This window comes from Aplidium turbinatum, chromosome 14, assembly GCF_918807975.1.
Source record: "Aplidium turbinatum chromosome 14, kaAplTurb1.1, whole genome shotgun sequence".
In the NCBI taxonomy this organism is placed as follows: Eukaryota; Metazoa; Chordata; class Ascidiacea; order Aplousobranchia; family Polyclinidae; genus Aplidium; species Aplidium turbinatum.
The window spans coordinates 981,721-1,103,753 of NC_137485.1; the positions used below are offsets into that span (position 1 = coordinate 981,721).

At 38.6% G+C, this 122,033-nt stretch overlaps 7 protein-coding genes across 7 annotated transcripts; 2 read left to right on the forward strand and 5 right to left on the reverse strand.

The window, feature by feature from the left end:
• Positions 1 to 1,157: 1,157 nt before the first annotated feature.
• Positions 1,158 to 4,879, reverse strand: LOC145783578 (kelch-like protein 24). Its single transcript, XM_082595475.1, has one exon. It carries the CDS (start codon positions 4,877 to 4,879, stop codon positions 3,719 to 3,721), a length of 1,161 nt encoding a protein of 386 aa, XP_082451601.1. The 3' UTR covers positions 1,158 to 3,718.
• A 23,327-nt stretch (positions 4,880 to 28,206) lies between these two features.
• Positions 28,207 to 43,923, reverse strand: LOC145783579 (uncharacterized). The gene is made up of 3 exons (XM_082595476.1): positions 42,262 to 43,923; positions 32,136 to 32,925; positions 28,207 to 30,506 (listed from the first exon to the last, which is right to left on the reverse strand). The coding sequence occupies exons 1-3, from the start codon at positions 43,921 to 43,923 to the stop codon at positions 29,164 to 29,166; spliced, it is 3,795 nt and encodes a 1,264-aa protein (XP_082451602.1). The 3' UTR covers positions 28,207 to 29,163.
• Positions 43,924 to 56,478: 12,555 nt separating this feature from the next.
• On the forward strand, positions 56,479 to 68,945 carry LOC145782715 (double-stranded RNA-specific editase 1-like). The gene is made up of 18 exons (XM_082594469.1): positions 56,479 to 56,594; positions 57,179 to 57,284; positions 57,667 to 57,771; positions 60,036 to 60,206; positions 60,543 to 60,687; positions 61,385 to 61,490; positions 62,327 to 62,468; positions 62,608 to 62,753; positions 64,499 to 64,630; positions 64,941 to 65,061; positions 65,228 to 65,313; positions 65,444 to 65,532; positions 65,710 to 65,840; positions 66,169 to 66,367; positions 66,823 to 67,049; positions 68,187 to 68,273; positions 68,396 to 68,556; positions 68,680 to 68,945. The coding sequence occupies exons 1-18, from the start codon at positions 56,574 to 56,576 to the stop codon at positions 68,770 to 68,772; spliced, it is 2,268 nt and encodes a 755-aa protein (XP_082450595.1). The 5' UTR covers positions 56,479 to 56,573; the 3' UTR covers positions 68,773 to 68,945.
• A 22-nt stretch (positions 68,946 to 68,967) lies between these two features.
• LOC145782716 (uncharacterized) lies at positions 68,968 to 81,751 on the reverse strand. Its single transcript, XM_082594470.1, has 22 exons — positions 81,500 to 81,751; positions 80,702 to 80,869; positions 80,511 to 80,544; positions 80,314 to 80,367; positions 78,760 to 78,878; positions 78,059 to 78,175; positions 77,206 to 77,322; positions 76,751 to 76,861; positions 76,274 to 76,378; positions 75,913 to 76,002; positions 75,582 to 75,683; positions 74,937 to 75,068; positions 74,387 to 74,503; positions 73,886 to 74,189; positions 73,486 to 73,629; positions 73,101 to 73,226; positions 72,471 to 72,604; positions 71,775 to 71,844; positions 70,975 to 71,031; positions 70,731 to 70,795; positions 70,107 to 70,193; positions 68,968 to 69,558 (listed from the first exon to the last, which is right to left on the reverse strand). The coding sequence occupies exons 1-22, from the start codon at positions 81,599 to 81,601 to the stop codon at positions 69,406 to 69,408; spliced, it is 2,508 nt and encodes an 835-aa protein (XP_082450596.1). The 5' UTR covers positions 81,602 to 81,751; the 3' UTR covers positions 68,968 to 69,405.
• Positions 81,752 to 87,245: 5,494 nt separating this feature from the next.
• Positions 87,246 to 96,571, reverse strand: LOC145783371 (tektin-4-like). Its single transcript, XM_082595224.1, has 8 exons — positions 96,247 to 96,571; positions 91,116 to 91,239; positions 90,665 to 90,793; positions 90,124 to 90,194; positions 89,727 to 89,870; positions 89,227 to 89,449; positions 88,513 to 88,667; positions 87,246 to 88,245 (listed from the first exon to the last, which is right to left on the reverse strand). Exons 1-8 carry the CDS (start codon positions 96,525 to 96,527, stop codon positions 88,029 to 88,031), a joined length of 1,344 nt encoding a protein of 447 aa, XP_082451350.1. The 5' UTR covers positions 96,528 to 96,571; the 3' UTR covers positions 87,246 to 88,028.
• A 4,340-nt stretch (positions 96,572 to 100,911) lies between these two features.
• On the forward strand, positions 100,912 to 106,851 carry LOC145783372 (large ribosomal subunit protein uL1m-like). The gene is made up of 6 exons (XM_082595225.1): positions 100,912 to 101,039; positions 103,511 to 103,697; positions 104,798 to 105,038; positions 105,241 to 105,393; positions 105,933 to 106,151; positions 106,589 to 106,851. The coding sequence occupies exons 1-6, from the start codon at positions 100,958 to 100,960 to the stop codon at positions 106,757 to 106,759; spliced, it is 1,053 nt and encodes a 350-aa protein (XP_082451351.1). The 5' UTR covers positions 100,912 to 100,957; the 3' UTR covers positions 106,760 to 106,851.
• Positions 106,852 to 108,097: 1,246 nt separating this feature from the next.
• On the reverse strand, positions 108,098 to 115,369 carry LOC145783518 (poly(3-hydroxybutyrate) depolymerase-like). Its single transcript, XM_082595406.1, has 9 exons — positions 114,978 to 115,369; positions 114,782 to 114,904; positions 113,458 to 113,655; positions 111,981 to 112,072; positions 111,532 to 111,645; positions 111,193 to 111,340; positions 110,617 to 110,788; positions 108,803 to 108,828; positions 108,098 to 108,541 (listed from the first exon to the last, which is right to left on the reverse strand). Exons 1-9 carry the CDS (start codon positions 115,054 to 115,056, stop codon positions 108,477 to 108,479), a joined length of 1,017 nt encoding a protein of 338 aa, XP_082451532.1. The 5' UTR covers positions 115,057 to 115,369; the 3' UTR covers positions 108,098 to 108,476.
• Between the last annotated feature and the right edge of the window lie 6,664 nt (positions 115,370 to 122,033).

Consider the following 122,033-nt stretch of genomic DNA (forward strand, 5'->3'; position numbering starts at 1 on the left):
CGTACGGTGTCCGACAAATTGTTCGTAAGCAATTGTTCGTAAAACAATTCTTCGCAAAATTAATTCTTCGTAAAACAATTCTTCTTAAAGCATTTTTTCGTGCATGCAGTTAAAATTTGATGTATACGAAGAAATGCTTTACGAAGAATTGTTTTACGGATTTCATTTTACGAAAAACAGTTTACGAACAATTGTTTTACGAACAATTGCTTACGAACAATTGCTTTACAAACAATTGCTTACGAACAGTTTGCCTATAACCGCGGCGTACGAATCGCGAACTAAGGGCTAAAAGTCGTAACGCAAATATACAAACATTCAATAAATGATGAAACGTTTCGTGACCTGGATCTCACGCTTCTTTAAGATTATCAATGTTGCCAGTCAAACCAAATACTTGTACATTAAATCAACTTAGTGTCACAAGTTACAATCGTCACCTAATAACTTTTTGAAATCAATCAGTGCTGACCGTCAAACCAATCGATTGTACACCTCTGGTCAGTCGTGCATTATCGTTGTGGACTGCTGGTCAGCAAAGCATTGGCCTAAGTAATACCATATCACTTGAGTGCAACCGTGCGTGAAGCTGCACAACATAAAAAGTCTTACAGCGCCCAGGAGCATACTTTGACTGTGGATGTGGCGCTATATAAATATTGTTATTATTATTATTATTATTAACGAGGGACATAATCGATTTTAAAAGATTTTGCCACGCTTCACAAAAAAAGTAAAAACTCTTAAACAGAATTTGTTTTAACTACCGAGTTCCCAAGTACGCCTAGTTGGCTGCTTTTATTTTGTCACTGATTTGTCTTTTTAATACAATTTTGGTAAAGAGGTGACTTTCTTCAACCACAGACAGATAAAACCAAGCAACCACACGGCATTTAACATAATACATTAAAGTGAACATAAACTATAAACTACGAACGTTTTCGGCCATACTCATGTTAGCCCTTCTCACCTAACGAAAAATAACTGATTTTACATCTACATTGAAAACGAATAAATGCATTTTGTTTTTCAATTCATTGTGTTATTTATTTTAGTTATTTATTATATTTTAGTTATTAGATTAGTTTATTTATTTTCCAGTCGTTTTTCTTGTGACGTCACAAAGCTATATCCTCATTAATATTAAGTAGGAGGATTATTCTTTGTGAAATAAAGCTTCGGTAGAGAGTTTGTCTTGTTGAACCATAGGCATACGAAGCCGAGCAAATTTAACAGATTTAACATATTAAAGATTATTATATTTACAAAAAACACAAAACTACGCAACAATTAAATATCGAACGTTTTCGACATCACACGATGTCCTCTTCAGGAATAACATATATACAATTTTACTACATCTGAATAAAATACAATGGTTATTATAGCTATAAACAGGAAAAAACAAAAACTGCACAGTACTTTTTAAGTTATGGTTCTTTGAAGTGGAGAATTTCTGTGGTCACTCAAGCATAAAATTAAAAAAAAAATCGAAATACGTTGTAAAATTATTACAACAGAGTTTTCAACTGTTATGTATGGGCATTGATCAACCTGTTGCAAATACATCATCATTTTGTTCACAACTTTCAAGTAACTTTGGTCACGCTTGAGTGATTTACTAAATACTTTTCTAAGTCTACATTTATGTAACCACTCATTCCAGTCATCCGTGACGCAACTTTAACCGATTATCAAAAATGGCTATAATGGAAATTTTTCGAGTAAGATATCATATAAAAGCAGGGATTGTATAAAAGGTTTTAAAATACTCTTTTCAATAGTAAAAAAAGTAAAGTTAATTTGAGCTTCTCATACCACAATAAGTAAACACGTAATTGCAACATTTTTAAGGGTTATTTATATGTTTTCAACGAGGAAATAAGATTATAAATTTCAGTTCAGTACAGTTTGTTTTTATTTGTGACCATCACAACGAAAAACAATATATGCCAAACATAGCAGAGGTCTAAAAAAAGGCAGAAGCGACAAAATGAGGACGTTACGTGTATGGTACCAAAACAGGGTAATCAACTAATCAGTTTAAAATATGGTAGGCTACGGTCGCAAAAATAAATTAATTATCTTTAAATTCAATAAAATTATCTTGACAGCACGATTAGTTACAGTTGTAAGGCAAGACAAATAATTTCCTGAATATATTCTTGCTTTCAATGTTGTTTATGGTATTGTTTGCTTGTTCACTATTGGTGAAATGACTTACTTTTGGTTAAGACATAAATATAGCTATTGTGACATATTTTAAAACCGTTATATCAACACATGCATTGCTAAGATATTATAATTTATTTAAATCAGACTGAAAGGTCCTTGCTCGTAACATAGCACCCAAAACAAAATCGAATATCAGGAACTAAATTATAATATCCCCCTAAAGAAACAATGCTCTTGTAGCCTATTAGAAATAAGACAATTCGACGTCATTCCAAAGTGAATTTATCAACCAACATTAATTCTGAAAGCTTGCATGGACAAAAGAAATTGTTAAAGACATTTGAAAAATGCTTCATCTAAAGTCAAAAGAATTTGTTTTTTTTTACTGTACCTGCTGTTATATGACGCGGTAACTTACAGGGCCAATGGAAGTAGGCTGCAAGAATAGTAGCATCAGAGTTATCAAAAGGCATCAAATTTCAAGCAAAAATCAACACAATGCAAATGGAATGTAAATTTTTAAACATATTTCGAGCACTTTGTATGTATGTTTACGTCATCTTTATATATATTTAAAACGATAGTTTCAGACCAACAAGTTGCGAAAATGTAAGCAATATAGATCTTGAATGACTTCAAAACTCCTGATTTCACTAAAAAACTAATAATCTTTTGATGTTAGCCTACTAGCGCTGACAAACGCTCTTCTGATTTTCATATCACAAGTCACAAAACCTAATCAAACATAGTATCGGCAGCACAAAGACAGCTTAAAATTACTTGATCTAAAAAAAATACACGAAAAAAGGACTACCGTATTCAAAGTAACAACTTATAGACTTCTAGCGATTAAGCTCAGCAATTCCGCATGTAGACAAATTTAAAGCTTGCACGTTGAAATAGCTTGTGTAGGATGCTACAAGCTTGCGCCTTCTTCGTGCACAAATACAGACGCTCAAGTGACGGAACTGTTGGGACGAGTACGATAGGATAAAAGCAGCAAATGAGATTGAATAACATACTTTGCTACACTGCAGATTCCACCAGTGGTAAAAAGTGCCTTTCCTCAGGTGTTCTGGAACTATGTCCAAGGAATGCTGAAGAATCTTGAATCTCTTCCATTGGATCGGATCCATAAGATGCTGCAGATGTTCGCAGTGCACGAGCCTTACGTTGTAAAATAATAATATTACGTTGAAAACTTGCAAAAAGCAAGGCTGTCAGTTGCCAAAGAACTAGAGGACTTCAAGACAAAACAAACGCAGAATATTTGCATGACAGGATTACCAGTTGCAACGGAAAGGCAAATGCGTTTGTCTTGTAAACATGTCGGCCTGCACGTCACTAATCAAGAGTTGATGAAACCAATTTAAAAACCTTAATTTCAAAGGTTAAGTAACACAATTCAACAAACTAAATTTCAACAATAATTTCAAATTGGTGAACATCCACCAGATATGAAGCCTGTTCATAAATTTATCCTCTCTGTTGTTTCTTTTTTTCAGTGCACAATTATCAAAGTCCACAAATAAACAATAACAAACTAAACAACAACAAATCGAAAGTTGTTAAATTCACGAACACTAGCTTCGATTTCCCAAACATTCCTCTCTGGATCATAAACCTCCACAACATTTGATCCTCCTCCAGCGACGTATATTTTCCCATTTAAAACACAAGCTCCATGACGCCATCTTGCATTATTCATCTCTGCAACATTGCACCAAGTTTGGTTCCGTGGATCAAACCGTTCGACTGATTTGAGTTTTTCATTATTGTAGTTGAACCCTCCTATTGCGTATATTCGATCATTGAGGACAACACCTGCTAGACCAAACCTTGCAACTTTCATTGAAGGAACAATATTCCAACCACCTTGGCGAGGATCGTAATGTTCAACTGAGTTTAAGTAACTACCATAGCCGCAACCACCAATTGCATATATTCCTCCGCTGGTAGAAACCAATGCAAAGTTATAACGTTCTTCATTCATGTCATCAATACTTTTCCATCTGTTCTCGTCGATGTTATAACATTCTCCAGATTGTAGAATACCCCTTCCATCCAATCCACCACAAGTGTAAATGCAATCATCGAAAACAACAGATGCACCATCTTCTCTCTTTCTCTTTGCAGAAGTTAATTTCTTCCAACTTGACGCCTGTTTGTTAAAGTCTAATCTTTCCATGGCGTTGGTGTACCTTCCACTTATGAGGTAAACATTTCCTTTGTGATGCACCCCTAATCCTCTGCTGTGATCAAACAAAGTGTTTGGCAGTTTACTTGTTTCTTTCTCTGTGACGTCATATTTCCATACTTGATCCCCATCAAATGCAAAGGAATAGTTTTTTGCTTTATGTTGTTCAACAATGGCATGATTGCTTTGTTGAGCTCGAATTCGGGAAAGAATTGATTGAAAACACATTTTGATGCATTCGAGACAATTCATGATCAATTCTTCTTGGCTGACAACATCACGCAAGAAATCTCCAGATAAATTTTCAAGTTTCAATAAACTGAAAAGCTCAATCAAGTGTTGCTGACGTGCATTGACGTCATGTTTGATCCATTCCATCATTCCATGGAAAACAATTTCCTCGGACGTCACCTGTTTATCTTTCACTTCAAATATTTCTTTGATGTCATCAAATTTAAGTTTGTAAAACTCTTTTTCCTTGATTAGACTTTCAAAGTTGTTTGCCATGAAAAAATCCGTTTTTCTACAACTTTGTCAAGATTATACAACTTTGAGTATGAACGAATATGTAGACAGTTTTTGCATCAAATTTCTCAAGTAAAAATTCTTTCAAGTGAGGATTCGCCAAGTCATTTGCTGCTTCTATTAAGTTGTACACATTCTCACTTGTTATTATGATGTCACAAGTGCAAGAGATAAGTTGAGGATGCTTTTTGTTGAAAAGATTGTAAAGTTGATTTGCTTATAACTCCACAAAGCTATGTCCTCATTAACATTTAGTAAGAAAGAAAGCAATAAATCTGCATACAAAAGCAATATATATGAAAAAAACTACATAAAGCAATGTGATAAAAATATTTGCATAATATTAATGTCCAAGTGATGTCTCTCAACCTTAACTCTGGTTCCTCGATGTATTGAGGATGAAAAGTTGTACAAGGATCCTTCATTTAGGATGCAACCAAACAATTAAACATAATAAGTGAATGAAATCAGTGAGGTTCAGAAACTTGTATAATTAGTTGATAAAGCATCCGCCGTTAAAAAGGCTGCGGCCTCACCAATACCCAACAACACTATGTAACAAAGTTTTGCAAAAGTTTTAGAATTCAGTAGCACGAAAATTTTTATGCATTGTGTTAGATTCTTCAGTATTTTTCTTTGGTATTTTTTATTGAAATAGACAATAATATTTAATAAAATTCAATAACAAGCAAATTAATATTTGGATAAGACACTGAAGAAGCCGAATAATTTTAGGCCAAGTGCAAATGAGATCTTTGTGCTCAAATCACGACACTTGTAAGAAAGACACACCACATCCAAAGAAACTTCAACAGTTCCCCCGACTTCAACAGTTCCCCCTAAACCCCTTGTTAACGCAATTGGTAACAAGCAGTGAATCAACAAAAAAGGAGCATCATTCTGGTAAGAAGTAAATGCGTCATGCGTCCTGAGCGGCGTACGAATCGCGACGTTCGGGCTGAAAGTCGTAACGCAAATATACAAACATTCAATAAATGATGAAACATTTCGTGACCTGGATCTCACGCTTCTTTAAGATTATCAATGTTTCCAGTAAAACCAAGTACTTGTACATCAAATCAACTTAATGTCACAAGTTACAATCGTCACCTAATAACTTCTTGAAATCAATCAGTGCTGATCGTCAAGCCAAACGATTGTACACCTCTGGTCAGTCTTGCATTATCGTTGTGGACTGCTGGTCAGCAAAGCATTGGCCTAACTAACACCATACCACCTAAGTGCAACCGTGCATGAAGTTGCACGACATAAAAAGTCTTTGAATTAAAGGATTGTTATTTAACGAGGGACATAATCTATTTTAAAAGATTGTTGCCACTCAGTGCAAGGAATGAGAAATTTTTAGATTTAGCCAACTACAAAAAGAAAAAAAATGCAATTAATGATTAAAGTACAGTACAATCAAAGCAATTTGAACTTCACAAAAAAAGTAAAAACTCTTAAACAGAATTTGTTTTAACTACCGAGTACCCAAGTAGGCCTAGTTGGCTGCTTTTATTATGTCACTGATTTATCTTCTTAATACAATTTTGGTAAAGAGGTGACTTTCTTCAACCACAGACAGATAAAACCAAGCAACCACACGACATTTAACATAATATATTAAAGTGAACTATAAACTACGAACGTTTTCGGCCATACTCAAGTTAGCTCTTTTCAAGTAACGAAAAATAACTGATTTTACATCTACATTGAAAATAAATAAATGCATTTTGTTTTTCAATTCATTGTGTAGATTAGTTATTTATTTTATATAATTCAGGAGGATACTATATATATATATATAGATAAAAGTCAGGAGGAAGGCAAATTGCTCCCCTCTCCGAACTATTTTAAATAAACATTTCAACCTCTGTTACCGCATCTTTTGACAGAGTTTTGCTATTGATTTAGGCTAAAACTACTCTCATGCTCAGAACAGGCCCGGATTTAGGGAGGGCAAAGTGTGCAGGTGCCCCGGGCCCCCCTTTTGAAGGGCCCCCGACGTGAAAAAAGTGTAATTTTGTGTTTTTTTTTTCTTCTTTCAGCCTTTGAAGTTTCTGCAAAATGCTGTGCAGTGCTGGATTAATGGTACTGTAGACGCAGAGGTGGTTTTTCGCGCCGTCGGAGTGAACAACTTTTTTGCACGGGGCCTCCCGATCTAAAAGTGCCCAGGGCGCAACTTTCCAAAAGGTACCATTAAAAAATCCCCTTTGAGCAACAAAAGAAAAAGGCGTATAATAGCGAAATTAACTCATCGGTTTGCCACTGCCTGACTTGGCGCAGAGGGTTAGGGCGGTGGTAGTCATTGCATTAATGTGGGTTTGATTCCCTCCGCTGCTATGCTCTTTTTTCTTCCGTAATTACCAAACAAAGTTCGAAGGAGGTTTTTTAATGGTACCTTTTGAAAACTTGCGCCCCGGGCCCCCCATCAGCTAAATCCGGCCCTGTCTCAGAATGCGAAATTTTAATATAATTCTTACTATTGAAAATTTATTTGAAATTGAAAATATTGAAATTTATTTTTACTATTGAAAAGAGTATTTTACAACCTTTCATACAATCCTTGCTTTTATATGATGTCTCACTCGAAAAATTCCCAATATATCCATTTTTGATAATCGGTTATGGGATGAGTGGTTACATAAACGTAGACTTGGAAAAGTATCTGGTAAATCACTCAAGCGTGACCAAATTTGCTTGAAAGTTATAACTTGTACAAAATTATGATCCATTAGCAAAAAAATCAAAATTTAAAAAATCATATTTTAACATCTTTTTTGGTAGGTATAGATTACTCCTATAGATTAGTGCATCTTGGTGTTTTAAACAAAAAAGATATTTCTGAGCTTTTCTGACAGTGCTTTTGAAATAAAAGATAACTTTGAAACACATGCAAAAGTTGTAGCCTCTTCAAGTTTTACCAATTTGAGATAAATGAGATGGAAACATGCGTTACCACAAAACTATCAAACACTGATCAAAACAACTCAACAAATAGAGCTTCGGTAGAGAGTTTGTCTTGTTGAACCATAGACATACGAAGCCGAGCAACGTGATCAAGTTTATTATTCAAGTTTATTACATTTACATAAACATAAAACTACGCAACAAATTAAGTATCGAACGTTTTCGACATCACAAGATGTCCTCTTCAGGAATAACATATATACAATTTTACTACATCTGAATAAAATACAATGGTTATTATAACTATAAACAGGAAAAAAAACAAAAACTGCACAGTACTTCTGACTAGCTCAAACTCAACGATATAGGCTCCACGAGAATCAAAGGTAACTGCATCAAAAGGTGTTGAACAGATCACATGATGTGGTAGAAAGGCAAAGTGCGAAAAATAAACTAATTTTAAAATACAGAGAGCAAGAAAGATGAGCCGCAAGCATACAATTGTCTGTTCAAAGGGGGATTGTTACGTTTCATGCACAAGGCTTCTAAGATTTTAGTTTGATACTCAGACCTGCCTCTAGACATGATCTCAAATTGTTTGATGGAAACGTTGTTTTTACATTCTGTACACGAGAAAATGTGATCTTTAATAGCACTTTTCTGTATGGAATTATATAATAACCATTGTATTTTATTCAGATGTAGTAAAATTGTATATATGTTATTCCTGAAGAGGACATCTTGTGATGTCGAAAACGTTCGATACTTAATTTGTTGCGTAGTTTTATGTTTATGTAAATGTAATAAACTTGAATAATAAACTTGATCACGTTGCTCGGCTTCGTATGCCAATGGTTCATTTCAACAAAGAAAATAATAAAGAATGAATCATGACAAACTAAAACTAACTAATGAACAACAAAACGAACATATTTGAATTCTGGGATATATGCAACAATTTCCCAAACATTCCTCTCTGGATCATAAACCTCCACAGCATCTGATCCTCCTCCAGCGACGTATATTTTCCCATGTAAAACACAAGCTCCATGATAGGATCTTGCATAATTCATCTCTGCAACATTGCACCAAGTTCGGTTCCATGGATCAAACCGTTCGACTGATTTGAATTTTCGATAGTTGTATCCTCCTATTGCGTATATTTGATCATTGAGAGCAACACCTGCAAGACCGTACTTTGGAACTTTCATTGAAGGAACAATATTCCAACCACCTTGGCGAGGATCGTAATGTTCAACTGAGTTTGAGCAACCACGTCTGCCAGCACCACCAATTGCATATATTCCTCCGCTGGTAGAAACCAAAGCGAAATAGGAACGTTCTTCATTCATGTCATCAATCCTATTCCATTTGTTCGCAGCAATGTAATAACATTCTCCAAATCGTAGATCACTCCATCCCTTTAGTCCACTACAATTGTAAATGCGACCATCGAAAACAACAGAAGCACCAACTCCTCTCCTTACATTTGTAGCAGCTAATTTTTTCCAACCTGACGCCTGGTCGTCCAAGTCCAATCTTTCCACTACGTTGGTATAATCTCCACTTATGACGTAAACTTTTCTTTTATGAGTAACAACTGATCCACTGTTGTGATCAAACAATGTGTTTGGTAATGTACTCTTTGCTTTCCTTATGACGTCATATTTCCACACTTTCACTCCAACAAATGCGATAAAGCATTTTTCTGCTTTCTGTCGTTCAGCAATAGCCACATTATTTTGTTGAGCAATAAATTGGAAAAGTGTTGATTCGTCGTCGTCGTCGTCGTCGTCGTCTGAGCTTCTGGGGCCGAGGGTCTATCCTTTTACCACCCCAGATTCACGATGTTCCCGGACTACACTGGAAGGCTGCTAGAGAGCAGCCAGTCTTTAGTTTCATCATCCATGACGCGCAGACCTTCCACTCCGTTAGGTGGCTTGAAGATGGTACAGTCATTGATGATGTGGTCTGCGGTCTGTTCCTCGGCACCACATTCACAGGAGGAGGAAGAAGCCATTCCCCATTGGTGCATGGTTGAGCGGAAAAGCCCGACGCCCGTACGGAGACGGTTGAGGCGCACCCACGCCTGTCTCTGTAGTGTCAGGCCGATTGGGCGTGTGTCGGCGTCGGGGATGAATGAATGGAGTCTGGTGGTGCTTGACCTCCATTCAGAATTCCATTTATGGTCCGCCCATAGTGTGTGGTCCGCCCATAGTATGGTCCGCCCATAGTGTGTGGTCCGCCCATATTTATGGTCCGCCCATAGTGTGGTCCGCCCATTTATGGTCCGCCCAAAAAGTGTTGATTGAAAACACATTTTGATGCATTCAAGACAATTCATAATCAATTCTTCTTGGCTGACAACATCTTGCAAGAAATCCCAGGATGAATTTTCAAGTTTCAATAAACTAAAAAGTTCATTCAAGTGTTGCTTACGTGCATTGACGTCATGTTTGATCCATTCCATCATTCCATGAAAAACAATTTCCTCAGATGTCACGTATTTATATTTCATTTCAAGTATTTCTTTGACGCCTTCAAATTTGAGTTCGTAAAACGCTTCTTCCCTGATTAGACTTTCAAAGTTGTTTGCAATCATAAAATCTGCTTCTTCAACAACTTTATGAAGAATATACAGCTTTGCATATGCTCGAATTTGTAGACAGTTTGTTACATCAATTTCCTCAAGTAAAAACTCCTGACAGAATTTCATTAAGTGTGGAATCCCCATGTAATTTGCTGCTTCTATTAACTCAAACACGTTCTCACTTGTGATTGTGATGTCACAAGTGTAAATGAAGTTTAAAACAGCTTCAAGTGTTTCTTCATTCACTCCTTGGACATTTCCTTTTCCTTCATACTTTTCCTTCATTTCCACTGAAAACATTTTTGATAAAAGTGTTGAGAACACTCCAAGGATACATCTGTGTCCAGCAAAGTCATGATATCCAGCTGTTAAAGTGACATCACAATAGTTTTTCATCTTGATTCTGTCATTGTTCAGCATAGACATGATTTCTATAGCGTGATTACTTTTATAGTTTTTAGACTTCATTATAATTTCAATCAATTACCGTAGGTCTATATGCTGCAAACATACAAATATCCAATTGGTCATGGACACACACTGCATACAGGGTTTTAAATCAGATTTTAAGTTTACTTTGCATGCTTAGCAATTTTTATTCAAGCAAAATTTATTTTTTAAACATTCATAATTGATGAAACTGGTTAGCCCTTAGAAGGTTGGGCTCCTGGAGTCTTGCTCAGTTTGGGGGGGAGCTGTCGATTCTTCTTATGCTTTAAAAGTGATATCTCTGTTATTTTTTAGGGCACGGTTTTAAAATTTGGGATTTACTTTGTAAAATTATTCATGCTGAGCATATCCGAAAATTAAAACTATGTGAATTATAGAACTGCTCATATACGTAGAAATGTTGAGGTGACTTATGACGTTTGGATTATTTGGTATTTTTTGGTAGAGTAATGAAGAACATGTATTACAATGTTGTGATTAAATTTTTTTTACGTAATCTTAATTTAAATCATTTGTTTAACGAGGCCAAATTGATTACTTCTATCGAGCTGGTGGAAAATTTTTGAACAATAGAGTATGAAATATTTCAGAGGATGTGCTGAGAAATGCCTTATATCTCTCAATTTATAACCTTTATTCGTTCAAAATTTCAGCTCAATAGAGGTGAATGAAAGTTAAGAAAAGTCAAGAAATCTCATAGTCGCAGCCTCAGTGGTTTTAGAGATACAACTTTTGATACAAAAAGTTGAATTGACAGCCCCCCCCCCCAACCTCCAAAGGGTTAAACAACTAGTCAAACCCAACTAGTTAACATTTAACAATAAATACAGCCAGAACGGTCATTTTGACCGTTTCGATTTTTAATCACTTATATCTGCTTAGGTAACTGTTGAAGCATTGAAATTTTCTGACATTTCCTAAGTCTTGGTCAATCTTTGGCTTGTAAATTTTTATTACGCGATTCACCTTAAATTACTGACAACGATCATTTTGACCATAAAGCAACTTCTAATTTTTCCACGATTAAAACGCCTTAGTCCTCACCTTTCTTTACAAATATAAAGCTAATTTTATTGTTGTGTAACAATTGAGTAACCTTCTGTTAAGGTAATGTAAAACAAGCAGTGGCTTACCGTGAACACTTTGGTTAGGTGTTCACTTTTTCAGCGAGATTTAAACATGTAACTTAATAATAGTAACATTTAAATAGCGCCACATCCACACTGCAAACTACGCTCCTGGACGCTGTATATTACAATGGTGATAATTAATACGGTACTTTCAGTCATAATGTTCATTGAAATAGAACGTTTTCAAGCGAACTTTGAATTCATTTAAATTTTCAGCTTCTTTCACATAAATAGGCAAACAGTTCCAGCAACTGGCAGCAACAACTAGGAAGGTACGATTTCCATATTGTGTCTTACATGAAGGGTTGCACAAGAGCAATTGATGTTGAGAACGCAAAGTTCTGGCCGGTTTATAATGAACAAGCAAAGTCGTCGTCGTCGTCTGAGCTTCTGGGGCCGAGGGTCTATCCTTTTACCACCCCAGATTCACGATGTTCCCGGACTACACTGGAAGGCTGCTAGAGAGCAGCCAGTCTTTAGTTTTATCATCCATGACGCGCAGACCTTCCACTCCGTTAGGTGGCTTGAAGATGGTACAGTCATTGATGATGTGGTCTGCGGTCTGTTCCTCGGCACCACATTCACAGGAGGAGGAAGAAGCCATTCCCCATTGGTGCATGGTTGAGCGGAAAAGCCCGACGCCCGTACGGAGACGGTTGAGGCACACCCATACATGTCTCTGTAGTGTCAGGCCGATGGGGCGTGTGTCGGCGTCGGAGATGAATGAATGGAGTCTGGTGGTGCTTGACCTCCATTCAGAATGCCATTTATGGTCCGCCCAAGTAGCCGCAGAGATGTCTTGTTTATCAGCTTCGTTGATCAGAAGCCGAGCGGCTGGCACGAATGGGTGTCTTGATTTCAGTCGGCGGGGGTGCCCGTTTGGGAAGGCAGAGATCTTGTGGTGGAGAAGATGATTAGGCTCCAGTGCCCGTCGACCGAGGGACAGAGTGGCTTCTTCGCGACGAAGCTCAGCAGGTTGGATGCCAGCGAGAATGGGGAGATTGTCCAATGGTGTGGGACGCAGGCATCCGGTCACTGTGCGCAGGGCGCTGTTTATGGCAGTGTCGATGTTGTGGCAGTGAGCACTGCGGCACCAGACAGGTGCACAGTACTCTGCTGAAGAGTAGACAAGGGCTAAGGCTGCTATTCGCAAAGTGTCAGCCCTCGCCCCCCAGCTAGAACAAGCAAAGTATCCAGATAGTTCGGGGCAAAACCATGGAAAACTTTATAAACCAATAGACATGTTTTGAAGCGAATACGATACAATACTGGAAGCCGATGCAGGGATTTTAGCATAGGAGTGATATGCTCATGTTTGCTTGTTAAATAATTAGCCGAGCGGCAGCATTCTGAACTCTTTGAAGACGCAAAATAGTACAATTTGGAATGTTATTTAACAATGAATCGGCAGCAGTGGCCGAGTGGTTAGCGCGTTGGGCTCGCAGTCGAGAGCCTGCATGTTCGACTCCAGCCACCCGCACTTGCTGTTGTTTCTCTGGGCAAGAAACTTTACGATAATTGCCTCTACCCAGTGATCGATTTCGAGTAATGGGTAGTACCAAATTTAAGTCATAAGTAGATTAGACAACCGAAAACAGACATAGCCATCGGCTGCAGCGTGGGTCAGGTGTACGTCGGAAGGCGTACACCGATGCATAGCGCTCAAGTCCGCTTTCCCGCAATGTAGGATAAAGATATGACAAACAAACAAACAAATAATCAAGCCTGGATGTCACAAGTGCATGAGTTAAAGTTTTACAAGCATCGACATTTATAAACTGTCTGATGGAACCAATATTTCTAAGATGAAAAAAGCAAGATTTAACAGTGGAACTGACAAAGTTTTCTAAACACAAATGTTGATTTAATGTTACACCAAGCAATTTAATTGAGTTAGAAGAAGAAAGATTGATATTACTCAGGATAAGGATTAAGGTTCATGTCGTTAAGATTTGAAATACACCGTTTTGGAGAGAATACAATAAACTCACATTTTTGTTGATTCAGTTTCAACATATTATAAGACATCCAAATTGAAATATCAACCATATATTTTTGGAACTTTGATTTAATGCAACATAATGAATCTTCATCAGTAACATGCAAATAGAATTGTACATCCTCAGCATATGAGTGGTATGAAAGACCATGTCGCTGTATGATGTCAAACATAGGTTTTATGTAGAGGCAAAACAAGACAGGGCCGAGAACAGAACCCTGAGCAGTGGCGTAGCTAGAGGGGGGCGGGGAGGGGGGGCGGCACTTTCAGACTACGATTTTTTATTTTGATTATAATCTGATAAAAAATGCAATTCCTTTTCACATGCCTTTTCTTGAAGGGGCGGCAAAATCTGAATCCGCCCCGGGCGCCGCATTCCGGCACATCTCCTAGCTACGCCACTGACCCTGAGCAACTCCAGAAGAAAGAAATGTTGCAGAAGACATTGAGTTTTCAATTGCTACAGATTGAGTTCGGTCATAAAGATAAGAAGAGAACCAGTCAAGTGCCATTCCTGTAATGCCAAAATCTGATTTGGTGAAGATTTGGAAATCAAAAATGGTCTCTTTGATGCGTAATTGTACCGGACTGCCAGAGACAACGACACGGTACAATTACCCTTCAAAGAGGCCATTTTCATAAGTAGACGAAGTCCAAAAAATTAACAACCGTGCCGAAAGGTAAGAACTACGTCACCTAATCTATTAATCAACTGATTCCACAGATATAACGCCTAACAACACAGAAACTCAACAGCCAGCAGCCTCAAGCCAAACAAAAGAGCCGCATAAAACAACGACTCACTGACTTCAACACCATTCGTCAAAGCACATGACTAGGGAACGGTATTTCGAAAGCTAGTGCAATTCGTTATTACCACAGCGAACTAGCAGCATCACGCTAAAACAGATCGTTAGTATTTACATTGTGAAGTCAGCAACGATCATGCTGCTGAAAGCAAAACTCAATCAATTGCATATCAAGTTACTATGTTGTGGTTAACAATGCCAAATACTTTTGATAGATTTAAGAATATGCAGCAAGAATAAAGATATTGGTCTAAATTTTTTAGTATATCATCATAGAGCGTGCACCATTGCTGTGGATGAATTTAAAGCCTTGTGAGATGATGGAGACAAACTTATAGCACAAAATGGTTCAACAATAAACAACCCAACAAACCTGAGTATGAGTTTTACACGCAGTTAAATAATTGCCAATTACCTCTGCTATTATTGAAAACAACAGAACTCTCCTTATATTTGAGGAAGCTTATAATTCCTTCCTAACTGAAGTCTGCTCCTCCAAGTCTAATTATTCTAGTGCACTGGTATTCCTTCCGCGTATGACGTAAACTTCTTTTTCATGACTCACAATTGATTCAATCCGGTGATCAAAAATGTGTTTGGCAGGCTTCTTGTTTCTTGTTTATGACGTCATACTTGCTTTCCTGCTTTCCAGAAAATGCAATGAAGCATTTTTCTAGTTTCTGTTCCTAAACACAGTACCCAGCTTGATTACAGTATATTGTTGAATTCGGCATTTCAAACTGTCTATTGAAAACTCATTTTTGTGCATTTATGATCAATTCTTCTTAGTCAAGAACATCTTCCAAAAAATCAAGGATAATTTTTCCAGTTTCAATGAACTGAAAATTTCAGTCAAGTGTTGCTTACGTGCATCGACGTCATGTTTGATCCATTCAATCATTCCATGGAAAACAATTTCCTCAGACGTCACATGTTTATGTTATATTTCAAATATTTCTTTGATGTCTTCAAAATTCATTTCATTGAATTCCTTTTTCTGATTAGACTTTTAAACTTATTCGTTACCACAAAATCCCAAGCACGACTTGAAGGCACAGGCGCGTGGGCGTACGGCAGGTATAGGTAGCCTACTTTAAGTCTGACAACAACGGTTATGTCCAGTGGCGTACGCAGGATTTTGTCAAGGGGGGGGCCATTGACGGTAGCGTATAGCCATAAATTTGTAAAGGGAGGGGTTTGACAAGGGCGGGCGAAGCCCGACAGCGTTTTTGCCTGAGAGGACACCTAGCGGCGGGGGTCTGGGGGGGCTCCCCCAGAAATTTTTGAAAAATTACTTTGAATTTGGTGCATTCTGAGAGCATTTTCAACAAAAATGTGGGTATGAATATTCCTGTAAAATGGTGCTGTCTGGTGGCATAGCAAAAGGATAAGATCATGTTTTCTTCGGCATTTTTCGGAAATAAAGCTAAGTCTCTATGTTTTCTTGTTGCTAATTCCTGGCTGAGATGTTTGAATGTTTGGTATTGGCAAAACTCGCTCTTTTAATGCAGTTTTGTTTAAAATTAGGCAAGTTTTTTTTAGACTGAAAGCATCATTCCCATTTCCCAAGCATAAAGAGACTGAAGGCATGATTTTCAATATCGTGATGTCACACGCGTGCCAAAGGGGGGGTTGTAACCCCCAAACCCCCCTGGCTACGCCACTGGCCATTGATATCCCAGACGTCTTCATGATATCCCAGTATGGTTTTAGTTTAGACTTTATCCATTTTTTTCTCATTATAATAGGCTTACAGACATGGGCGTCCGCACATAGGGGCAAATGGGGTCAGCTGACCCCCCCTGGAAAATTGTTAGATGAAAAATAAAAAAGCGAGAACATGCAAAAATAGGCATGAATTCAATGAAGCTGTTCGTAACATTGAATCATACAGAAAAGAACAATCAGCCACCAATTTAGTAAATCAGTTCTTGAATAAAAAGTGAAGTCGACGTGGGTCTTTGCCGAATTTTTCAACCACTTTTTGGATGAACGAATTTTTGTCCGAGTTTATTCGGCTTCTGTGGACACTCATCATACACAGCCCGAATAGCCTGTTGTCAGACATGGTTGATCTGAGCCATGTTTTGACCCGCCTCATTGTGCTGAATGATCTTTCTACCGTACAAGTAGTGGCGGGGAGGGTCAGTAATGTTATCATCGCTTGACGTACAGCTGGAAAAAGTTCCATATTTTTCACCAAGTCCACAAATTCCAATTCTTCCTGGTCTTCGGACTGAGGAAATTTTCCTTTTATGGTTATGTCATACCACGACATGGTGTCCTGCTGAAAATTGTCAAAGTTGTAGAATTGGTGTATGGTTTTGACCAGGGCTTTGTAGTCTGAACGGTCAATTTTCTCCATCTGCGCTGGATGCAGTCGGTATAGCATGAATGCCGGCATGTTCGTCTCTGGGAAGCGGCTTTTCAGAGACTGGATTAAAGAGTCGATGTAAGGAACGTAAATGGAGCGGCAATAGTATTCCTCACTGGTGCCACCAGTATTTGCTCTGAATACTTGACGGACACATTGCCGTGGGACAGATATGGTGACACCGATCTCTTCGGCTGACTTCAATGCCGCTGTATAAATGTTTTCTGCAAAAAGTGTTTCTGTATTTTGCCGATGATCACAAAACATTGATACGAGTTTGTCAATGTGGTTCTTGACACCTAACATGTTCAGTTGGACTGCCTGAAGGGCTTGGGTGACAGGCTCCAAAATTGATGAATACTTAGCGATGATATATAGCGTTTTATGTACATGTAAATGTGCATTTAATAATAAACCCAGAAAAAAAAAGGCAACTAAGAAAGTACACGATGCTGTTCAGAGCCCCACCTTACTATGTTTTTAAGCATTGGAAGTTTAACTGCGAGGATTCACTGAACTACTAAGTCGGTCCAATACAAACCAAACATAAATGGGAAAATAAATTCCTACTATACAGTATACGCTTGCTGTTCAATTTCTGTAGTTTTTTGACAAACGCAGTTACAAGTATATGGTGATTTGTGGTTCGTAGATATCAGAATAATTGATTTTGGGGATTAGTGCAGAATGCTCAAATCTTTTTAGGCTCACTGCAAATGTCAAATCACCACATATAGGCTACTGGTAAACTGCATTAACAGCTTGCCACACTTCTACCAGTCCTTGGCAGATTGAAACTAAGCTATTTGAACAATCGCTAATTTTCAAATTTGCTGTTGATATAATCACAACTCATAACTTTTTTCTGTGTATGGTTTTAAAGATTATAGACTCCCAAATACCATCGCGTATTTGAAATGCTTCTTTTTTTCTGTTCTTACCTTCCTTTGCTATCTCTTCTTGGAACTACTAGCTAGAAGCAGTCGGTCGCTGCGGAAACCACACAGTTATGACAAAATAAAGTGCATTATTGCCCCAAAAGTATAGATTATACCTTACGCAAGGTTCACTTGAGCACGATAATAGTATCCATTAAAACGATTATATGACTCTGATAATTTTTGCTCTGGATAATTTTGATAAAAATCCGTAGAAATGTAAACACTGATAAAAATGATAAATTGTCTGCATGGTGTAATGGTCAAATTTTCAAAAATTTTTTGCATCCGGCCGAAAGGGCAAAGTGAACCCACCTTGACCCCCCCTAGCCGAAAACCTGCGGACGCCCATGCTTACAGAATACTATGCTACATTGGCATACCTGGGGTGGGGTTGGTGGATTGGGCCATGTATTTCGTATTAGCTTAGTCTATAGAACAACATTGTTAATTGCTCTGACAGTGCAATCCAAAACATATTAAATGCCTTAATCTACGTCGTTAACTACTAAAACATTTTTAAGGGGGGGGGGGGGGGGCCATGGCCCAATGGCCCCCCTCCCCTGTGTACGCTAGTGGTTATGTCTTTTTAGGTTGGATAGACGCAAAATACCAATTCATGACTGCCTGACAGTTTCTGCTACTCTGAGGATCAAGTTATCCTAAAAAATAAATTTGATTATAAATTATTTGCTTTTTAATCTTCGAAAAAGATTTATTCATCAGTGGAATAAAATCGCAGAGTGTTCCATGGTATTGCAAGCTTCTAAGTATGCTTCTAACACTTAAATTTATTTGAATACAAAAGACGATTTCTTGGTTGAAATGTAGTTTTTAAACCCTGCAACATAGGTGCCCAAAGTGCGGCCCGCAAGGAACAATATCTGCAGCCTCGTCTGAGCTCATAACCCACTTAAGACTAATATTGCTCATGATGAAGAAAACCTGTTTGTTGTGGACAGATTTCACGGACTTTCTTGAATTTTTTTATAATTAAAGCGACAAGAATTCTAAAACTTGTAGCCCAATACAGTATAAAGGTCCTTTTTAGCTTTCAAGACCAAACAGGTCAAAATAACGCAGACAAGCCTACGTGCTAGACTTTAGGTTTGTAGACTACTCATTCTGTAACGTAGAATCAGATGTCATTTGTTAGTCAGTTTGAGTTGCACGTACCAGTGAGCTTCAGGGGTCGGCAAGCCCTGGCACGCGTGCCACTTATGGCACGCGAGATGATTTTTCATGGCACGCCAAATGATTTTGACGCGCACGTTATAGCACCTTAAGAAAGTGCAACCATTGCATCACTAACGTTATTATTACATCACTAACACTAGCGCTAACTGAATGGTTGGACACATTTCCAATTCGATCTGCAGCAGTGGATCTACAGCACTTTTCGCTACTTTAAATACCTCAGGTTTTCTCATTGGATCACCAAGTCAACATAGTTGAAATTGATGTGTACATGAGGGATCTAACGTCTCAATTTTGCAATAGATTTCAAGATTTTCAACATTTTGGTTCAGTATTTTCATTTCTCATCAAGCCCGAGAGCAGCGAAGACTTGAACTTATCTGCATTTGAATGGTTGGACATCGAAGACTTCCAGATGCAGCTGATCGATTTTAAAGCATCCATATTGTGGACATCAAAATACGTCGCATTGTGGAAATCGCTGGAAACGATTGAAAACAAAGAAACAAGCATTTCGTCGTGCTGGGAATCTTTGCCGGAGAAATTTAGCTGTCCCGAGAAGATTTCAATAGCTTTGCTATCTGCATTTGGCTCCACTTATTTGTGTGAACAAATATTTTCGCACATGAATTTTATTCTCAGTCCACATCGCAGCCGACTTACGGAAGATCATTCGGAAGCATGTGTTCTACTTAAAGTGTCCAAATATAATCCTAATACTACAGAGCTAAGCAAGAAAAAGCAAGGACAAGGATCTTATTAAAAAGTGACTCTCATGACTGCATTCGATGTTTTCCAATAAAGTTAATAAAACAAATTTGTTTCTTGTCTGTTAACTCAGTCAACTTTACTGTTTAATTTTAACATCAGATAGTTTCCAGTACAAAACCAAACATACAAAAATGTTTGGCACGCGAGTTGTTGATATTTTGATATTATTCATAAACTGGCATACTGCATACGAAAGGTTGCCGACCCCTGGACTACGTCATTTATATTGTTACAGTTCCAAATTGTGTTTTCCGGAGCATTTTGCTTCAAACAAAACTAGATTATAATCAGCGAAACGCAGGTTGCAGCTTTTAATTCCCGTATTTTTACACGTTTTGAGGAATCATTCTGGAAAGGAAAGGTGTTTTGAAAATAGGAACCGCACGTTGCAAAACAGTGGACCGAAAGTTTTTCTTTGTTGAGCATGCAGTGTATTCGATGCAGAAATTGGCGGTTATGGATATGACTGAAAGCGGTAGGCCTACCACAAAAAACATGGCTCTCATCACTTTTTAGTTGCTACATTATTTTAAATTATAGTTGCTACATTATTACTTGTAGTTGTTACATTATTTTAAATTGTTTAAACGATGTAAAATTGCAAAAAGAAATAAACCAAGGCTTCTATTGTATTGATGGGCTATAATAACCAAATGGTTATCCTGCAATATACTTACATATACACTATACAGTCTTCTAGCTTAGGCCAAATGTCAAGAAAAATGAGTAAAAAATATAACGAGGCCCGATAAGACTCGCGAATGGCGAAATGCGGCCTGTGGCTGCAAAACTTTGGGCAACCTTGTTCTACAAAGTTGAAAAGACACAAACACTGTTTCACTGCGGTACAAAAGTTGATCTCGTAACTAAATCAGCCATTTTATGAAGAGTAGCTTTGCATGCAAATGCTTTCTCAAGATTTGTTTGAAAATGTCTTTACATCAATATAGCCCTTCTTTTGGCTTTTAGCGTTAGTGCCGTGCAGAGGGGATCCTATCCATTTTCATTTTGATCCATCCATTTTCGCTCCTAAACCTGATTTTGCATTTTTCTGTGTTATTTTCCCGTCGCCTTATTAATGCTCTTGCAACGTGTTTTAAGGCCCTTCATATGTTTTGAAATTTTCTGTACTTTTTTCATGTTCTGTCCCATCATTACTCCTGCTCCTGCTATGTTTTTTCATGCCTCGTGTGAAATTTCTCCTATCACTCATCGTCCTTAAGATCAGATGATACTGTATAGTTCTTATCGCTTAGAGCCACCTGCCCTGTTATGTCTGAAGTCTGTAAAAATTTCTGTGCACTTGACTAGCCTATGTATTTCTGCCCCTCCCATTTCCCGATGAAGGTTTTGTCAGAAGTTAGACTCCGCCCGCTTTCTAGTAGGGGTGTCTTAGGCAGGGCCGTAGCAACAAAGAACGTAGCCCCCTCCGAACATAAGTCCGGGGCTCCTTACAAAGCAGAAATTGGAATGTGGTATTTATTTTACACTACATGCGTGGTTCATATTATGTAAACACAGTTCCGCTAATCAGTGAAGCTAACGCTTTGGTTAGCGGATTGGCATTTTCGCTAATACTTAGAAATTTAGCGGACTTGTTAGCGAAAGTAATTTCATTGAAAATTCGCAGATTTCTTTGCTGAAAGCTAACTTTTACGTTAGCTGCGCCCACCACTGTGTATACATAGGTCTACAGTGACAGTGTGTACATGTATTCCATAATTACAAAAAGCGCTTCTTTCGAGCCTTGTTCTGCGCAAATTATTTAATCAATGCGTCATAGTCCAGGGATCTGGCAATCTTGTCAAGAGCAGAAAGCCTGTCATCTGTCATGGTTGAACGCAGGATATTCTTGATCATTCATTCTGCTGAAGGTCCTTTCAACGCTGGTGACAGTAACTGGTGTGGTCAAGAATCCTGATGCAAATGCAAAGATTCGGATATATCTCCTGAAGGCTGTTCTTGCATAATGTAGGCTACGTTAAAAAATTGCTTGCGGTGACAAGTCCTCCCTCTTTCTCGATGACATAAATAAAGCAATTCAATTCCAATATTAGTTCGTTGGCATCAATGTCTCTCATTTTTCTTTTAAATTTTTTGCAGTGATTCTCCAGTTCATTTTCTCTGGGACACTTCTTCAGGAAGCGCGAAGAAATGGAAGATATGGCCTGATCAGTCAAAACAAGAAAAAATTGCGATGTGAATTTTTTTTTTCAGCAACTGCTGCTCACCAACTGGTTTGTACACCGGCTGAAGTAGAAGCGAAGAGCAATGAAAGGTCAATTGTTACGCAATAACTCCAATGATGACAGATTTTGTTTTGTATTGATTCTTTGATGGATAAAGCTTCAATAATTTTCTACTCCCTCTTTCACGGTGTTGTTAGCTCTTATCACAGCAAGTAGAAGGCAGATCACGATTGAAAGAACTTTGTAGCACATACCGCAGAATTGGCTTGTTTTAGCTTGTTGGTGGTCTTCCTGCTTATGCCAACTCAAAATCCCCAAAATTTGGAGACGAGCCAAAGTAGTCGCGATCCCTAAGCCTCATAAGCCACAAGAGGATCCGAAGAGCTATCGACCTATATCTCTTCTCTGTATCCCTTTTAAAATCTTCGAACGTCTTATCTACACTAGAGTCGAACCAATTATAGACCCACTCTTGCCCCGGGAACAAGCTGGTTTTCGACGTGGAAGATCTACTGTAGACCAAGTCACTCTCATGACTCAAGACATCGAAGACTGCTTTGAGGCAAAGAAGAAGGCTGGTGCTGTATTCCTTGACCTCACAGCCGCATACGACACCGTATGGCACCAAGGCCTCACCTGCAAACTCCTCCGCCTGCTCCCGGACAGGCATATGGTCCGCATGATCATGGAGCTTGTTTACAACAGAAGCTTTACCCTCACCACCGGAAGTGGTAAACCAAGCAGGTTACGACGCCTTAAGAATGGCGTACCTCAGGGATCTGTCCTGGCCCCCCTTCTGTTTAACATCTACATTCACGACTTGCCAATCACGGTATCCGCAAAGTACGCCTACGCCGATGATTTGGCCATTTTACACTTGTCGAATCAATGGGATACATTAGAAGAGACTCTAAACCAGGACATGTCGACACTTTCGGCATACCTCCAGAGATGGAGACTGAAGCTCAGCGAAACCAAAACAGTGACGACAGCCTTCCACTTAAACAACCGGGAAGCGAAGCGTGAGCTCAAGATCAACACCGATGGAAAAACCCTGCCCTTTTGCCCAAACCCTAAATATCTAGGGGTAGTCCTGGACAGGTCGCTCACTTACCGTCAACATTTGGAGTCACTACGCAAAAAGATCTCAACACGCACAGCTTTGCTAAGGCGTCTGGCCGGCTCAGGTTGGGGAGCCGGAGTCGATACCCTGCGCATTGCCACCATCGCGCTAGTTCACGCTCCAGCAGAATACTGTGCACCTGTCTGGAGCCGCAGTGCCCACTGCCATCAAATCGACACTGCCATAAATGACGCCTTGCGTATCGTGACAGGATGCCTGCGACCTACACCATCGGAAAATCTCCCTGTCCTTGCAGGCATCCAACCAGCTGAGCTTCGTCGCGAAGAAGCTATCCTGTCTCTTTCTCGTCGCGCTACGAACCCCAACCACTTGCTCTACTCAAGTCTCTATGAGTCTGTGAACGAGAAACCTCAGCGACTGAAATCGAGACACCCATTTGTACGTGCCGCACAACTGCTGATGAAAACCGCTGAAGACCAATCCATCAGTGCGGCTACCTGGGCGGACCACCAATGGAGCTCGGAGTGGAAGAAGAACTCCTCAAGACTCCAAAGTTTCATCTCCGACACCAGCAACCACCCAACCGGAATGCATTTGCCAAGGAAGGCCTGGGTGCGACTCAACCGCCTGCGTACTGGCGTCGGACTATTCCGCTCCAACATGCACAAATGGGGAATGGCTCCATCCGCGATTTGTGAGTGTGGCATGGAGGAACAAACCGTAGACCACACGATTTGTAATTGCGCCATCTACCATGCACCAAATCGTGTGCGTGGTCTGCGTGAACTGGATAACAAATCAATTGAATGGCTGCTCGACACCTGCCCAAACATCTAAGTTAGACCGCGTCGCCGCCACTGCCCAAGGGTGGTAAAAGGCAGAGCCCCTCGACCCTTGGAGTGGCGAAGAAGGTTCAAACGAAGAAGAAGAAGAAGGTGGTCTTTGAAAAGTTCTTTAAATTTGATAAATATTTTCGCACAGTCGCAGCACAGCGGTCAGTGACGGATTTACCTATGGCGCCTCAGCGCCCCCTAAGATTCCAATTTATTTTTTATGTCTGCATGCAAATTTCCTTTCTATACTTTAACTCGTAAATTTCCATTTTACTAACGTAAAACAATGCGTGATGTTTAGTCTCGGCAAGCAGACCTACTAGCCGCTGATAACCGCTGATAACGGTACAAGAGACAATAGACATTATATAAAATACTGACAACTAATAAAGAAACTTTTTTTAACTCAAGTTTAAATAATATAATGCATGGTAGGGATCCAGATTTTATGGCAGTTTAGGCAGAGAGATAGGATGAAATGCCATACATCAACCTTTTGGACAGTAAAGCTGGATCTGGTCTTGAACACATCTCTGCTAAACGTATTTTATTCAAAACATGTAGGCCTTATTGGCTATATTGGCATCATTCAAAACATGTCAAAACAAAACATGTCGTAGGATCACTGGGATTGTGATATTTTAAAGTGCATCTTATCTTTCTAAAATATCTATGGACAAAATATTTAGGGGAGAGTGGGGCTAGTCGGAAAGATTTTTTTTAAAATTGAAAGTTAAAACAATTGGTGCATAACCTGACAACGTGAAGTAGCTTAAATTATCATCTATGGTGTCCTCTATCATACAACCAAAAATAAGTATTGAGTCAATTCAGCTTTTAATGAAAATTTAAAATAAACAAACATACAATTGATTTTTCAACTAACCCCATGCCTGGGGTTAGTTGAAAAACGTCAGTTTAATGCCCACTAATGAACTGGATACTCTTTTTTCAACTAACAAACATTTACATGGGGTTGTAAGCAAATATGTTTACCTGCATTAAAATCAAAATGCAATGAATTCTACACCTAATCATCGTAAAACCATTTTTTTAATAAACGCATTGTTAAAACTTGTGATGCCGTATATATAACACTTTCCAAGTTATTCAAATTAAAATTTTACAATGTATGTCTGCTTAAAACAAATACATTGGAGCTTATATTACTTATTATCATACCACGACGATATACTCGTATCGTACTACATAGTTATACCGTTATCAAACCACTTTCCAACTAACCCCACCCACTATTTTCCAACTAGCCCCATTAGCATATGACAAACTATTTTCCTAAAATATTCAAGCATGGCGCATTGGACTAAAATTTGTTTATGTCTTAGTGTTATTGAACACCTACAGATGACACACACCAAAAAACTTCTGCCTATCTTTAACGATATCGACGCATAAGATGTTTTTTAATACGCCAAAAATTTTACTTCGAAAGTAAGAAAATAGAAAATTGTCAGTCAAACAAGTATACCTTGACTCAACAAATCGAAACTAACATGGATTATGTGTTTTTATAAACTACTTCACATGTTGGCAGTAAATATTTAAAAAAGTTATCGAGAGTTAAAAAAATGATCATTTTTCAACTAACCCCGCCTTCCAACTAACCCCACTCTCCCCTACTGTAATTGCTAATTATTTCAAAATTTAAAAATGCATTGCGGGCCACACCAAAAGTCCTCGCGGGCCGCGTGTTTGAGACCCTTGGCCTAAAGTTTCAGTGGAAAATACCTAAATTATCATTCCACGTTCGTTATTGCTTTTAATTGCCACGAGCGGCATTATGGCATTGCCTCCACTTTACAACTGATTGTCACTTGTGGTGTTGATTTGTGATGCGGGAATGATTGGTAGCCTACCTGACTTAGATAAGCATATTGATAAAAACGCAAAACAATTTCCCAAGCCATTTGCAGCGAGGTTGTTCTATGCTTCTTTGGCGGCCCCTAAAATGTTGCCCTAAATCCGCCACTGACAGCGGTTAGGATCATTCGGCGACGCCCAAACATTTTAGGGGCCCTCAATCCTTGCGGAACCACCTCCGGTCGGAGGGTGCGGAGGGCGCTTGCTACGCCTCTGTCTGTAGGATTCCAACATACACTCCATTCATGTGTTATCAATGTTTCAAATTAGCCTACCATCATTTATTATTCAGCTGGTCGCGTGATCAACTAGTTTAATTGATTTTACGATAGGGCTACCATATGTCCTCTTTTAAGAGGATTTGTCCTTTTGTTTGAAGAAAAATAAATTGTCCTCCGAGGACACCCAAAAATGCTCAAATGTCCTCTTTTTTACATTTTCAGTTTTCTTGCTCATATTTTCATCAGGATTTCATTGTTATGTGACTTTTTCGCAATTTCCAACCATTTCTGTAGGCTACCAATGCAACATTCTGATTTATAGATTTTCAAAAAAACATTTACGTACTATTTGATCTGCTGTTCTAAACAATCTTAGACGTTCATTGAAAAATACTACATTGCTTTGCGATAGTCTTAAAAGCCAAATAATGGTCAGCGATGAGTGCGAGTGGAACTGCAAATCCACTTGTGAGAAAATTTCCTCATTTAAGGAGATCCATGGATCACTGGGAGATCTGATCAACCAATTTATGAAAATGAAAAATTGGACAAAGTAAAAAAAATTGTAAAAATCAAAAAATGTGTAAATCACAAATAAATAAAACATTAAAAAACGCAAAACTTGCAAAAGAGTTTGATATATTTACATTTTATATAAAGTCATATTTATATAAAGCTATATTTACATATAGCCTACTACATAATTTTTCATTCAGGCATGTTTTAAACCTTTCAAGGTTTTGCCACCTTTTTCCCGTTCGTTAACGTGCTGGTAGGTTTATATCGATTTTTGTAGTTAGTATCTTTTTCGTCCCGGACGCGTTAATGACGAAAAATAAAATGATTGATTGATTTTAAGGTTCTCAAACTTTTACAATAAATTATTATTTTACCCAGATCTATTTTGTAGGCTATTGATTCAGCGCTTGTAAATGTTGCTGTTACCAACTAGTTTGGCTAATTTGTCAAGTGAAGCAAATCGAAAAAATAGTCCAAAGTGCACTATGCATGTCATACAGCCTATTTCAAAATGAATCGTGGCATGGATGCTTACAACTTATGTGGGTGCAAATGTAAAATGACTAGCCATAGTTTGACAAATTTTGACTTCATTGAAAATTTTGACTTTATTTTTAATTTTGACTTTATTTTGACCTATAAACTTCTTAGAAACAGTCCTCTAGGTGCTGAAAGCAACTTTATTCTTTGATTCGTGGATAAACGAGGTCCTAAAAAATTTTGACTTTATTGACTTTTGCGGGCCCTACTAATGACTTTAATCTGTGATGCAGCCACAATGGTACAAGGAAAGAAACAGCTGTTTAGTTGAGTCTGTCCTTAGCATCTGATTAACAGCTGTATTCACACTCGCAGGCGTAACCGGCAGCAGGAAACACGCGGCCTCGCCACGTTTGTCCATGACTGGCTGAGCTGGTCCTTGGTTGATCAATCCCAAGCTCAATCGGAGATCGAGTCGCTTTGTGTAGATGTAGAAGGCTACAACATTGTCAATGTCTACCAGTGGCGCGGAAACTACTTTTCTCTAGGGGGGGCTGAAGCAGCCGCAGTGTTGTCAGCTTCTCGGGGGCTTCGCCCCCCAGATCCCCCTTATGTGGGGCGGGGCCAACAAATTAAAAGCGGCAACAACAAAGCTGCTGTTCAGGAAATGAAAACGAACAAATTAGAAAGTGGAAAGGATGGTTTGTGGAAATGAGCTTTCACACGCTTCCGAAGATTGATTTTCGCTCAGATGTTTTCTCTATGAACTGTGTCATGAGTTCTTTGGCATCGACAGTGTTTTGGTGGACATGCATCAACGCAAGATGAGTAAGTATTTTTTGTGTCATTAAGCTTCTCAACCACGTTTTTCGGGCGTCTAGAGCAGAAAAAGCACGTTCTGATGATGCAGCTCAAACCGAGAGGCAAAGGCAGAGCTGCACGAATTTTCGAGTTTCTTTGAAAAGGTCTTGTGTTTGAGGGTGTAGTTGCGATAGTATCTCAGCAACCTTTTGAACGGAGTTCGCGGTTTTTCCACATAACATCGCCGCCCCTGTGTATGTCCCTACTTGTAATTTGGACTTTGTTTTCAAAACTGTTTTTAGTTGATTTCTGGTATAACGTGTTTTTAAGATATTTACATATTTGTTGTTAGGCTTTCACAATTAGCTTTTGTTTAAAACATCGCTGCAGTGCACGACAAGCATTGTAAAAATATGAAATGGCAATTTGCAATTTTTTTAACTAAGACAATCTAAAGTAAACTTTGGATTAATTTATAGGTTTATAGATATCATTAAATACCTAAAATAATAAACTGCACATATGTTCGTTCAAAACATGATGTACCAGAGAGAATTGAGAGAAGATTGAAATGAGCAAGAAATATTTATCTAAGAAAGGATATTTCTGAAAATAAGTGGATCAGTGTTATTTATAAGAATAATATGTTACAATAATAAAATTTTTTATTGATAACAATAACCAGTTGACTAATAATAATAGTAGTTAAAATAATAACAGTAACCTAATATTGTTTACGTTAAAAACTTGCAAAAAGCAAGGCTGCCAGTTGCCAAAAAACTAGAGGATTTCAAGACAAAACAAACGCAAAATATTTGCATGACAGGATTACCAGTTGCAACGGAAAGGCAAATGTGTTTGTCTTGTAAACACGTCGGCCTGCACGTCACTAATCAAGGGTTGATGAAACCAATTTAAAAACCTTAATTTCATGGGTTAAGTAACACAATTCAACAAACTCAATGTCAACTATAACTTCAAATTGGTGAACATCCACCAGATATGAAGCCTGTTCATAAATTTATCGTCTCTGTTGTTTCTTTTTTTCAGTGCACAATTATCAAAGAGTCCACAAATAAACAATAACAAACTAAACATCAACAACAAATCGAACGTTGTTAAATTCACGAACACTAGCTTCGATTTCCCAAACATTCCTCTCTGGATCATAAACCTCCACAGCATCTGATCTTCCTCCAGCGACGTATATTTTCCCATGTAAAACACAAGCTCCATGACGCCATCTTGCATAATGCATCTCTGTAACATTACACCAAGTTCGGTTCCGTGGATCAAACCGTTCGACTGATTTGAGTTTTCCATTATTGTAGTTGAACCCTCCTATTGCGTATATTTGACCATTGAGGACAACACCTGCTAGACCTTGTCTTGCAACTTTCATTGAAGGAACAATATTCCAACCACCTTGGCGAGGATCGTGATGTTCAACTGAGTTTAATGCATGACCTTTGTTCCAACCACCGAATGCATATATTCCTCCGCTGGTAGAAACCAAAGCAAAGTGAGAACGTCCTTCATTCATGTCATCAATCCTGTTCCATTTGTTCTCCTCAATGTTATAACATTCTCCAGATCGTAGACCACCCCACCCACCACAAGTGTAAATGCAATCACCGAAAACAACAGAAGCATCAAATCCTCTCCATACTTTTGTGGAAGCTAATTCCTTCCAACCTGGCACCTGGTCGTCCAAGTCTAATCTTTCCACTACGTTGGTATTATCACCACATATGAGGTAAACGTTTCCTTTGTGACTCACCCCTGATCCACTGCTGTGATCAAGTAAAGTGTTTGGCAGATTACTTGTTTCTTTCTTTATGACGTCATATTTCCATACTTGCTTTCCAGCGAATGCAATAGAATAGTTTTTTGCTTTATGTTGCTCAACAATAGCTTGATTGTTTTGTTGAGCTCGAACTCGGGAAAGAATTGATTGAAAACACATTTTGATGCATTCGAGACAATTCATGATCAATTCTTCTTGGCTGACAACATCACGCAAGAAACTTCCAGATAACTTTTCAAGTTTCAATGAACTGAAAAGCTCAGTCAAGTGTTGCTTACGTGCATCGACGTCATGTTTGATCCATTCAATCATTCCATGGAAACCAATTTCCTCAGATGTCACTTGTTTATCTTTCATTTCAAATATTTCTTTAATGTCTTCAAATCTGAGTTCGAAAAACTCTTTTCCCTTGATTAGATTTTCAAAGTTGTTTGCCATGAAAAGACCCGTTTTATGATCTTTGATTAAACTTTCAAAGTTGTTTGCAATCACAAAATCTGCTTCTTCTACAAGTTTGTCAAGATTATACAACTTTGAGTATGATCGAACATGTAGACAGTTTGTTGCATCAACTTTCTCAAGTAAAAGCTCCTTCAAGTGAGGATTCGCCAAGTCATTTGCTGCTTCTAGTGAGTTGTACACATTCTCACTTGTGATTGTGATGTCACAAGTGCAAGAGATAAGTTGTCGACGCTTTTTGTTGAAAAGATTGTAAAGTTGATTTTCTTATAACTCCACAAAGCTATGTCCTCATTAACATTTAGTAAAAAAGAAAGCAATAAATCTGCATACAAAAGCAATTTATATGAAAAAAAAACACATAAAGCAATGTTTAAGATAAAAACGTTTGCCAAAAAAGATTGCATAAAATGAACGAATAATGAACGCATGATATGAACGAATAATGAACGCATGGTATTTAGGTGATGTCTCATAACCTCTGTTCTGTTTCCTCGATGTTATTGAGGATGAAAAGTTGTACAAGGATCCTTCATGTAAGATATAACCGAACGATTAAAGATAATAAGTGAATGGAATCACCCAGGTCCACAACTTGTTTCATTTATTGGTTTGGTTTTTAAATCTTTATCCTCGTACTGACAAAGCTGACAATGCTATTCTAATGTTATTCAATGTTATTCTGACAATGTTGTTCTAGACAATGATATGTTATTCCTGGTACTTTCGCATACTTGACGCAGGGCCGGTTACCGAGATTGACAGAGTGAAGTTTTCCGATTGTTGAAGTGTTGTTGCCAAGGAATTATTCCATTCACTAGGTGCCGCTGAATGGACAGCAGTCCTGAAATGCGTTGCTCAAGCACACACCCCGAGAGTCGAACCAGCGCCGCGTGATCTTGAGCCGGGCGCTCAAACACTGAGCTAACGGAGCGGACCATTCATTGACAAAGCTTTCGCCGCTATAAAGGCGGCTTTTTCAGTATCTAATAACACCATGTATGCACGAAAATTTTTGTGTGTTTGATTCTTCAGTATTTTTCTTCTTTAGTAGACTATCTTTTATTGAAATAGATAATCTTATTTAATAATAAATAATATTTGCATAAGATACTGAAGAAGCCGCCTTCAGGGTGGCGAAAGCTTTATCAATAAATTATACAACTTTTCGAACCTGACTGATTATATTCACTTGTTGTAGTATAGTTTGTTTAGTAAAAAACATTACATAATAACAGCGTATTATAAGCAAGACCGCTAAAAGAATAATTTAGGCCAAGTAGCCTACAAATGAGATCTTCGGGCTCAAAACAAATCACTTGTAAGAAAGACACATTCAAAGAACGCTTTGGCTTTTAGGTCTCTTGGAAAGTCACGGGATCTAAAATCATCCCGGTTCTCGCTTCAACAGTTCTCCCTAAACCCTTTGTTAACGTTACTGGTTACAAGCAGTGAATCAACATAAAAAGCTGCATCATCCGGGTGAGAAGTGAATACGTCACGCGTCCTGTGGGCTGAGCGGCGTACGAATCGCGAACTAAGGGCTAAAAGTCGTAACGCAAATATACGTACATTCAATGAATGATGAAAACTTTCGTGACCTGGATCTCACGCTTCTTTAAGATTATCAATGTTGCCAGTCAAACCAAGTACTTGTACATCAAATCAACTTAATGTCACAAGTTACAATCGTCACCTAATAACTTCTTGAAATCAATCAGTGCTGATCGTCAAGCCAAACGATTGTACACCTCTGGTCGGTCGTGCATTATCGTTGTGGACTGCTGGTCATGCACCAATTGCATATATTCCTCCGCTGGTAGAAACCAAGGCAGAGCGAAAACGTCCTTTATTCATGTCATCATTCCTGTACCATTTGTTCGCAGCAATGTTATAACATTCTCCAGATCGTAGACCATCCCATTCCTTCCACCCACCCCAATTGTAAATGCGATCATCGAAAACAACAGAAGCACCATCTTCTCTCTTTCTATTTGTAGAAGCTAATTCCTTCCAACCTGACGCCTGGTTGTCCAAGTCTAATCTTTCCATTGCATCAGTATTCCTTCCACTTATGAGGTAAACATTTCCTTTGTGCTTCACCCCTGATCCTCTGCTGTGATCAAACAAAGTGTTTGGCAGTTTACTTGTTTCTTTCTTTGTGACGTCATATTTCCATACTTGCTCTCCATCAAATGCAAAGGAATAGTTTTTTGCTTTATGTTGTTCAACAATGGCATGATTGTTTTGTAGAGCTCGAATTCGGGAAAGAATTAATTGAAAACACATTTTGATGCATTCGAGACAATTCATGATCAATTCTTCTTGGCTGACAACATTTTGCAAGAAACTTCCAGATAACTTTTCGAGTTTCAATAAACTGAAAAGCTCAGTCAAGTGTTGCTGACGTGCATCGACGTCATGTTTGATCCATTCAATCATTCCATGGAAAACAACTTCCTCAGACGTCACCTGTTTATCTTTCACTTCAAATATTTCTTTGATGTCATCAAACTTGAGTTTGTAAAACTCTTTTTCCTTGATTAGGCTTTCAAAATTGTTTGCCATGAAAAAAATTTGCTTTTTCTACAAGTTTGTCAAAATCATACAACTTTGAGTATGATCGAATATGTAGACAGTTTGTTGCATCAACTTTCTCAAGTAAAAACTCTTTCAAGTGAGGATTCGCCAAGTCATTTGCTGCTTCTATTAAGTTGTACACATTCTCGCTTGTTATTGTGATGTCACAAGTGCAAGAGTTAAGTTGTGGATGCTTTTTGTTGAAAAGATTGTAAAGTTGATTTTCTTATAACTCCACAAAGCTATGTCCTCATTAACATTTAGTAAAAAAGAAAGCAATAAATCTGCATACAAAAACAATATATATGAAAAAAAATACATAAAGCAATGTGATAAAAATATTTGCATAATATTAATGTCCAAGTGATGTCTCTCAACCTTAACTCTGGTTCCTCGATGTATTGAGGATGAAAAGTTGTACAAGGATCTTTCGTTTAGGATGCAACCAAACAATTAAACATAATAAGTGAATAAAATCAACCAGGTTCGAAAACTTGTTCAATTCATTAACGAACCTTAACAAAATTTTGCAAAAGTTTTACAATTTAGTAGCACGAAAATTTTTATGCATTGTGTTAGATTCTTCAGTATTTTTCTTTGGTATTTTTTATTGAAATAGATAATAATATTTAATAAAATTCAATAACAAGTAATATTTGATTAAAATACTGAAGGAGCCGCCTTAGCGGTGGCGATAGCTTTATCAATAATTTATACAAGTTTCTGAACCTGATTGATTTTATTCACTTGTTGTAGTATATATATATATATAGTTTGTTTAGTGAAAAACATTACATAACAATAACGAATTATAAGCAAGATCGCTAAAAGAATAATTTAGGTACAAACAGTTCAACCTAAACAAACAACAACAGTTCTCCCTAAACCCTTTGTTAACGTTACTGGTTACAAGCAGTGAATCAACATAAAAAGCTGCATCATCCGGGTGAGAAGTGAATACGTCACGCGTCCTGTGGGCTGAGCGGCGTACGAATCGCGAACTTAGGGCTAAAAGTCGTAACGCAAATATACGAATATTCAATGAATGATGAAAACTTTCGTGACCTGGATCTCACGCTTCTTTAAGATTATCAATGTTGCCAGTCAAACCAAGTACTTGTACATCAAATCAACTTAGTGTCACAAGTTACAATCGTCACCTAATAACTTTTTGAAATCAATCAGTGCTGATCGTCAAGCCAAACGATTGTACACCTCTGGTCAGTCGTGCATTATCGTTGTGGACTGCTGGTCAGCAAAGCATTGGCCTAACTAACACCATTATACTTAAGTGCAACCGTGCATGAAGTTGCACGACATAAAAAGTCTTTGAATTAAAGGATTGTCATTTAACGAGGGACAAAATCTATTTTAAAAGATTGTTGCCACTCAGTGCAAAGAATGAGAAATTTTTAGATTCAGCCAACTACAAAAAGAAAAGAAAAAATACAATTATTAACGTACAATCAAAACAATTTCAACTTCATAAAAAAGTAAAACTCTTATACAGAATTTGTTTTAACTACCGAGTTGCCAAGTAGGCCTAGTTGGCTGCTTTTATTATGTCACTGATTTGTCTTTTTAATACAATTTTAGCCCTTTTTATATGTTAGCCCTTTTCAAGTAACGAAAAATAACTGATTTTACATCTACATTGAAAATAAATAAATGCATTTTGTTTTTCAATTCATTGTGTTATTCATTTTAGTTATTTATTATATTTTAGTTATTAGATCAGTTTATTTATTTTCAATGTAGATGTTATTGTAAAATCAGTTATTTTTCGTTATTTGAGAAGGGCTAACTTGAGTATGGACGAAAACGTTCGTAGTCTATAAGTTTATGTTCACTCTAATTGTATTATGTTAAATGCCGTTTGTTCTATGATTTATCTTTTCTTGAAGAACTGTGGAAAAGCATTGTTGGCATCGAGTCGTTTTTCTTGTGGCGTCACAAAGCTATAGGCTATCCTCATTAACATTAAAGGCATACTAAATGAAAATTTCAAACCGGAATTAAGCATTCAAATAAGTAAACTGAACATTCAAGAATACATTTCAAAAACAATTACCGAAAAAAAATTGTTTTCAATGGCGCTGGCAAGGCCCAAAGTCCAGTGTTTCATTTATTTTCATTATTTTCAAAATGACCAAAACGTGCAAACACTGCTCGAGAATACGTAATAAAAGACAGCAATAACAAAAGCCACGTTACCACATCTGATGTTTTGAGCAAACTGTCTGCTGTTTTGATGTTGAAATGTGCTGTTTTGATGTACATACATACATAGCCTACAGTCAAATCACCCGCAGTAACAATTATTGCGTGATCGGTTGATTGCGAGTCTTTTGTTACGTAAGACTGTACAGTCGCACGCTTTGTTGCTCAGGCCCAATCTCGTTTTGAAAGCTCTGACAAAAGCACGCGCGCAATGGTGGTCAGACCGCAATGGGGCAAAATTTTATTGAAAATCGTTTTATGGTAGCATGTTAAACAGAAAGAACGTGGAAAATCGCCAAGTCAGGTTTTTCCTTTAGTATCCCTTTAAGTAGGAGGATTATTCTTTGTGAAATCATCCAGGATTTTTCCACTTTATCACCCATAGTCACAAATTTTCATAAAGATTTATACAGTTGTAGAGCTCAGTTTTCTGAGCAAAATAGTGCAAATTTGAGAAAAATTGGGTCAGTACTTTTCAAGTTATGGTTCTTTGAAGTGGAGAATTTCTGTGATCACTCAAGCATGAAATTAATAAAATCGAAATACGTTGAAAATTATTACAACAGAGTTTCCAACTTTTAAGTATGGGCATTAATCAACGTGTTGCAAATGCATCATAATTTTGTTTACAACTTTCAAGTAACTTTGGTCACGCTTGAGTGATTTACCAGATACTTTTCCAAGTCTACATTAATGCAACCACTCATCCGTGCCGCAAATTTGATCGATTATAAAAAATGATTATATTTGGAATTTTTCGAGTAAGATATCATATGAAAGGTTTTAAAATATTCTGTTCAATGGTAAAAAAAAGCAATGTTTATTTGAGCTTATCATACCACAATAAGTAAACACGTAATTACAACATATTTAAGGGTTATTTATATGTTTTCAACGTGGAAATAAGATATACCAAAGCAGGGTAATCAATTTACGGTGGCAAAAATAAATTAATTATCTTTAAATTCAATAAAATTATCTTGACAGCACGATCAGTTACGGTTGTAAGACAAGACAAATAATTTCCTGAATATATTCTTGCTTTCAATGTTGTTTATGGTATTGTATGCTTGTTCACTATTGGTGAAATGACTTACTTTTTGGTAAAACATAAATATAGCTATTGTGGCATGTTTTAAAACCGTTATATCAACACATGCATTGCTAAGATATTATAATTTATTTAGATCAGACTGAAAGGTCCTTGCTCGTAACATAACACCCAAAACAAAACAGAATATCAGGAACTACATTATAATATCCCCCTAAAGAAACAATGCTCTTGTAGCCTATTAGAAATAAGACAATCCGACGTCATTTCAAAGTAAATTTGTCAACCAACATTAATTCTGAAAGCTTGCATGGACAAAAGAAATTGTAAAAGACATTTGAAAAGTGCTTCATCTAAAGTCAAAAGAATTTATTTTATTTGACTGTACCTGCTGTTACGTGACGCGGTAACTTACAGGGCCAATGGAAGTAGGCTGCAAGAATGATGGCATCAAAGTTATCAAAAGTCATCAAATTTCAAGCAAAAATCAACACAATGCAAATGGAATGTAAATTTTTTAAACAGATTTCGAGCACTTTGTATGTATGTTTACGTCATCTTTATATATATTTAAAACGATAGTTTCAGACCAACAAGTTGCGAAAATGTAAGCAATATAGATCTTGAATGACTTCAAAACTCCTGGTTTCACTAAAAAACTAATAATCTTTTGATGTTAGCCTACTAGCGCTGACAAGCGCTCTTTGGATTGAAATTACTTGATCTAAAAAAAATACACGAAAATAAGGACTACCGTATTCAAAGTAACAACTTATAGACTTCTAGCGATTAAGCTCAGCAATTCCGCATGTAGACAAATTTAACCCTTTTTCCTGTGACGTATTTTGGCCAGTTGACTTGCGGACGGGGGGGTCGGTTCGACATTATCACTTTGAGCTCGTGTAACTCAAAAACTACGCAAGATAGATCAATCAAATTTTCACATGGTGTAGATAATTTATCTGACAAAATAACATCGAAACTCTTTTGCAATTTGTTTAACAGCGCAACTTGAAAAATCAAATAACTTGATGGTTGGTCATATATTTTTATTTGACTTGAGAAATTGCTTCGTAATTAACTTATAATTGAATGTGACGGGTTAATTCTATTGTGTAGATTTTAATCTCTTACGCGGAGACGTCGTCCACGCTTCAATGAAATCGTAATTGGCGTCCGACTCGCGTTTGCTTGTTGTTTTGCCAGAGGCATTGTAAAAAAATTTGCTTTGTTTCAACATTTGCAGAGAATGAGACAAAATTACCGCAAAAAAACTATTTCAAGTTCTTTTTGAGCCACATGTTTATAGTCTACACTTTTTCAAACGTACTGTCATTACTTGATATTGGAACTAACTCAAGCAAATTTTTTTTACATTCACACTGTCGAATTTGGTTATGCATGATCAAGAAACTGTTTGTATCTCACAGCACATCTCAGGAAGCTATGTATTCGTTTTTAACATTATTTCAACGTCTAAAGAGGTTGAATCGATGTAAAAAGTGTCTGATTTGCTGTCTGGGTAGCGGTTGAATATAGAAAAGTAAGGTAGCCTGTGGTGTCACGTGGTATTTGAACAACAACCTATCCAAAGGTAGTGACTTGCTTCGATAGAAGCTTGTTCCATTTTAGGCCATCATGCACTCCAAAAACAAAGAGCGTCTAAAACTCCTGACCGATAAACTATGTCACGATACATTCCAAAGTGATATGTTTTAATACTTACCAACAATGATCACTGTGAATGAAACAATTTTGCAAACAGTTGTGATAAAATGTAGTGATAATAATCGTTTAGTCAAATCGTGTTGGTAGGCTATAGAAGAGGTCGTTTGCCAAATGGAACTCCCATTCTGCGTGACAAACTCAAAGTCGTGGCATAACGATACGAAAAATAGAAAAAAAATATTTTTCAGGCCGAGTGCTATTGTCGTAAAAAAACAAAAAATCACTAAAGTGTTGACTTTTACCTTGGGCAAAATTGAAGGTTATTGATATTTTAAAAATGCACGTTTGTGTCAAAATGATGGAAGTGTTTTTTTCATGTTGTTAACTAGATTTGCAAAATAACGTTTTCTATATTTTTTTTCTAATTTGTTGGACATGCATTTTGTGTCAAGTTATTTATTACGCATTAGAAGATTTCTTTCTGTTCAAATTTTGATATAGCACTTTAGATGCAGTTTGCGGTTGATGGCGTTACTGCAAAAGCCATCTTTTGTAATTGACACAGATCCAAAAACAAATGACGCATAAACTACTGCTGGCTGATAGACCACGTCACAATACATCATAATGATGTTTTTCCGAACCGAAGACCCAGAAAACCTATTTTGTCGTATATTAGTTTAAACGTCTGCAGACGTTGAACCAATGACAAAAAGTGATTTGCTGATTTGAAACAAAGTGATTGCTGTTTCCAATGTGCAAACATTTTGATAAAAAGTAATCAAGTCTAGGCCACAGCTTTCTGGTCCATTTAGGCTACTATGGTCAATCAACTCATGTTGCAAATAACTTGTTTTGTGTAAAGTCTTGCTTGTGAAAAAATCAAAGTAAAAACACAAAAATGAAGTAAGCTATATTTACAAAGTATTATATTCTTGAATGAACCATAGTTTTAAAAAAAATAGTTTGAACAGGTTTCATCTGATAGAAACTATAATTGATATCATCGCGAAGGATCAAATAGCTGCGAAAATCACTTCAAGCAATTCTTAGGGGTGATTTTCATTATGCAAACCAAGGTGAACCTCAATATACATATTTTTATGCCAAACGATAAAAATCGTTCTTTCTTTTTTTCAAGGACAAGGAAAACGATCCGTATAAAATATAATTCAATTCAACATATTTTCCTTATTTTGTCAGATATGCATTTTGTGTAACAATGCTTTAGAAAAATTGCTGAGTATCGTATAGCGTTTGAGATGCAGTCAGAGAATGCAACTCTATGGTTGCTGGCGTTATTACAAAAGCCAATCTTTTGTCACGGAAATGTATTCGAAAACAAAAAGGCACAAAAGCGCTGACTGATAGATTACGTTACGATACGTTACAAAAACGAGGCATTGATTTCAGATTCTTTCAACCCAACAAACAACTTTGCTCCAAATGACACAAACGTCCAAATTTATGGGGAAAAAGATATAGGCCTACACCGTTTTGTGAAAATAAGCTTTTGAAAACCAACATTTGAATGAAAAGTTTGAAGTTATTGAGTTGGTCCTAATAGTGTTTCTGCTGAGATATATCAAAACTTTTCAACCTCGTATAAAAAAATAATTTTGTAGTCTCTCAAGCAACTGCAAAATTACCATTTAGGTAAAGATTCAGTGATGATACAATATGCACAATGCTTGTCAAAGCACAGTAATTTAGCTGCGCGTGTTTTTCCACAAAAGCCAAGCAGTTTACATAGTCTGTGTCAAGTTCTTTTCAGTATCCATCAATCTCTCGTTTTCATAAAACATTTTCACAACATCCATAAATATTCATGTGAATATAAGTGTACAGGTACATGCAAAAGTTTATTGGCTGGTCAAGAACGCACTGCTTGCTTTCCAACAAGAAATCAAGAAACTTACCACATCAGTCTGTTTGTTTTATGAGATAAAAAGTTTTGTCAAGAATTTTCCTACTGCTTCTTGTTATAAGTTAGAAACAAAATGTATTCGCCATAGAAAAACAATGTAAAATGACATTTTTTTGAGCATAGCTTATCGGATGCTCTCTGATAATTTCAAAGCAACTCAGATGTAATTAAAAGATTAATCAAAGAAACTCAAAACTCGAGTTTGCAAACAAAAGGCGGAATCATTACGGTTGAATGCTTTACAACAAAACCAAATCATGAGATATCTGCGTCGCAGTTCCACGCACGGCGGCGCTCAGTAATCCTATTAATCCGTATAATTTGAAAACAAAAGGGCTAGCTAGTAGCTAGCTAAAATATCAGAGTATGTTATGAAAATCATGCCCTATCTCTAAAACTATAGACAATAGCAACGTCATTTAAAGCGGAATAAATACTTGAATAATTTTTAGGAAAAGTCAAGAAATTTCAAAGCTGTGGATCGCGTAGTTCTTTAATGATATTGCTTTGAAAAGTACCAAGTCCCCACCGACCCCCCTCCCCCCCCACAGGAAATAGGGTTAAAGCTTGCACGTTGAAATAGCTTGTGTAGGATGCTACAAGCTTGCGCCTTCTTCGTGCACAAATTCAGACGCTCAAGTGACGTAACTGTTGGGACGAGTACGATAGGATAAAAGCAGCAAATGAAATTACCTGGGTTTGTAAATCACCTACTTATACAAACATATAAGATATATAGGTCTACTAACAGCGCATTAAAATAGAAAGTGAAGGTTTCACAATGATGCAGAAGCAATTGATGAAAATGTTTTGTCCAAATACTTTCTGTCAATAAATAGTCAAATTAATTGATATGAATTAAGCTGATAATTGTACAGCAATGAAGTAAGTCACAAAACAACATAGCAGAAGATACTTAATCGTTTCCATTGATGACAAATTTCTCTCATGTAAACTCTTCGAGAAAGTGGTGCTGTCTCATCGTTTTTGCATGGGCATTCCATGGCACTTTTTTCCATGTCCAGTAACGTTGACAGGTGGGTCCAAGGGTAGGCCTACTTTTAGATACGGGATTATTTTAGGGAGCATAAGAACGAACACAGCGTATTTTTTGGAGTTCTATTGTTTTCTTCATAAAGTTCTTGTTTGGAGGGGCCCGAGGTCCTCACCCGTACTAGGCCCAATTTGTTCTATACACGGCCCTGAGTATACAACACATGGTCGCTGGGGATCCAACATGTTGAAAAGAAGAAGCCGGACAACTTAGATGCATGAAACCAGGGTCGTATAGTCAGGGGGAGGCAAACTGCTCCCCTTCCCGAACTATTTTAAATAAACATTTCAACCTCTGTTACCGCATCTTTTGACAGAGTTTTGCTATTGATTTAGGCTGAAACTACTCTCATGCTCAGAACAGGCCCGGATTTAGGGGGGGCAAAGGGTGCAGGTGCTCCGGGCCCCCCTTTTGAAGGCCCCCCAACGTGGAAAAAGTGTGATTTTGTGTTGTTTTTTTTCCTTTCAGGCTTTGAAGTTCCTGCGCAGTGCAGTGCAGTGCAAAATGGAGTTCAAATTTTTTTGCACGGGGCCCCCCGATCTAAAAGTGCCCCGGGCCCCCATCAGCTAAATCCGGCCCTGTCTCAGAATGCGAAATTTTAATATAATTTTTACTATTGAAAATTTATTTGAAATTGAAAATATTGAAATTTATTTTTACTATTGAAAAGAGTATTTTAAAACCTTTTACACAATCCTTGCTTTTATATGATATCTTAGTCGAAAAATTCCCAATTTAGCCATTTTTGATAATAATCGGTTAAAGTTGCTTCACGGATGACTGGGATGAGTGGTTACATAAACGTATACTTGGAAAAGTATCTGGTAAATCACTCAAGCGTGACCAAAGTTGCTTGAAAGTTATAACTTATATGCATTAGCAAAAAAATCAAAATTTTAAAAATCATATTTTAACATGTTTTTTACTCCCAGGTGACACAATAGGTTTTCAATAGGTGATCTTCCCCAGGATAGGTTTTAACAAGAATAGAAAAAACGAAGACAATTAGACCCATAAAATTTCAACCACTTGTTAACAGTCTGGAACGTTTTTTAACTTTTTGTCATTTTTAGTGCTTCTTCAACTTCAACCTGCATTTTACTTGCTGATGAAACTTGTGTTGCTGATGAAAGTTGTCTTCTTTTCGGCAACGAAAGTTTGGTAGGTATAGATTACTCCTATAGATTAGTGCATCTTGGTGTTTTAAACAAAAAAGATATTTCTGAGTTTTTCTGACAGTGCTTTTTGGAATAAAAGATAACTTTGAAACACATGCAAAAGTTGTAGCCTCTTCAAGTTTTACCAATTTGTGATAAATGAGATGGAAACATGGGTTACCACAAATCTATCAAATACTAACAAAGAAAATAATAAAGAATGAATCATGACAAACTAAAACTACTAATGAGTGACAAAACGAACAGATTTGAATTCTGGGATATTTGCAACAACTTCCCAAATATTCCTTTCTGGATCGTAAACCTCCACAGCATCAGATCCTCCTCCAGCGACGTATATTTTCCCATTTAAAACACAAGCTCCATGATAGGATCTTGCATAATTCATCTCTGCAACCTTGCACCAAGTTTGGTTCCATGGATCAAACCGTTCGACTGATTTCAATTTCTCATGACTGTATCTTCCGATTGCAACTGATTTCGACTGATTTGAATTTGATTTCGATTTGATTTCGACTGATTTGAATTTTCGATGGTTGTATCCTCCTATTGCGTATATTTGATCATTGAGAACAACACCTGCTAGACCAAACCTTTCAACTTTCATTGAAGGAACAATATTCCAACCACCTTGGCGAGGATCGTGATGTTCAACTGAGTTTAATGGACCATTGTTCCAACCACCAATTGCATATATTCCTCCGCTGGTAGAAACCAAGGCAAAATAGGAACGTTCTTTATTCATGTCATCAATCCTGTTCCATTTGTTCTCATCAATGTTATAACATTCTCCAGATTGTAGACTACTCCTCCCACCACAATTGTAAATGCGACCATCGAAAACAACAGAAGCACCAACTCCTCTCCTTACATTTGTAGAAGCTAATTTTTTCCAACCTGATGCCTGGTCGTCCAAGTCCAATCTTTCCACTACATTGCTATACTCTCCACTTATTGCGTAAACTTTTCTTTTATGACTAACAACCGAACCACTGTAGTGATCAAACAATGTGTTTGGCAGATTACTCTTTGCTTTCTTTATGACGTCATATTTCCACACTTCCTCTCCAGCAAATGCAATAAACCATTTTTCTGCTTTCTGTCCTTCAACAATAATTTGATTATTTTGTTGAGCAAGAAATTGGAAAAGTGTTGATTGAAAACACATTTTGATGCATTCGAGACAATTCATAATCAATTCTTCTTGGCTGACAAAATCTTGCAAGAAACCCCAGGATAAATTTTCAAGTTTCAATGAACTGAAAAGTTCAATCAAGTGTTGCTGACGTGCATCGACGTCATGTTTGATCCATTTAATCATTCCATGGAAAACAATTTCCGCAGACGTCACCTGTTTATCTTTCACTTCAAATATTTCTTTGATGTCATCAAATTTAAGTTCGTAAAACGCTTCTTCCTTGATTAGACTTTCAAAGTTGTTTGCAATCACAAAATTTGCTTCTTCTACAAGTTTGTCAAGATTATACAGCTTTGCATATGCTCGAATATGTAGACAGTTTGATACATCAATTTCCTCAAGTAAAAACTCCACACAAAATTCTTTCAAATGAGGAATCCCCATGTAGTTAGCTGCTTCTAATAACTCAAACACGTTTTCACTTGTGATTGTGATGTCACAAGTGTAAATGAAGTTTAAAACAGCTTCAAGTGTTTCTTCAGTCACTCCTTGGACATTTCCTTTTCTTTCATACTTTTCTCGCATTTCCACAGAAAACATTTTTGATAAAAATGTTGAAAACACTCCAAGGATACATTTGTGTCCAGCGAAGTCATTAGATCCAGCAGTTAAAGTGACATCACAATAGTTTTTCATTTTGATTCTGTCATTGTTCAACATTGACAAAATTTCTAAAGCGTGATTACTTTTATAGTTTTTAGATTTCATTGTAATTTCAATCAATTACCGTATATGCCTGTAAACATACAAATATCCAATTGGTCATGGACACTGCATACAGGGTTTTAAACCAGATTTCAAGTTTACTTTGCATGCTTAGCAATTTTTATTCAAGCAAAATTTATTTTTTAAACATTCACAATTGATGAAACTGGTTAAACAACTAGTCAAACCCAACTAGTTAACATTTAACAATAAACACAGCTAGAACGATCATTTTGACCGTTTCGATTTTTAATCACTTATATCTGCTTAGGTAACTGTTGCAGCATTGAAATTTTCTGACATTTCCAAAGTCTTGGTCAATCTTTGGCTTGTAAATTTTTATTACGCGATTTACCTAAAATTGCTGACAACGATCATTTTGACCATAAAGCAGCTTCTAATTTTTCCACAATTAAGATGCCTTAGTCTTCACCTTTCTTTACAAATATGAAGCTAATTTTATTGTTGTGTAACAATTGATTAACCTTCTGTTAAGGTAATGTAAAACAACCAGTGGCTTACTGCGAACACTTTGGTTAGGTGTTCACTTTTTCAGCGAGATTTAAACATGTAACTTAATAATAGTAACATTTAAATAGCGCCACATCCACAGTGCAAACTATGCTCCTGGACGCTGTACATGACAATGGTGATAATTAATACGGTACCCCAGTAGCGCACCCAGCATGGGGCTAAGGGGGCTCAAGCCCCCCCCAAAACCCGCCACAAAAAATGAAGTTTTTGACTTTTGTATGTTCCCCATTTATACATTTTGCTTACAGGATAGATATGAATAAGACACAACAATACAACAGGGCTGAGCAAGTGAGCATTAAGTTATAACAATATATATTTTACATATTCACAAATAGTTTTAACAGTCGAACGTTTTTGACTTAACTTTAAGCCTTCATCAGGAATCTGAAAATAATTACAAAATGCAATAAATTTCAACTTCTTGAAGGTAAATTTACATTAGGAAAAGGCAACTACATAAATAACTACAAAAAATTTGCACTACAGGGAACGTGATAGGCTACATCAAGTAAATGTTGAGGAGAATGGACGCGCCTCCAGCAAATTGTTTGTTTAAATTTGGGTTGTAGCCTTCACAGTGCTTCCTGGATTTTGGTGTCAAATTGGGATTTGCCTTTGCGTAAAATTTAAATGAGTCAGCAGAGAATTTTTGATCTGTGCAAAAAGGACACTCCATGATAAGGTCTTTGGCAGGGGCGCCGGAACGATTTTTGACTGGGGGCAGCATTATGGAAAAAGGGCACTTTTGTTGCTAAAAGGCCAATTTTTTAAAAGTTTTAAGATAAGATATAGCGATAATGCTCATCTATCAGCTCACTATCGAGTAATGATACAAGTGTCCGGTATACAATGAAGGACGTCATGCTACGTTATAATGATGTAATCTACTGTGTTGCAGAATTTTGTGCCGTGAATATTATTTTGAGGCAAAAGTGAAAGATTATAATTAGGCTAAAAGCGAATAGCAGAAATTGTTATATTGCAAAATGTGCAGTCTTACATGACCTTATATGGGCACCATTGCCCCCCATTCACAGAAAAATTGAGGGCAGAGGGTGCATCCGCCCTCCCTGCCCCCCTCTTCTGGCGTCCCTGGTCTTTAGTGGCATTTTTCTTTAAGTCTCTAAAATTGAGATGCTCCCGTACGTTCGTGGTCAAATGTCTGGTGGACTGGACATACCGATGTACCGTACGTCAATGCCGAATCACACGGACATGTAAACCTGTACCGTATACGACAGTAGTTCTCAAACTGTGCGTCGCGACGCCCTGGTGCGTCGTTTCACTTTTTCAAGGGCGTCGCAAAATAGTTCCGTTTCTTGGCTGAACTCAGTTTAAGATTATAAAAATGAGGTTAACCCTTTGAGGACCACTGGGTTCGTGATCACTGGATTTGTGATCCTTTCATAGTAGGAAATCCGGCAAATTTTTGGATTCAATGAATGACGATTATCCAGGTTTGGTGAAAGAAAGCACTGCGAATTATTATCCCATTTGCTACGTCGTATTTATGTGAAGCAAAATTTTCTGTCTTGGCGGTGATAAAACCAAATATCGATCACGAATAAACAGTGAAAGAGAAATGCGGGTGGCAATTTCAAAAATTCTCTCAAGATTCAATGAACTTTGTGAAAATAAGCCCACACGCCACACTAAATAATATGCATTGCTTTTTGTTGTTGTATCAATAAAAAAAAATTTTAATCATAAGTTTCTTCATTTACTTTTATTTGCTGGTGCGTCGCAAGTCCAGAAAACTTTTCCAAAGGCGTCGCAACAAACAAAAGTTTAAGAACCACTGGTATACGACATTTGAGCAGAGAGACAAAGGCGTCTGGGACTTCAATTGAAAATACGAACTAATTTTGAATGTTTTGGGGAAAAGTGGTGTAACGTGGACCAGTGTGTAATTTGGACCAGTCCCCTAACTCAAAAAATAAAAATCGTTTTGTCAGTATTTTTGAACAGCTTGAAAGAAAAAATAATAATAGCCCGGATGTGAAAAACTCAGCTCATTAGGTTTATAAACGTGGACGGGAGATTGGAATTTGTGGTTTTAGGTATGCTGATGTTATTTTGGGGAGTTGATTGCTAAGCGCTGAGACGTTATTGGCATGACGTTTGAGTCTGATATGATGTTGGTATTATCTTTAACCTATAAGGAGATGTTGTGCTCAATTACAAGACTTGTAACCAAGTGTGGAAGTCATAGTTGGTAATTTTTAACAGTGCATGACAGTGTGTAATTTGGACCAGTCATCTCACCTATGCAGCATCGCGTCAGTTCAAAATTCCCAAAGCTGTAGTGTTAAAACATGTCTATAACAGGCTACCAATAAATATGCTACACAAGTGTCAAAAACCATTGGTCGACAACTTGATCTTCCCGAAAATATTGAAGATCAACTGGTCAAACATGTTTTGGAAATGGAGTCAAGATTTTATGGTTTAGGGGCCATAGATTTAAGAAAGCTTGCGTATGACATTGCGTCTGCCAATAATATCAATACCCGCTTCAACAGTGAAAAGGGTCTGGCTGAAAAAGATTGGCTTAAGGGATTCTTGAACCGTCATCCAGAAATTTCATTTCGAAGACCTCAAGCAACTTCAGTTGAAATTACATACTCCAATGGTCCAAAATACACACCCCAATGATCCAAAATACACACCATATGTGTAATTTGGATCATTTTTGAGCATTTTTTATTGCTTAATTATTCTGTATCTTTTTATTGTATGTGATTTATATTTTCTACACTGGTTTGCAAGTACCTAGACTGTATCTGGGTGAAAAATAATACACATTGACCGGAAGTTGGCTGAGTTGTGCTTATTTTTCTTTAAGGGGTTCAAAATACACACCTTTCCCCTAAGTAGGAAAAATGTCCACATCAAATTTACTGTTTACAAAATTAATGTTTTGTTTCAAACTGTTTTCGTGCTAGTTGTTGTTTTCACCTATTTGTGTTGGCAAACGGAAAGCTTATTCTATTTTGTCATAGCCTACATGACGAAAAAGTCGAGATCTATGGAAGATTGTGAGAGTGGACGTAAGGATGAGAGTGCTGATGGTTCTAATAGCATGGGGTTCACTAGGCCAACTTCTAATCTGATTGAGAGAACGAATCCTGATGTATCGGCAACCGGTGGGTTGTGGGCCGTGAGTGTCTTTAAATATTAATCAAAGGGCTGGGCATTGGCCTACTGTCACTATTGTCGCAAATCACTCGGCCAACATTTTTAAATTAGCCCCCCCCCTAAAAAAATTTCTGGGTGCGCTACTGCGGTACCCTCAGTCATAATGTTCATTGAAATAGAACGTTTTCAAGCGAGTTTTGAATTCACTTAAATTTTCAACTTCTTTCACATAAATAGGCAAACAGTTCCAGCAACTGGCAGCAACAACTGGGAAGGTACGATTTCCATATTGTGTCTTACATGAAGGGTTGCACAAGAGCAATTGATGTTGAGAACGCAAAGTTCTGGCAGGTTTATAATGAACAAGCAAAGTGTCCAGATAGTTCGGAGCAAAATCATGGAAAACTTTATAAATTAATAGACATGTCTTGAAGCGAATACGATACAATATTGGAAGCCGATGCAGGGATTTTAGCATAGGAGTAATATGCTCATGTTTGCGTGTTAAAATAATTAGCCGAGCGGCAGCATTATGAACTCTTTGAAGACGCAAAATAGTACAATTTGGAATGTTATTTAACAATGAATTTGAATAATCAAGCCTGGATGTTACAAGTGCATGAGTTAAAGTTTTACAAGCATCAACATCTATGAACTGTCTGATGGAACCAATATTTCTAAGATGGAAAAAGCATGACTTAACAGTGTCACTGACAAAGTTTTCCGAACACAAATGTTGATTTAATGGTACACCAAGCAATTTAATTGAGTTAGAAGAAGAAAGATTGATATTACTCAGGATAAGGATTAAGGTTCATGTCGTTAAGATTTGAAATACACCGTTTTGGAGAGAATACAATAAACTCACATTTTTGTTGATTCAGTTTCAACATATTAGAGTACATCCGGTTTGAAATATCAACCATATATTTTTGAAACTTTGATTTAATACAACATAATTAATCTTCATCAGTAACATGCAAATACAATTGTACATCCTCAGCATATGCTGAGTGGTATGAAAGACCATGTCGCTTTATGATGTCAAACAGAGGTTTTATGTAGAGGCAAAACAAGACAGGGCCGAGAACAGAACCCTGAGCAGTGGCATAGCTAGCGGGGGGGGGGGGGGGGCAGACCGCCCTGAGCGGCATGTCTGGGGGCGGCACTTTCAGACTACGATTTTTTATTTTGATTATAATCTGATAAAAAACTCATTTCCTTTTCACATGCTTTTGCTTGAAGAGGCGGCAAAATCTGAATCCGCCCCGGGCGGCGCATTCCGGCACATCTCCTAGCTACGCCACTGACCCTGAGCAACTCCAGAAGAAAGAAATGTTGCAGAAGACATTGAGTTTTCAATTGCTACAGATTGAGTTCGGTCATAAAGATAAGAAGAGAACCAGTCAAGTGCCATTCCTGTAATGCCAAAATCTGATTTGGTGAAGATTTGGAAATCAAAAATGGTCTCTTTGATGCGTAATTGTACCGGACTGCCAGAGAAAACGACACGGTACAATTACCCTTCAAAGAGGCCATTTTCATAAGTAGACGAAGTCCAAAAAATTAACAACCGTGCCGAAAGGTAAGAACTACGTCACCTAATCTATTAATCAACTGATTCAACAAAATTTCACAGATATAACGCCTAACAACACAGAAACCCCACCGACAGCAGCCTCAAGCCAAACAAAAGAGCCGCATAAAAGAACGACTCACTGACTTCAACACCATTCGTCAAAGCACCAGCTCAGTGGCCGAGTGGTTTCGCCTTCGGCTTTGGTGCTGGTAGATCTGAGATCGATTCCAGGTCGGGTCAAACCGAAGACTTTAAAAACGGTACCGATTGTGTTCTTTCTTGCATAACGCAGTGAGCGAGCATAAATCGGGTATTAACGTGATAACATCGTAAACCTGATATAAATTAAAAATGAGCCATGTCGCTAAAAGACCTTAGCTGTTGTAGAGCGACAATAAATAAAACCATAACATTATTATTCGTCATAGCACATAATTAGAGAACGGTATTTCGAAAGCTAGTGCAATTCGCTATTACCGTACCACAGCGAACTCGCAGCATCACGCTAAAGCAGGTCGTTAGTATCCACATTGTGAAGTAAGCAACGATCATGCTGCTAAAAGCAAAACTCAATCAATTGCATATCAAGTTACTATGTTGTGGTCAACAATGCCAAATACCTTTGATGGATTTAAGAATATGCAGCAAGAATAAAGATATTGGTCTAAATTTTTTAGTATATCATCATAGAGCGTGCACCATTGCTGTGGATGAATTTAAAGCCTTGTGAGATGATGGAGACAAACTTACAGGCCTAGTACAAAATGGTTCAACACTAAACAACCCAACAAACCTGAGTATGAGTTTTACACGCAGTTAAATAATTGCCAATTACCTCTGCTATCATTGAAAACAACAGAACTCTCCTTATATTTGAGGAAGCTTATAATTCCTTCCTAACTGAAGTCTGCTCCTCCAAGTCTAATTATTCTAGTGCACTGGTATTCCTTCCGCGTATGACGTAAACTTCTTTTTCATGACTCACAATTGATTCAATCCGGTGATCAAAAATGTGTTTGGCAGGCTTCTTGTTTCTTGTTTATGACGTCATACTTGCTTTCCTGCTTTCCAGAAAATGCAATGAAGCATTTTTCTAGTTTCTGTTCCTAAACACAGTATCCAGCTTGATTACAGTATATTGTTGAATTCGGCATTTCAAACTGTCTATTGAAAACTCATTCTTGTGCATTTATGATCAATTCTTCTTAGTCAAGAACATCTTCCAAAAAATCAAGGATAATTTTTCCAGTTTCAATGAACTGAAAATTTCAGTCAAGTGTTGCTTACGTGCATCGACGTCACGTTTGATCCAATCAATCATTCCATGGAAAACAATTTCCTCAGACGTCACATGTTTATGTTAATTGTTATATTTCAAATATTTCTTTGATGTCTTCAAAATTCATTTCATTGAATTCCTTTTCCTGATTAGACTTTTAAACTTATTCGTTACTACAAAATCCCAAGCACGACTTGAAGGCACAGGCGCGTGAGCGTACGGCAGGTATAAGTAGCCTACTTTAAGTCTGACAACAACGGTTAGGCCTATGTCTTTTTAGGTTGGATAGACGCAAAATACCAATTCATGACTGCCTGACAGTTTCTGCTACTCTGAGGATCAAGTTATCCTAAAAAATAAATTTGATTATAAATTATTTGCTTTTTAATCTTCGAAAAAGATTTATTCATCAGTGGAATAAAATCGCAGAGTGTTCCATGGTATTGCAAGCTTCTAAGTATGCTTCTAACATTTAAATTTATTTGAATATAAAAGACGATTTCTTGGTTGAAATGTAGTTTTTAAACTCTGCAACATAGGTGCCCAAAGTGCGGCCCGCAAGGAACAATATCTGCAGCCTCGTCTGAGCTCATAACCCACTTAAGACTAATATTGCTCATGCTGAAGAAAACCTGTTTGTTGTGGACAGATTTCACGGACTTTCTTGAATTTTTTATAATTAAAGCGACAAGAATTCTAAAACTTGTAGCCCAATACAGTATAAAGGTCCTTTTTAGCTTTCAAGACCAAACAGGTCAAAATAACGCAGACAAGCCTACGTGCTAGACTTTAGGTTTGTAGGCTTTTCATTCTGTAACGTAGAATCAGATGTCATTTGTTAGTCAGTTTGAGTTGCACGTACCAGTGAGCTTCAGGGGTCGGCAAGCCCTGGCACGCGTGCCACTTGTGGCACGCGAGATGATTTTTCATGGCACGCCAAATGATTTTGACGCGCACGTTATAGCACCTTAAGAAAGTGCAACCATTGCATCACTAACGTTATTATTACATCACTAACACTAGCGCTAACTGAATGGTTGGACACATTTCCAATTCGATCTGCAGCAGTGGATCTACAGCACTTTTCGCTACTTTAAATACCTGAAGGTTTTCTCATTGCATCACCAAGTCAACATAGTTGAAATTGATGTGTACATGAGGGATCTAACGTCTCAATTTTGCAATAGATTTCAAGATTTTCAACATTTTGGTTCAGTATTTTCATTTCTCATCAAGCCCGAGAGCAGCGAAGACTTGAACTTATCTGCATTTGAATGGTTGGACATCGAAGACTTCCAGATGCAGCTGATCGATTTTAAAGCATCCATATTGTGGACATCAAAATACGTCGAGGGAGCCTCCCCCAGAAAATTTTGAAAAATTACTTTGAATTTGGTGCATTTTGAGAGCATTTTCAACAAAAATCTGGGTACAAATATTCCTGTAAAATGGTGCTGTCCGGTAGCATAGCAAAAGGATAAGATCATGTTTTCTTCGGCATTTTTCGGAAAAAAAGCTAAGTCTCTGTGTTTTCTTGTTGCTAATTTCTGGCTGAGATGTTTGGTATTGGCAAAACTCGCTCTTTTAATGCAATTTTGTTTAAAATTAGGCAAGTTTTTTTAGACTGAAAGCATCATTCTCAATATCGTGACGTCATACGCGTGCCAAAGGGGGGGGGGGGGGGTTGTAACCCCCAACCCCCCCCCCCCCCCCCTTGGCTACGCCACTGATTGTAAGTATATAAAAATTAATGGATTAATTATAAAAAAAATAATAAGTAGGCTAAAGAAAGTTCAATGAGCAAAAGAAGAAAACGTCTATATCATTACATTGGTAGGCTAAGCAACTATTCATATTACACTATATTACACAGTCTAGTCTAGTAGAAATGAATTAATTGAATTTTTCTGCCGTTAAGTTTTTAATACGTTACAAAATTCCTACTAGTCTTTATTAAGCAGAGGCGGAAACATGCTCTTCAAATTTGGGTAGGCTTGTAACAGGTTACAAATTGATTATTTTAATTCTGCAGCAGTTTTTGCATTCAGTAGACTATAGGCCTATTACTCAATTATAATGGTACGTTCGTCTAACTTTACACCGCAAATTGAAAAAAGCACATTGCGTATTGCAGTGCTGATAAAAAAACGCTTTTCATTTTCACATGCTTTTTCTTGAAGGAGCGGCAAAATCTGAATCCACCTGGGCGACACATTCCCCAGCTACGCCACTGGTACCATGTAACTTATGCCCACGTCTTTTCCACCATAAACTATGGGATTCCAAAGCCACATCCGATATCGCCATCCGATTCAAAGCGAAACTGGATTTGATGACAAAGAGAATGTTCGGACACCATCTGGAGCCGATAACAATTTGTACGAGTCAGCGTTTCCAACGTTGATGGCAATTAAAACAAAACAAACACAATCAAAACCAAACAGCCTAAGCATCATTGAAACAGCTTTGAGACTTGCATTAACAAACATTGACCCACGGCTGGACCGCTGGTTCGACTCTCGAGGTGTGCGCTTGAGCAACGCAATTTCAGGAATGCTCTCCATTCAGCGGCAGTGCGGCACCTAGTGAATGGAATAATTTCCAACACTTCAACAATCGGAAAACTTCACTCTGCCAATCTCGATAACCCGCCCTGCGTCAAGAGCCTCTACAAGTATGCGAAACTACCAGGAATAACCTATCAAGGCTTTGTCAGTCCGAGGATAAAGATTCAAAACCAAGCCAAACTGAATAAATGTGTTTGGTTTTTAGTTTTTTTTTTGCAGTAGGCTACGTGTAAATTGTAAAATGTAAAGTAGCCTACTGCTAATTTGCATTCATCAAATGCTGGCATTTGCACAACAATCTAACCTCTTAGTGTAATTTATTAAGAATCGATTTCGCTATAGTAATAGCATCTTCAGCTAGCACATGTAAAAAAGAGAAGAAAATTTGAAAAATACGTAAAACGAACAAATAAAGCAAACTCCGATGTTATCAACACGCATAAAAATTATATTTTAAATAGATGGTTACATAATATTAAAATCAAAACCTGCAAGCCTAAATCTTAATTGGTGTTCTCCCACGATTTCCAACAATATTCTGGTACAAAATTCAAGAAATACATTAACCTGATCATCCGTCTAGTAAATTACAACAGTTTAAGAAGGCGAATACAAAGAAAAAACGCAATTTAGTTTCAATCCATTGCCGTAAGTTTATATCGATAAAGCGTCAATAAAGAATAAGTGTAAATGGGCATCCATCTAGTAAATTACAACAGTTCAACAAGACGAATACAAAGAAAAACGCAATTTAATTTCAGTCCATTGCCATAAGCTTACATAGACAAAGCGTCAAAAAAGAATACGTTTAAATGGGCATAGTTGAAGAATCTACACCACAGGGGTCGGAGGTTGCTGATGACATGGGATTTAAGTGGTTGGTCGAATCAATTTCTGTATGTTTATGGTGGCTTTGATTGTATGTAACCATTTATCTTCAGCGATGTCTAAATAATGTTTGCTGGGTTGTTCGGCGAAAGTAACGACAAAGCAGTCTGCCAGAGCTGGTTTCTTTTTGAGTTCAATATTGTGGAGTTTCGCATAATGTTTCAATAGTGCTGCTTTGTCACCGGATTTATCAAAGTAATTAAAACTGTTCCAAATAGATCTATGTGTGGCCAGAGATGGGCATGATCTTGATCTTGAAGATCACAAGTGATCTTGAAGATCAAGATCGTGATCTTGATCTTCAAGATCACTTTTTTTTTGGTGATCTTGATCTTGATCTAAGATCACTTTTTTTTGTGTGATCTTGATCTTGAAGAACAATAAGATCAAGATCACTTTAAATTGAAGTTTGCTTACTAGATAGAGGCATTTTTAGAACTCGTACTGTACAAAGCAGTTAGTGGCAACTACTAACATTAAGCCAGTGTTAATATGATATGTGTCCAACAAAAGACGATTTAAAGTCTCCATCTAATCTGGTCAGTGTTGCCATTTCAAAATTGAAAAAGTTTTCTGTGTTGGTCATAATAAAGAAGTCAACTTCCGTGTACTTTATGTTGACGTATAATAAAAAAATGATTTAACTTTGTTCACAATTTCCATGTGTGAATTTTAAAGAAATGTTTGCTTTCATTGACTCAATTTTAGATGATTCAAAAGTCCAGAATGGCGGTGTTAAAAAATCTGGACGCTAGCCGACTTTGGTCATGTAAAGTGGTTTATTGTAGCAAATTAACCAGACCAAGACTTGTTTAAGGTCTGAGTATGCAGCGGTTTGTCTGACCGCAAACCTCTGAACTTAGTATCAAGGTTGCCAGGTGGGTAAATGATGCAATAAACATTGACATAATACAGTGAAAGTTAAAACTACTTAGTAGCCTAACACGAATAAAAGCTCCCACATGAACCAGACAAAAATTTGGTAATAAATGATGCAGTTCAAAGTTTATTTTTATTTATTATAAATAAAAAGTATAAAACTAATTGCAAATTTTGTGACTTTTTCAGTACTACTGTACCTCGGCCTTGGGTATGACGTTGCGGTTCTACGCAAACTACGTCAGCAATCGATAGGCCTAATAGCAACAGTCACTAACTTATTACAATTCTTGGCCAGTGATCGAGTAGTTAAAAATAAAAGTTAACAATACCAACTATAAACCTTTACCCAGGTTACTTATAGTAGGCTAATTATTTTTGCAATATCATTGATTAAAAACTTCATTTTTTTTTCAAGTACACAAAAAGTGATCTTGAAAGTGATCTTGATCTTCAAGATCACGATCTTGATCTTGATCTTCAAGATCACATAGTTTGGTGATCTTGATCTTGATCTTCAAGATCACCGATTCTTGGTGATCTTGATCTTGATCTTCAAGATCACCAATACTGGTGATCTTGCCCATCTCTGTGTGTGGCCCAACGTGTGAAAAATTTTGTCATGGTTTGTCCTACATAGTGTTCGTGACATATGGTGCACGTTGCAATGTATATCCCGTAATTTTGGAAAGTTAATTTTTGTTTGTTTTGTTGAGTAAGTTTTGAGTAAGTTTTGTATGTTTTGTTGAGTTTACATTTAATAGAGGTGCATTCTTTTACCATAGGCTTATGCGCTCCATGGTTACCACACAGTGCACATTTGCCGCATGGTTTGGAGTAGCCATTGGTTGGTGTTACTGTATTCAGGGCAATTTTTTTGTATTTTGTGAGTAAATTTCCCAGCGTGCTTGGCTTTTTATATGTCATCATTTGATTGGGCTGTAGTTTTTTCTCTGCGTTGGTGGTCTTGAGTAAATTAGGAAAAGATGTAGGCCAGATTACTCTGTGGGCTTTGGTTGCATTTTTTTCTGTGGGTTTAGGTATCCGTTCTGTCCATTTTTCAGCAAGTTGAATTTTTTCTTTGATAAGTTTTTGGGGAAAATTTGATTTCAAATAGCCTAGTAGGCTTCGAGTATCGTTAGGTTTTTTTTTAGTTTTCATGCGAATTAAAGCTTTCCATAAATATTACAAATGTTAAATGTATATTTTGCACTGCTTATCATTTTGGATGAAGGGTCGCTGAGAATTTTAGGAGATTGAAAGGGGCCGCGAGCAAAAAAGTTAGGGAAGCCCTGGTCTAAATGACCGGGCGCCATCCATGGTGTGCAACGCCTACCATAAATAATATCCTGATATGATTGTCATGTGCACCTATTTGGCAGGCACCTAAAAACGTGCTCCAATTTTTACATGTGAGGCTCATATCAGATCTGTGCTGCAGATGATTAAGACCCGTGGTCTGCAGAAGCTTAGTATATTGAGATGACTGCAAAACAATGAGATCTGCACTGAAAATAAAAACATAATTCCAAGAATGTGGTGCAACAACTTTTTTACGGTATTTTGGTGTACCAGGAGTGGGGAGTTGGTAATTTGTAAAAATTTCAGAGTCGGAGTCAAAAATATGTGACTTTGTTCATTTTTGCTGTGTATCGCAAAAAGAAATCCTTGAGTTCGTTTTGCGCTCAAAAGAAAATCTTGAATAGATATATAGGATACTTGATAGTACTAGCTTAGTGTAAGGACTAGGAATATAAGTTGTTTGTAAAAATTTGTTGATGTCAAGATGGATTTAACTTCAATGAAGGTGAGTAACCACATTGCATGAATTAGCCTATTGTTAGTAAAAATGTTTAGCAATAATGGGTTTAAATTAATGAACATTACGTAATTCTGTCAAATATGACAAGCTGGTAGCTTAATTCTGAAAAGTTTGGTTATTCACCAGGATAATTATTGTTTCTAGCATTAGTTGCAATATTCATCTGATGAAAGTAAATGCAATGACAAACAAGTTGATGTATTGCTTCACTGACGTTTCGTGTTTTGACTTAAACCAGGGGTGGGCAACCTTTTTAACACAATGACCAGTTATGAAAATGTACCGGTAGTGCTTACTGGGGGCGCATTGCAAATTAAATTTGGTGCATATTTTCAGTTTTTACCAAACAGTGGAAAAGTTTGCTTGCAGCTTACTGACCATACAATGCCCATTGTCCACGTCTGACTTAAACTCAATGATTTCACTCGTTGTTGTTGGACAAGATTCTAAAATCACAAATTGAGATGATACAAAATTATTTTATGATGTGTAAACAGTTTGAAATGAGCACTCTTGACAGTAAATGAAGATGACATGATACACTACTATAACCAAGCGATATTTTGTAGGTTGTTGAACTGAAGAGTTTTCTGAAGGCCAGAGGAGCGTTGGCCACTGGGAATAAAGAAGCATTGCTGAAGCGTGCTTTGGAATTATCTGAAAGTGAAGACAAAGGTTGTTGTTGAAAGTGTTGAGTTGTGGTCATTTCTTAGTCAGATTGGGTGCCACAGACCAGTAATGTGAATACCACCTGCCAGTATGGAATTGAATATTTGCAAGGCTCTTATATGTTAGCCATGCGTGCAAATATTCAAGATGAGTTCATTAAATTTATTCAATAATAGCATACAGCAATCAGCATATGCATTATGTTGGTACTTTTATAGTTGATGATTTAAGAAAATTGCCTATAACTCCCCATAAACATTTTATTGGGCAACATACAATGTCCACGTGTGACTTCTAGTTTGACCAATATCAAAAAGTGCTTTTACTGATAAAAAAAACTGAACACAAACATTCACAATTGTCACATTACTGGTCTTTGGCTTCTTAGTGAAAAGAGATGATGACAATAATGCTGATAAACCTCCCTCGCCTCTTGTGGCAACTTCTGAGGAGCCGGTTGGGATGAAGAAGGCCAATGGTAGCCAATCAGCAGGTGACGACATTCAATCATTGATCTCGATCATTATTTTGCTGCTTTGTCAAGTAACTTCAAATTGTAAATCCATCAAATTTACATTTCTTGACACTGGGTTTTTTTTTTGGTCGTTTATCAGTCATTGACCGATTTTTTAGCAAAATGTCCGAAAAAATGTAGTCAATTCGGTCAAAATGTCCGAAAAAATATATAGTCAATTGACTATTACTGACCAAAAATGACTAAAAATGATCGAAATAAATAAAAATGACCGAATTTTTTCAAGTCATTTCGGACAAATGACCGAAAAGTCTCAGCAAAAAAAAATCCCAGTCTTGACATCAAATCAACTTTTCTTTACATTTTATGCATCAAAACTTTTGCATATTTTTATTGTTGAGTACAAACTTTCGTGTGGAAAGTAGGCTATCGACTTTCCAGGTTGGAAACCAGAAAACAAGTGACAATAGTTTTGGACAGTGGCGGCTGGTGCTATTTGTGAGCAGTGGGGCTGCAAACGATTTCGCGGGGGAGGAGGTCTCCCCCTATAAAAATCGCATTAAATTTGGTGCGTTCTGAGCATGTTTTTACCCCAAATTTGAAAAAAATGCATTCAAACTTTGTTGAAAACTTTATGTAGCCTATTTCTAAGCTGTGTTTAAAAAAACTAACAGTAGGCCTATTGCTTGGGAGACAAACTTTACTAGTATTGAGCTTAGTCTTGACTAGCCTAGCCGTTGCATACAAGGATCAAGTGATTTTGAGATGCCCCAGCACTTCCTATAACCTGTTGAATACCCTAACTCTACTACAGCTAACACTTCTACATTCATGGCTCATCGCTACTCTGCGAAATAAAAACTTTAAAAAGTCTGCAAAGTTATTCAGTTAGGTGGGGCTGTCTTCTATGCAGCCCCAACAGATTCAAAAATCGCTGTAAAATACCAAAAGAGGTGGAGCTTCAAGGATAATTTTTAGCCAATCAGAGCGGTTAAAATCCAGAATCTCGGTGTGTGAAGAAGTTTGCCCAAAATTGGTGTTGCAAAACGAAAATTTCAATATGTTAATTTTCGATCCGCAATTCTTAAGTGAAAAAAAAGTAACCGGGTTGGACAAACACAGAGGAAAACATCTTTTCCCTCTTCTCTTTCTTTCAGGTGGGGCTGCAGCTCATGGCACGAGCCGCCACTGGTTTTGGACATAAGCATTGTTATTAGACCTAAAATATATGTCATAATAATTATTAATTATAGACGATGAAACAACTATCTACCAAGCACCCAATCAAATACATTTTATGGCGGCTGAGTTGACTGCTGCTAAAGTGTAGTTCCCTACCTCGCACCCCCCACGTGTCTGCATCGACAAGTTGTGCTTTGTAAAGCTTTCTCAATGATCTATCACTTGGAAATAATGTTCGGTTAAATGTTTTATATGAAATATTGCAACTGATGTTTGGCGTTCAACTAGCCTAATGCAAACATGTTAACAAAGTTGAAACTATAGACTGAGCAGTGAGCATCCGCAAATAGTAAATAGACCAAAATAAAAAGCAAATAGACCCCAATTTGGATGGCAAGACCTTCCACTCTGGTTGATAACACAGTTTAAAATTTCATAAATATAATTATTGCGTCTGCAAAATCGTTTACTGTGATTAACTATTATTGCATTGTCATCATGGCTTGATTGTACCCAATGTTGAGTAGCTGAGCAGTCATGTTCCCGGTATCTGTAAAAGTGTAAAATAAATAATCACTGTAGCCCTTAGAAGCTGTCAACAAATTTACGGCTCAACTGATGTTGGTGTGCTGACTGCCTTATAATCACAGTTCAGAAAATAACAAGCACATAAATAATGCAACATCACAATTTTACAATCAAAAAACAAAATCCTAACCACTCAAACTTTTAGATATGTGTATTGAATTTGAAGCATTGTTGCTGATAATAAAGTTCCAAATGCTACTTTGTTGTTGTCTCTCAAATTAAACTTCGAATTGGTTCGTTGTTTTCTTAACACAGAACTCATAAATCAATTGAGAAAAAGAAATATATATAATATATTCTTTAATCTGCCAAGTTTATACAGTCTTTGTACCACTGTCAACGACAGACCTAACATGATCATTTAGCGTCAAAGTATTTTTGACAAAATCAAATCCGAAATGTGTGTGTCGCCAAGATTTAGAACTATTTTTTAGGGTTGTGCCAACAAGTGTGAGCTGATTTTGCTGTATACCATAATCATAGCATTGTTATTCTTGATGTGACGTGATCAGACGAGTGCATGAAAGTCGATGCTTCTGAGGTCCTCATGAAGGAAGCAATGCAATGTGATTCCCCAATGAAGAGGAAGATGGATGAGGCACAGGCACTTCCACAACCGAAGCGCATCTGTGGACCTCCTGCTCCAAAGAATCCTGTCATGATACTAAACGAGATAAAACCTGGTAGGTAATATTAGTCACCCTCTGCAGGTCTGCTGCTCATTCTTCTTACGCTGAACCCTAAAAGCCAACACCTTTAATTAATTACCATAAGTGGACCTAAGGAAATGACCCCTGTTGTAGGCCAAGAATTGGTAATACAAAAGTTTTGCTGTTTTGTAAGAAGCAGTAGTTTGTAGCTTATTGTTATTGCTAAACTGCTCGAACCACATAAATTGCTAATTTGATCCATGCTCCTTGGTTTCCTGCAACAACATTTTTTCACACGGAGCAAAACTTTTGATGAGTTTTCAAACGTTGCTCAATTCTCATAAATAAAAGCTCCCATTGATTCCACAGGCCTCAAATACATTCTGGTGGAGAGCTCTGGGGAGCCTCACAACTCGAACTTCGTCATGGAGGTCGAGTATAACGGGCAAAAGTATACTGGAAACGCCTCGACCAAGAAGCTTGCAAAGCAGCACGCTGCCGCTAATGCACTTCGGTGAGAACTCCATGTTGAAAATGATGTTAAATGTGTATTTCAACCTGGAGCTTTTTTGTGACGCTCAATTCCAGCTTCTGCGCTAGGATAAACGACCTTGTGCATGTTTGAAACACTGTTTAGTGTATACTTCAAATCTGTATTGAATTTCCTCATTTGTTCAATATATCCTATGTGCTCGCACTGGAGCTGAATTGGTCATCCATGAACAACCCTTCTATGCGACGTACGCCCTTTGCCACCATGTCGCCTCACTTGCATTTTATATGAAAAGAAGTTGACATGCTGATGAGTTGGTCGAGCCCCGGTTACCTGTTTAAATCGAAATATACTCGTAATCGTATATGTAAGATGAAGAATTTCACAACGCCCTTACTTTTTCGGACTGATTCATGCATTGAGCAACACAGAAAGTGATTTGGTTTACCGAAGTGTATGTTGATAGAGGATGATCAAGATTCTCTTCTTTTCGCTTTCTTCAATAAGTGTAAACGCTTGGTTGACTGTCGTAAAAATTTAAGCTGTGACCACGGATAGACAGGTAGCCATAGCCCCCCCCCCCCACTGATGGCGTCGACCAGGAGCCTTCTTGGGGGGTGGTTAGGTCAAAACACAGGTGCAGAAAAAGAGAGTTATGATAATGATGTCACACCCACACCAAAGCTTATTAATCAAACCCCAATTTGTATCTTTGCAGGTCTTCTGTTCAGTTCCAGGAACCCCACAAAGTGGCCCCCTTTGTGACGCCAATCAACCGGCAGTCCATCGACTTCACAGCGGACACCATGGACGATCTGCCCACGGTCAGTGCCTGACCACACTATTCGTACATTTCAACCCCCGTTCGGTTGCGCACTATCTTCCAACTTGACGGACTTCCTTCTTCTTCTTGCATTTGAGGCCGCCGCAGGTCACGTTGTTACATCCAGGCACAGCTGCCAATGGATTGTGTGTTCATCGAGCGTTATTAGGTCAACATATTTTATTGTCTATCCTTGGGTCGGTTTACATGACATTGATAGACCATGTGGTGTGCAGTCTGAAAATCTGAGCTGCATGCACAAGATGGTGAGTTAGCGAGGCCCCCTTGGAACATGTTACTATTGAAACGGCCCACCCCAGTTTGCAAGCGATTGAGCTTCACCCATTCTTTCCAAGTTAGTTCTGCTCCTGGTGGAGCATTAATATTGGGAATGACTGTGGATTGAACTGGTCTCGCGACTTCTTTCCATTCACTATTCCAAACTTTGGGAATATGGAATTGGATTTACAGATAGCTGCAGCATGGCGGGAAACAGGGCGTCGTGATTTCAAGCGCTGGGGCTTTTGGAGGTGCGATTTTAAGACTATCTGGATGAGGAGGTGGTCATCCCTTGACATAGCTTGTAAAACCAGCTTATGTACACTGGGGACTTCCTAGTCCAAACAGAGCAAACATCGTGAAGCTACCCGGCCCTTCCATGCTGTGTCTTCACTCCCGCTGTAGCTTTTGGCGAAAAAGTATTTCAATGTTGTCAACATGCTGAGTACTTTCACCATTTATTATTTGAACCTGTGACATCATAAGTTGTTTACATCAAGTCTGTGCTCTGAAACTGTGTCAAACTTTAACCCACTGACCTCATTGTTTGTATGACAGGCGTCCTTCCCCTTCTACTCTACAGCGCCTCCCACTGACGTTGATTACAGCTCAGACCTTCACGTTGACGCCATGAGTGAGCCTCCACCCGTGGTTCCCGCTGCCCCGTCTCGCCCCGTCAAAGTACCCAATATATCACCAGGTACCCAATAAAATATCTGCTTGTTTATCTAAAAGAAAATTTTCAAAAAGTGTTGATTTTTTTTCGTGTTTAATAGAATGCTTTTTATTGAAACGCACGTTTTGTTATCATCTAACAATGGTTTATTATGACGCGGCAGACAAGAATCCAGTGATGCTGCTTAACGAGCTACATCCGGGACTGCAGTACGAGTGTGTTGATGAAACCGGTTTGTACCAGTCGAAGGTCTTTACCATGCAAGTGGTCGTCAATGGGAACAGTTACCAGGGTTACGGCAAAAACAAGGTTCGATATGATCCACTGCGTCATCGTGATGTTGAAAGTTTGATGTTAAGAGTCGATAGAATTATGTTTGCGATTGAATTACCAGCATTTTTGGGACCCCTTCTTTTCTTACTCTATATAAATGACTTACCAAATTCAACAAACATGAATGTTAAACTATTTGCTGACGACACCAATCTTATGATGAGCGACAAATGTGAAATAAATTTGCAGAACAATGTGAATGCCGAAATGCAAAAAGTTTACAACTGGTTGAAGCTTAATAGATTATCATTAAATTTCTCAAAAACTGAATACATGCTAATAACAAATAAAAAACACATAAAAAATTTTAACATTAACATTGGTAACACAAGCATTCAACAAAAAGATCAAATAAAATACCTTGGCGTTTACATAGATAACAAATTAACATGGAAATATCACATAGATAAAATTTGCGGAAAAGTAGCAAAAGGTTCATGGGCGTTGCTTAAACTCAGAAATTATGTCAACACAGACACTTTAAAAGATGTGTATCACGCTTTGATTTACTGTCATTTGCAATATTGTATTTCAAGCTGGGGAAAGGCCTGTGACAGTGCACTGGATCCATTAATAAAATTACAAAAAAAGGTTATAAGAATAATTACGAAACAAAATTACTATGCTCACACTAATTTTTTATTTTTCAAAATGAACATCTTGAAACTAAAAGACATACATAACATTGAAATAAAAAAACATATGTACAAAGTTCATATGAATGAGTATCCGTCTACGTATTGTGATTTATTTACAAATGCTTCATCTATTCATCAGCATAACACAAGATATCAAACAGGCAACAATTATTTTATAAACAGATCAAACACAGAATTTGGCAAGAAGTCCATGCAGGTATTGGGACCAATGCTCTGGTCAGAGGTTCCAAGTAGGCTAAAAAACTTATCATTTCATTGTTTCAAAAAAGAGATCAAAACGTTAATTTTACAAAGCTACAGTGCATCGTAAGTGATATGTTATGGAAACCAACTTGTCAGTTGCTTCGAAAACTTTATTATTCTCTGCTTGCTTCATGGAATTTGGTGTTTTGGCCTACGTTATCATCAATATGTTGTTTTTTTTTGTGCGTATGCTGTTATTGAAGCGCGGGAACGTTTCAATTATTATTTTTCTCTTGTAAGCTTATTTTAAATGGCAAAATCGTAATTTCCGTAGGGTGGCAATTGACTAGTAGACCGTATGGTCGTCTCGTTGTCTCCCTGTCGGTATGGGAACCTGTGTAACTTTTGTACTGTGTATATTGCATATTTCAAACATGTACCTATGTTCCTGTTACTGACAAATAAAACATTGATTGATTGATTGATTGATTTTAACTGCGATTCTGTGGAAATCCAGTTGTGAAAGATGTCTGGGTTGCGCTTCAGAAGAGAAAACCTCATTTAGTCAAGGAGAAAGGCACTTAATGATCGGCCTCCCCTCTGATGCGTGACGTGGCTTACGATATTCACCGATGAGGAAAACATATGTTAATGGACGCCTGGTACTTGGGACTAGTACAAGAAGCAGAAAGATCAAACGGCGCTGGTTCGACTCCCGTGGTGTGCGCTTGAGTAACGCTTTTTAAGGACTGCTCTTCATTCAGTGGGTGGAATAATTTACATACAACACTTCAACAAGTGGAAAATCCGCTCTGTCAACTTGTGTGCATTTGCTTCAGGCACCATACCTCATGGCATATGTACTTGATGCGTTTACAGAAACTGGGCAAAGTTGGTGCTGCCATCAAGGCGCTACGCAATGAGTTTGGGATCACTATGACGCAGCCCAACCAGGAAGCAGTGCCCAGCAATGCAGGGACCGCCAGTGACCCGGGCCTGCAGATAGCGGGGGTGAGTGGCTGTGTTGATCTTTTCGTAAATTGGCCATTTTAGGAACTTGAAAAAGAGGAATTATTTTTATGATGCTAGAGCTACACTTGTTGCGATGCTACACGAATATTTCTTTTATTTAGATTTTAGATGATGAACTTATGTTTCTCATCACTTTGGTTTGTATTTGTTTATTGCAAACGAATTGATACCAAATTGAAAAGAAGCTTTGTTGCCACGATAATGGTAGAGCGGGTGTCTCCGAGGCAGGGACGCTTCCATTGTCACGTCACCATCCGATCTGGGAGATTTTAAACAACCTTCTTTCCAGAACTTGTGCGACATGGTCCACCATCTCATCCATGATCGTTTTTCCTCCATGACAGAGAGCGGGACATCGGAGCACTCCAAGCACAAGGTCCTGGCTGGGATCGTGATGACCAGGGGTGAAGGTGAGGTGGATCAACTCGATGAGCCGACTCCGTACACCTGGATAGAGTAGTTGTTGCATCCGGACGGGTGCGTGACCGAGCGACGTCGTTTCGACCACCGCTCCAAAACACGTGCTTGTGTCTGGACACCAAGTCTTGGTCAATAAACTTTGCGGCTTCATTGCAGAGACCGATGAAAACGTCAAAGAAGGAGAAGTCATTTCACTCGCTACTGGCACTAAGTGTGTGAGCGGAGAGTTCATTTCTGACCAGGTGATGGCGCCTTTAGTATATTTCCTTGGTGTGACGTAGATTGTAGATGCCCCATTGTTAGAGACGATACGTCACCGAATTCAACGTCACTGAAAGTTTGTTGCATCTAACTGTCATCTTCTTATTCCAGGGCCTGGCGCTCTTCGACTGCCACGCCGAGATCGTGTCCAGGAGGGGGCTCCGTAGATTCCTCTACCAGCAACTGCTTGCCGAGGCCAGGTGGGTCCAGGTTGAAACTTTTGCAACAGCGATGACGCGTCATGTCACGTGACCATCTGGTGATGACGCGTCGTGTCACGTGATCATCTGCTCATATTTTGGTGAAACCTTTGATCCATTCAAAGAGCTTTCTATCCTGAGTTCTTTCATCTTTGAATAATTTGATTGTTCCTCCAGAGGAGAGGCGACTGTACTCGAGCGCGTCATCAATGGAGGATTCCGCGTCAAATCCGATGTCAAGTTCCATCTCTACATCAACACGTCACCGTGTGGGGATTCCAGAATCTTCTCACCTCATGAGACTCCAGGTATGGTCACGTGGTCCACTCATCCCGGTGACGTCATCGACGCGTATCGGCCTGTTCATATCAATTCATCACTTACGTCATTTCCATATTCATTTGATTCGTTGGGAAATGCTGGGGGCAGGTTCTGTCAGTTCATTGCCGTTAGCCCTGGAAAGTTGTTCGACCATGTGAACTGTGATCGGGCGTTTTATTTTGTTTGAAGTTTCCTGCATTCCTCTGTTTACTCACCATAGATATTTCAGCGGAGCCCGTCTTCAAGTCTGCGTCGATCGACCAGCTTGGCCATGCCAGGGTTATAGAAGATGATTCCAACCTTTGCATTCCACAGGGGATCATGACGACAGCCATCCCAACCGCCGATCTCGTGGACTCCTCCGGACCAAGATCGAAAACGGGGAGGGGACGATCCCGGTGGAGGAAGGGACACACATCCACGAGAGAGGAAGGAGCAATGTGCAACAGACATGGGATGCGATCATCAGTGGTGAACGGCTCCTCACAATGTCGTGCAGTGATAAGCTAGCCAAGTAAGTCCTTGATGTGGCGGGTGTCTTGAGTTGCTGTCTTATGGAATGAAACTGTGCCATGTCGTATGCTTGTATGCATGTCGTGTGCCAATCCATATCAACAACCTGCCAAGACAGTGATTTTCCAGACTGTTCAGCTAGCTGCAGACAAGTCCACTTTTGTCCGTTCAGTTGCTGGTTAACTGTCAACTTTCTATTGAAATCAACAGCCGCCATCAGATGTCAAAGTAAAGCGACCTTTCTTACAGTTTAGTTTTGATGTTTTTGGAGGCAATGTTCATTTATCTGGCAACGAAGCTTTCGCAGAGGGTTCACTTTGTCGTACAACATGTGAGCCCATGCAACACAATCGAAGTTAGCATATTCATATCAACACACATGTGACAAAATAGAACGTAAATCGATAACTTGTCATTTTTGATGACGTAACAAGAGTTCTCGTTCCTACTTTCCAGATGGAACGTCGTTGGAATGCAGGGATCCCTCCTCAGCTTGTACGTGGAGCCGGTCTACCTGACCAGCATCATCCTGGGCTCCCTCTACCACGCCACCCACTTGGAGAGGGGCGTCTTCACCAGGGCCAACGACGCTGTTCAAGCGGCCCTGGCTGCCGGGGCTAGGGAAGCAATGCCCCACCTGTACAAGGTCCATCGCCCCCTTCTTGCGGCCGTGCCTAACCCACGTAAGCACCGAGAAATTAGTTTCATTTGCGTTGATATGACATCATAACGATATTTCTTGTCACTGATGACGTAGTCCCGGTGACGTTGATTTGAAAGTATGACCGTAACGTGAGTAACTCGTTGAAAGTTTTACAAACCTCGTTTGAAATGGCCATCCCTGTTATTCGAGTTCACATCCGTACATCCTGCATGGAACAACCCAGCAGGCTCAGATCATGTGATTAAAATGGTAGGCACTTTAACATTACTCACTCGTCGAAAAGCGTACTCACGATTCAGCTGATTTCAGTCATGTGACTCGACACGTGATATTCTAATCGAAAAATTTTTCTGAAAGAAATTTAACTGAATGCTTCGCTACAACCACCGTTGCCTAATGGTTAGGGCAGAGGAGTAGTAATTTCGATTTCGTGGGTTCGATTCCCACCCTCTGCTAATACTATTTTTTCTTCTGCAACTGAACTGAGTGCAAGAAGGATCTTAATGACTGCAATCAATGGAGTTTATAAGGAAAATTGTGACTAAAACACAAAGCAATTTCACATTGAAAAGCAGGCACTCTTCGACGAGTGGGTGATGTTAAAGTGCCTACCGATTAAAATATCAAGTCTCGATATGACCGGTAGGCACTTTAACGTATTACACTGCCCGAAAAGGTAACCGCAACCATGCGTGACCATCGCAAAACGTACACGCAAATCAGCTGACTTCAGTCATGTTACTCAACACGTGATTATCTGATCGTCTTTATCGAAAGGTTTTGATACAAAGAACTTTAACTGAATGCATCCCCACAACCTGCGTGGCCGAATGGGTTAGGGCAGAGGAGTAGTAATTTCGATTTCGTGGGTTCGATTCCCACCCTCTGCTAATACTATTTTTTCTTCTGCAACTGAACTGAGTGCAAGAAGGATCTTAATGACTGCAATCAATGGAGTTTATAAGGAAAATTGTGACTGAAATATCAGTGATGTCATATAGGTCACGCATGATTGCTTTATGGAATTCGGACAGTATACCACGTTAAAAGTGCCTACCGATATGACCACGATAGTGAAGGCCGGTCAGTTATCACGAACATGTGGAGACAAGATAACCGCGGCAGTGTTGCCATGATGGTTACTTTGCTGTTTCAGAGAAGCGCATCGCTAAGAAAGCTCCCACCTTCTGCCTTCATTGGACTACAGGAGATGAAGCCCCTCAAATTATCAACACCACAACAGGTCAGTGCTACCACCTACGAGATAGATCTCCAATCCGAACATCAAACTTGATGGAATACGTCGTGCTACCCTAACGATTATTCGACCAATCAGAACCCGCTAACTACTTTTTGACCAATCAGGGCGCACGAACGACGGCGATTCGTCCAACTTGTGCAAGTTGAATCAGATGAAGCAATTCCTCCAAGTGGCTTCGTGCAAGGGGATCAGTCCGAGGACGCGGGTTCAAGACCCGGACAAGATGACATACGCGCAACTCAAGAGCGCCGCTAAGGATTACCAGGTTTGCTGCCGAGTTCATTGTTGATATGATGAAAGTAACTGCCGCCATTCCGTGTTTGTTAGACTTGTGACGTGTGTAACAGTTACGTCACAATGACATGCTGACGATGTTTCATATTATTAGGATGCCAAGTATCTCCTGATGGCTGGACTCCACAAGGTGGAATGCGGATCCTGGGTTGGAAAGCCGATCGAAGTGGACGCTTTCTCCTGCTGATTATGACGTCACTGACTAGTTTGGCTCTGCCAAGTCAGCATCTTGGTCAACTTTCAACTCAGTAGCGATCGCTGTAGTGTTGTCACTTCTGCTCCCGCTCTATGTCGCAGCGTTGTCTACTTTGACCTCGTGTAAGATTACATTTGACTGCCTTTTGATGAAATATAACGTCTGAGAATCTTAACAGAATTTTTGACAAGAACACCAGATTTTATTGCGCGATATCGAGAATAGTCTAGTACACTCAGGGAGAGAATACCAGAAGACGATAATTGTGGCACCAGTAGGGCAGTTATGTGGCCAGGCAAGTCACTTCATCCATCACCGAATGACGGCAGAGTAGCATGGGTTGCGATACTGTACTAAGAGGATGAGACACAGACCCAGAAACAATTAATTATGGTCATAGCGAGCAAGCATCACTGAAAGTGGGGTGCTGGGTTCACATTGATTTGAAGTTGAAATATTTAAGAGTTGAATAAATTAGCGGGACGTGTTCAATCTTCCTTCAAATGATTGGAAGTTAACATCTCGAAACCAATCGCGCCCACGCAATTCACTAAAATTCCTTTCAAAAAGTCCCAATGGAAAACGATGATGAACATTTGCATAGTCAGTCATTCCCGCTCATCATCAGTCGCTGTCAAATTTAAATGAACTGATGGTGTTGCAATCGATGCTGCCTCCCTTGTAGCTCCCTCGCTTCTTTTTGGTCTTCTCGTGTCGGAAGCTTTTACCTTTGGTGTGCTTCAAACTGTTGTAGGCGGCTTGTCCCCAGGAGTCGTTCTGTAGAGGAAACATTCGGTCAATGTTCACTTGGAAGTTGCTTCATGAGGTCAAAGTTTGACCATACATTACATAACAATCACTTCACGAAACACAGAGGTCGCTAGTTCGACTCCTTTTGAAGATGATCTTGTATTTGATGCCAAGCGTGAAAGGATTCACTGCACCCAAGTAATTACAAACTGGGTAAAGGTGAAATGGTTGAAACGCCTGATTAATCTATGAGAAAACAAAGAGCCCAAAATGTAGATACTCAATTACTCACATTCACCAAACGTTTTAAAATCTTACTATTTTCATATTCAATGATATTAAATGACACTAATAGCGTCTTATATAATTGCACTGACGATGAAAATAGTTTTGAAAACGTTTGCATGAGTTTGGACATTTTGGGCTCTTTGCTTTCTGGCAAGGCGAGCGACGTGTCACCACCAGCTTACGTCGCGAGTGGAACCAGAATCGTGTGATTGGAAAGCTCTGCCATTGCCGCCACTAAATAAACGAACCACATTATTGCGTCATCCGTTACCGAGGCAACCACTCACCTTGGTCTCGAAGGAGTTGCTCGACAAGCTCCGATGGATCTCCACCTCCTCCTCCTTGACGCGCCGGTACGGAGTGTTGGACGTCGACTGGAACAACATACCATGGTCACGTCACAATATAAGCGGCGCTGGTGGGAAATTGCATCAAGCTGGCAGCAAACTAGATAAGCAGTTTTCAAAGCTCGATTGTGAAAACTCTCAAAAACTTAAAATTAAACACCCAACACAGCAGTCCCAAGTACTATGTGATCAATTAATCGTCCCTGATTTAACGAACAATCGATGGTAGGTTCACCGTGTTGGTTTCACTTTATTAAAATATATCAGGCAACTACTGTTCACACAATGTACATACCACACAAGTATCGGTGCAAAGATCATCCAACGACAATATGAAAATGTCTTGTCGTATCCATCAAAGACACGCCATCAAAATTTACAGAGTATCTCTGGTTCTCTACGATTTGACGCCTCACAATAAAAATAATTCAACTTTCCATTTTGAAGGTGCAAAATGAAACAGAAAAAAACGTTTTATCTCGTATCTATACTTGATTTAGCATCCACCCCCCATCAAGTAAGCCATGAAATATCGTGTTCTATTTAAGAAGAACTCAACCTTACCCTGCTTTTGGGTTTCTCTTCCGACTTTGGCGTTTTCTTTGGTGGTTCTGGAGTCGCAAACGAATCTGCAATGTGATTGAAAGATAACGTCACCGATCACTGAGGCAACTGTGCGTCACTACTGACGTCATCTTACTTCAAAGTAAAGCAAAACGATGGAAAATATTAAATCGTATTAACATAAGCCTTCAACTTGGTATGGAATCGAATCCATAACCTGGTCACAGCACCACAATGGACTCACCTTGGTTGGCGGGATTCGATGATTTCACTTTCTTGGCCGGGGTGGCAGTGGCTTTGTCTGAAATGGAAAGGTCGCGGTCAACAACCTTCCTGTGTGTGTTTGTTCGCTAATAACGTACTTCAGTTTAGATCATAATGGCGGCTCAATTAATTCGTATTCTTGTATGGACTGCGGTAACAAACGTCCGACTGAGAGTGAACGTGCCAGCTCAAGCGCGCGTCCAGCGCTTGGTGACAAACAAACAAGGCCGACCCCAGTTACAAGGCGCATCCCTAGTGATCGTTGGTGCAGAAGCGCCCACACCACCCTGCTGGTACGTCAACCCCTGTCACTGGACACCAACTTTAACGGAGTCTCCTTGCAGGAATTGAGCCAGCTACATTGCGGTGCCGCGTGATCCTTTTAGCCGTCAAGCCCAAAATTCGGCAATGCGTTACATACAACCACATGGACAAAGTAGTTAGTGCGCCCGCCTCTGAATCGGTAGACATGGGTTCGATACCCTGTAGGGTCAAACCAAAGACAGTTTAAAAATGGTACTGAATCTAATTCCTGCATGGCACTGAGCATTGAGCAATGGAATGGGTTCGGGTAATAATGTACTCAGTTCCGCCTCTTTACGGCTGCATTGACACTGTCTGCTTTGTAAAAAATAAATTCGCTATATAAAAACAAGCATTATTATTATTGTTAAAGCAACCATACAAGTCAAGAAAGTCATTAGTATGCGCTGCACCACGGCTGGACCTCCTGGAAGTCTCTGGACGATGCTCCAGTAACAGTGACGTCATCCCACTCACCTTTATTCTTCCTCTTCGCGGCACCAATGGCGGCTGCTTCCCTCTTGGGGGTGGATTTTGCTTGGGGAGTCTGCAAGGAAGCATTGTCACTCCAAGGTAGTGGGTGGAATTATGGGGTAAATTGTCACACGAAATAATTAAAAATTTGTAGTTTTCCAGCAATAATTTAAAGTACATCTGAGTCGCATGCCGTCAGCATAAGTTTCTCTCAGTGGCAGTCAATGTACCCGCCCCGGCCGCAAAATGTTTTTTCCCACGAACTTTTTGTTTCATTTGCATATTACCGCGCGGCGCGCGTAACTGTTTTTAGCGATTTTCGCACTCCAGCAGGTCCAAATCTAAACATTGAACTTGAAAATAAACGTAGCACCTAGTCTAGTCAAGTTTTAAAAGGTTGAGAAAAGAAATTGATTCTGGTCACTCTACAAGTAAGATTTTCCGAACTGATTGAGAATTAGCCCTAACCTTACTTTTTTGAAAAGCTTTTGTGCACCGCAAAAATTAATGTGAAAAAAAATTGACTTCGATGGGCGTTGAACCGACGTCCTCATGAATATAAGGCAAAAGACGAAACCACTGAACCAAACATGCCAACGAAAAATGTTTGCCTTCATGCGGTATAGGCTAAATACAAACTCTATGCGAAGTAGCAAAAAGTTCGTGGGAAAAAAACATTTGCGCCCTGGCCCCGTGTACCTTCATAATTGAGAGATTTCCGTTGGTCAAGGATTGTTTCCGTTTCGCTTCAGAGTCATCGCTATCTTCACTGCTACTCGTGCTTTCTTCATCAGACGAGCTTGAATCCTTCGATTTCTTGGTGGACGTGGCGACTGAAGCGTAGTAAAAATAAGCCACAAGTTAAACAGAATGATGCGACGTGGTTGAAAGGTGAGCGATAGAGCAAACGACGCTGGATCACAACCCAACCAGAGCACATTGTGATGGCGCACGGTCGTGTCTGGGTGAGACAGTTAATCACGTGTATAAAAAAGCAAGGAGTACCACACTACATGTGGATTGGCAAATTCAAGCTTCAATAATCTTGTTCAAATAGAATGTATTTCTATTTGAATAAGATTATTTGCTGATGAAGTAGACTTTTTGTGGTACTTTCTTTAGTTATTTTATCACAGTTCGCTCCGTTTTGGATCAAAAGAAGATTTTAATGATTAGTTTAGTGACGATCCCAAATAGCAAAATCCGTCATTTTTACATTAATCACGTCTGCAGACGTTGAATCAATGTAAAAATAACAGATTTTGCTGTTTGTTGAAGTTTTATTTTGGAATTATGAGTTCGTTGGAAAGAGGTAAAAATCAAAGGTACCTGGAGCAACTTTAGCTCGAGGAGCCTCCTCATCTTCAGAGGACGAGTCATCTTCGCTGGAGTCATCCGATGAATCGCTTCCTTGACGCTGCTTCTGCCCCTTCACCACCGCCACTGGCTTCTTTGCTGCAATGCCAACAACGTAACGTGTGCGCCATTGTGACGTAACAATCTAGTCTGCGGTCATCTCAAGCACAGATATACTTGATAACGTCACAAACTACGGCGCAAAGTTGTCAGGTCCTTACTAATCAAACGTTTCATAAAAAAGATGCACTTTGTGACGTAATAAACACTTCGGATAAACTCGACAAGCCACGAGTGGAGCTTGAACACGAACTCGCATAGTATTGTAAACGTATCCGCTATCCCGTGCTTCACTCACCATCGTCATACGAGGCGGGTGGGGGGATGGCCGCTCCCTTCTTGCGACGTTTAGAAGATGACTCATCACTTTCAGATTCTGATGAGTCATCAGAACTACTCTCTTGCTTCTTGCTCCCTCCAGTGGCGACGGGTTTGGAAGTTTCTGTTGAAAAAAACACAAAAAAATGTTGAAGAAATAAGTTTTAAAATTTGTACAAGTGCCGTCCATTGCGCGACATCGTGAGAACAATTGCAACGTCACGTGACGATCTCTTGCTCTCTCCGCCTCAACATCCAGCGGGAACGACAACCTCGACCAACTGTCACATCATACGGAGCGTTCCATCGCAACGTTTTGTGCATTAATCGTGGATAGAAATAAAAAAACATTTAAGTAATTTTTTATAGAAGCTTCAAACCTTCATCATCATCGCTGGAGTCGTCGGACTCCGAAGAGCTGTCTGGCTCTGGAGGAGCTTTCTTTGCAGGAGGAGGTTTTTTAGTGACTTTCTTCTTCTTGCTTAAAACTTTTTGTTTCGTTTTCTTATCATCCGAATCTGACTCCTCGTCATCACTGTCGCTCGATGATTGATTGTCGTTGCTTTGTTTAGCAACGGGCGTCGTCTTGGCAACCGGCTTCTTCGTTGCATCGTCATCACTGGATGACTCATCACTGCTGTCCTCTTCTGACGACGATGACTTAGCAGCTTTCTTGGCAGCAACCTGACAAAGTACGTAAACTTACGTCATTACTTTTGGAAGCAGGATTCTGAGTTTTGCTTTGATCGAAAAAAGAACCAGATATGACGCAATGAATATTTGTGTTTAAATCTGAAATTGAACTGTGGGGAGCCGAAGCTGGTACCGAACACAAAACAATTTATGCAACGAACGTCCATTGACAAAGAAACAGCAGCAACCTTTGGTGTCGGCTTCTTCACATCTTCCTCCTCGCTGGAGTCCTCATCACTACTATCTTCCTCTGATGAAGAGTCCGCCTTCTTCTTGGAAGGTGGGACGACTTTCTTAGCCGGGGCCTGGATTATAACATGTTGTGTCATCAATCGATAATGTTGGAGCAATAAAAATACAATTTATTCAACCATTTCCCCTCCACATGCGCTAGTTGTTATGGTCTATGAGAAATTACTGCTTCATGCTGTCTGGCTTGCCTGAGAAGAGTATTTCATTTTGAATTCGCTAAAATTCTGAAAAAAAATTATATAAAACTGTTCTAACCAAGTTAATAACCAAGTTGGAGGGAATTGTAGTGTCGGTGTTTATTGCTCTACTTAAGCCGCTTCTTTTTATTTTGTTGATTTGTATCATACCTGGGCCCCAAGGCTAGCGACAACTTGCAACGGAAAATGAGAGGAATAGATTTTGATATTAGGAATGGAAACACCTCTCGAATTCTTGTTTTGCAACAAAAACTAAAAAGTTGGGTTACCATTTGAAACATAAACAAACCTTTTTCTTCACAACTTTTGGTTTAGTTTCTACTTCGTCACTTTCTGATGAGTCATCACTGCTGTCTTCCTCTGATGAAGAGTCAGCCTTTTTCTTAGGAGGAGGAGGAGCTGCTTTCTTAGCAGGAGTAACCTACATAACAAAATGCTGCGTCACCAACAACAATGGATGTCATCAATGAAAACATGTGGCCACTTCCGGAGGTCGCCCGAAACATGGCACCCACTGCACTCATCGGATGAAATCAATGATGTGGTCAGGTGTGCATTAAACTGGCCAATCAAAGAAAAGAACAAGTTGGTTCATTGTAGGAGACAAATGGCTGGATGGCATAGAGTACAAGTGATGTTTGTGTTTGATCAACACTCACTTGTTTTATTGGGAAGTTCAAAAACACAGCGGACCTTGGGTAGGGGTGGGCGAGTAACTTGGGCCTCCACCAAAGATTCCCCCCCCCCCAAACGGTGGTAAAGTCGTTTCCGGGTCTTAACTTAACGAGATCCGACAAGCTCAGTCGCAAAAACATAAGCAAAGTGTAAGGGAACGAGATCAAGTCATGAAGTAACGAAACAAATTGTTACAATAAATTTGTATTGCCATAGGGATAAGAAGTCGTGGTTTTAATTTCTTGAAGCAAACACGAACCTTTTTCTTGGCAACAACTTTTGGTTTAGTTTCTACTTCGTCACTTTCTGATGAGTCATCAGTGCTGTCTTCGGACGATGACTCAGCTGGTTTTGCGGCAACCTGTTGATTACAAACACGTAGAAGATTGAAATGTTTTATACAGAAGACGTGCAGTGGTGACATGGTGATTGTCGGACAGACATTAGACCATGCACCGACGATGCGAGTGGATGCAGATTGCAGACGTGGAAGCATGGCTTCAAAATATTAAAGCAGTCATCATAATAAAATGATGGTTCTTGACAGGACAGGAGGATAAAATCCGGGCGTCAGCTTCCGGTGTCCTTACCGGTTTTTTAACTTCTTCATCCGAATCATCAGTGTCTTCCTCTGAGGAGGATTCTTCAGGTTTATTGGCGGATTTCGAAGGAAGAGGTTTCTGCAACGATCATGCGAGTTCAATATTTCGTTCAAAACTCAAAGCTGCTTGAAGACAATGCAGCCTCTAGGTTGAAATGGCGGGAGCTAATTGGGAAGCCAAATAAGTTTATCTTTGTTTGTCAAGTGAGATTACTTTTTGTCGATTTTGTGACTTTATCAAATTACCAAAGTAATATTGAAAATAGCATGAATGCCAATGTTTCATCATAACTACCAATAATATAATATTAAGCTTGAATTTTTTATTGAAAAAAATGTGAAGACGATACCTTGATTGTGGCAGCAGGTTTTTCCTCTTCACTCTCATCAGAATCATCGCTGTCTTCTGATGAGGAGGAATCTTGTGGCTTCACAGGAGCTTTCGAGAGTGGCTTCTACAAACAACAAAGTATGTGATGACGCATAAGCTGCTGTGACAAAGCTTTGGAAGACCATGATGGTCCATGACGTTTGTACAGCCCATATCACTCTTCATCAATGTGTAACAATAAACATCTTATTTTGCTTCCATGGGCCATGAAATGAATACAGACGATTTGGAGCAACGAACCAGAACCTGATGCTTGATTTTATTCATCGCATCACATTTTTGAGACAAGATAAAATTAATATTCTATCAAAAATTATACAGTTACGTTGCAATTATCACCTATATATACAATATCATATGCAATACATACAATGGCGTGGCAAAACGTTGCAATGAGGCAACACCCAAAGTCTACAAGGAAAGGTAGAACTCTTACTTTAACGGTTTGTGGAGTTGTGTCATCATCACTATCAGAATCGTCAGTACTTTCATCTGATGACGACTCTGCTTTCTTCTTTGGAGGAGGTTTCGTAGTGGGAGGTTTAGCCTGCGTACGTCACAAGTAAGCATCAAGCTATGAAGCTCACTGACATCGAAAGCTCAGATTATTTATCACAACAAACCATGCAACAAACTAAGCATTATTTGTTGGGGGACCAGTTCTCTATCAACGCAAACCACCTTCAAACGAACAAAATCATGTTTCCACTGGAAAAGATTCACAAGAACAGTGATTTAGAATCACGTTTGCTTTCAGATCGTTGTTTATGACTGATGATACAGAGAATTGTAAGCACATGGAGTAGCGGCTTGTGAAGGAGTAACAAAATCGAAGTCTTCAACATTTTATGAAAATTTTTTAATGCGACAATGATGTCATCAATCGACCACCTTTGGTTTCTGCACCGCAGGACTACCATCGGTACTGTCCGAGTCATCATCGCTGCTGTCCTCCTCTGATGATGATTCCTTTTTCTTCAATGTCTTTACAACTTTTTTAATTGGAACCTAGTTAAGAAAAAGCACAAAGAAACGATAGTCATGAACCTCAGAGCAAGTTATTCCAGGGCTCCTTGTACTCTGCCCCAATTGGGGTTCGTTGGGATTGTGAGCCATATTGTGGGGAGACAATGACATGGCTTAGCAAATGTATGTCACCATAAGATCGATATTTGAAAGAACATACAGAAAGCTTAACAAATAATTCATCATCATTTCCAGCCTGTGGTAGCCACTGCTGATCAAAGGGTTTCTCCCTACCTTGCCAATCCAGCCGATCAATCGTGTGGTTTTGAACATCAGTTGGTTGTTTCACATTTTGCCAATTAATTATATTTAGAGTTCGTCTTGTACCATAAACACACGAAGGAAGCCAAGAAACGTAATCAGATTTGACGTATTCACATTTTTAACAATCACATAAAACAAAAACTACAAAACTACTGTGGCCTTTGTTTTCTGTAAAGGTTGAAAATAGGTATTGTACGTGAATAGTGAATTGTTAAATTTGATTACGTTTCTTGGCTTCTTATGCTTAATTACATTTGCTTATTAAATTTATATAACATATCAAACAGAATTTTAATAATGATGACACATGAACATGCTGAAAGTGAGATATCACAAGCCTTGCTGAACAATTATGGTAAACGTTGGTGGTGTTGAAAACTGGATTCCATTGCACACTTATGTGAGGCACCCTGGGGAGTGTCAATTTGATGGTTCATCAACAACCAGTAGTTACCTTGGCAACCTGCACTTTTGGTGTTTCATCATCATCATCATCGCTGCTATCATCATCTGATGATGATGATACTTCTTTTGACTTTGCAACCGGAACAGTCTTTTTATGAACTGGTTTCTAAACATTACAGCACAATTTTGAACCAATGGAAAACGACAAATTAGATCATCTGTTGGGTTTTAGAAATGTAATTTAGACAAACAAAACAAAGTAACCTCAGCGGTTTTAACATGTTTTATTACACAGAGATATAACATATATATAATAATTAAGAAAAATCAACTCAAACGTTTTCGAGTTTCGGCAGTTACGTGTGTTCAGGAATTACTTAAATCTGTAATATAGCGTACATGGGGAGTTAAGTGCAATTAAAGAGCACATCGTCTCCTGTGTAACGTGCACTGACAATGTCTCGATGGACCAATTTAAAATCATCTCTCGAGGCAGATCTGATTTTCAGACTAAGATCATGGAAGCCTTAAGAAGCAAACGTAACGATCCATCTCTCAAGCGACAGGTATTCGCCTGCGGCTCATCGTTCCTTTTATGTGTGTTCAAATTGTTTGTCACATGCTTGTACTTTACACCTCATGTGATCTGTTTCCCGTGTAATTTACTCATAACAATTCTTGTATCACTTGTTCACTTTGTGCTTTTCAGTCTGGAGATCACTAGATAATTCATGACTAACACAAACTCACCTTAACGGGAACTTTAACTTCTTCCTCTTCACTTGAGGAGTCTTCTTCAGATGATGAATCTTCTGGTTTGGAAATTTTTGGGGTAACTTTTTTCACAACAGCTTTGGCAATTTCCACTTCTAAAATTAATGACAAAATGTTTTGACTATATCATGAGCAAAAATATGTCACCGGTAATGATGCAATCGTTGCTGTGAGCTTTGTTGATTGTTATTGAAGCTCAGCAAAAGATCAAGTTCTTAAGATCAAGTTCTTAAGTTCTTAATCAGAATTAGTGAACACTTACGAGACATCAAGAACAATAAAAACACAGCTGTTGCTTCACATTTCAACAAACAAAATCATACCACTGTTGATTTTCACGCCATTGCCATTGATAAACTTAACAAAACGTGTGAATATAGAAAAACTAAAGAACAATTTTGGATTAAAACACTTCACTCACAAGAACCTACTGGGATAAACATTAGAGAATAAACAATCTTATCACTCTTTTACTGACGATCTTTTTACTAACTACTTTTTAGACCTTCTTGTTTTGTCTATTTTCCTAATTCTCTCGTTTTAGATTTAGATGTTCTTTTCTTTCACTAATTGATTTAAACATTTCAATACGTTTTTTTCTTTACTACTCCCTTGTTCATTTTTAATTCATTTCTAATATAAAATTTTCATTATGACATCATTATTGAAATGCATTTTTACTTTTAACCTATCGTTGCTATGCCAATGTCATTGCATCTCAACATTCTTAGAATTTAGTTCTGTTTAAATTAGCGGTTCAGTTTGTTTGCATCTCAACATTCTTTGAATTAGCAGTTCAGTTTGTTTTTATTCCTTGCTATCACGATAATAGTGTAGGCTATGTCATCGTTAGAAGTCAGACAAGTCAGACAAATGATAGGAGCTACAATACGTAGAAACCAGTTTTATAGTTAAAAGTTCTCTCCAATTACAATTTTAATAGATTTGAATTTTTACATGTTGATTATCATCTTATTATCTAGTGTATTGACCTAAAGTCTTATAGTTATGTATAATATTTGATCTTTTCTATTTTTTTACTATATTATCTACTTTTTTAACACTTTCATTAAATTTTATAACCGTCTTAATAGTATATCATTCTTTATTATTGTTGCAGTTTATACTGATGAAGCCACACTTGTGTGGCGAAAGCTCTGTATTTAAATAAACCGATTCTTCTGATTTGGTGTGATATTGTTTACTTTATTTAAAATGTTTTGTCACACCGTGCATCCCAGTGGATCATCAGTTGAATTATAGGAAAATTTGATGAAAAGTTTAGGAACGAAGTTTTGTTTTGGAATCTTAAGATCAAGTTGGAAATTTTAACTATCACAAACGATCCATCCGAAATGAAACTCAAGAACATAAAGTTCAAGCAATTTGGACAATAAAAGGTCCCGTCTTGAAAGAGCAGGATTAGTGCAGAATGAAACTACAGAAGATAAACTGCATGTACTTCAGATTTCCTTGTGATTAACACAAATATTGTTTAAATTATCTCATCAAATGATACAAAGCTTTCACCTTCTTCAGACGAACTCTCATCTTCACTGGAGTCAGAACTTTGTTCCTTTTGTACTAAAAAAAAAAAATACTTTGTTTGTTGAAAACCTAAGTACTAGAAAGAACAGCAAATAAAGTCTTTGCAATTTGTTGCATGTTACAGCAGAAAGATTGAAAACAGAAGCTGTTGCTTGGTTTGTCTGCTACAAGTATCATACCTGTCTTCAATTTCTTTGCTGGTTGCTTCACTGTCTGAAAAATAAATTTGAAACAAAATAGAAAATTATTGAGTGGATGGAAGCAAAAACTTGAAGATACCTTAATGGTGAAAAAGTGTAAATGATCAAATACAAGTTGCTGAACCAAGTAAAAAATAGCATGTAACATTTAATCTAGAAATTGTTAATACTTTTTCTTCATCTGAGGACTCTTCGCTTGATGATGTATCAGCTTTCCGTTTTTTTCCTTGCGTTGCAGCAGCAGCAGGTTTTGTTGACTTGGCAGAAGGCTTTGGCTTGTGCTTAGTCCATGACTCGTACAATTCAACAAGAGTAGGATGATTAGCGTCAACAGTTTTCTGAAAATTTACGATTCAGAAAATATTAGAAGTTACAACAGACTTTTCAAAACAGCCACATTGCAAGAGAATTTAAACATATAGTGAATTTAATAATTTATATGTGCAATTGTGCACTAAGTGAAATTAACAAAATCTCAAAACATTGTAAGTTAAAACATGTTTTCTGCAACTCATAGGCCTACTTATTCACATTTTTGTTCAAATACATTTTTTATAAGGTAAAAAAAATTAATTATTTTGCAATAACACAGCTTCTGTACAGGGTAATAAAACCAGGGCTGTGGAGTTGAAAGGATTTTGGTGCGTCCGGATTCGGAGTTATTAAAAAAAGACGACTCTGGCTTGATACAACATGATAAAATTTTTGCAATTATTTTTTAAACTACTGTTCTTTATTCTCCGTATTGAGCTCGACAACTCTATCAGAAAATAGAAATGTTTGTTTTTGTTAGTCTTTTTGAAAAACGCTGTTTCAATTTTTATCACAACTTAAACCAAAATTAAATTTATAAAAACCTGGCAATCCACCAAAATCTGACAACACTAAAGCTGGAGTCGGCTAGTTATAAACCAAGGAGTGGGAGCCATACATTTTGGCCCAACTCTACAGCCCCAAATAAAACTTACAGTTTTAGATAGAACTTTAAAATCTTTTGCCAACTTCTTAAATTTGCAGTCAAGAAGAAATCGATACACAAACGGATATAAAGCACTGGGCTGTACAGGCATTGTTGCTTAAGGTTAAAGCGATGAGGCAACAGCAGAAGTACAAAAGCAAACCAAATTTCACAGCAAGTTGGATGAATCTATGCCAGACCTTGATCTATTTTATATATAAATAATTAATACAATAAAGATCTGCAATGTTGGACATGATTAAACTTCTACCTTTTCCAAGACTTCTGCAATGTTTGGCATATATATATCGTTTTTTGTTGTGATGTTCAGAAAAACAAATTGAACAGAACTGGATATGATTCTAAATCATTGTAACAAGCAACCGGGTTTGCAAAACAATTTATTTGATAATTTCTGGATGAACTATAAAAAAATAGTACGGTATACACGGTACCAAAATCCTAGTAACTTTTGGTGCAAAATCTTTCAAAGCAAACCGTAGATCTAACTTTAAGATCTAAATATCAATCCAACCATGATAACCTATTGCAAACTACGTATGCTGCGTGACATAGAATATGGGTTATTTTACACACACAAGTGATAAAATGACAGCTAATCAGGCTACAAACATCATTCAACCTTGTCACAATATAAACATGCATAGCTCGGGCGACATTCATGTTTTTGGACAGTGTGCTATTTTAATTATATTATTTAATTCTGTTGTGGTGTTTTGTTGATCACTGACCTACAGTACAGTAACCTTTAGTTACGCAACCTTTTATTGTAAAACATGTTACTAGAAGACTTTATGTACGTGACATACTGGAAACTTAATTGACTGATTGATCAGAAAAATAAATTCTTGTGATGCAATATTACCCTAGTTTCTGGAAGCATTTGGTCCAAGCAACTGGCTATAAATAGCCACATGATTTGATTACAGTTGTGTATGTGTATTATAGAGATTAGAAGTTGCAACGAAATATGTTGAAGACAATTATAGAGTTTTACCGGATATTGAACTGATTGTAAAAGTGTAAGTTATTGCCAATTGTAAAGTACCGTAGCTACTGCAAGTACGGTACCTACTTCGCATATATTTATTTTGAAATCGACAAAGACGTTTGCATTTCAGAACTCAATTTCTTTATACCAAAAACAGGCAAGACACAACAATACCACAGGGTTGAGCATTACAACAGACATATTTACAAAATAGTTTAACATTCAAACGTTTTCGGCTTAACCTAAGCCCTCATCAGGAATCTGAAAATATTAATAAAATGCAATAAATTTCAACTTCTTGAAGGTAACTAGCTAACTAATTGTAAGCATCAAGAAATACGCAGCGGTTAAAAGCAATAGTGTGGAAAACAAATTTCTTTACGTGTAATAATTTCTTTACGTGTTGAAAGAGGTGAATTATTTGTCAGTTCAAGGACTTTATCTATCATCTCACAAGTAGAACTATTCGGGTGCAACCTAGTTCGTACCTTGAACCATTCATACAGTCAGTTCGTACCCTGAAAGATCAAGAAAAAAATTAAAAAAGCCGAAGTTGCTGATCGCAGTTTAATAGCGCAAAGCCGAAGTCGCTGATCGGAGTTGCCCTCAAACAATTTGAAACAAACTCCAGGGTTAGGGTTAGCGGAAACTGCAAAACTGCGGAAAAATGTTTGCAGAAACTGCGATCAGCGATGGTTAGAGTTAGAGCATAGATTACTCTATGGTTAGAGTTAGGGTAAGCGGAAACTGCAGAAAAATTTTTGCGGAAACTGCAATGAGCGAGGGTTAGAGCATAGATGACTCTATGGTTAGGGTAAAGGTTAGCGGAAACTGCGGAAAAATGTTTGCGGAAACTGCGATCAGCGAGGGTTAGGGTTAGAGCATAGATTACTCTATGGTTAGAATTAGGGTAAGGGTTAACGGAAACTGCGGAAAAATTTTTGCGGAAACTGCGATCAGCGAGGGTTAGAGCATAGATTACTCTATGGTTAGAGTTAGCGGAAAAATGTTTGCGGAAACTACGATCAGCGGACTTCGGTTTTGAGCTATTTTTCTCTCAATCTTTTCAGAAGGAAAATTTTAAAATGATTGCGGAAACTGCGATTAGCAACTTCGGCTTTTTTTAATTTTTTTTCTCGATCTTTTCAAGGTACGAACTGAGGGTCCGAACTGTTCATGGTACAAACTAGGTTGCATCCCAACCATTCGACCATTACTGTATCTGACTGTTGAACGTTTGATATCTCAATAAACTAGGCTATGTAATCAGTCTTTTCGAAGTCTCTTTACGTGTAAGGACTAAAATTTGTGACAGTGATCTAGCCGTATCGTTTATTAAATAGTCTACAGTCAAACATTTCAATAGGTTATCTCTTTTTCAACAACTTCTACCAAATGATGGTTTGGTTTAGCCTACTAAAAGAGCATTACGGCAAAACCATAAAAACTGCACTTAAACCAGTTTGTTAAGTGCCTGACTTTACGAACGAAGAAACTGCAACATTAAGTGGTGTGTGCTGGAGCAACATACATTGAAGACAGCTCTTTATTCACGACTATTAGTGGAAGAAACAATTCACAGACATTTGAACAATCGGAAACTTTACTCTGTCAAACTCGGTGACCGAGCCTGCGTCTCTACCACTTTGTGAAACTCCCAGAATAAAGCTCTCAAAGAAAGTTTCTCAGTCGGAATCTATAAATTCCATCGCTGGTTAGTCTGTCAGACTTTGGCAAAATTGTTTTTTCTCAATTTCTGTGATTTTTTATGATCAGTCAGTGAAACATGCTTGTTTTCAGAGTTGCCAACAAAAAAGTATTGTTTAAAAATTGAAAACCCTGATCAATGTACCATGGACACAAATCATACAAATGTTAACTTTAACTTGGATTGCGTCAATCGTGGCAATACTAAATTCAAGGTAATACAATTTGCAGGCGAAATACATCAACAAAGGAGCGAGCACAACAAAATATCATACAGGAAACAAATCAGGTATTCGCCCCGACAGCTCAATTGGTTAGCGCGTCACTTCTGGAACGAAAACGCTTCAAGATCAAGCGGCGCTGGTTCGACTCTCGGGGTGTGCGCTTGAGCAACGCACGTTAAGGACTGCTCTCCATTCAGCGGCATCTAATGGATGGAATAATTTCCCGGCAACAACACTTCAACAATCGGAAACTTCACTCTGTCAATCTCGGTGACCGGGCCTACGTCAGTGATTCAAAGCCTCTACAAGTATGCGAAACTGCCAGGATTAAGCTCTGCAAGAAGCTTTCCCAGTCCGATAATAAAGATTCAATCAATCAATCAACAGCCTATGTACCATAGGCTAATTTGATGTATTTGTATAGCCTATATACATCAATTCCAGTACCGTATATACATCAATTCCACGTTATTGAAGGTAGTGAAAGGAAAAAGAAGCAAGGGAAGGAGACGAACTGGAGAGATAATTTAAAACAGTGGGCTGACTTGTCAAGCATCGGTGAAGCAAAAAGAGTAGCGGAAGAACGTGAGGTGTTGAAGCAATAGGCAGCCAACCTTCAGCTCAGAGAGGGCACATGATGATGATGATTTGTGAGGGTCTTGCCATGACAAAGTTACATTTTCTGGTGCGTGTCAAACTGCTGACCTTTGAAGAGTCGTGTAAGAACACTCACTGCTTGCTCATATTTGTGGCAAAATTTATTTCAACTTCACAACACATCAGAAATAGTTTAAAAATCAAAAAGATACCGTATAGTTTTGTTGTGCACGTATAAATGTAGCCTAATCTACAGGGAATTTAAGATGATAATTTAAACATTCAAAGAGAAAGGCTATGAATGAAAAGGGAAAACAACTATTGAATAGAAATATAGAAAAGGGAAAACAACAACTATAGAAAGGGAAAACAACTATAGAAAGGGAAAACAACTATTGTAACCTATGAAGCGATCTCCGCACCAAAAAAACTATATGACGCTAAAATATGCAGCGTTGTTTTCATTCTTAGCCACTAAAAAATATCCTGGACCATGTGATCCCAAGCTTGAGTTCAAAATCCCCCAAAAAGCGTGGATCATTATCAACGAAAAATCACTGCACGTGCATTTAGTGGAGTTGTAAACTTACAGGACGTTTACGTTCAACACTTGCATTAAGTTGAAAACATGCTAATTTATGTAGGGGAGACTGGGGTAAAGTGTGCAGTAGGGTAAGATGAGCAACCCCTGTTTTTGGGAAAACGAGTCGGCGGAATTTTTTTATTTTGTTTTGGATATATCACTCATAATGCCACTTCATTCAATGTATTTGTTATGTCTACTGAGAATTTTACAATGACACGCAATTATAGCCTATTGTTTATGTCGAAAATTCTAAATTTTTTTGCCAAAAACAGAATAGGCTAACTACACTACGTCGGGCTTCAAACAAACATAAAGTTTGTAGTTCGCTCAATGGCTGTTCAGATCATTTCAAAATGAACTGATGTGATAGGATATAAGAGTCACTGTGCAAATCGTTGTTGGAATTTTCTAAAAAAGTGAACAACTAAACAAATGGTCACTGCCCACGAGACTGAAATTATGCCATAGCCTACAGTTACCAGCAGAAGGACACGCATGCTCATTAATCCTTCATTTTAATAGCGAAGTTTTTTTATTGACAAATTTCTTATATAAACAAGCCTACTGCCTACGGATAGGCTTTTTGGTCTGAAATTTCACTTATTCGGCAGAAACAGACAAGCCTAAAGATTTTATTTGGTTTGGTTTTGAATCTTTATCCTCGAACTGACAAAGCCTTTGATAGGTTATTCCTGGTAGTTTCGCATAGGGGCCTACCTGTAGAGGCTTTGAACTTCGAACATCCAGGCCCACTCAACAAGACAAAAACTGAAGTCAAGTAGCCTACCATCAGATTCCATGCGGTCATCCCCGATTGCATACAACCACAGGCGTGGGTGCACCTCAACCGTCTTCATACGGTCGTCGGACTTTTCGCTCAACCATGCACCAGTGGGAATGGCCTCTTCTTGTGAATGTATAATCAGAGCGCAGACCACATCATTAACGATTGTACCATCTACTAACCACCTAACGGTGTGGAAGGTCTGCGCGTCTTGGATGATGAAACCAAAGACTGGCTGTTCTCAAGGCCGGATTTAGCTGATGGGGGGGCCGGGGCACTTTTAAATCGGGGGGCCCCCGTGCAAAAATTTTTTTGTGCCTACGGCGCGAAAATCCACCTCTACCCTATACAGTAGCATTAATCCAGTACTGCACAGCATTTTTCAGAAACTTCAAAGGCTGAAAGAAAGAAAAAATAACACAAAATCACATTTTTTTCCACGTAGGGGGGCCCTTCAAAAGTCGGGGGGCCCAGGGCACCTGCACCCTCTGCCCCCCCCCCTAAATCCGGGCCTGGCTGTTCTCAAGTAGCCTTCTAGTGTAGTCCGGAAACATCGTGAATCTGGGGTGGTTAAGAGATAGACTTTCGGCTCCAGAGGCTCACGCGACGACGACGAACAAATCTTCGAGTCTACAGTAGGTGGCTGCTTTTAAGTCTAGTCTAGCCTGGATAGTCTGCTGCAATCAAGAAATGCCATTTGCTTTAAGTCTTGCAATTTGTTTGTTTTTTTCCCGGTCAAACACTTCCGAAGATGAATTATGAACTTCTCCGGTGACACCATTAGCTTGGAGTTTAATTCACGATTTGAAAAAGATATTTCTTTCATCTTCCGCACAACAACAAACATAAGTGCACATGTTTTAATCTCGTAGTGAGCAGATAATTATTTACAAACACAAAATCCAGTGTGGGTAGTACGAGCGTTGATTAAATGGCACAAAGCCGATAGATCAACGTCCAAAAAATGTCAGATTAGCTGTTGTGACGCAGCAGCGCTTTAAAGTCGCCGACAAACGTCAAAACGATGGATATCGCTCGTACAAAGCTACCAATTGTTACCAAACAATAAAATGAAAAGTTTATGGCTATTGATGTGTCCCGATGTAGCAAGAAAGTAGCGGAAGAAGCAAATCCCGCGTCTTTGTTATTTGAATTTATATGAGGACAACACTCTGGAGTTTCTAATAGAACAAACAGCGCAGGATGATCAGGCAAAGTTAAACAATGGTCGGTTTATTAAGTTACAAATAGCTCACGTTATGATGACGCTATTAAACACAATTTCATGTCAGTTGTAGCAAAAGAGAAAAGGAGCTTCCACTGTGGTCAGCAAGGATGGAGGAACCATTCGGAAGGCTTGTAGGTTTTTCACATTAAATTGAAAAAGAAATAGTGGAAGTAACAAGGGGAAAAATCCTTTGACTGAAAGATTTTAATTCTTAATTCTGAAATTTTAATTCTGAAAGATTTAATCATCTTCCATGAGAAAAGGATTTTAAACTTCGATATCACGTGGCAAGGAATGCGATCTTCATACACGGAGATCGAAACATAAAATTTGAATTACCATTAAAAATTACACAAGTATTTCTTTAGTGATTCCTCCATCCTTGCAGTCCGCTTGCGAGTTTACTGGTACCCAGAGAGCTTGATGACAGTCGGGAATCTTGTTCGGAGAGCCATGCACTTGTCTTTGTCGATGAAGATACTGTTGCTCTTGATGGCAATCTCCTTCTCCAGCGCCATCCTCGTGTCCTCCAGACAGTGGAGGGAATACTCCGCATCATTCAACTTCTTCTGAAGGTTCTCGATGCTGTCTGTGATCTCACCAACTTCCGACACCAGCCTACGACACAATGGGGCCCATTGTCATTTGAGAGGGAGACAGGGTCACAATGGTAAGCGCGAAAGACCAATACGGTTTGACGTCATTGAGATAATGACGCAAACCGACAATTGGAAAATAATCGTTTGTGACAATAGGATGCCTCAAAATTTGAGATAAAAAAACAAAAATAAAATTACTATACAATTTTTGTTCTAAAAAGAAACAATCTTGTCCGATCTTTGACCAATTGACCGAAATCCGCCACGTAAGTCTACAGTCACCCACCTGAACTGTACCGGGTCCCTGCATAACTCTACGTTGGGTCGGTATGTCCTGTGGTTGAGTCTGGTCTGTGACACTTGCATCGGAGCCTTCTTGTCGTAGATGGCTTGCTTCATCATTGAAATGTTCCTCTCCTGGTTGCCGATCTCAATCAACACCTGAGAGAGCAAGGGAGTAACATCACATCACTACGATTTGTTTGAAAACAATCCGAGATCCAGCAACTGCAAGTTCATAAAATAAACAAAGATAAAGCAGAAACAACGATTTACGTTAATTTGGTGACGTCATAGTGATTATAAAGGCATTTCACTCGAACGGGGTAAGAAAAACATTAATGTTACAATAAATCTCTTCAATGGCTATTAGATATGCAGCAAAACCAAAAAGCCGCAATCACAGATTACAAATTTTTTCTTTGTTCAGTTGATCTACAACCACGGCCGGTGAAAAGTTAAGTTGGCCCGGTGGAGGTACCAATGGAATCCTCGGGGGCACAGATTAAGACATTTCTAAGAAAAACGACCAAAACCCAGGCAACACGGGACGGTTTGTTCGAACTCTTGGGCCTTAGAAAGGTTAGGGCCTCTAAATCATTCCAGGCTCTGGTCTAAAAATACCCCTCTGCCATCCTGTCAACGCTACCGTGTACAACCCCTTAATGTTCTCAGGGTTGGCCACGAAGAGGTTCACACAAAGAAGAAGCAACAGACTCACCTTCTGCAAATGATTTTCCAACTTTGTCTTCGCGTCGTTCATTTCCTCAACCCTCTTGGCGAACGCGTCATTGACCGAGTTGCATTGTTCTCTGAGGTCATCGGACGTGTCATGGATGACGTTATCGATGAGCGATCGGAGGTTGATCGATGCCATACGCTCGCGTTCGGCGCGCACAATGTTATCGTGGGTGAACTGGGCCCAGGTCTCAGGGGTAGAAGAACTGACAAGATGAGATTTTACGAGGGTTAAAAAACGTCAAATTGCTGCAAATTGATGATAGTCGGAATTGAATCAAAGTTTTTGTCAATTCACCTCATTCAGCCATTTGTGACGTCACCATGCCCAAATGATGACAATCAATGATGTGTGTCAACTGCAGGTTGCAAAATCACAGAAATGCAATGGCGTGAAAACAAGAGAAATATCGAGAACAAGTTGTTCAATTGTGAGCTTGCAAGTTTATAACATATAACACCAAACAACCAATGGTTGCTCACTTGTCTTCAAACTTGGCGGAGTTGGGGTAGTACTGGATGTCGGTTGACTGGTTGTTCAATCTCCCGCACTTGTCATCGATGTTCAGCGCGTCCAATTTGTCGCTCCAATCAAATTCCAAGTTCTGTTTCGCGTCGCGATTCATTCTGCAAAGCGCGTTATTGATTACGTCATCAATTTGAAAACAATATTAGACGTGCCGGTTGCGTCTGCTCAACGTTCGATGGCTTCTTTGTTCGATACCCGTACAAAGCAGTTAACGTCTCTGTCAAGATATGGAATGGGATACAAGGATGTGGCCAATGCCGCAAATTGGTTTCTAGTCTTCCACCGTTTTACCCTAAACCTCCATCCCCAGATAAACTTGGTGGCCGAAACAAACAGAACATTGAAGATTACCTTATTTGGTTCTTTGCCTGTTCAATTGTTCGCTTCAGCAAATCCTGGACTGACTTGAGCAAGTCAACTTCCTGTGAACAATCAGACACTTTATACAAATGTGAGTTCGATCTTCTATAGTCACATATTCTACTTAAAGTATAAAAAAGCAGGTCTCTATACAGGACCATGCAGGCCTCTGTACAGGGCGTTCAGACGATGTTTCGGGCCCCATACCAATAAGACCATTAGGCACCAAAATCATGAAGTTCATTAAAAAAATGCACGTCAGTATCCAAAGAATATACGCTGTGGTTTCTTCAAGGTTCGGTCTCCTTAAAAAGGTTTCGGGACCCTAAAACTATCCCGGGGCCGAATCCAAAAGTACCTCGTGGACCTTCCTGCAAACGCTACCGTCTCTATAGGTTCGGGGAATAATTTCAAGATGACTTTTTCCTACAACAAAGTTAACTGACAAGGCCATTAAGTTATTCACAAGATACAATGATTTATATTATTTGCGGAATTCAAAACCAACAAAGCAGATTATGAGCAAACAAACCCTGAGAAGTTGGATCTCCACATTATCTTTGACAAGGTCCGGTCCTTGTCTCCGGAATCTGCATTCTAGATTGTCGGTAGCGATCTGCATCGGGACTTCTGTCGCGTCCAGCGCCTTTTCCAACCTAACCTGTAATGAGAAAAATTGATACAAATGTCAATCACGATGCTGCAATATGACGTCATACAGTTCAAATATGACGTTTTAAAGTAGATTTCTTCTACGTCATTTTAAAGGCAATGTCCAACTGTTTGACGGAATATGGAAAACGCACTAAATCCAAAGCTTAAGCGATAGTTTCTTTTCCAGGGGTTCCAGGGATCCTTGGAAATGTTACGAGTCCCTAACATCAACCCTGGCCCGTGTCCAAAAGTTCCCCTGAACCCCCATAACGCTTCTGGTTATTACGTTCAATTCGCTTCAAAGCATCCTGCACGTAAACTATTGTTACCTTCTGCAGGAAGAGAAGATCGGTCTCAGCGATCAAATCATCGATCTCGCGCTGCAATTCAAACTTCCAGAAGTTTATGTCGTGAATTCTTTCTCCTAACTTCTTTGTGACGTCCGCTTGAGTCCTTGGAATGAACGAATAAATTAATGTTTTGCTCACCAGCGATAGAACTTGCTGTAGATTGTTATAGAATGTTGTTTTGCTACCATGAGTGACTGCTCCTTCCGGAAACTGTTAACGGTCATGAACTTAAGGGAACTTTTAAGCGAAGAGTTTATTGTGGAGAGAATTACTCGAAAACTTTGAAGACTTTTCCAATTGTGACGCACGAAAGACAAGAAATCATCGAAGACGCAACGTTCACAAAGTTGCACCGATATTTAATATTTGTAATATACAGCAACTTCTATATATAAACGGTTATGTTTCCTTTAACGATAAAAACTCTTGGAAAATGAAAACGAAATCCTGGGAGTCGCCAAGCGTAGTTTGACAACTATTTTAATGCATTAATGTTTAACTGGTTTGTCTAGTTTTGGACAAATTGAAAAATCATCATTTCAAATATGCAATGCCATACCCAGTGTTGTACGCGTCAATGAAATAAATTGACGGCGTCAGCGCGAATTGCCTAAAAATTTTACGACGTAAAGTACTGCGTCAGCTCTTAAAGAAATTGACGGCGTCAGCGCTAATTTCTAGCGCTATTTTAGCCAGGGTCTCACAAAACGGAAGTATTTCAACTAAGTTTAGACTAAAAATAGCTATAAATAAAGAACAGGTTTTATGTTCTGAGACTGTATTGTAATTAGCTGCTTTAGCTTTGGCTAATAGTTATTTCCTTGTAGAAACACAAGCATTTCAAAACGTTTGTCTGACAATCTGCTGCGTTTGGGATGCATAATGTCCTTTCCAAGTGAAAACATGCGTTCCACAGCAGCGCTGGATGGTATTGGTGTGTTGTATTTCAAAAACAAGCCTTGAAACGTTTACTCAGAAATGTATCACAGTTCCAAGCGTGCTGTGATGGCTTAGCATATATAAATCTTTTAACGAGGTCCACTGCATCAACATCGCTCTTTTCAGGGGCATAGAGCTCTTGAAACAAAGTACCTTCAACCAGGGCCCACAAGAGGGGGGGACAACCGGTGCATTGCACCGGGGCCCGGTGAGTTCAAGGGGGCCCGACAAAATATCTAAATTCACGCGTTAAAGTTGATTTCAACGATTTTGCATAAAATATTGTTTTTATATTAGTTCCCTATGTTGATAGGGCCCCCTCATGGGTATGCCCTTTTTTAAAACTACAGAATTTTTAATGTTTTGAGTTCAGGAGGCCCGACAAAATGTTAAAATTTGCGTGCTCAGGTCGATTTTGCATAAATTATTGTTTTTTATATTACCGGTTGTGGTTTCATATTTTAATTGGGCCCCCTCATGGGTATGCCCTTTTTCAAAACTACAGCATTTTCGTTTTTTTTTTAGTTCAGAGGGCCCGACAAAATGTTTAAATTTGCGTGCTCAGGTCGATTTTGCATAAAATATTGTTTTTTATATTACCGGTAGTTTCATATTTCGATTGGGCCCCTCATGGGTATGCCCTTTTTCAAAACTACAAACTTTTCAATTTTTTTAGTTCAAAGGGCCCGACAAAATGTTTTAATTTGCATGCTCAGGTCGATTTTGCATAATATAGCCTATTTTTTTTATATTAGCGGTATTTTCATATTTCGATTGGGCCCCCTCATGGGTATGAATGAATATTTTAGTTTATTTCAGTGTTAGTCTGGGTGTTTTAATGTGAATATTTGGGTACGTTTACGGCATGTTTTAATAAGCAATTGATTGAGCAGGTTAGGTTACAGTCATACAGAAGGTATTCTATGCATTTGCTGACATCTTGTCAATTTATGACACAAGCAAGCAGTGACTGTTATGTGTAGGCTAATCATGTTGAACTGGTACAATTTTAGTTGTACAGTATATATAATCTTGTTTAGCGTGATATTTTAAGAGTTCAGAAAATAGTAAAAAGTATTGAAATATTGTTAAAATACTTAGCAAGAAGTCGTTACTGTCACTTTTTCGGTACAGAAATGCTCAAGTATTTTTTGTTTTGGATATGATACTAATTACATGTACTGAAATCATGGAACTTGTCTAATATAGCCTGAGACAGTTACAGTATTTTTGAGTTTTTAGGACTTGTTGAATGATTTTGCTATATTGGAATGCAAGCAAGTTTCATGGAGGCAATGCAGGAAAATAATTTAGTCCTTGTAGCAGGGCCAAAGGTCATAACAGTCTAACAAAATTCGAAAAAAAGTTTAAAGATTAGTGGAAGTGTGATTTTTTGAGTAAAAATCATAGATCTTTACTTCTGTTGAAGTGCAGTTTCTTTCAACTATAGACAGAATCAGAATTTTCAAAACTAATGATTAGTATATAAACAAACATTTGTTTCGAAGAAGTTTTCCTTTTCGTTTGTTTTCACTATTTATTTTTTAGCAGTCTTCTCCAGTCAGGCCAAGCCAATCTTACTCTTGAATTTCAGGAACAGTGTCAATATTGACTCAAAACAGCCATTCTGTCATTATGCAGGGTATTTGTAAAGGTCTCGATACATAGTATAGTGATAGATGTAGGTGCATTTATATTGATAGGACTTAAAAATAGAAATATATTCAACTTTGGTTTCTCCTGACCACTTGCTGTAGAAATGAAGAGAAAGTGACCCTCAATCATGCGTGAATGCAGTTTCACTCAAACAAGCAAAGAAAACTAAAGGAGTAAAAATAAGAAGCTGCCTATTGATCCTGAAATAAAGTTGGTATTTCTTAATGTCATGAACAATAGCAATGCATTCATCCAAGTTTGGTCTCCTAGTCTCTGCTGATTTTAAGGTCAGAAATGCTATTGTACGGTATGTTAATGTAAAGGTGTATGCACACATATGCAATGCTACTTGTATGTCAGCCATGTCAGATAGTATTGCCATTTTTATCTTTAAAGTGGCTATTTTTACCCACTTTTTGCCATGGTTACAATCAGGTGTTGCCAGAGTTAGGATTAAAGTTAGGAAGGGGTAAGGTAAGGGTTAGAGTTAGGAATAAGGTTAGGGTTTTGATCTTTGACCATGACTAAACATTTTTTCCAAAATACAACTTTTTGTTTTCAACAGCTATAAACTTTTCCTCAAATTAAAGCAGAATTCCTTATCTGGCAACGCTATTGAGGCTATATTTACACTACATAGTGTAACTATAGCCACAGCCTTTTATCTTTGTATAACTAGTGTGTATCTGTGAATTTAAAGTCATAAACACCACTACAATACTGCATTCTTTGTGAAATAGTGGAGTGGTAATACTTTAACCTAATGTATTCTTTGTAGTATTTTTAAATAGGTCTGGTTTTAAAATAAAAACACTGTGCGGAACACCATGTATGCATTGGCCTTGTGGATTAACGCGCACCGCAAATTTTGCTTGTGATTTGTGAGATATCACGCGACATGTTGCGCTGGGGGGCCCGGCAGCAAGATCTGCACCGGGGCCCGGCAGGGCTCTTGGAGGCCCTGCCTTCAACCTCCGCGATGACATAGGCCGACATTGATTTTTCGCTTTCTCTCTCTGATCCCTCGTTCTCGATACTGCTCACGATATGAATAATCACCATTCGGCAAACTTCTTCCGCTTGTATTCCAGGTAGCCATTCCAACCAACGCGAAAGTCGGTACTTCGGTTGAGTCGCGCTGGCCAGAATACATTGTGAAACGAGATTTTCCATGAAAACAAAAATTGACACATAGCGCTTGATGCTTAAAATCGGCAAAATAGTTGGCGGCGTTATCACTTCCGTCAACTAAAAAATAAACTGACGGCGCTAGCCTCAGCGTCAACGTACAACACTGGATACCTCACTGCAGAGAATAACATGCAATAAATGTGATTACATGCCAACATAAGCGTATGATACAAAGGGGAAGCTGTCCCCTTGTACAAAATCCCAAGTTTAGGGAAAAATCTACAATTATTTGGGTAAAAGTTGCTGAACAAAAAGCCCTAAAATTAAACATCATCATCATGATAATAATGAGACTACATCATGATGATGATGAGACTACATCATCATGGTGATAACTATGATCTACATCATGATGATGATTATGAGATTACAGCATCACGATGATAATCAAGAGACTACATCAATTATACAAATTAGCCTACAAGTACAAGTTGCACAAAATACAGTAGGCCTATGTTGTCTAGGCTTTCGGTAGAATTTTCATCTGGCAGACTCACAACTTATTTATGTGTAATATGTTTTGTATAGAAAAATAACAAAATCTCATTAATTTTGATTGTTTAAAACAGGGATTTAAAACTATGATGGAAATTTAGGCAACCATAAAATATGAAACTGTATTGTATCAGAGTTAACTTTTTGTGAAAATGCCCAAATTTACCTGATGAAGTTGCTTCAAATCCTTTAATTTTGTTTATTTACACAACTGTAGCCCTTCGGCACCCACAACTATCAAATTGTTTGCATCTGGTTATTTCTTTCAAGCAATTACCTAAAACATCCGAACATATTGTTGTTGTCCATTTTATTAAACACTTTGATTTTGCAATACAGATCCCATGCTGTATTTATTATGCAGTTTGGGCAGCCACCAAATCAACATAGTTTGGAGAAATATTTACATCAAATTCAGTTTGAATAAGAACGTTCTAACGTTCTTAATAAGGTAAAACAGGCTGTTAAGGTTTTTAGAGAGCAGTAGCTGAATGTAGCACTCTGCTTGGCTTTTTTACTTAGCGTTGAGCACCTTTTGGCATAGCCTAGGTTATTAATTTATTGTTTAGTTTGGGGAAATGTTTATGTAAAAGTTTTCAAAAAAATTGATTAATTTCTTTACATACACTTCAATAAACTGCAAACCAAACATTCATTTATTATTCGTAAGCTTTAACTTTGTGACAAGATAGAAACATTTGCAACTACCGACATACAAATGTATTCCAACTTTCCTGCATCTGCCCACAATATTCGGGTAGCGGCTACAATACCTTTACAGTTGCAGTTTTTTACCTTTACAGTTACGTTAATAACATTAGCAGCCAACCTGTTAGTGACTGCCAGAGTTTCATTTGCGAGTTTCTTTGAATCATGTTGAATTCTCTCGGCATTGTCTCGATCAGAGAAGGATTGATAATATTTTGAATAGTTGTTCTGATACCATTCCTCTGGGGTGTACTTTGCTGTCCTGAACCCAGCAGTGGGTTGTCCAATCGATGTGTATGCTCCAGTATTTATCGGTATGGAATGCTCCTTAGTTCCAAGATTATCAGCAGGAATAGACTGAGGGTTTGGTTCAGTTTTTAGCAACACTTCTGCAGCAGCCATGTTGGCTCAGGTACAATATTAAAAACTTAGTTTTAAAATTGCAAAAATCTAAGGCATGTGTTTGAAATTAGATTCCAAGTTCAGCTCATAGTTTTAGGACAACTGTCTAAAATTATGGTTAGCCTGCACTTTAGTACCACCAATACAATGCAACCTATAAATACTCATGACTTGGCAACAAAGACAAACATACGATTGATTGATCTTTATCTGCTCAATGAGAAAGCTTTTTTAAAAGCTTAATCCTGGCAGTTTCGCATGCTTGTAGAAGCTTTCAACCACTGACACAGGCGCGGTCACCGAGATTGATGTGGTGGAGTTTCTATGGTTGTTGAAAATTTTGATCTTATAAGTGCCGCTGAATGAAGAGCAGTCCTGAAATGTGTTGCTCAAGCGCATTACTTGAGAGCTGAACCAGGACCACTTGATCTTGATTCGGGTGCATAACCACTGAGCTAATGGGGCTAAAAGTAACTGGTAACAGTGAATTATGTTGCTATCAAGAAAAAATAACTACACCTACACTGACTTGCTTTTTCTTAAAATATAGGCTAAGAATTTATTATGATAAAGGCTACCGTACTGTTAAGTAGAATAAAATGTTTTCAGCTGAGTTATAACTTCATGTAAGATTTCAGCTTCGTTTATTCAATTCCAGCAGCTACCAGCAACAATTCGGAAGCTGCAGTTGTCATATTGCGTCTTGCATGAAACCTACAAATACAAGTAACCCCACTCTGCACAAATTATGAAGATAACTCCAGGGCATGAAAACATTGTGCAGAAAAGTGATGCAGTAAACAAAAATTTGTTAACAATAGACCTACAAATACCCATTAAAAAAATACACAAATAAACTGACCGCAGGAATAGCAAAGCTTAACAAATTGAAAAACTTACTGAACTGAACTACGGTACCACTAGGCTAGGAGACTCCTTTTGTATCACTATTGAAAAGAAACAGATATAAAACATATTCTAACAAATAATATCTACAATCTTCGTTTTAACTAACTACCGTAATAGCTAGATTTCGTGTTTTAACTATCAACATGTCAAAGCGTATCAATGTTGTTCCGGTAAAGACTCCTCAGCCATTTAAACGCGATCCTTTAACTGAGAACCGGAGAGCAAACAATCGGCAACGCGTAATCCAATCTTCGCCATGACAACAGTACCACGACAACCAATCCTTAAAGGTAATATGATCTGGAGCAGTTATTTTATTTTATATAAGGTACCAAAAATACCAATACTTTGCAAAGTTTTCCACTTAAAAAATAGTCTAGCCTACTCATAAATATGTTTTCATAAAAAATACAAATGAATTGCAAAATAATTAAAAAAAAATGCCTGGAAAATCTATGTAAACAATAAAGTGTTAGCTTAAAGCTGTTGTCTATCAACTTCTGACAAGGGGTATCTATAGCTCTATAAATAATATCACACAATTTTTTTTGTTGTTAAAACTGGAAGAGAAAAACGACAAAAATCTATTTTGTAAGTCGTGGAAGACCTGGCGGGTTGCGTTTCAAATGGCTTTGCCAGTGATAGGACTTCTTTGTAAGGTTTTCTTAGCTTACCTTGCTCTTTGTAGTGCCCGAGCACTCTCTCTTCTGCGTCTCGCTTAGAAATTTAAGGAATTGTAAGCAATGAATTTTTGAAAGAATGTCTAATCGTATTCTGACTAGTGCTTCATGGACTTGTAGATTTCCCGTTATGTTGCATTGTGTGGTTGTGCACAGCGTTTGCAATGCACATAGTAGCGCTTTCCCAATCGAGACTACTAGGATCCTTCTGAAGCAACTATAACCATGATTCCTGACTCACTTTTGTTACTTAGTCTGATTTAGCGGTATTGAGTTTCACTCAGAAGAATTCCTAATTTCTGAAGTCAACCATGTAGGACGACAGTGCATTGTACCGTACTGAGTTCTGTTGGTGGAATCGTTAGTTGTTCTGGTGTTTTCGTTTGGTGTTCTTGTTGGATTCTGTCATTCAGCGCTACTCAGATAAAACAAGTCAATAAACGAATCAATAGTGAAGACCTCGTGTTCCGGTCACTTCTCGCCATTCAATCAATCAGAATGTGAATTTTAGTTGATAAACACAGTCTGGTTATATTTTACGTAATTTTTGTACTAATTTTTTGCCACTGGGAACATGCATAAAGTTTGGTATTTGTGCTGAAACTCATGGGACAACCCTGGCAACAATAGAGAAAATATTTTTTTTTAATTTTATGAAAGGTAAAATTAAAGGTATCTCCTAAATTCGATCAAATTTGCATAACATCGCGTGCGAAGACAGGGCACTTACTGACAAAGTATGAAAACATAACTCATTTACATTTTTAAGAAGTCCTTTGAAAAAAATATGTTTACGAAATCTTTAAACTTTTCCATATGTTTACGAAATCTTTAAACTTTTCCATATAGCTAATAACTTTTATCAGTCATAGTTTTGCAGTTTGCTCAGAAAAGTTTCAACTGCATAATTTTCTACCTCCTTGCAAGTTTTTTCAAACCGATTTTGAAACAGCATGCCTCCTTGCAATAGCAGTAACCTCTGGAATGCTACAGCTGGGTGGCAGTCACTCTGGTCACTCTCGGCCTGCGCCCTGCAGTAACTTCTGGACTGCTACACCAGACTAAATTGGGCTTTAAGGAGTTAGGCCTATTTACCGTAGGTTTAGTAAGTGGGGACTACCGTATAGCCTTTGCGTACCCTATATTTTGAGCTTTTGCACTGTTTTCACCATGCAAAAAGTGGATTAAATTTGGGCACTTGTGTTAGAAATTAAAAGTGCATCTGCCATCTGGCAGCACTGGTAACAAGAAAAAATCAAATGTCATGTTTTGATTTCAATTAATCAATCGTTATTCATCAAAAAACAAAACACAAACACAAAAAAGTGACATAAAACAATAATATGATACAATGTTTAGGTTTTGTTATTGATAGGGAGACAACGAAACGACCGTACGGTCTACGAGTCAGTTGCCACCCCCACCCTGGAAAGAATAATTTGAGTTATGAAACAAATCAACAATTTAACCAAATCGGTTACAATCAAAAAATAAAACACAAACAAGACTAATACTTCGATTAGATGACTTTTAGTGACTTTGAGATTAAGACTTTTAGTGAATACTGATTACTGGATGTGATCACATATTCACACTTTCATATCATCTTATTTTTTATCATTGACGTGTCGGGAACAAAAAAGATACTAGGCTACCGGCTACAACAGCACTTTGTTTTGTTTATCTTTATCCTGCATTGCGGGAAAGCGGACTTGAGCGCTATGCATCGGTGTACGCCTTCCGACATACACCTGACCCACGCTGCAGCCGACTGCAATGTCTGTTTCCGGTTGTCTACTCTACTTATGACTTAAATTTGGTACTACCCATTACTCGAAATCGATCACTAGGTAGAGGCAATTATCGTTAAGTTTCTTGCCCAGAGAAACAACAGCAAGTGCGGGTGGCTGGAGTCAAACATGCAGGCTCTCGACTGCGAGCCCAACACGCTAACCACTCGGCCACGGCGGCCACTTTGGATTCTCAACACTATCATTTTAAGAGATATGATGGGGATATTTAAAGAAGAGGATATGAAGGCTTTTATAACATCCAACAATAGGGCTTCTGTTTATTGTAAATAATCTCTATCGTAAAATAACAATTGGCACCGATAGTAGTTTAATAAATCTTGTTATGATAACCTGCATTGCGCTATTAGCATCAGGCCTGGATATTTCCTGCATGCTTATAGTTACTTGTTAATTCAACTACCTGTATAGCCTAGTACTTGTTTTACAATAGATGAAGCAAAATTAACATGGAGTTCAAATTGTTCAAAATTAGAAACCCGCCCTCCAGTTATTAGCCTTTATCGATTCACATGTGTCTATTTGTTTGCCACTCTACATCATTCAAAAAATATTAGATAATGTAGTAATCACATGTTATGTGAGTGATGTGGCTGTGATTTTTCATTGCATGAAAGTTAATTATTTGTTTTTCAGTGAAAAAAATTTTTTTTTCTATCTTGCTTCTAGGTTTGATGGCTGTGCAATTTTAAGATAGTGGTAACACTGTTTTATCGATGTATATATTTTAAACTTTTGATTTTGCCATTTTTCCCTTTTGTTGGTGTCAAATTCGTATGTTTACTTTGCCGTTCTGTACATATTTGCGCCAGCAGCAAAAAATAAAATTGAATTGAATATTTATCCATCTTCAGGGATGTAATGCAGTGTCTTGTTTAAACATAGGTGCCCAACCATATAAAAACAGTCAGCAAGTTAAGTGCTTGAAAGGAAGTGTTTTATATATCAATAGTAACTTGGCATTAACCAAGGTTTATTGTTCGTAGGTTTATAAATGTGAATATAGGGTGAACTGTATTTATTATAAATAATGCAGGGTGTTCGATATATTTTATCTTCTTGCAATGCTTTTTCAATACATGGAAACACACAATCTAAATTGATAGACTTAAGTAAGTTCAACTTTCATCTGAATATTTCAACTATGTTTATATAATGCACATCTAGCTACCTTTAATAGCTAACTTGCTCTATACCATACAACTCAGTGCTAAATGTTTACGGAACCTGATTTTAGTCTATTTTGGGACTTTACCTTTTTAACTTTTTGTTGGATGTTATTCTGGCTTAGTGGTGAAAGCATGGTCGACCCACACAGAAAGTTTTTCAGTGATTGCTTGAATTCTGGTGACAATGTTTTTCTTCATAACTCTACAAGCTTTCCCCTACATAATGCAAATACAGCACTATGTCACACATATGGAAGAAATACTAAGTACAGTAGAAACTGGCTAACTCGACACCTGAAGGAGAATCAAAAAAGCTGTTGAGTTAGACGGAACATCGAGTTAAGCATCATGTGAATTCTCCACTCAAATAACGCCAATCCTGTGTATTTTCGCTGACTGGTACATGCCATCCATCTGCGCAAGATAGAATGAGTTTGGGATGAGAATAAGTTGCTACCATAAAAAGAACAGGCATTGTAAAATGCTGAACATCAGTCAATGACCAAAAGCAGAATGCAATGCAAAGAGAAAAACACAAATGTATTCGATTAACCTTTGATAAGGCCGCAAATCTATTGCCAGCCTGACATTCAGTTTGACATCGAAATTGTCGACCTACACGAAATTTCTTTCATGGGATATGTAATAAGGTGTCAAATTAAAGAGATTCACGTTGAGATATCCGACGTTGAATTAGCTGGGTTGGCTATCTACGAAACCAATTTAGCGTTTTGCTGGGACCAGGAAAAAAGCATCGACCTAGGAGGAATGTCGAGTCAGCTGTTGTCAACTTGATGTTATTGATGTGAAAATGAGTGCCACAGTTGTTGGTCTGAGCAGTCATTGACCGTGTTGCTAGGAAATTGAAGAATGGATAGGATGTGGTGACGCTTGTAATCTCAGGTCTAACTAAAGCTGTTCATCAAAATACCTATGTGATGCTATTTTCTTTCAAAATTTCATTTAGTATTAATACGGTAGATGTTCTGTTGTATTTCTCCTTCTGGGAGCAAGTCTTTTAGGCGCCGGTCAAATAGGCGCGCACACTGTGGCGCCCGTTTATTTAGGTGCTATTCCTTGTAATTCCCAGTAAATACAGATTATATTAGCTTGGCAGGTAGGGCAATGCTTTTCACACAAAATGTTATATTGAACAGAAAAATATATTGTATTTTAATGCACGTGTTCGGCATTTATTTGTTGTTAGTCCAGGTTTGCGTAGGCGAAAGCTTTATCAATGAATTATTCAAGTTTCCGAACATGACTGAGTTCACTTTTAGTGAGTCAAATAATAACTACCGTATTTTACGGACCATAAGGCGCACCGGACTATAAGGCGCACTGTCAATAAATTGCTTTGATTAGTTTTTTGTTCATACATAAGGCGCACCGGACTATAAGGCGCACCGGACCATAAGGCGCACCGGACCATATATAATAGTATATCGGTACTGGTTTTGAGTGTAGGCAATAAAGCACTACCGCACTTGATCCATACATAAGGCGCATCGGACCATAAGGCGCACGATCAATTTATGAGGAAAAAAAAGAATTTAAAGTGCGCCTTATGGTCCGTAAAATACGGTACACTAAACATCACTAAAAAAATATACCATAGCCTATGTTCAAGCGGGTGGTAGGCTTGAGTGAAGAATAACTTAGTTTTCCGTCAAAACCCCGACTACGTTTAATAATGAGCAAAGTCGCACCATTATGCTTGCAACTTGTAGCCAGAGTTCATATGCCTTATAGAAATGTATTCATGTAGTAGAGCGTTGTCTCATACGTACTAATTGCGAAAGATAACAGATGAAGTAAGGTTCCATCTGGCTGCAACTTGTGTTCAGGATGCACAGCAAATGTCCTGTGGAGATGTGCTAATATCAAGAGTAGTAGAGCGTTGTCTCGCATCTCATCTCCACACGCTTATTAACAAACAACATATTTTTCTGTTCAATATAACATTTTGTGTGAAAAGCATTGCCCTACCTGCCAAGCTAATACAATCTGCAGACATTACTAGGAATAGCACCTAAATGAACGGGCGCCACAGTGCTCCGCACCTAAATGAACGGGCGCCACAGTGCTCCGCACCTAAATATCCAGACGCCACAGTGTGTTCGCCTATTTGACTGGCGCCTAACTGTCTGCGCCTAAAAGACGTGGACCCCTCTTTCTCTACCAATTGTTATACTGTAAGTAGGTGGTACGTTTGAAAAAGGTTTAAGTGAAGTAAGTATGTAGTCAACATCTGTTTTCTAATCAGATATAATATCAGATTTGCAGTATTGACCTCTTTTCACCATTATTGCTTGCAAGACAATGATTTTTTTTCTACAATTTAAAGGACAGCTTTTTCTTGTGGGAAACAATGTGTGTCCAAAATAATTATAGGTTAAAAATTTGTTTTGCAGCAAATCTCAGTCCAATTGGTTGTCGAAAACTTCACATGACAAAGAATCTTTTCAATAATGCACATCGCAAGACTAGATTGGAATTGATCTGTGCTTTGAATAAAAGACTTTACATCCATAGAAATGCAGAGTTCGGTCCTCAGCCTATTTTTTACAGAGGAACAAGAAGAATTGATCTTTATCAAAGGTATAGATCGTTAATTTGTAGATATATCATACAGGATCTCATGTATTTAACTTAATAAGCTTAAACTGACTCGTTGAGAAAATCTAACCAAGCCATCTTCATCAATTTGATCATCAATTAGTTTTATTGTGGGATTGACACTTGTCGGATCGTATTTGTTTTCTTCATTAGTTTGTTGAAAATAATGAAGCATGAAGTAAATATATTTCAACTGCATCATCTTAAGTTTTACTTTACTGTGATGTGGCATGTTGGCATAAGAGTTAGCTGTTCCACACCACGTGATCCATGTTTTCTGGCAATGCTGTCTCTATTTACAGCGTCTCCAATTTGAACCGGGACGACTCGCTTTATTGATTTTTCTTGCGATATGGACAGCTGGAGGGTCACTGCGAAATTTAAAAATTGGCAAAACTGCAAAAAGTTTTGTTTGCTTTTACGTAAATTCATTTTTATCAAATGAAATACTATATTTTGCGTGAGGTTTGGAATGCTGGAACATCGGCAGAACCTTGCTATAGCAGTGTGAGGCTAACTACTGTTACCACTGTAGCGTGAAATCTATTGCTGCCTTACTATGATTAGTATATTATTACATAAACATGATATCACATATTTTCATACATTTATTTTGGCAATACACACTTTGTGCTCACGCAGCCAGATTACATACGCTGCACCTGGGTATGTGACATATGGCGGTAGACCTCAAGCTGTAACTGCACCACATTTTGTCATGACACGATTACCCTCCAGTTGCCCACCTTTGTTTTGGGTAAGCAATCCCCTACTTCTACCATCCCCATTTGAACCTCAGCCGTAAACTGAACAATATTCGCTCAGTATAATCATTTATCACTCTTTCCGTATTGCTTCAAATTAATCATTTTATATAAATTGACATTGTGCAATGTGCATGGTAGCTCAAGTTGCTGTGGGATTTATTGCGTTGTTTTCGCTGTATTGCTACGTATTAAAGAATCCTGATGCTTGATAGGTACCCTACATTACCATAACAAAAGCCGCCAAACTGTCATCGCACTGTTTGTCTAAGTTTAGTTGGTTTATTGATTTGAAGTTTTATTATGGATTATGTTTAGGTATTTGGACAAATTGCAAAAGAAGAAAGATTATATGACTTTTCGTCCTGAGAAAGAAGCTGTTCTTGAGAAGCCAGTAGACGATGTTTTCCTAACTACTTTGTATAAACCTAAAATATATTCAATAAAAGAAGCCGTGGAAACATTGAAGGAATATGTTCGATTGGACTTAACAGACACAAGTTCTACTGTTAACCTCAAGCTTGGCCTGCAGGAAATTTCTTCAGGGAAAGGAAAAAGGGTTTGTAGAATGTTCTTTCCATTTTGCAAGTGGCATAATATACTCTACTTGTTTGGATTGATTAACTCTGGTCACAATGTCCAAAAATGCCATCAACCTTTCAATATCATATATTTCATTTGGATAAAGCTTTCCCTGCTGTAAAGGCGGCTTCCTCATTGTCTTTTTCAAATAGAATCAAATTGATTTCATTGAAACACAGAAAAAAACGATGATGTTCGTTCACACCACGAAGCTGCCCCATCCTCCCAGCGGGAACAACAAGGTGGCCTACTTCACGACCGATGACGTTAAGATAGAGCAAGCCAAAGAGGCGGGAGTCCACGCTGTAGGCGCTGATGAACTTATTGTCAAGGTAATCAGCGTTTTGACTTGTCTGGCTTCGTAGTGAGTGTTTGCCTCAGAACCGGCATTGGTTCGATCCCCCGTCAGGTCGTCCAAAAGAGTTTTAAACTTGGTGCTGCTGCATATTATTTCTGCTTGGCATTCAACGAAGGAGCAGACTCAGGGTAATAATGTACTTGTCTGCGCGACACTGTTTTCTTTGTAAATATCTAAGGGCAATGTATTTTTAGGGTGGTTCCGCCACATAAAAGCTCCACACTAGTACATAGATTGGTTAGAGTCGCCTGCGTCACATTATGTTTTGTTTGTTTCGTCCACTCATCGCATACCGCAGTGCTCGTCATAGTGTGCTTGTCGTCTGAGTCCGATTGTTGCGGGACTACAAGCATTGTCAACATCATAATACCTTCATACTTGGCAGAAAGGCAAATCTTTTGTTTTCATCTCATACAAGTATCTCGTGATATCAACAATTTCAAGGGCGAGAGTTGAAGGGTCGTTGGTTCGACTCCACAGTCGGGCTGGTTTATAACTTGTCGTGTTCCTCAGATTTTGAACAACGTCATCCAATGCGACCTCTTCTTCACCACCCCAGAATATTTCAAGGAGCTTAGTTCCCACAGCGATCTCAGGCGGAGGATCGGTAAACTGATCCCCGACCGCAACTTTGGAGTCGTGAGCGATGTCGCCGAGTTGACACCATTCATCGAGGAAACTCTTTATCATAATCGCCACCAAGCAGACACTTGTGAAGTCAAGATAGGCCAGGTGAGGTCGCAATAAGAACCAGTTGTTGCGTCAAAAGTGCTGAAGTCTTAACTGACTGATGATGAAGGAGATTCTTATTTTGAATATGAAACTAATTTCACAATACCTAACGATCTTTACACATAAAACCGCCATCACGCCCTTTCACCTCCACGGCTCCTCAACAAGGAAGCTGCAAACGAAAGCATCTATTGCTTTTACTGAAATTACTTGGCCCAGATAGGGACCATTGCTGTAAATAGAATTCCTGCTCCACTTGCCTAGGAATATCTCTGGCAACTTACATTACGATCGCAGTGCTGCCAAACTCCTATGTTGCCGACGCTTCTCGGTTGGATACGTTGCTACTTTCTATGAGCAATTTTGATGGAGCTACCCACATTTGTAGATAATAAGATGCAATGTAACGTTGTTCTATTGTACATGTACATTTGTAGGCGAATCAAGACCCCTCTCAACTTGAGGAAAATGTCCGCCACATTCTCCTCCTCATTCATCAACTGGCTGAGGAAAACAAAGCGGAAGAGATCATTACATCCGCGAAGATCAGCTGCCATACGGAACCCATCCCAATTGACATCAGCTACCTGCGTCAAGATGACGTGTGATAACCAATAGGCAGCGTGTCACGTGACTGCATTGACGTGCTTAGGGAAAACCCCACTTTTTATGTTCTTTCCAATAAAATATTCTTCTGAAGCGTTAAGATATGAGACCTCATCAGTATACAGCCTATTTTAGTGCCAACCTTTTCAAAGAGCTGGGAAACTTAAAAAAACCACCGCGTAATTTGTATACCTTTCCTTGGTTTTTGTTTCTAGCACTAGTTGCAACGTTCATCTGATGAAATTGAAAGTAAAATTTACAACAAACAAGATGGTTTATTGCTTCACTGACGTTTCGCGCACCATGACAATGCGCAACCTCAGAGCGAATAACATACAAAATAAAATTTCACCAGATTATATACTGCAGTGCGATTGAAGGCAAGAAAAAATAAAACACGCAATATTTAATAAAAATTGGCCAATGATGTGTGAGCGGTTACTTTCCACGTTAAATTACGTAAAAAACGTCGAAAGTAACCGCACGTCATTAGCCAATCTTTAAAACATTGTGTTCTATTTCTCTTGCCTTCAATCGCACTTTTTTCTGTTGGTCGTCACTGCTTCGAAGTTTTTTGTTTATTGTTGGAAGTTTTTACGTAATTTACCGTGGAAAGTAATCGCTCACACATCACTCACGCTCACCATAGACCAACTGGCAAGGGCAAATGGAGTAAGATGGTATGGACATGTGATAAGGAGGGAGGAAGGAAGTTTTCTTAGAAAGGCACTAGATCTAAAGGTGGATGGGAAGAGGATACGCGGTCGTCCAAGAAGAACGTGGAAACAACAAGTGAAGGATGAATTTAAAAAAGTCGGACTGAAGGAGGAAGATGCAAGGGACAGAGTGAAATGGAGAAAAGGGATTAAAACAATTGCTGCGCGGAAACAATCGGCCACCCCCACTAGTGGGGAACAAACCGACGATGGATTATGATGATATCATTGGCCAATTTTTTAAAATATTGCGTGTTTTATTTTTCTTGCCTTCAATCGCACTGCAGTATATAACCTGGTGAAATTTTATTTTGTATGTTATTCGCTCTGAGGATGCGCATTGTCATGGTGCGCGAAACGTCAGTGAAGCAATAAACCATCTTGTTTGTTGTTAATTTTACTTTCAATTTCATCAGATAAACGTTGCAACTAGTGCTAGAAACGATAATTGTCCTGATAAACACCCAAACTTTTCAATATTCAGTTTCCTTAGATAGATCCCCTGATTGTCCTTTCAACGGCCCTGCATGCTCCACATTGTTTGTTCCTTGGGAACCAGCCGTCAAATTTACGTTTTGAATTTGCACTTCACCGCTAAGATTCATTCATTGAGATGTTGCAATGAACAACGCATCTTATGCACCCAGTTGCAATGTAGGCCTACTCAGTTGCGCCTCTATACGGCTGCATTGACACTGTCTGCTTTGTAAAGCGCTGAGGAGCAACGCATTCTGCGATGGATACAGCGCTATATAAAAACTAACATTATGAATATTACAACAACGCATCTTGTCGCTCACAAGGTGTTTGTAAGTTTCAAGTAATCAGTGAAGTTTGTAGTCAACTTATCGTCCTGGTTAAAACCGCGTCTGCTTCGGTTGGTCATCTACAAGCACGAGTCGCACATCCCTGCCCGACTTTATAAGCTGCTACAGCGATAGCCACCAAGAACAGGGCAACGAACGCTACAAAAGATGTTTCAATTCCCGAATTATATTTTCGTTCACAATCCCGCCACTCTCTCGATCATTCTTCGCATCGCGATCATTTGTTCGCCCAGGTTAGAAGCTGCAACAAATTGAAGATATTCAGAACAAACGTGATTGTGAGGTAACTGAGCGGTCCAAGAGAACGCGGTCAAACGGTAAGAAAATTCAAACAATAAATCCATGCAAATTGGTTCAGCTCTCGGTGAAATGATTTACAAAAATAAACTCCACTCTGCCAATCTCGGTGACCACGCTTACGTCACCAGTTTCTATCCTCATCAAGCGTGGTCGACTTAACTTCGTTGAAATCTAAACATTTCAATCAAGTCGAACGACTCACCATATGGCGCTCCCGTGTAGCCCCACCTGAAACAACAAATAATTTGTTGCAAAACCACCTAGAAACACTTTAATCATGTAACACCACCAACTCATTATTAACTGCACCGATCGGCTAGCCAGAGCTTCCCAAACTTTTTTGGTCGCGACCCCTCACGGTTAAAAATATTGGAAATGCAAAATATACATTTGTGGTATTTATGGAAAGGCTTAATTCGAATGAAAACTAAAAACATGTAGGCCTACCGGTAGCCTACTTAAAGACCTGTTGTCTCAGTGTTTACGCGCCCGGCTCAAGATCACGCTGCGCAAGTTCGACTCTCGGGGTGTGCGCTTGAGCAATGCATTTCAGGACTGCTTTCCATTCAGCGGCACCTAGCAAATGGAATAATTCCCCGGCAACAAGACTTCAACAATCGGAAAACTTCACTCTGTCAATCTCGGTGACCGGCCCTGCGTCAAGAGCCTCTACAAGTAAGTTATGCGAAACTACCAGGAATAACCTATCAAGGCTTTGTCAGTCCGGGGATAAAGATTCAAAACCAACCCAACCATTTTCTCTGAGACACTTCTTCAGGCTGCTAGAGTTGTACAGAAATTGGTCAAAGATTGTCCACTCCACGAGTTGGTCAAAGCGCAAAGAAACAGAAGACATGGCCTGATCAGTGAGAACAAGAAAAAATTGGGATTTGAATTTTTCTTCAGCAGGAAGACGACTCAAATCATCAGCACACTCTTAACCAAACATTCTCTTCCTACGTCTTTTCGTGTTTTTTGAAAACACCAGCTCAATACCAATAAGCTCTGCCATTTCGCGTGCATTTGTGACCACGTGGTTAGCCTATATCCCGTATTTCGATAGTCTTTCAAAAACTTCGGCGGAGGGGCCCTCATTCCTTGCGGGGCCCCCTCCAATCGGAGGGTTTGGAGGGCGGTTGCTACGCCTCTGGTTGAGAGAGACTTTCGCCTATCTTTGTATTGCATTTTTGGTCTTCCCGGTTTTGGATCGCTTAATTTGGTACCGTATTGTCCCATTCTGGAAGAAAATACTTCTACAAAAGTTTTAACAGATTTGACGAATGGTCGCTAAGCAGAGATTTAATAACGTTTGATTCCAATATTCATTCCATCATTATTTGTTAAAAACTCTTCAGGAGATGAGAAGACTTCATATGAATCAATTTCAATCTTTTGTTTCCAGATGTTAATTTCTTGTTGAACGCTTCAATTTGAGATTTTAATGGAAAAACATAGGCTAGATATTTTCTCCTTGGAGGGACAAATTAACTTCGTTTCAGTTTTTAAAGCAAATTTAACAAATAACATAATTTAAAAAGCCAGATGTCATTGCGAAAATGGTGGATCAAGTTTGAATTATTTTTTTTGCTAGAAGAATCACGACTTCATTTTTCAACACAGCTTTTGTAAAGCTTTGACTTTTGAAAGTCATCTCACTTCACAATGCAGTGAAAAGGTTTTAGATTTCGATTCATTTCATTTTTATCACATCAATTTGCAAAATAGGAGTTTTGAAAGCACGACTCGCAATAAGGTTAATAACTTACACAGCATCATGCACAGAAGTGTTAATATGCAGTAGGCCTACTTTGTGTAAAATTAGTAGCCTACACTCTCTGCTACTACTGAAGTTCGTTAAGCGACCTCTAGTTTGGGAAGCCCTGAATTAGCCTATGCCTGCTTTCGGGTGTTATTCGCTCCACAAAAGGCAGAAGTTCCATTTAGTTTGACCTGAAAGTAAATTAGTTGCGATGTTCATCAACACTCCACCGATGACGTAATGATGATGTCACTCACCAATCCCAGCATCCGTTGGGGTTGGTCGAGAAGTTATTCTTCACTTGGGGAAAGACTACGATGATGTCATTCAAGGCTGCCACCTCAAGATATCCAGTCTCCTTCACATAAGTATCCCCAATGTCCTCACTTCCCTGGTGGCAGCCGTGGAACGCAATATGCAGCTTACAAGCTGGGTGGCCAAGAAGTTTGCGATTATACTTTTAAACTTATTAGCAACGGTAAAACGATGTAAAATGACATGTTTTGCTAGGCAACAAACACTTGGTTATGTTGTCAAAAGTGATTGCTTGTATTTTTGTTGCTCCAGCTGAAGCAATAAAATGTTTGCAATAAGTCAAATTAATCCAGCCATCAAGACATAATAAATTTGAGCTCCACCACCCAAATCGGCTCAGCATTCCAACGGTTTTGCTGCAAACTGACACTCCAAATTCTATTTGGGAATGTTAATATAAAATATCGAAAGCAACAAGACCAACTCGTGTCAGATTAAAAATGTCATCGCTGTAGCTACCCCCATGACGTCACAATCAAGCTCTGTGGGACGAAAAGTGACAAATGTATTTCTCAAACCTTTGCTTCCTTCTGCGCAAGAATCGGGTATGAAAATGTATCCGTTGTCATCTAGTCCGTTGTAACCGAAACCACTTCCGAAAAACTCGGTTTGGTCAAATTGTGCCACACTGCCTGCTAGCGGTGAAGAGCTGGAATAATCCGGAGGCTAAGAGAACAATACTTTATGGAAATTATTTGATCTTTAATGGGCTACGTCACATTAGGCAAGATCGTAAAAAGATAAATCAAGCAATTTATTGCGAATCGTTCCCTCACCAAAAAAATTTCAAGTAGGCCTAAAGCAATTTCTTTGCAGGAGAAAAAAAAACTAATAATTTTAACTCCAAGTCAGCTTACTTGTAAATTTCCGTAAATGTGCTGAAGAAGCTCGTACGCCCCATCATATTCACACTTGTTGATGTAATTAGCTTTGTTTTGTTTATCGCAAGAACCTCCGTACAACATGGTAGGCTGCAAGAAGAAGTGTTGTTCGTAGCGGTAGGCTACAGACATTATTATGAGTAAAACCTACTTGAGAGTTCTGTGTATCGGTACAATAGATATTGATACAATTGAAGGTGATATTGACAAGACAACGGTACAATTGATCTATGCTTCAAGCAAGAACAAACTTCGTATCTATTGATCCCAAGATGGAGATTCAATCTTTTAATCCTATTAATTGTGACCAATTTTTCTTCAGTAGTCTAAACTTGTTATTATTTGAATAGTTATGACCAGGGGCGTAGCCAGCACGTTATTTAAGGAGAGGGGGGGGGACAATTGCCTCCCCTCAGCCTACTCACGAATCCATGTTCACTGGCAACTGAATATTCCGTTTTCACGTTGGCAAGATTGACAAAATCGCCATAGTATTCCTCTAATGCTTTCACTACACCTGAAATTGAACAAAATATTTGAAGCATTTCTTTGTGCACCTTAAAGCAGTATTTCTTTGTGTTAGCATGATCGTTGTTGATTTCACAAGTGTAGATACAAGAAGAAGAAGATATAACGACCTGTTTTAGCCTGATGTTGCGGGTTCGCTGTGGTAGTAGCGGTTTGTCACCAGCTTTCGGAACATTACCTTTACATGACTAGGGAACTGTGTTCCGAAAGCTAGTGCAATTCGCTAGTACCACAGCGAACTCGCAGCATCAGGCTAAAAAAAAGTCGTTTGTAGCCTATCTACTCTTGTGAAATTAGTCAATGATGTTCGAGTCATCTAGCAATCAGGTTGAAGCAAATTTGTGACGAGGTATGATTTCCACCAAAAGTCGTGGTGCTTTATAGAACATTGACTTTGTGTTGGGCAGCCTATAAATGCAAGTGTTTGTTGCCAAATAAAGACATGGCTGAATAGCCGAGTGGTGAAAGCTATGGTTCGTAAGGTCTCCGGTTTGACACCGCTCAAGAGCATGTGGCTGTGTCCTTGGCAAGACACAGACACGTCGTCGATCGCGTAGTAGCGTCCCTTCACCCTTGATTTCTCTCATGTAGCTTATGAACTGTAGTCTACGCCGTTCTACAAAAAAAGTTATGGCCTTTAGGTATGGCCTGCTGAGCTAAACTAAAACATAAATGCCAAAACACTTATTTACAGCAACAGCCTGCAAGCTCTAACGGCATAACCGGAAGTAAGTTCTTGAAAGACAACAATTAAGACACAAAGGGATTCTTTATCAGTGTTGCACAGTAACCGCTTTATTGGTACGTGCTCACTTTTTATCAGCATGCCTAAGATTTCAACCAGGTTTGAAGTTTTCACAATGGCTGTTTAGATGATATTAAAATAAACTGATAGGCTAGGCTATGTAATATGATCTAAAGAGTCACTGTGTAAATCAAGAATGAAACTTTTTAAAAATCTGAAACTATCTAAAAAAAGAAAACAGCCAAAAATATAGCTTAGTTACTGTATAGCTTAGTTACTGTAAGCTATTGGTGTTTACGAGAAGGTTAGAGCGCAAGAGAGCTTTGGTTAGCATTGTAAATTGTGATAGAGCCTACTCTTCTCACTTCATAAAGTATAGCGCCCTATAAACCTCAGCCAATGTGCCATTGAATAAATTGGAATAGGAAGATGCTGAGTTCATAAGTCTTCTCATCGTCCTCTAGAATTTGTTTTGGTTGCCTAATTAACATATCTTAAAAATGTATTGAATATGTTACTCGCTGTCAGGGTCATTTCTCAGATAGAAGTGACTGTACACCTAGTTCGTATCCTTGCAAAGAATAATGATAATAATAACATCCGGTTGTTAACAAACATGTTTTTCTTACCTGGTTTAACTGTGGAATCCTCAGTACCACTGTAGAGGAAGATCTTGTCATCCACTATGTTGGATGTGTCATCCGCATATCCTGTTGCTGCCGTGTTTCTGGTGATTTGTTGAAGATAGCCCACGTTTATCAAACTAGGGGTCGCCATACATGCCCCGGTGGCCGTGAATAGGTTTGCTTCGGCGCACCAGTATGGTCCTGAAACGATATAAATTTGTTGCTCATTCAGAATGCTTTTACTTCGAGGACAATGAAGGTCAAACGTGGCCCATGATTTTGTTTGATACATGCCAAGAAATACAAAAGCAACACTAATTACCAAGATAAATTTTGTTGATTTAATCGTTACAACAACCAGGAACTCAACCAATGAATCAATTAACCGATCCCGGTACTTTTGAGCAACGCATTTTAATTAATCAGTTTGCTACGGCAAGCGTTGATGGACGCTACGTGTTTGCGTGCCCAGTATCGGCAAGCGTTGATGGACGCTACGTGTTTGCGTGCCCAGTATCGGCAAGCGTGAATAGACGCAACTTTTTGTTGCTTAACGTCGAAACAGCGTTTATGGTCGCATACGGCCTGTATTGCTTGGGTGATTTTCCTAAAGCTTCTGTTAATAGTTTGCCTTCAATAAATCATCGTTATGGTGCTGCTTTCTAAGCGAAAAGTAGGTCTGTTTATAAGCAGTTTTGAGAAAAGTCTGTTCAAACAGGCTATTCAATGAGTCTTTTCACATTGATTCAAGGCCTGGACACGTTGAATCCATGTAAAAGAAGCTGATTACTTGATGCCAGCTGAATTCGTTTCACATCAGTTCACATGCCTTGAAGGAGTCTCAAAATTGAGCAAAAAACTTGTTTCTCTACAATTAGCTTTTAAAAAAGTAGTTTTCCATTGATTGAATGCCTGAATATGTTGAATCTATGTAAAAGAGGCTGATTTACTGTTTGAAGTACAAGATCTGCAATTTGAAGTAGTTCCACATAAGTTTACAAACCCATAGCAAGGCCAAAAAGCCGACAAAATGTTTTCCAAATAAAATCCGTTGGCCACGTCACGATGACGTAGATCAAGAGTCGATGCAGATTGGTTGAAGGCAGCTCTGCATTTAGCAACATCCAGCGGATGGAGTAGTTTAGAGGCAACAGACGCTCATGCACTTTGTTCAAGAAACGAAAATTTCACTCTGTCAATCTCAGAAACCAGACCAGCATCAGTGGCTCAAATACAAGTAACTGTCAGGATTAAATCTCCAACAAAGCTTTCTCAGCCATGAGATAATGCTTTCAACAATTAATTATCAGTCAGCAAATAGTCTCACCTCCCGCAATAACACCAACTCCCATTAACATCTTTGAGAAGGACACGTGCATCTGTACGGCCATGAACCCTCCAGCGGACAGTCCACTGACTGACATTTCATTCGTATCCACGTTGTACGTGCCTGACATCAACAATAAACCCTTATTATTTTCGTTTTTCATTGTGACGTGATGTTTTATGACGTCATTACGTACCCAACTTAGACGACGAAGCTAGCGCGGTGAACGCGATTACACAAATAAGACGCAGCATCATATCAGCTCTGCTTAACATGGCGGCCTGATGATTACAAAAGAAGCAATAAATGAATGGTCAATTGGTCATGTTTGGTGGCTGGAGTGCTTCAGCCTGAGAATGAAAATGTTGACAAACTATTTCATTCCAAAGTATTGGAAAGTTCCTGCTCCTCATGCAATCTTAAGACTCCTTTTAAAAACTGAAATCAAGGGATCTATTGTATCAGAATTATTAGGCTACTTCATTTGCTCTGGCTTGTCCGAGGAGAAGTACACAGCGTGGCGCATACGTCACATCTTGACAACAGATTCTAAGGTGTCTTACACCTCACTGATACATAACCTACAGGTTTGGGTTTTCTTTTTTTAGGTTGTTACTAAAATAACTAAGAACAAAACTACTTCAAGTCGTTATCACTTCGGTATGTAAATATAAGTAGCCTATCGTATTCATGTTAACAAGAATTTTTAAGAGAGTCGAAAATGCGTTGAATTGAAACAAATCGATTGCTATTGAATCTTTTAGAGTGTTTTCAGTTTTTTCTGATCTAAAAGATGCAAAATAGACTCAAAGTTACGCAAATTCTGAGGAAGATTTCTGATCTCGTTTTGTGGTATTTGTTTTAAAATGCAAAATCCATTTTATGGAAATTGTTATTCTTTTGTAGCTTATTCCTGAGCCTGGCCAACTTGTCTTTATAACAGATTGACAACTTTTTTTTCCATAATTTTTAGTCGATTTGTCTAATAAAAGAATTTCAATCGCAGCAATTTTAAAACTTTCAAACTATTCTAACCAGCTTAAGGTTTCATGGATGACAGTTTGAAAGTTTTAACGTCACTGTAATAGACAATCTTATCTAACATTTGTTGAAATTTTAGAAAAATCAATCTATGAGAGAAAAAGTCTATATCTTTATCTTTAACGCTTACAGGCGGCGAGGTCGCTGCTTGGACCTTGCTACTGACAAACTGCATCAGAAACTGTTGTTTTATTCATATTATGACGTTGCACAAATCCTGGATCATGCCGTGAGAAAGGATGCAGATGGAAAAAGTTCAAGCCAGCTATATTTTAAAGTTATCGTAAAATATGCTTGCTAGCTTATTTGGAGTGCAGGTCTTGTTCTGCCATGGTTGGAAAGAAAACGTCCGAAAACTAAACGTGAATGCGAGAACTGCAAAAACTATATTTGCATTGGAATTGTATTGACACAATGGTCACAACAATGCTTGCAATTGTTGGGTCAGTGTCAATCAAAAGTCACAGAACTTTTTGAGAAAAGGCGACGTTCTATTGCTTACCGCAGTCCACAACCCATTCGCATACAACAACTAAAGGTGTCAACTGCTGCGTAGGCCTACAGCTAAATAAATCAAACCCACTCTGTTGAATCACCACCACAGATTACAGAGTACAGACTGTACTAAACAAAATAGCTGTCCTGTCCGAGAGAATCTCGTTGTTTTCAGTCAACTGGCCCTTTCTCAAAAAAGTTTGCTACGGCAACTACAACCACCAGTGGTGGATTTGCAGAAGATTAGCTTCCGGAACGTTAGTTTTTTTACTTTCCAAATGCGCTAGGTGCCATAGAAGAAATTCAGAATTATGCTCTTATAAGACTTTGAAACAACACACTAATTGATGATGATATATATAGTCTTTCGCTGCTTCCTGCCTGTTGTTGAATATATTTGTACCGTATAGCCTAACGGTAGCCTACTATTTTTCGCAGCAGACAAAATAAAAGGTTTCTCTCTCTCTCTCTCTCTCTGATGTGCGTATTTAAAACGTTGCTAATGTAAGTATTATAGTCTATAGATGATAGCCTATAACGTTGTTCAATGCAAGTTTGCAGTCTACAATTATTCTGCACTGTTCCTACCATCACCAAATAAAAACTTGAAATAAATTTTATGTTGCAAGCTTGTTATGTTGATTACTGACTGATTGCAGTGCATGTCTATTTTTTGTTTTTGTGTCTTGGCCTGTAGCCAGTGACGTGCGGTGAGGTTCCTAGATGGTGAGGCACTAATTTTTTCAAGTCACGTTTAACCCTGTGAGGAATATGCTTTGCGGCCCCAATTACAATGATCCAATTCAGTAGCGTAGCTAGGTATTTTGAAAAGGGAAGGGGTGGGGTTTGACTGCTGGCGGGCGAAGCCTGACGGCGTGTTCTCCGAAGGCGACACCTAGCGGCGAGGTGTTTGGGAGGCCTCTCCCGGAAAATTTTGAAAAATTACTTTGAATTTGGTGCATTCTGAGAGCATGTTCAACAAAAATCTGGGTAGGCCTATGAATATTACTGTAAAATGGTGCTGTCCGGTGGCATTTGGTGAATAGTGAAATATATTTGGCACATGGTGAAATGTCGTGGGTGGCCTAAAATCATGTAAGCTTGTAAAGGTGGCCCGACGCGACAATTTCAGCACTTGCCTCACCCCAAAGTCGCAACTGACTTGAAGGATACCGGTACTTGCTTGTGAATCGAATTTTTTCCATTAGCAATGACAAAAATTACTGCATTTTCTGACTAATTTTCGGGCCCTGTGCGATCGCACGGTTTGCACACACAAAAGACCGGCACTATGCTTGGTGGGTGGGTTGAGCAAGGACACAAGGAAGCAATAAAACTCGTGTGGGGTAAGACCGTGCCAAGGGCACGCGCATTCTAGGGAGGTCCGAGGGCATGCCCCCGGAAAATTTTTGCAAAATTACACTCAAATAACGGATTATAGTGCTATTCTGGAAACACTTTTAAGGTAATATTTGTATGAAATTTATTAGCAGATAAACAGCTACTAACTTATTAAAGGTAGCTGTTTCACGAACGGGCAAAAACTGCGGCTCAAATTAGAGAACACCAAAACTTAATTCAGCTTAATTGCTCAGTTACAGCTACCTACTGCTGTAGTAGTCAGGATAACATTGTAAATCTAACATTAGGCTCAAACTTTTCCTTACGAGGTAGATATAGCCTAGGCTAGGCCTAATCCTTAAGCCTTAGATTTTCTCATTACGCACGGGCACAATACCCAACAGTAAGCATTTCAGAAATTGCTTTCACAGATTAGTTAAAAGAAACGTAAATCGCTTAAACTTTGCGCTGTTTTTTCTATTGTTTCTCACTTGTTTTTTCGTATAGCAAAAACGAGAGCAATGGAAGCGGTAGGCCTACGAATGTCTGCTTCCGAAAGCTTCCAATTTTTTTAAAATTAAGACCTAGCTAAAATCATACGGGGACATGAGTTAGAAACTGTTCTAAGTTGTATTCAGGTAAAGAAATTACGAAATCGTTTTACTGAAAAATAATTTCTTCTCTTTTTTAATTTTGACAGGTGAAGCAATGCTTATCTTACTTAGCCTACGCCACCTGGCTTGCAGGTTCCATGCGATTGTATTACGTCGCTTTCCTTTTTTGTAATTATCAAATATTTAGCTTAGCGTTAACCAACTAGGCTACTATAGTCTACTGTAAAATAAGAATGCGTCGGCAAATGTTCTTCTCTGTTGCATCATACGCAACATCGCCCCGGTAGCTCAGTGTTACGCACCCGACTCAGGATAAAGCGGCGCTGATTCGGCTCTCGGAGTGTGCGCTTGAGCAACGCGTTTCAAGAACTGCTCTCCATTCAGCGGCACCTAGTGGGTGAAATAGCAACATTTCCACAACATTTTAACCATCGGAAACTTCACTCTGCCAATCTCGGTAACCGGCCCTGCGTCAAAAACCTCTACAATTATGCGAAACTACAAGGAATACCCAATCAAGGCTTTGTCAGTCCGAAAATAAAGATTCAAAACCAACCAACCACCGCATGATCAAACAACACTCTGTAGAACTGAAATGTGCGCGTGGATTTGCGTAATATTACGTTACTTTCTCATAGCGGTGGGATGGCGCAACGGATAAGGCGTTGGCTTTCCAATTATGCAAACCTGGTTCGACTCCCGGCTTCAGCTGGTTGTTAAAAACACCGCTCACCTCTACCCAGGGTGTAATAAATTGGGTGGGCGTAGTTGCTGAAGTAAAGGCGGCCGAGAGAAAGGAACTGGCCACCCTACTCTCCTTAGTGCCGAAGGCTTAGTACAATGAGAACCTTATCTTCTCATACCCGACACTTGAATCAAGTATGGGATCCCCCCTCTCATATGCGTGTAGGTTCTTTGATGTTGAGCTGTTTTTAGTGTAGGCTTTTGCTTATTGAATCTCTAACTCAGTGGTTCTCAACCGGGGTGCCGCGGCACCCTGGGGTGCCAATTGCAATGCTCAAGGGTGCCGCGAGATAGTGAGATATTGCAATACTGTGGCCCAATCTTTATTTTAACTTTAACCCGGTGCGGAATTTATTTATTTATTTTAACTCTAATCCGCGGTAAGCTTTTGTTTTCTCGCCCAGAAAAAACAGCGTGATAGAGATTTTGACTTGTTGCTGTTCTTTCCATAAAAACGTCTGCCCCGAATCCCGATAGCTCAGTGGTTACGCGCCCGGCTCAAGATCACGCGGCGCTGGTTCGACTCTCGAGGTGTGCGCTTGAGCAACGCATTCTAAGGACTGCTCTCAATTCAGCGGCACTTAGTGAATGGAATAATTCTCCGGCAACAAGACTTCAACCAGAGCCACTATATACACAGTCAATCAATCAATGTTTTATTTGTCAGTAACAGGAACATAGGTACATGTTTGAAATATGCAATATACACAGTACAAAAGTTACACAAGTTCCCATACCGACAGGGAGACAACGAGACGACCATACAGTCTACTAGTCAATTGCCACCCTACGGAAATTACGATTTTGCCATTTAAAATAAGCTTACAAGAGAAAAATAATAATTGAAACGTTCCCGCGCTTCAACAACAGCATACGCATAAAAAAAACATATTGATGATAACGTAGGCCAAAACACAAAATTCCATGAAGCAAGCAGAGAATAATAAAGTTTCCGAAGCAACTGACAAGTTGGTTTCCATAACATATCACTTATTACGATGCACTGTAGCTTTGTAAAATTAACGTTTTGATCTCTTTTTTGAAAAAATGAAATGATAAGTTTTTTAGCCTACTTGGAACCTCTGACCAGAGCATTGGTCCCAATACCTGCATGGACTTCTTGCCAAATTCTGTGTTTGATCTGTTTATAAAATAATTGTTGCCTGTTTGATATCTTGTGTTATGCTGATGAATAGATGAAGCATTTGTAAATAAATCACAATACGTAGACGGATACTCATTCATATGAACTTTGTACATATGTTTTTTTATTTCAATGTTATGTATGTCTTTTAGTTTCAAGATGTTCATTTTGAAAAATAAAAAATTAGTGTGAGCATAGTAATTTTGTTTCGTAATTATTCTTATAACCTTTTTTTGTAATTTTATTAATGGATCCAGTGCACTGTCACAGGCCTTTCCCCAGCTTGAAATACAATATTGCAAATGACAGTAAATCAAAGCGTGATACACATCTTTTAAAGTGTCTGTGTTGACATAATTTCTGAGTTTAAGCAACGCCCATGAACCTTTTGCTACTTTTCCGCAAATTTTATCTATGTGATATTTCCATGTTAATTTGTTATCTATGTAAACGCCAAGGTATTTTATTTGATCTTTTTGTTGAATGCTTGTGTTCTGCTTCAACAATCGGAAAACTTCACTCTGCCAATCTCGGTAACCGGCCCAGCGTCGAGAGCCTCTACAAGTATACGAAACTACCAGGAATAACCTATCAAGACTTTGTCAGTCCGAGAATAAAGATTCAAAACCAACCAAACCAAACGCATCATTATCGCCAGGTTTCATACTTTTATTTTGCGTTTCACAGCGCACGAAGTCAAATTGCAGAGATGGATTTTATCGAATTGTGTGAACCAGCACGACTATAAAATTGCACGATTGTTTGCGAACCATTATAAAATTGGAAACTTTTGTTGGATAAAGATTTGACGAGTTCTGGATAAAAATTCAAAAATTTTATACATTTATTTACGCGCACTATACTGTACAACTTATTTTGTGTTATTTCATACAGTTATTTGAAATACAGAAACCTTGTACCGACTGCTGTCTCGTATTCGTCATCAGCCATATCTGCAGTGCAGTTATCATAATTCTACTGTTTAGTCTACTTTCAAGTTTTAATATTATTAGCATAATTCAACTGTTTCAAGTTTTATTAATTCATTTCCAATGCGCCTGGCAGCACTCGATTCTTGCATAAAACACACTAGCATGGCAGTATTCGTCCCTTTTCAAATTGACACAACTTGGAATAGCACGTCCTTGTCTCGGCTATCTGATGACATCGACTTGCATGCTGGGTAATCAATAAAGAAACCCTTTTGGAGAAACAACAGTAGTGCTCTATCTATGTATACAGAATGTTAGCTTAACCACATCTGTTACAATGGTGACCCCGAGTACATTTTCAGAACTCATGACCTGCAACAAAGACATCCACGCCACCTGGTAATGTAGGGCAAAGTGGGGCGTGTTGTCACAGGGGCGTGTTGTCACAGCACAATTTTCATGTGATAACCCAAGCGTATAACCACGAGTTTTCAATGGAAGGCATAGTTTTCAGTTCTCTTTCGTACAAGCAGTGAAGGTTAATAAATTTGTCACCACAGCAGAAATTATGAGGAGTGCCATTGAATTTTAGGCAAAATCAGGTTCTATAACTAAACTAAAAAATGGTCTGGCAAACTAAGGTTTGATCATAACTGATCAGGAAAGATACCATTCGTTAGCTTTACGCCTGCTTTTTTCATCATACCAAACAGATAAGACATGCAAGTAGAGATGTGCACATGGTTGTTGAAACCACGTGATTTCATACCACGGGGCGTGTTGTCACAGCTGTGACTACACGCCCCGTGGTGTGCATTTTTAATATTAAGAAACATAAAAAATTATTTGTGCTTATGCAACGAGGTAATATGCGTATTTGTTAAAATACAACGCTTTTTTAGGAAATAAAAATTAATATTAGATAATGATACACACATTAT

Coding starts and splice junctions, on each gene's coding strand:
- LOC145782716 (XM_082594470.1), bottom strand. CDS start 81,601: ATGCCTGTACAGCCCAGTGCTTTATATCCGTTTGTGTATCGATTTCTT. Junction 75,684..75,912: donor ATGAAGAAGTTAAAAAACCG/GTAAGGACACCG, acceptor TGTAATCAACAG/GTTGCCGCAAAACCAGCTGA. Junction 74,504..74,936: donor CAAAAGTTGTGAAGAAAAAG/GTTTGTTTATGT, acceptor GTTATAATCCAG/GCCCCGGCTAAGAAAGTCGT.
- LOC145783518 (XM_082595406.1), bottom strand. CDS start 115,056: ATGTTAAGCAGAGCTGATATGATGCTGCGTCTTATTTGTGTAATCGCG. Junction 114,905..114,977: donor AGCTTCGTCGTCTAAGTTGG/GTACGTAATGAC, acceptor TGTTGATGTCAG/GCACGTACAACGTGGATACG. Junction 111,341..111,531: donor ACATTTACGGAAATTTACAA/GTAAGCTGACTT, acceptor TTGTTCTCTTAG/CCTCCGGATTATTCCAGCTC.
- LOC145783371 (XM_082595224.1), bottom strand. CDS start 96,527: ATGGCTGCTGCAGAAGTGTTGCTAAAAACTGAACCAAACCCTCAGTCT. Junction 88,668..89,226: donor TGGAAAATCATTTGCAGAAG/GTGAGTCTGTTG, acceptor TTGCTCTCTCAG/GTGTTGATTGAGATCGGCAA. Junction 88,246..88,512: donor AGGGACCCGGTACAGTTCAG/GTGGGTGACTGT, acceptor ATTGTGTCGTAG/GCTGGTGTCGGAAGTTGGTG.
- LOC145783579 (XM_082595476.1), bottom strand. CDS start 43,923: ATGAAATCTAAAAACTATAAAAGTAATCACGCTTTAGAAATTTTGTCA. Junction 32,926..42,261: donor ATATCCCAGAATTCAAATCT/GTTCGTTTTGTC, acceptor ACAAACTTGTAG/AAAAAGCAAATTTTTTTCAT. Junction 30,507..32,135: donor CGGAGGAATATATGCAATTG/GTGCATGACCAG, acceptor ACAACTCACTAG/AAGCAGCAAATGACTTGGCG.
- LOC145782715 (XM_082594469.1), top strand. CDS start 56,574: ATGGATTTAACTTCAATGAAG. Junction 64,631..64,940: donor CGGGCCTGCAGATAGCGGGG/GTGAGTGGCTGT, acceptor CCTTCTTTCCAG/AACTTGTGCGACATGGTCCA. Junction 65,314..65,443: donor GAGAGTTCATTTCTGACCAG/GTGATGGCGCCT, acceptor TTCTTATTCCAG/GGCCTGGCGCTCTTCGACTG.
- LOC145783578 (XM_082595475.1), bottom strand. CDS start 4,879: ATGGCAAACAACTTTGAAAGTCTAATCAAGGAAAAAGAGTTTTACAAA.
- LOC145783372 (XM_082595225.1), top strand. CDS start 100,958: ATGCAGGGTGTTCGATATATTTTATCTTCTTGCAATGCTTTTTCAATA. Junction 101,040..103,510: donor ATCTAAATTGATAGACTTAA/GTAAGTTCAACT, acceptor TTTGTTTTGCAG/CAAATCTCAGTCCAATTGGT. Junction 103,698..104,797: donor AGAATTGATCTTTATCAAAG/GTATAGATCGTT, acceptor GATTATGTTTAG/GTATTTGGACAAATTGCAAA.